The following is a 122779-nucleotide window of genomic DNA, read 5'->3' as shown; positions in this document are numbered from 1 at the left end:
ACTATTATTAATGAGATAATTAACTTCAACACCAATAAACAAATTTTATATTAATACATCCTCTAGCTTTATTATCAAATAATCATATGTCATAATCAAAGCAAGCTACCCAGAGCCTACCAATAAAAGATTGATTGAAGGGTTTTCCAAGTTTGAAAATGTTAGTAGCATTGGCAAATGGTAACTTCCAGGAATCTTCCTGCTACAATCAATCATTTAGTGAAATGCCCAAATGACATAAAGGACCTCGCCAACTGTGATGTCACATCATTTATTTATTTGTAAATGAAAAATAAGGTTCCGATCGGAAGAAATCAGCACCTTATAATGCATGATTACCCGTATGTCAAGTTTGGCGATTATAAGTCATCATCACAATAACTTTGGACTTAATATTTAAGTCTCTGTTTGGGACCAATGTATGGCAGTTGGACAACACATCACTCAATTATAGAGTGTGAAATATTGATATTGTTCTTATTATTTTATGTAATGTATAAACTTTTCCTTTTCCTTTTATTTTTGTTTGTTTATTTATTTTTTATACTTAATAAATATAAATTTATTTTTTTAATATTTAACAAATAGTCACGGCCAGACAATAGTGCTAGAGAATAACAAATAATGACCCACATCCTTTTATCTTACAGAAATAATTTCAAATAATCACGGCTAGACAATATTGCCAGAAAATAACAAACGATGACCCAAATCCTTTTATCTTACAAAAATAATTTCAATTCACAACAACTATGACGTTACATTACCAAATAAACACTAAATAGTTTGATGGTTGTAGTTTATCTTTCATTCAGAGCATGAAGAGTTTGAAATATGATCTCAAAACAAAGAGTACGACATGTCGTGTTCGGTTTACAGAAGAAGTGTACGCCATGTCATCCGAAAACTAAAAGGCACGTATGACAACCAGACGCCGTCATCTCTGATTTGCTTACACTTTAAGGATGAATTCTGGGTTTTGAGTGACAATTAAAAGCTAGAGTGAGAATTAGAGAGAGAGTTATACATTCTTATTTATTCCTAATCACTTGCTATATTGTGTAGGTCTTTTGTGATTCCAATAATAAAAACGCTCAATATTTTTTTTTATAGAGCAATATTTGTTAATGCATAAAGAAAGGCAGAAATATTGTAAATCCATCTCAACTTTTCTGTTTTTGCGGTCGCTGCTAGCGCTAGCTGTTTTCTTATTTAACATTATTCTCTTTTACCATCAGCTCTTAGCATTTTCATTAGATCAAGCGACCATTTTCTTGCTTCAATTTCTGATCTCAAAAGCACTTTGATTCTCTTCAGTTACACTGATTTTCTCCTTGTTTTGTACACATATCATTTCTCTTTCCCATTTAGCCTTGATTTGCTTCTACTTGACTATCAATTGCCCAGTCGTTTGAACCTGTTGTATTTTTATTTCGTTCACTTCAAATAGACCCAAAAAAAAAAGTTAGATAAAAGCCAAAAATCTAATTTGATTTTTAATCTGATTTAGCTAAGATGTCCAATTCAATAGTAAGAGCAATGTTAAGGATCCCAATAATTGAGTCTCAACTTATATAGTAGTCATTTATTAGATGATCAAAATATTAATTTTACTAATTATGAAATTCATTATCTAATAAAAAAATGACAAATAACAATTGGGTCTCAAGTTAGAATTCTACTATCGAAATTCCTAACATTATTCTAATATTGAAAATTCATCAAAATAATATCTATTATCTAAAAAATAAAATAAAAATCTAAAACCATAGATTTACTCTTCAATCTTCGTGATTTGGCTGATTTCTTTTAAAGCTTTGGTTTCTTTATATTTTTATGGGTCATTTTACCGGTACGGGTTTGATTTTCTGACTAAGCTACTGTTTAGTTCTAAGTTTTGGCAATTACCCGGGACTGCTCTGTTTGGTGTGTCATGGACACAATAAGGCTTAGCATTTAAAAATCGGCAGACACGCAACTTCTTGGAATCTTCCGGCAAGTGTTGGATATCGCTGTTCGATAATGATGGCAGCATTTGACTGGTCAAGCTTTAGGTGAAGATATACAGGCCGGCTATTTAGACGGCCGTTTTTGTCTTCATTTTGTAGTCTTTTACTTCGATTATTATTTTCCTTATCTAAAGCATTCCTTATATTAATTCAATCAGTTCTCGAACTAGAAACCTTTTCCTTGTTTCCATCTTCTCACCAGATCCATAACAGTTTTTACTCTTTCTTTCATTTCTCCGCTTCCACAACCGGATAAACTGTCCATCTTCGTTGTTTCCTTTTTTCTTTTTTTCACTCTCTCTGTGTTTCGCTCGTTGTTTATTTTCTTGTCAGAACTTTGAAAAAAAAAAAAAAGGATCCAGGATGGTGGAAAGCATTGTTACTGTTGTTTTAGAATTTTTGAAATGGTTGGCTCCTCCAACAGAACGCCGATTTGGTTATTTGCGTAACTATAAAGCCAACGTTGAGGATCTCAAGGCAGAAATAGACAAGCTCGAGGATGAAAGGAGAAGCATTCAGCACAGGGTTTCTGAGGCTGAAAGAAAAGGGGAAAAGATTGAAGAGAAGGTTGAGAAGTGGCTGGTTCGTGCGAACAACACCATTGAGCAGTCAGCCAAATTCATTGACGATGAGGAGACAACAAATAAACGATGTCTCATGGGCTTGTGTCCTAATTTGAAGACCCGCTATCAGCTTAGCAAGGAAGGAGAAACAAAGGTGAAGGCCATTGTTGAACTCAAAGAAGAAGCTGGGAAATTTGATGATAGAATTTCCTACCGTACCATTCTGGAGGATATATGGCTCAAGTCTCACAAAGGCTACGAGGCCTTCGAATCAAGACTTTCTACTTTGAAGGCCATACAAAATGCATTGATCGATGTTGATGTCAGCATCATTGGGGTCTACGGCATGGGCGGCATTGGAAAGACGACACTGGTGAAGGAGTTTGCAAGGCGAGCCATTGAAGACAAGCTTTACGATATGGTGGCTTTTTCGGAGGTTACCCAAAGTCCAGACATAAAAAAGATCCAAGAGGAAATTGCGGAAACGTTAGGCCTACAGTTGTCCGAGGAAGCTGAGTCTAGAAGAGCTGGTAGACTATATGAAAGATTGAAGAATGAGAAGAAGATCCTTGTGATTCTGGATAACATCTGGATGTCTCTTGATTTGGGGACTATTGGAATTCCTTTTGGAGTTGAGCACAGAGGATGCAAATTATTATTCACAACAAGAGATCTTGATGTGCTGTTAAGGATGGAATCTGAAAAAAACTTCTCGATTGGCATTTTAAATGAACAAGAAGCCTGGAGATTGTTCAAGATAATGGCTGGTGATTATGTTGAAAATCGTGAGCTAAAATCTACAGCAACAAGTGTAGCCAAGGCGTGCGGAGGTTTGCCTATTGCCCTAACCACAGTAGCAAAGGCACTGAGAAAAAAAGAGCTGCCTGTGTGGAAGAATGCGTTGCAAGAACTCCGAACGCCTTCAGAGGCAAGCTTCGACGAAGGAGTACCAGCAGAGGCATACTCAACAATTGAGCTGAGTTACAAGTACTTAAGAGGTGAGCAACTCAAGAAAACTTTTTTACTGTGTAGTCTTATTACGCCAGCACCAATTATGAACTTGTTCAAATATAGCATGGGCTGGGGTGTATTTAAAAGTGTCCACAAGCTAGAAGATGCACATAACAAATTACATGCATGGGTCCATCAACTAAGAGACTCTTGTTTGTTGCTTGAGGATGGTGGCAGTAAATACTTTTCTATGCACGACGTTGTTCGCGATGTTGCCATTTCAATTGCATGTCGTGACAAAATTGGATTTGTGGTGAGAAATGAGGATGATTGGAAATGGCCAAATGCAGATGAATTAAAAAAATATTTTGCAATTTCTTTTAAAGATAGTATTATTAATGACATTCCTGAAGGGTCCGAATCTCTACAACTTGAACTTCTACTCATGTCTCCCAAGAACTCTTTTGCTGTGCCTAATATTCCTGAGAACTTCTTCAAAAGGACGAAAAAGCTTCGGGTTTTGGATTTGACTAGAATGCGGTTATTGTCATTGCCATCTTCAATTGGTCTTCTAGTAAATCTTCAGACACTCTGTCTTAATCAAAGCATTTTGGGAGGCATAGACATAGCCATTATTGGAAAGTTGGAAAATCTAGAAATCCTCAGCTTTTTGGAATCTGATATTGTAGAGTTGCCTAAAGCACTCGGTCAATTGACTAAGCTAAGGCTGTTAGATTTAACAGACTGTTTCCGTCTGAAAGTTATTGCCCCAAATGTCATATCAAGCTTAATCAGATTAGAAGAATTGTATATGGGTAATTGCTCCATTGAATGGGAGGTTGAAAGAGCCAACAGCAAAAGAAGTAATGCTAGCCTTGATGAATTGATGCATTTACCTCGGCTAACCACTCTAGAAATTGATGTTAAAAATGATAGTATTTTACCAGAAGACTTTTTGGCAAGAAAGCTCGAAAGGTTCAAAATATCTATTGGAAATGAGTCATTCACACATCCCATGATTGCTGGACAAAATTGGTTTGAAAGTCGGCTGCACTTTTTGATCGACAGTGATCGCAAGAGTTTAAGAGAATTGAAGCTCAAGCTTGCTTTTACGGACATTTGCTCCATGAAATTGCAGGCCATCAATAACGTTGAATACTTATTGTTGGACAAGCTGCAAGGCATCGAGAACATTCTTTTCAATTTGGACACGGAGGGCTTTTCACAATTGAAGGTTCTCTGGGTTCAAAATAATCCTGACTTCTTTCGCATCGTCGATTCAAGGGAGATAGTCGCTTGTGATGCCTTTCCTCTTTTGGAGTCACTTATCCTTCACAATTTGATCAACATGGAGAGGATATGTATTGATCTGCTCAAAGTAGAGTCTTTCAACGAACTCAAAACCGTAGAAGCATATAATTGTGATAAGTTGAGTAATATCTTTTGGCTCTCTACTTCAAAATGCCTTCCAAGACTTGAGAGAATTGCAGTTATTAATTGCAGCAAGATGAAAGAGATTTTTGCAATTTGGGAAGAAGTTGATAATGCAATTGAGAAGATAGAGTTTGCTCAATTAAGATCTTTGAGTCTGGGGAATCTTCCAGAGGGTACAAGTTTTTGCCGTGAAGTGAAGACTCCTTCAGCATCACCAAACAGACCAGTGTCGCAAGAGGAATCGACGACTATGTATGGCTCCAGCGAAATCACTTTGGATACTTCAACTCTGCTTTTCAACGAGAAGGTGCGTAGGCTAACATTTTATATATATATATATATATATATAACAGACTTTATTCTATCATGCGTTCTGTTTTGATGTCATACGTGGAAAATAATTAAATCATTTAAAGAATTGAAAGAAAATGGAAAAAAGGATAAAAAGAATCTCACGCGCTCACTGATTGAGCTCTTAACAAGTAGTATGAATTAGAATGCATACTCAGCTGTCAGTTGGAAATTGATTCTGACTTGCATTAATTTGTAATCAAAGAAGAAATTTTCAACAAGTGCTTCCCATATGGATATTGGATCTAACGAGAAATTCTTATTTTTTTAGGTTGCGTTGCCTAACTTGGAGGCTTTGGAGATATCTGCAATTAATGTCGACAAGATTTGGCACTACAATCAAATTCCGGCAGCCGTGTTTCCTCGCTTTCAAAATTTAACACGATTGATCGCGTGGCGTTGTTACAAATTAAAATACATATTTTCAGCGTCTATGATCGGAAGCCTTAAGCAGCTCGAACACCTAGAAGTATGCTTATGTGAGAATTTACAGGAGATCATTTCTGAAAACAGAGCAGATCAAGTGATCCCTTATTTTGTCTTTCCACAGCTCACCACTCTGAGACTCGAAGGTCTACCAAAACTTAGATGTTTGTACCCTGGAATGAATACTTTGGAATGGCCCGCGCTAGAAATTCTTTTAGTGCATCGTTGTGACAAATTAAAGATATTCGCTGCAGATTTATCGCAGAATAATGAGAATGATCAACTTGGTATTCCTGCACAACAGCCCCTATTGCCGTTTGTTGTGAAAATTTTAATGTACTCGCAAGCGCACGAATCTAGAGATAGAATAGTGGTAACGAGGTCGATCCCACAGGAATTGTTATAAATTGAAAAGTCTAATTTAAATCTAAAATTAATATTAATTCTAACCTAGTTGAGCAAATTGAGTTTTTAAGAAAATTAAACCAATTAAACTAAAGAAGCAATTAAAATAAAGGAGAATTCAATAAGATAAGAATTACCAAGGTTTCAGAATCCACCACTATTCAATTAGTAATTATCTAATTATTAATTAATCCCCAATTTTAGAGTGACAACTCGAAATCAATCTATGTCATCTCATGAATATAACAATTAAGCCCAAGTAATTAAATCTAATGTAGGTTCTTTTTCTGCTTAATAATATGACATCTAAGAATCTCATGTAAACATATTGAATAACAAAGAGTCAAAGTTTCCTAAGCACTCCATGTAAACAATTTAATGAAAGACATAAAATCAAAGATAATCATGTATAAACTTTATAGATCCAAGCATAGAATTAATCGAATATTAATCCTAACAATCAATAATGCATGACAGAATTGATGAAAAGATTTTATTAACATCCAATTAATCATGTGAAATAAAAACCATAATCATCAAAGAACATATATAGGGAATTAATTAAATAAAAAGATAATTATTTTATTAAATATGGTTTCATCCTTAACCTCAGTGTAAGAAAATTAGCTAGACATACTTGAATTGAGAGCAACAAAAAAAATAAAATCAGCCATGGGAAGCCGAAATATTGCTGCTGCGGATTGCTCTCTTCCAAAGCCGAATTCTCCTCCACTGGCGGCTACTCCTCTCTTCTTACTCTGGCGGCTCCCCTTATTCTCAAGCCAAAGGTTGGCTTTTATATCGTAACACCCTCCAAAATCCTCAAATCAAAAGGATTTAAAACAAGCCAAGCACAACCGACTTTAAGCCCATGCACGTGGAGCCCACTTGGAATTTTCATTCTTTTTGTAATGCCATGCAATTGCTTCTCACGTGCAGGCCACTTTATCTTTAAATTTCTTCTTTGTTTGCACTAGCATGGAGAATTCAATTTATTGGCTTCTTTTTCAGATTGAATTTCATATACATTTGCTTAACTGCTTCTACAAGTTGACTTGATCTTCAATGTTGTTCAGTTGTTATTCTTTATGCACTTTTCATCCATAATCTCCAATTAATTCACTATTCAATAAAACAATTCAACTAATTAAAAATAACAAATAAATATAACTAGTAATTATTTAATTAAGGGTAAAATATGTATGTATTATATGCTCATCACCGTTGGAAAAGGTATGAAGTCATTTTCTAGATTTTTTATCAATAGCTTATTTTTAACTTTGAAAAATATGACAAAGCATCGATAAATTAATACTCAATAAATTAAAAACTTTTATTATACAATAATCTTTGCTAGTCTAGACTAAGGGATCAATGTGGTAGATTAATAATTATATGAACTGTTTTAGGTATAGCATTTATAAAAGAATCCTTAGTCTTTCCAAATAGAAGAACTTACAAAATAAATTAGTAATTTATTATTGTGCAATAAAATAATTTCGAGCCAGTATAAATCAACCTTTTTTCCCTAATTTCTTTTTTACCTCTAAAATTAACATATAAAATAAATTTTATCAATAATTCAATTTTTTTAAAAATATAATATAAAACAAATACTATAAAGTCACTGTGTGTGACCGTAGATCATCAATTGACCTCATTAGTTATTATGATTGATGATGATCAGATCGTACCCAACTTGAAGGAACTATCACTAAGTGGAAAAGATGTGAAGCTGATTTTGCAGGCCGATTTCCCACAACACCTTTTTGGCAGTCTTAAACAACTAGAGATTCTTGGAGATGACTCAGCTTGTTTTCCAATCTGGAACGTACTGGAGAGATTTCACAATCTCGAAATACTCGCACTGGTTTATTTTTCATTCAACGAAGAGGAATTTTCGAAGGAAGGATGCTTAGAGAAACATGTGGGAAAGAATTAAAGCTGTACCGGCACTATCATCTGAAGCAGCCGTGCAAACAAGACTCCAAACTTGGCCCCATTTTTCAGTATCTTGAAATTCTGAAAGTATATTATTGTCAAAGTCTGTTAATTCTATTGCCATCATCATCGGTATCTTTTGGGAACCTAACAAAACTTGTGGCTTTCGGTTGCAAGAAATTGATACACTTAGTAACATCCTCCACAGCAAAAACTCTAGTGCGACTCGTAGCAATAGAAATATATGGATGCAGAGCAATGACAGAGGTGGTAATAAATGACAAAGATGGAGTTGAAAAAGAAGAGATTGTTTTCCGCAAATTGAAGAGGCTGGAACTGTTTGATTTAGATAGCCTCACAAGTTTTTGCTCTGCCAATTACACCTTCAAATTCCCATCTTTACAAGATTTGTATGTGATTGGTTGTCCCAAGATGAAGATTTTTACTGCAGGAGAATCAATCACGCCTCCAAGAGTAAATGTCTGGTATGGAGAGACAGAGGATCGATTGCTTTGGACCAATAATGATCTAAACACAACCATACAACAATTACATGCTGAAAAGGTACGGATATACATAGTACTCTCTATCTCCCATGGAAACATTTTACAAAATTTGTTTTTTTAATAAAATATAGATAAGATATTTGTTATAAAGTAAAAGTTTAAATTGATGAATAAGAATTTTATTTTCAGCTGTTGGCGGTGCCGTCGATATTCTCTACCCAGTACTAATTTCATAGGCTTCTTATGACTTGGAAGTTGTGAATTTTTAGAAGAAAGCCTCAGCTGGTAATTAATTTTTATTTCATTTATGTGATCTCATGGCTTGTTTCGCAATTTCATCTGAATTATTTAGAATGGGTCAATCGGCTTTACTGTTAAATTTGGAATGCAATTTTAATGATTCGTTCAGACTGTTAAACCAAATGCAATTTTCTAAAATTTTATAATTCCTTGCATACTTTGTATGATAAAATTTCATTAAAAGCCTTCATATTTTATAATTCCTTGAAAACATCATTGCTGTTCTGTTATTTTAGTTTGTTCATTTGGTTTGGTTTGTTTCACGCCTATCTTTGTTTGGAAACTTTTTTTTTTTTTTTTTTGATGATCTTTCCAAATGCTCTTCCCTATGAACACATAATTAAGAACAGCTGAAAATCATTCATCAGATAAAAATTAAAAATAAACAAAATCTAATCAGAGCATTATGCCTAGAACAAATCCTTAGACCATCAAAGCAAAACTCTTCGCTATGAAAAACTATATTGTGGAAATATTGTTTGAAAACGTTGGATACCAAGAAAGGGACTAATTTGGTCTAGTTTTATGAGAAGTATAGAAGAACGTTGTTTTCTCAGTTTTTCCTGTTAGAACTCTTTACTCTGTGATTGTAGAATGTCTGGATACTGATGAAGATTCAGGTAACTCTTCTCCTGTGCGTCATTTGAAATAAGTTTTTTTTTTTTTTGGTAATATCTCCTACTGGGTTATAGTTCATACAAAGAGAAATTCTTAAATCAAGCCGGATACTGGTAGAAACAAGTGGGGAAGTAGGCACTGATAAAATGGTTAATCCTGTCCAGACTTAATCATTGAAGCAACTCCAAACTGGACTCCATTGTAAATATCTTGACATTCTAAGACTATTTTACAAGCATTTAAGTCTATTCCCATGATCATCTATATCTTTTGGGAATCTAACAGAACTGTTGGTTTTCTATTGCAAGGAATTGTAACATCCGTCCACTACAGCAGAAAGTCTAGTGCGACTCGTATCAATGAAGGTAGCTGGATGCAGGGCAATGACAGAGGTGGTAATAGGTGACGGAGAAGAAGATGGAGCACCAAATTTAAATTCAAAACAAGTGATTGTTTTCAGCAAATTGAAGACATCGAGTCTGTGTGATTTAGATAGTCTCCCAAGTTTCTGCTCTGCCAATTACGCTTTCAGATAAAGATTCTTGAAATTGTCCTATTTATAGCTGACATTTCCACAAGAGTTAGAGAAATATAAAAAATTCATTAATCGTTAGTTTTTAATTTCATTATTCAATGAAAAGTCCTGTCAAAATAAATTGCAAATCTCAATGTGCAAGTACCTAAATTTACTAAATTTACTTTAAATTAATGAATGAAATAATTTATTTTCTGCTGTTGGAGGAGTCGTCATCTCTCTCGACATAGTGTACGATATGTTTTGATCCCATAGGCTTTTTAATATATTACCTTGTGTTGTTTGATCTCCAGGTTTATTTTATCGTTTCATCTTATTATTTGCAATGCGTCAGTTGGTTTATTTGTTAATTTTGGAATGAAGTTGATGCAGCTGATGGTTGCATAGGATGAGTAGGATATCACTCCTAGATCATAACTTGAGCGGGTATCTATTCGGCAAGAAATTCTGTTTATTTCATAGTTATTTTACAAAGTTTAAGATATTTTCTTATTATTTTCAATATTTTTATATTTTTTCTCTAAATATAAGATTTTAAGTATGATTTATTTTATTTTTCTTATTTCAGTTAGGAGAACGTTATTATGTAATAATATTTTAAGTTTGCCTATTTTGATAAATACATAATATTTAGAATTTGTGTAAAAAGAGTCCAATACCCTAATTTTGTTATTCAAACTTCTATTAATAAAATTTCAGACTTTTTAAAAAAAATTCTCTATATTTTCAATCTCAACATCTATGTTTCCCTTTCATCATAAGTTTTAATGTCTGGTTCTGAGCTAGCTTTATGTGCATATTATACATCATTGAAGGTCTTTTGATCTGAGTTATGATAAAAAAATTATGCTCGCTTCTGTCTGGTCGTATGAAAATTGTACAAAATAATAATATTCTTATATAATTTTTATCCTCCATTGTTACAGAATCCCAAGCTTCGAATTTGTAAACTTTGAAAGCATGGCAGAAAACTTAGTACTTAATAAGGCTCTGGAATAAGACTCTTTATGGCTCCAATATTTTACTTAACATGAAAATTTCTTTCTAACTAGCATCATTGCGAAGATAAATTGTGGTAGTTCTGACAAGTACTGCACAATTAATGTTACCAGCAATCAATTGTTGTGAGCACCGACAACCATTTTCATATTTAAGCCTTAAGAACAGTAACTCAAAATATGGCAAGTGGCAACCACATCAAATAATCAAATTGTTGATAGATTTAGAGAGCTTTAATTTGCTTGATATTTATTTGAATATTTCAACAGATGCATCTTTTCTCTACTCACGGGGCACGTTGAGTTAGAAACAGTTTGAATGTCAATATTACTCCAAGTGCCTCAACCAAATTCAGAATGAAAAAAACCATCTGGTTACCTGCACTTTAGTTTAAGCAGCTGATTAAGTTAGTTAGCACCAAGTAATTCACATACTAGTGAGAAATTTCAGTAGTAAATCATCATACCGGGGAGGAAACCAGCATCTTGACGCTTTTGTGACCAAGAAAATCTGCCACAACCCGATTAATCAAGTTGTTACCAAACAAATGATCAATTTAATCATGCCTTAATTTTTTCTTTTTTCTTTTTTGTGCCGGGGGGGGGGGGGAATAAAAATCGTAACTTCATTTACTTTTACAAAATCAATAGGACACTTACAGAGCACCTCCTACAGTCATAGCAAGTCCATTGGCAGCTCCTCTTTGATGCTGTTCCCGTTATTGTGGCATAAACCAACAAATTAAATTTAAACTTTGACACATACAAAATTTGATAAGGCTGAAATCATGGAAATGTACTAAACAAATAAAAGAAAAAAATATTTACCACTGCTCTGTTTTGAAGAAGGAATATTATCAACAAATACCCCAATCAATACCTTTATTGCTCCAAGTAAACCATTCAAAGCCCCAAGGAGAAACCTTGTAGCCATGGCCATCCAGAAATTCACACTAAGCCCAAAGAGAGTGTTAAAAATAACCCTGTGAGCATTTTAAGACAAATAAGAAACCCAGAAATTGCCAAAGTATCATCAATTTCAAGCTTAATCATTTGAAAATAGAGGTCACTAACACTGTGATGCATCCTATTATTATTACAGGCTTTCGACCGCAGCGGTCAGCTCCCATTCCCCACAAAACAGATGTTAAAGCTCTGCCAAGCATGTATGAAGACCCTTCAATTTCATCAAGGTATTAAGAGGTTTGTCAGGATGGCTTCTTGAGGAATTTGAAATGTTACATACATATATGTTAATTATTTGTCAGGATGGCTTCAATTTCATCAAGGTATAAAGGCGCAAGTCTGCAGTGTAAAACCCTTGTACAGTGCCTTTCCAGTGTTGTAAAGCCCTCGGTAGAATGTTTTTACAGAGTTGTAAAGGCGCGAGTCTGCACATTTGTACCAAAAAAGGACTCCATACCATGTGTCATTTATTAAACACAATAAAATTATAAAAATACATAAATTAACTCACCCACGTAACCAGCATAGAATCCAACATCTTCCTCCCTTTTTGCAATGTGAAAATCCCTAATCTGAAAAGAAATCATAACATACTGCTGTGAAAAAGCAATGAATTGTTTGACAGATAAAACTTGTCTTTTCTTATATTTCTAAGAAAATCAGCAAGCATGATAGAAAAATATAAATTTTCTCACTAGTAACTACTCTGCTGAAGGCAACAACAGTCCACTCACCATAAAATAAAGGAAGGGAAAGAGAGATGCGACCGGCAGAACTGAAAAAAAAAAAAAAATCACAAAAGAATTAAGGACAAAACTAGAAGAGCACAATAGGCCAAAATCATTGTAAATGGTTCTCTCAAAAATCATTATATCGAGTTGAAGTTGAAAAATTTACCAGTTGCAAGCACAACAATCCAAATTATAAAAAGCTTGCGAATTGGTAAGCCTCGTTCCGACTCTTTAAGCTTATCAACCTTACATCCTGAGCAGTTCTCATAATATTTCTTCTTCAGCAGCGGCTCTCTCACTTTCCCTTCCGCCATACTTGAAAAATTTTCAGCTCTAGTAATCGTCTTAGTCTATGCAATCCAATTTCAATGCCTAAATATAAGTACTAGAAAATAAGTAACAAAATCAATATGCTTAAGGATATAGTAGAACTAGATAAGTGATCATTTAAAGAATTTTCAATAGAATTGTAAAATCAGTTGATTTTGCAGCTGGGTCTGTCATCACCATGGTAATTAAAATTATTGGATCCCAACCAAATGGTTGTGGCTCAGTTGGCAACGCAGGCTGGGTAAGTGGGAAGAGCTCTCGGGTTCGATCCCCACTAAACACACCATTTGGGAGGGGTAAAGAGCCTTAACTGTGACTACACCCCGAATCCGAATTAGTCGGGGCCCAATGCGGTCACCGGAAATCGGGTGGTTTAAACAAAAAAAAAAAATTATTGGATCCCATGCAAAAAAAAAAAAATTTCATTACATGCCCTCATTGCTGACGTCCAATTAATCATTACTCTTATGAGAATATTTTTGGTGACAAGAACGGCGGCATCCTAGGACGTGACAAAATAGTCACAAAAACCCCTTATTTTAAAAAATGATCATGAAAATTTATCCACGGACACACAAATTCAGGATCTATGTAACTATTTTTAAATACAAAAAGAGGTCTATATATATATTTGAAAATAAGGGATATTCATGATTACCATGTTAAGCCACGAGATGTCGTGCTGTTTTTTTTATTTTTCATTAAATCGTTGTTACACAATTCGACATGTAAAAGTAATTTTTTTTTTTGAGAGATGGTAACAAACATAGTGACAAAACTATCATAGTACCGTCTAATGATGAAACTAATTGTTAATTAATTAATAAAAATACTAAGTGATTGTAGCGGTTCCAGTCACAGTCACAGTCAAATACAATTAGGATAATTTAATTTAAATAATGTGTAATTAAAAAAAAAAAACCCTTTTTCCTTCGCCGCCTCTATAATTTAATTTTGGGTTTGATATCTTTAGTTTTAAGATTTTTGATTATTGGGTTTCTTTTTATCGAATTTTCTTAGTATGAATTTATTTTGTAATAGAATTTTACAATGAAATTTGCTCTTAGGGATTTTGGTATCATTAGTTTAGGGTTTCTTTCTATTGGGTTTTATTTATTTTGGTGGGATTATTGGACTTATTTTGTAATGTACTGATGAATGTGTGTTTGATTTTTTTCTTTCACATTGGAATCATGCTTTGCCTCTGATTTTGTAATTTACTAGGTTATAATCTTGGGTTCGTAATCCGGAAAAAAATTGTTTCCATATAATTTTAAAAATATTATAATTAATTTTTACTTTTTGATTTAAATTTTATTAGTTGTAAGGGTATTTTAGTACTTATATACCCAATTCATTTCAAAATAGGGGTAGTATAGTCTTTTAAATTTATAACAGCCTAAATAGTTAGATTAGTTGATTTTTTAATAGAAATAGGGGGAGGTGCACATGGTCAAAAGATGTGGGTGCGCTGTGTGAAATACTGAACAATTGGGGGCTGATGCTTAATTATCCTTAAATAAATTATTAGTTTAATGGAAGGAACAAAATTCAGGAAAAGAGGAATCAAACTGCAAAAGGAATTAGGATACCTGAAAAGAAAGAATGAAAATAACTTTTTTTTTAAATTATTTATTTGGACATTGTGACAAACAAGTGATGTGCATTGTTAATTCTGATTACCCCAAAATGTCAAGTCTTTAAAAACGACAACATTACATGATTCATGAGAAGCCTATCACTTTGAGATTAATTTAATTTAAAAAAAGTTCCGTTTGCTTAATACTAAAATGTCACACTGATCCATAGTTGAGCCAATTACCTAGTTAAAAGCTACCTCCATATTTTTTTTTTTTTACCCTAATGCATGTCTGATTCTTTTAAAATTTTACGTTATATATATTAAACAAAAATTATAATTTTAATCATTGAAAAATTCATGACAGACATCTTTTGAATAAATTTTTTTTTTTTTGAAAAATACAGAGCTAGAGATAATGCTATAATTGATTGACTAAGAGAGCTACAACTTGATGATAACTTTGTTGCAATGTTGCGTGATCTCAATATACTATTGGCTTATGTGTGAGTAAACGTTGCTGGCTCTTGTTTTACTAATTTGCCTTTGTATTTGACTGGTTCGACAAAGAATCGATTTACCTCATACTCAAATTACAAACATCGAAACCGGATCTGTCATTACGTTAATTGGCCTCCTAAAATAATCAATCACTTTCTCTTTTAGTCTACCATCCACTCTTTCCAGTGGCTTAGTTTCATTCTAATCATCTAAACGGCTCTTTGCTACTGTTTCTTCTATTCGTCATTGTTCTTGTTCTGTTATTATTTAGCTTTGCTCACTCCTCAGTCTCATTTCTTATTCTGTACCCATCAGCTCTTTTAGCTCTTTACGTCGTGATAGAAACCCTTTTCTTGTTTCCTTCATTTCATCTGAAAAACACGAACTGCCTGTCCTATCGCTGTCTCTTTGTTTTTACTTTCCTTTGGCTTTCTTCGCTTCTACGTTTTTGTCAGGATTCGAGATGCTGGAAATCATTGTGACTATCGTCTTGGAACTTGTAAAATGCTTGGCTCCTCCAACTGAACGCCAACTTGTGCATTTGTAAAAGCGGAACTACAATGCCAACTTTGAGAATATCTAGGCGGAAATGGAGAAGTTGAAGGTTGAACGTACGAGCATTCAGCACAGAGTTTCAGAGGCGGAAGAAAAAGGGGAAGAGATTGAAGAGAAGGTTGAAAAGTGGCTGGTTAGTGCGAAGTGCGAACGGCATCATTGACCGGGCAGCCAAATTCATTGAAGATGAGGAGTCAACGAATAAGCGCTGTGTCAAGGGCTTGAGTCCTATTTGGAAGAGTCGCTATCAGCTTAGCAAGAAAGCAGAGACGGAGGTGAAGGCCATTATTGAACTAGGAGAAGAAGTTAGGAAGTTTGATACTGTTTCCCACCGTACCATTCGGGAGGAGATATGGCTTAAGTCTAGCAATGGTTACGAGGCCTTCGAATCAAGACTTTCTACTTTGCAGTCTATAAAAAATGCATTGACGGAGGCGAATGTCAGCATTATTGGGGTGTACGGCATAGGCGGCATTGGAAAGACCACACTGGTGAAGGAGTTTGCTAGGCAAGCCAGGGAAAAGAAGCTGTTTTATCGGGTGGTTTTATCAGAGGTTTCATAAACTCCAGAGACAAAAAAGATTCAAGGGGAAATTGCAGAGAAGTTAGGTCTGGAGTTGTCCGATGAAGCTGAATATAGAAGAGCTAGCAAGCTGTATGACCGATTGAAGAGTGAGAATAAGATTCTTGTGATTCTAGATAATATCTGGAAACATCTTGAATTGGAGACGGTTGGAATTCCTTTTGGAAATAATCATAAAGGATGTAGACTGTTGCTGACAGCACGAGATAATACTGTGCTTTTAGGTATGGGCTCCAAAGATAACTTTTTGATTGGCAATCTAACTGAACAAGAAGCCTGGAGATTGTTTAAGATAATGAATGGTGATGATGTTGAAAATTGTAAGTTCAAGTCTACAGCAATTAATGTAGTTAAGGCATGTGGAGGTTTGCCCATTGCGTTGAGGGATGCCTTGCGAGAGCTCCGAACGCCTTCAATGGTAAACTTCGAAGGTGTGTCTGCAGAGACTTATTCAAGTATTGAGCTGAGTTTCAATTATTTAAAAGGTGAGCAAGTCAAGAAAATTTTTCTGCTTTGTCGTCTAGTAGGTAACAGTGTTTGGTTTTCAGACTTATTTAGATACTCCATGGGTTTGGGCATATTTCAAGGAGTCAACATTCCCTTCATATTTACCAAAGGTAAGTGATAAATCCTACATATCCCGCTCAAGAATGCATATGTTTTTTCAATCTCAAGTACCTAAAGTTTTCTTCTACGTTTATAAAAATTTCAGCACCATCTCCCTATAATTCTCCAAGCTCACGACAAAGCTATATAAGTGATGCGTTATGCCAAAACAACACATGACACCCATTCACCTAGTACGTACCCAGAGAACACGAGGAGAAGCTACCGTAAAAGCCATTTTTACGTGGGAAGAAAACTTCAGCTACTAGCTACCAGAGAGAACTATGCATTCCCAAACTGTCCAAGCCTGGACAATTCAAGAATTATTAATAGACATATGATCCTCACTATCATCCAAAGATGACACTAATACAACATGTGTCTATTAATAATTTCTTAAACAAGTCTAAGCTTTCAATGCACGTATCAAAAGTTTAAAATTGAATCTGAAATTTGAATAACACATAAATATCATAAATCTCTTCAATTTATTCCTGATACAATGTAGCATTATTTCACATATCATTTCTTAAGCAAAACCATAAAAAATACAAACAATAAATACATTTTCCCACTGCGCAATAAGTTTTATGTTTACTGCGCAATAAGTTTTATGTCATTCATGTTGAAATACTTCTGCCTATTCTTTCAACATATAACTAGTACATACACAAAAAAAAAAAAAACCTGGTGGTGAATCTTGCAAAATCTTCCTTTTTTCTTTTTTTTTTCTTTTTCTTCTTTTTTTTTGGGGGGCGGGGGGGGGGGGGTGTTGGGGGAACTATGAATCTTGCAAATCCTCAAGAAGCCATGTTAAGACAAGGCCAGCTTACTATTGGGGTATGAAAGATAAAACCTTTTATTTCCTTTTCAAAATAAAAAGGACATTGACAGTGTTAAAAAAAATCTAGAGGATTTCAGGCCTCCAGATCCTTACAAATCAAGGATATTAAAAAAAATTACTTAGAGGAGAAAGGTTATGCTCATTTGTATCTTGTTAGAAGAAATTGATCCAAAGCCTCAGTTTTAATTTGCTTCATATAGCCAATGACTAGGTGTTTAAAAACCAATGAATATTTTTATAAGAAATCAACAATATTGTTGAAAGAAAAACCAAATAAAAATAATAAAGCCAATGAATAGATCAAGGCTCTTTGTGGTCTAAAACTAATCAAACTAAGTTGTGGGCAAAGGCAAATATGTTTGTTTGGTCAATAATAAGCTCAACAAGTCACTAATAACCACCTAATCACTATTCCTTATGCTATGCAATATAATGGCCTGGGTAATGGCGCCAAGGCAGACAATAAGTAGCTAGCCAGTTATGATAGTTGATTAACTTAACCTACTGGAAATCTGAAGACCAAAACGAAGAAGCTTTGTCTAGAACTAGAATAGGAACATTCGTACCCAAAACTAATATACACAATTAAGAAACTTGATTATATGTATATTTCTGTTGGCCACACTTAAAGAGAATTTCCAAAAGATGCTAAGGTACACCAAATCCCACTATTTCATACTCATAAACACAAAAAACCATGGTAAAAATTAATGACTATATCAAATAAAATCGGTGATAGGACATTGAGATTAGGACAACTTGATTTGTATACCGTAAAATAACTATATCTGCATGGTGAACTATATTTCTGTTAGAAGTCTGAAGTTTTCTATTAAATTTTTTTCTCTGTTGGGTAAACCACTTAACTGAAGTGCTTAAGCCAATTTTGACAATCATAGACATAAAAGTATTAATAGGCTCATTCAAGTGAAATGATCATTATTTCACACATCCTTTAGGTTTTTAAGTCATTTAGAAGTCATTCATGTTAAAAAAAAAATTCATATACTTTCAATATAATTAGAACATACACAATTAATTAATTAAATAAATCTGTTTCAGCTAGTATAGGTACTTAATTAATCAAAGCTAGTAGTTATAGCTAGGACTTGAACGAGGCACCTTTCAAAGTTCAAGAAGAGCATCTGAACATAATGAAAGCACTTTGTAGATATGGTAATGATGCTTTACATCTACATGCTCTTACACAGCATGAACTTTCATTTACTCCAAGCTCTTATTCTACAAGTCAATTCAGTTTGTAGATGCACGCCATTGTAAAAACTTTTGTATTATAATTTCTGAAAATAGAACGTAACATTATTAATATAGAATCAGCAATGTATATAACTTATCAGACAATATAACAAGCACTTGGTGAGCATACAAGATAAACTAAAACAAGTCATCCAAAAAATGAAACTAAAACCCAAGCTCCACTATTCATTGTAGATGCTTTAAACATAAAATTAAAGCTAAATTCAATAGTAATTCAAATGAATCCATTTGAACTTTGTAAATTCCGCAGAACAAAATTAATTTGAGTGAGCAAACTCACCAATGGAACAAGAACACAGGGGCTTCAACTTGTAGGAATAAAAAAATATTGCTGGCGGGACAAAAATTGACAATAATGGCTACAATACGAATTTAAAAAAAATTCAAAATCTATAATTACAAGCTAAGCAAGAGAAGAAACTCATAATCACAAGCTTACCTCAAAAGATGAAGGGAGAATACGATGAAGAAGAAGATGCCCGGTGTTTTACGCCGTTCGCCGGCAACCAGTTAGGTTTACGATGGTGGCTAGTCCAGCGAATAGTTTTCTAACTGGAAATAAATTTAAATTTCTAAAATAGTGCTATGCCGAACGGCTCTTTACCGTCACGTGGTTAGTAACATATGTGACAGCAGTGTGGCCGTCACATAAAGGGTAACAAAAGCAACTCGAGGTTACAAAGTTAGAAGTTAGTGGCATGCGTAATGGCTGCTTTTGCAAATTTGCATTCACATTAGGGGTCACATATACCCTATTTTCTTGTAGTACATGGTAAATTCTATTTCAAAATTGCTAAGTATTTTAGATTTGTATGAATTCATTTTTGTGTGCTCGTTGGATAATAATATATTATTTAATAAATTAAATTTTTGTTGTAATTTTCACAATATTGTATTATAAATATGTCTCGTTGAAAAGTTTTGAAATCGTTTTTATTGATCATAAGGAGAAAGCTACGGTGCAACGGTGATACGGTATCACCGTTGCACCCAGCCGTTGGATCCCACTGGATCTATTCATCCGCGTGGATCCAACGGCTGGATGCAACGGTGATACGGTATCACCGTTGCACCATAGCCGGACCCTGATCATAATTGATATTTCCACAGTTGCAAAAGATACCAGAGAAAATTTGATTATCTTAAGAAATGAGGGAATGAGATCTGAAATCAACCATACCATAAAATCAAATTTTATCATGTCATCCTTCCCGGTTCAAATTTATGGAAACAATAATCAAATGCATCCATGAACTAGTATATTCCGAGATATGTACCATCAAATTTTTGCTATATCATACTTATATATGTATATTGAAATTTTAATAACAACAATTGGGCCAAGCATATGTTGGTACTTGAAGATTTATAAGCTCCATCCTTGAAAAAATAAAGCTTGATTGTTTTCAATCTAATTCTTTTTGTTTTAAGTTCTTAATTAAGCTTTCTTACTTGTTTTCAAGAGCCAGTTTTGTAATGATCCACAAACATGATTTGCATATACAGTATTGCAGTTGGCATTTATGTATCACTTATTAATTAGATTTAAATTTTATAAATTAATTAAGCTGATTAATATTTTATATGTGCACTAAATGATAGATACAACATAAATTGGGACACTATAACTACGTATCCTTACTATGTAATATTTGTTTGTCTCAAACCCAATCATGGCTTGATATTCTGAATACTATTTAGGATAACATTTCAAGCCCCATGAGGGCTCTTTCCGTTTAAAAAAAAAGTATGAAATAGATGTAGATTTTTCTTTAGATATTATTAGTGAAAGTACCTTTGATGGCAATGGTTCAAGATGATTTGAGATTTGACAATTCCGCTCTCATCTTAATTATCAAATGGAATGTAAGTAGAGATAAACTCGTCCTGTTTATATATTTGTGATCAAAATTAGGACCAATATCAAACCGCTCACAATCATGTCCCATCCTAACTATCTTGAATGTCTTGATTGCCTCCCTTAATTATCTTTTTAATTCTCATTAACATATTAGCAAAATTTCCATATATTAAAAAATTAGGGTCCGACTATCTATACTTTAAAAATCATTATGAACACTCAATTATTTATGCACTCAGCAAATAAATTTAAAAAATTAAGTTTTACTTTCTACGCTTTTTTTTAGGAGTACTTTCTACACTTTTTAAAATAACAAAAACATCTTTACATGAACCTAATAAGTTTATTTAAAAAAATTAAATCAACTATTTTTATTTATTCAAAATACTAATAAAAATATTTAGCAAACCGTGAAAGAAATTTTTTAAGAAATTTAACACGATTTTAGTTATTACTTGTTGTTTATTAAAGAATGTGTTCACTATTGTTTTTAATTTTGTTAGTCAAAAAAATAGAAGAAGAAGTTTGGGTTTAAGATACATTTAATTTTTAGTGTAACAGTTGTACTATATAGCTTTATTTACCCAAGCGGGCAATACATTTAATTTTTAGTGTAACAGTTTTATTCATACAACGCTTTTAAAACTAAAAGTACTTTTAAAAATAAATTTTACTAAATATTCAGCTGATTCTCTTGACGATTGATCAATTTCTACAATATAACTAATTGTAATTATTTTAAAAGCTACAGGATTACCAAATTGACCCTAAATCAAACCAATAAAAATGTTTAAAAGTAATAATTATAAACCAAAGTAAACGTACAAAAATTCATGCATAAATTGATAATCAACAAAAACATCCACAAGTTTACCTCCAAGTTTTCTACTCAATTGACATAACCCTTAAATTTCAAAAGGCATAATCAATTTTGTGTCTAATCCTATAAAATTAGAAAATTAAAGAATATTATATACTGATAATTAAATAATATGCACTTAACAATGTTAAAAAAATAATGTTAAATACATTGTCAACTAAAATAATTGGGAGAATTGGAGTTCCAAGATAAATTCTTATCTAGTCCCAAATCAACAATTGGGATTAACAAGCTGCTATTGAAATTAATGTTAACAACTAAAATAGATGCAAAAGGAGAAACAGGCATCATGTGCAGTACCCACTGTGAACTGCTCACAAGTTGTTGGCAGCTGGTCAAAAATTCAATGTTGATTTTGATCCCACTAAATTAAGTCATCAAAAATTGCTGGGAAGGGAGTAATATCTATTTATAACTGGAAATTACTCACTGTACAATGATGATTGGAGCTGCATATATCATTTATTATTAACAACTAACTTATGAAATGCTTTGAATGTATCTCCTAGGTCGTATTATTCACTATACTAGTTAGGAGAAATTGCAATGTTAAATTATTTGATAAATACTTATTATAATTTGAAAATATGTTAATTTTGTCCTCCATTTATGATAAAAAAATTTATAATATATAAAAATCATTCATTCTATAATCTTGAACTTTATTAAAGTTTGAAAAACTATTACTCTATATGATATAATTGTGTAATGTTATTACACTATTATACCATATAAAATATATTTGCTTTCTTAAATTTTAATAAAGTCTAGGTCTTGGACAGAAGCACTTTATATATGTATATATAATGATTCTCTAGTAACAACATTCTCATTTTAACAAAGTAATGATATCACTAACAAACTAAATAACACGTATTTCAATACACCAATAGATAAAAAAAAATACAATTTTTAATGTGTTAAAATATATGTCTTTTGTATATTATTGATATTTTCACTTTAACAAAGTGAGGGTGTCCTCACTACAGAAGTACTTTATAAATATTCTTTGTATTTTTGTGAAAATTATTATTTAAATGTCATATCTTACCAAAGACTATTAGTTTTTATTTTATTACTACGCTATACTTTTCAAGATAGAACACCTTAATACCATGACCTTAATTTTTGAACTCTCTTGTGCAAAGTTGTTGGCTGGTCTATTTAGCTTAGTCTTTCAATTATTTGTCGTTTGAACTCAAATGATCCGAATAAAGCTATGTATCAAATAATTTCCTAGTGAAACTTCGGGAAAAAATAAAAATCCTCTCATACAGTAGCATTATTTTAATTCTCAGCTTGATTATGTTTTGAGTTAACTTATAGATTATTTGAAATGAAAATAATATAATTTATTTTTTCCAACTGAAATTTTTAAATAATTTTATTAGTTTGATGAGTAAGTATACACTTACAAAGTTATGATATAAAATTATATCCCAGAATCCGAATAATATGACACCAATTAACTACTGCTATTTGTTTCTTAGTATTAAAATTTTCATACCATTATTAATGAGATAATTAACTTCAACACCAATAAACAAATTTTATATTAATACATCCTCTAGCTTTATTATCAAATAATCATATGTCATAATCAAACCAAGCTACCAGAGCCTACCACTAAAAGATTGATTGAAGGGTTTTCCAAGTTTGAAAATGTTAGTAGCATTGGCAAATGGCAACTTCCAGGAATCTTCCTGCTGCAATCAATCATTTAGTGAAATGCCCAAATGACACAAAGGACCCTGCCAACCATGAAGTCACATCATTTATTTATTTGTAAATGAAAAATAAGGTTATGATCGGAAGAAATCAGCACCTTATAATGCATGATTACCCCTATGTCAAGTTTGGCAATTATAAGTCATCATCACAATAACTTTGGACTTTAATATTTAAGTCTCTGTTTGGGACCAATGTATGTGTTGTGAATTTGGCTTTGATAAGATTAACCAAATTCTCCCCAAGACACTTAGTTCTGTATCGATGGTTTTAAGAATGATTAACACAGACTATTCAGCAACAAATACACACACGAATCAAAGTTTTAAAGATCACAAACAAGACACCAAGCATAAGTGGTTCAGCACCAAGAAGTGGTGCTTACATCCACTGGAAACAAAGCAACAGTCTTTCACTATTTCGTTCACAAAACAATACAAGAATAGGAATTGATTTACAGAGAACAAGAACTTGTAAACCCCTTTATCTCTCTATCTTCTCTCTACTCTCAGTGTTTCCCAAATCATGTGAAGACGATGACAAAGCCTGCACCTTTTTATCCTCTGCTTCTGGGTTGTTACGCCAACTACCATTCCCGCCAAATCTATCCAAGAAGCTCTGCCTCACATGCCTGTCGCACGCTGATTTAAGTGTGATTAAGAAACGACACTCAGAGACGTCGTTTCTTGATCCAAGCAAGAGTTAGCTTCAACACATGTGCAAACCACGTGTACTACTAAAGATAGAACAGATGACTGAGATTATGTCGGATCTGGCTTCAGGAACTTCTACAAGTGACAAGTCATCCGAGACTGAATCCTCTAAACGACTTGTAGTACTTGAGTTTCGAGTTCATTGTTTATCAGTATGGCAGTTGGACAACACATCACTCAATTATAGAGTGTGAAATATTGATATTGTTCTTATTATTTTATGTAATGTATAAACTTTTCCTTTTATTTTTGTTTGTTTATTTTTTTTATACTTAATAAATATAAATTTATTTTTTAAATATTTAACAAATAGTCACGGCCAGACAATATTGCCAGAGAATAACAAACGATGACCCAAATCCTTTTATCTTACATAAATAATTTCAATTCACAACAACTATGACGTTACATTACTAAATAAACACTAAATATTTTGATGATTGTAGTTTATCTTTCATTCATAGCATGAAGAGTTTGAAATATGATCTCAAAACAAAGAGTACGACATGTCGTGTTCGGTTTACAGAAGAAGTGTACCCCATGTCATCCGAAAACTAAAAGGCACGTATGACAACCAGATGTTGTCATCTCTTATTTGCTTACACTTTAAGGATGAATTCTGGGTTTTGAGTGACAATTAAAAGCTAGAGTGAGAATTAGAGAGAGAGTTATATATTCTTATTTATTCCTAGTCACTTGCTATATTGTGCAGGTCTTTTGTGATTCCAATAATAAAAACGCTCAATATTTTTTTTTATAGAGCAATATTTGTTAAAGCATGAAGAAAGACAGAAATATTGTAAATCCATCTCAACTTTTCTGTTTATTGTGGTCGCTGCTAGAGCTAGCTGTTTTCTTATTTAACATTGTTCTCTTTTGCCATCAACTCTTAGCATTTTCATTCAATCAAGCGACCCTTTTCTTGCTTCAATTTTTTTATCTCAAAAGCACTTTGATTCTCTTCAGTTACACTGATTTTCTCCTTGTTTTGCACAAATATCATTTCTCTTTCCCATTTAGCCTTGATTTGCTTCTACTTGACTATCAATTGCCCAGTCGTTGAACCTGTTGTATTTTTATTTCGTTCACTTCAAATAGACAAAAAAAAAAAAAAAGAGAGATGTTGGATAAAAGCCTAAAATCTAATTTGGTTTTTAATTTGATTTAGCTAAGATGTCCAATTTAATACTAAGAGCAATGTTAAGGATCCCAATAATTGAGTCTCAATTGATATGATAGTCATTTATTAGATGATCGAAATATTAATTTTACTAGTTATAAAATTCATATAAAAAAATGATACATAACAATTGGATCTCAAGTTAGAAATCTACTATTGAAATTCCTAACATTATTCTAATATTAAAAATTCATCAAAATAATATCTATTATCTAAAAAAATAAAATAAAAATCTAAAACCATAGATTTACTCTTCAATCTTCGTGATTTGGCTGATTTCTTTTAAAGCTTTGGTTTCTTTATATTTTTATCGGTCATTTTAACGGTTACTGGCGTTTGATTTTCTGACTAAGCTACTGTTTAGTTCTAAGTTTCGGCAATTACCCGGACTTGCTCTCTTTTGTGTAACATCGACACAATGAGGCTTTGCATCTAAAAGTCGGCAGCCACGCAACTTCTTGGAATCTTCGTGCAAGTGTTGGATATCGACCGTTCGATAATGACGGCAGCATTGGTCTGGAGTGTAATTGACGCAGTGGAATAAGGATTACGTGTCTCAAACTTTAGGTGAAGATATTGTTAGATATTTTATTGATTAAGGATCGCAAATAATGGATATTGGATGAGGATCACATGTTTTATGACAATCGTAATGTTACTAATATAAGTCAAGCAATTATTTTTAAATAATGATATTATAATTAAAAATAAAAATAATATTTATAATACTTAAAGACTAATTCAGATTATTAATTTTTTTATATGACTTAATTATTTGCTGACAAATAATTAAAAGGTCATAGAAAAATATTTTTAGCTCACATTTTTATTCTAATATGACACAACTTGGTACTTTCATTCCTATGCTAAAATATATCTAACTTACTAATAGTCAAGAAATATATCTATTCAACACATATTTGTTAGAAAGATTATCTACTAATTAATCATTGAGACGAGATTACGAATCTCAACATAAATTAGGATAAAAATTAATATATTGAAATTCAGAACTCTTTTTTTTTTTTTTCCTTCTGCAGTTTAAAAAGGAGTCGCCCACGAGTATTGAAATAATTTTATCAGATTGGCTTGAAAGTAGTTTTACGAGCAAGCAGTTTTTCCCTCTTGATCCCCGTATTCGTCAGCTCCTACTCTTTGCCTTCAATTCTCAGTCAAGAAAACCTCTCCTGATTTTCGTCTTTTGATCTCATACACACTTTGCTTCTGTTCATCGTGGTCGCTGCTCGTGCTAGCCGTTTTCTTATTTATCTTTGTTCCCTTTTGCCATCAGCTCTTTGCTTTTTCATTGGATCAAGCAACCCTTTTCTTGGTTCAATTTTCTGATCTCAAAAACACTTTGATTCTCTTCTGTTACACTGATTTTCCCCTTGTTTTGTACAAATATCATTTCTTTTTCCAATTTTGCCTTGTTTTGCTTCTACTTGATTATCAATTGCGCGGTCGTTGACCCTGTTCTATTTCTATTTCCTTCCCCCCCCCCCCCAACGCAAAAAAAAAATGGACATTTTGAAAAGCATTGTAAACTGCTTGTCTCCTCACGCACAACGCGAATTTAGTTATTGGTATAACTCCGCTGCCAACTTTGATAATCTCAAGAAAGAACTCGATGGGCTCAAGGATGAAAGAGAAAGCATTCAGCGCAGAGTTTCTGAGGCTGAAAGAAAAAGTGAAAAGATTGAAGAGAAGGTTGAGAAATGGCTGGTTAATGCGAACAAGAGCATTGAGGAGGCAGCCAAATTCATTCAAGACGAAGAGAAAGCAAATGAACGATGTCTCATGGGGCTGTTTCCTAATTGGATTACTCGCTATCAGCATGGAAAGAAAGCAGAAACAGAGAAGGAGGCCCTTTTTAAACTCCGAGAAGAAGCTGGGAGATTTGATGATAGAATTTCCTACCGTACCATTCCGGAGGAGATTTGGCTCAAGTCTCACAAAGGCTACGAGGCCTTCGAATCAAGACTTTCTACTTTGAAGGCCATACAAAATGCATTGATCGATGTTGATGTCAGCATCATTGGCGTCTACGGCATGGGCGGCATTGGAAAGACGACACTGGTGCGGGAGTTTGCAAGGCGAGCCATTGAAGACAAGCTTTACGATATGGTGGCTTTTTCGGAGGTTACCCAAAGTCCAGACATAAAAAAGATCCAAGAGGAAATTGCGGTAACGTTAGGCGTACAGTTGTCCGAGGAAGCTGAGTCTAGAAGAGCTAGTAGACTATATGAAAGATTGAAGAATGAGAAGAAGATCCTTGTGATTCTGGATAACATCTGGAAACCTCTTGATTTGGGGACTATTGGAGTTCCTTTTGGAATTGAGCACAGAGGATGTAAATTATTATTCACAACAAGAGATCTTGATGTGCTGTTAAGGATGGGATCTGAAAAAAACTTCTCGATTGGCATTTTAAATGAACAAGAAGCCTGGAGTTTGTTCAAGATAATGGCTGGTGATTATGTTGAAAATCGTGAGTTAAAATCTACAGCAACAAGTGTAGCCAAGGCATGCGGAGGTTTGCCTATTGCCCTAACCACAGTAGCAAAGGCACTGAGGAAAAAAGAGCTGCCTGTGTGGAAGAATGCCTTGCAAGAACTCCGAACGCCTTCAGAGGCGAGTTTCGACGAAGGAGTACCAGCAGAGGCATACTCAACAATTGAGCTGAGTTACAAGTACTTAAGAGGTGAGCAACTCAAGAAAACTTTTTTACTGTGTAGTCTTATTACGCCAGCACCAATTATGAACTTGTTCAAATATAGCATGGGCTGGGGTGTATTTAAAAGTGTCCACAAGCTAGAAGATGCACATAACAAATTACATGCATGGGTCCATCAACTAAGAGACTCTTGTTTGTTGCTTGAGGATGGTGGCAGTAAATACTTTTCTATGCACGACGTTGTTCGCGATGTTGCCATTTCAATTGCATGTCGTGACAAAATTGGATTTGTGGTGAGAAATGAGGATGATTGGAAATGGCCAAATGCAGATGAATTAAAAAAATATCTTGCAATTTCTTTAAAAGATAGTATTATTAATGACATTCTTGAAGGGTCCGAATCTCTACAACTTGAACTTCTACTCATGTCTCCCAAGAACTCTTTTGCTGTGCCTGATATTCCTGAGAACTTCTTCAAAAGGACGAAAAAGCTTCGGGTTTTGGATTTGACTAGAATGCGGTTATTGTCATTGCCATCTTCAATTGGTCTTCTAGTAAATCTTCAGACACTCTGTCTTAATCAAAGCATTTTGGGAGGCATAGACATAGCCATTATTGGAAAGTTGGAAAATCTAGAAATCATCAGCTTTTTGGAATCTGATATTGTAGAGTTGCCTAAAGCACTCGGTCAACTGACTAAGCTAAGGTTGTTAGATTTAACAGACTGTTTCCGTCTGAAAGTTATTGCCCCAAATGTCATATCAAGCTTAATCCGATTAGAAGAATTGTATATGGGTAATTGCTCCATTGAATGGGAGGTTGAAAGAGCCAACAGCAAAAGAAGTAATGCTAGCCTTGATGAATTGATGCATTTACCTCGGCTAACCACTCTAGAAATTAATGTTAAAAATGATAGTATTTTACCAGAAGGCTTTTTGGCCAGAAAGCTCGAAAGGTTCCAAATACATATTGGAAATGGGTTATTCACACATCCCATGCTTTTTAGACACAGATGGTTTAAAAGTTGGCAGCACTTTGTGATCGACAGAGATCGCAAGAGTTTAAGAGCATTGAAGCTCAAGCTTGATTTTATGGACATTTGCTCCATCAAATTGCAGGGCATCAATAACGTTGAATGCTTATGGTTGGACAAGCTGCAAGGCATCGAGAATGTTCTTTTCAATTTGGACACGGAGGGCTTTTCACAATTGAAGCTTCTCTGGGTTCAAAATAATCCTGACATCTTTTGTATCGTCGATTCCAGGGAGATGGTCGCTTGTGATGCCTTTCCTCTTTTGGAGTCACTTATCCTTCACAACTTGATCAACATGGAGAGGATATGTATTGATCGGCTCAAAGTAGAGTCTTTCAACAAACTCAAAACCATAGAAGCATATAGTTGTGATAAATTGAGTAATATCTTTTGGCTCTCTACTACAAAATGCCTTCCAAGACTTGAGAGAATTGCAGTTATTAATTGCAGCAAGATGAAAGAGATTTTTGCAATTGGGGAAGAAGTTGATAATGCAATTGAGAAGATAGAGTTTGCTCAATTAAGATATTTGAGTCTGGGGAATCTTCCAGAGGTTACAAATTTCTGCCGTGAAGTAAAGACTCCTTCAGCATCACCAAACAGACCAGCGTCGCAGGAGGAATCGACGACTACGTATAGCTCCAGCGAAATCACTTTGGATACTTCAACTCTGCTTTTCAACGAGAAGGTGCGTAGGCTAACATTTTCTTCATATATAACAGATTTTATTCATATAATTAAGAAAATTGGTCAACTCAAATGGACTTAATCATTTAATTTTTCGTAATTAAATCATTTAAAGAATGGAAAGAAAATGGAAAAAAAAGGATAAAAAGAATCTCACGCGCTCACTAATTGAGCTCTTAACAAGTAGTATGAATTACAATGCATACTCAGCTGTCAGTTGGAAATTGATTCTGACTTGTATTAATTTGTAATCAAAGAAGAAAATTTCAACAAGTGCTTCCCATATGGATATTGGATCTAACGAGAAATTCTTATTTTTTTAGGTTGCGTTGCCTAACTTGGAGGCTTTGGAGATATATGAAATTAATGTCGACAAGATTTGGCACTACAATAATCTTCCGGTCATGTTTCCTCGCTTTCAAAATTTAACACGATTGACTGTGCATCGTTGTCATAAATTAAAATACATATTTTCAGCGTCCATGATCGGAAGCCTTAAGCAGCTCCAACACCTAGATATACGACTCTGTAAGGAATTACAGGAGATCATTTCTGAAAACAGAGCAGATCAAGTGACCCCTCATTTTGTCTTTCCACCGCTCACCACTCTGAGACTCGATGGTCTACCAAAACTTAGATGTTTGTACCCTGGAATGCATACTTCGGAATGGCCCGCGCTAGAAATTCTTTATGTGTATGGTTGTGACAAATTAAAGATATTCGCTGCAGATTTATCGCAGAATAATGAGAATGATCAACTTGGTATTCCTCTACAACTGCCCCCCCTGCCGTTGGAAAAGGTATGAAGCCATTTTCTAGATTTTTTATCAATAGCTTATTTTTAACTTTGAAAAATATGACAAAGTATCGATAAATTAATACTCAATAAATTAAAATTTTTTATTATACAATAATCTTTGTTAGTCTAGACTAAGGGATCAATGTGGTAGATTAATAATTATATGAATTGTTTTAGGTATAGCATTTGTAAAAGAATCCTCAGTCTTTCCATATAGAAGAACTTACAAAATAAATTAGTAATTTATTATTGTGCAATAAAATAATTTTGAGCCTGTATAAATCAACCTTTTTTCCCTAATTTCTTTTTTACCTCTAAAATTAACATATAAAAAATCATTTAATAAATTTTATCAATAATTCAATCTTTTTTTTTTTTTTTTTTTGAGAATGATGAACTTGATACTCCTGCACAACAGGCCCTATTGCCGTTGGAAAATGTATGAAGCCATTTTCTAGATTTCTATCAATAGCTTAGTTTGAACTTTAAAAAATATGACAAAGCATCAATAAATTAATACTCAATAAATTGAAAACTTTTATTATACAATAATCTTTGCTAGTCTAGACTAAGGGATTTATTGATAGATTAATAATTATATGAACTTTTTTAGGTATAGCATTTATAAAAGAATCCTTAGAGCATCACCAAAAGACTCTTTAAATAAGGTTTTATTACTTATTTGAAGAGCCACATCAGCATTTAAAGTTCCAAAAAATACTCCAATTAAGATTCTTCAAATAAGAAATGATCATCTCTCTTCAAATTTGGAGAGTTGCATTCCCCCTCTTCAATTTATATTTTATTACTTTTTGTTGGAGAAAGAGAGAGAGGTGTTTTAATTACTATTGACTTTTTATTTTTAAAAAATAGTTATTTAATTAAAATAATATTAACTCATTTCTATTTGAAGAGTCTTTTGGAGAATAACATATTTTTTCACTTTTCTATTTGCCACATAGGTAAGCAAATAGAAATTTGAAAGAGTAAAATTTATAAAGCCTTTTGGAGATACTTAGGCTTTCCATATATAAGAACTTACAAAATAAATTAGTAATTTATTATTGTGCAATAAAATAATTTCCAGCCAGTATAAATCAAAATTTTTTCCTTAATTTCTTTTTTACCTCTAAAATTAACATATAAAAAATCATTTAATAATTTTTTTCAATAATTCATTTTTTTGTGTAAAATATAATATAAAACAAATACTATAAAGTCACTGCGTGTGATTGGATTACTTAAAATCATTTGAGAAAATCATTTGAGAGAACATCAATTGACCTTAATAATTATTATGATTGATGATGATCAGATCTTACCCAACTTGAAGGACCTAACATTAAATGGAAAAGACGTGAAGATGATTTTGCAGGCCGATTTCCCCCAACACCTTTTTGGCAGTCTTAAACAACTAAATATTGTTGGCGATGACTCAGCTTGTTTTCCAATCTGGAATGTACTTGAGAGATTTCACAGTCTCGAAATACTCATACTGTGTTATTTTTCATTCCACGAAGAGGTATTTTCGATGGAAGGATGCTTAGAGAAACATGTGGGGAAGTTGGCAATGATAAAAGAATTACAGCTGCACCAGCACTATCATCTTGAGCAGCTGTGCAAACAAGACTCCAAACTTGGCCCCATTTTTCAGTATCTTGAAATTCTAAAAGTATATGATTGTCAAAGTCTGTTAATTCTATTGCCATCATCATCGGTATCTTTTCGGAACCTAACGGAAATTGTAGCTTTCGGCTGCAAGGAATTGATACACTTGGTAACATCCTCCACAGCAAAAACTCTAGTGCAACTCGTCACAGTGCGTATGCGTGAATGCAGAGCAATGACAGAGGTGGTAATAAATGACAAAGAAGGAGTTGAAAAAGAAGAGATTGTTTTCCGCAAATTGAAGACGTTGGAACTGCGTGATTTAGATAGCCTCACAAGTTTCTGCTCTGCCAATTACACCTTCAAATTCCCATCTTTGCAAGATTTGTGGGTGATTGGTTGTCCCAAGATGAAGATTTTCACTACAGGAGAATCAATCATGCCTCTAAGAGTAAACGTCTGCTATGGAGAGACAGCGGATCAACGGCGCTGGGCTAATAATGATCTAAACACAACCATACAACAATTACATGCTGAGAAGGTACGTATATACATATTACTCTCTATCTCCCATGATAAATTTTTACAAAATTTGCTTTCTTAAATACAATATAGATAAGATATTTTTTATAAAGTAAAAGTTTAAATTGATGAATAAGAATTTTACTTTCAGCTGTTGGCGGTGTCGTCGTCATACTCTACGCAGTACGACTAATTTCATAGGCTTCTTATGACTTGGAGTTGCGAATTTTTAGAAGAAAGTCTCAACTGGTAATTAATTTTTATTTCATTTATTTAATCCCATGGCTTGTTTCGCAATTTCATCTGAATTATTTAGAATGGATCCCTCGGTTTACTGTTAAATTTGCAATGCAATTTTAATGATCCTTTCAGACTTTTATGGACAGATTTTGCATAATTGAATGTCTTTTTAGTCTAGTTTAATTTGAGTCTTTTTTTTTTTTTGCGAGCTCCCCTCGTCTTCTAAAATTTTGTAACTCCTTGCATACGTTTTTATGATAAAATTTAATTAAAAGCCTTCGTATTTTTTAAATCCTCGAAAACGTGCATACTTTTTCCTTTCTTTCTTTGCCAATTATTTATCGTCATCATTGCTGTTCTTTTATTTTACTTTGTGCTCTGTTTGTTCATTGGGTTTGCTTTTCTTCACACCTATATTTCCTTGGAAAGTTAGAAGGCAAGGAAAGTACTTAGAAAATGTTCTTCCCTATGAACACATAATTAAAGAACAGCTCAATATCATTAATCGGATTTAAAAAATTAAAAAAAAAACGTAATCAGTGCATATTCATAATATTTTCTCTGCTGTTCCTGTTAAAATTTCTCTACTCTATGATTGCAGAATGTTTGGATACTGATGAAGATTTAAGTCACTCGTCCTCTGTGAATAAGGTCGTTTTCCTTTTTTCCTCTATTCAAAGTTTACATTCTGAGGGGTTCCCGTTTCCATCTTCGTGATCTTCTTGTGATTCACTGCATCGTGTCGCTACATCTGTGATAGTGTGAGTTGCAACCTGTTTGTTTCCTTTGTTTGATCATCGCAAGTCCAAAGACATTTCATTCTAGCTAAGCTCTTTGTATGTATTAAAAAAAATTTATTCTCAATATATATGACTCAATGAGAGGTCTTTTATTATATATATGTCATGAATTTCTATTGTATTTTGAGATTTGATGGTGTATTATTGTCTCATTGCAAGGTCTTGTAATCACTCTGATTCTCATTTGAGGAGGTTGGTCTCGTCTATGTGTATGTATTTATATCCACAAGAAATTTGATAAATGGTCTTGTCGTTTTCTCATTAAAACATCTAGAGCTTCATAGGTTGGAGGGCTACCAGGCATCAGGGCTAGATTTTTAAACTCAAAGTTCTTCGTGTCATTTACCCATTTGATTATCAAATAGTCATAAAAGCATATAAATTCAAGTTGGAGTGTATCATTTTTACACAATATACTAAAACTAACACAAGAACTTGGCCGACATTTTCAGTTGAATAACTCAGACCCCCGTACTTCCTCGGGCTGACAGCCCAAACTGAAAATATCTAAAAAAAATAGTTGCAACATTTACCCATTTGATTATGATTCAAAAAAATGCACAAATGGAAAAATTATTGGGATTGTTAAGATAGTTAAAATGGTTAGTTTGTTTCAGTTTGTTAAGCAAGATAGTTAGAGTTACTGACGTGTTAGCTGAGCTGGCATAAGTTAGTTATTTTGTTAGCAGTTTGTTAGCGTACACTGCTCAACTCTCAGGTGCTTCGCTCGAGCATATAGAATCTGAAATGTTCAGGAACCTTGTATAAATACATTTGCAATCAACTAATGAATGGATGATTCATATTTACTTATAAAATCCAGCTCTTACATGATCTCTGTTCTTTCTTTCATTTTCTCTCATTTTCTTACTTACCAAACAGATTAGAAACTTTTACTTGGTATCAGAGCCTGAGCTATCAATTCTCATGGCTTCGTCAAGCTTGAAAGGTTTGGTAGTTGTTCTGTTTTATCTTCAGTTTCATTTGTCAGACATGCATGCAAATGAAATTTTATCAGCAGTCTTGTAATTTTCTATTTTTGTTGTTGTCGTCATTTTTTCACTACTAGTACTGTTTGAAATTCTAGTATTTTAGATGTGAAATTTATTATATTAGATATTCGAGATATCTATGATGCTGAATACAGGGCATGTGTTGTCTAAATTTATTTTATTTTGTTTGCTTCACATCCTATTTTCAAAACCTTTGAAGAATGCTGAGAGAAGGAACAAAGGGCTAAAGAGTCAAATGTAACATTGCTATTAATTTTTGCCCTGCTTGTTCTGTTTACCCATTTATTTCATTTGGTTTGCTCCACGTCTATCTTTCCTAACTTAGGAAGGCAAGGATTTTGAAAGCTTTGCTTGATAAAATTTGAAAGTTCTGAAGAAGATTCAGGTCACTCGTGTGCAGCCTCTGGAATAAGAGCTGTGTTACTGTTTAAAAGTTTTCATGCTCTGGAATAAAATTTGCTTTACTGTGTTACTGGTCAACTTCATTATTCTACTAATGCTTTACTTCATCTTCATTGTATCACTACATTGACAGCGTTGACAGTGTAACTAAAACCCTTGCGTTCACAAGCAATTTTGATCACATTAAACTTTTAAGAAATTATCTTTTATAGCCATCTTCCATATTATTAGGAGGAGTCGTTTTCACTATTTTTAAGAAATTTTGATCACATTATGATGAATCAAATTGAACTCCCAATACGTTAGTTCATAAAAAATGCTTTTCTTCTTCCAAGTAATCTTATCATTTCTTTTATTTTATTCATTCTCCTCTTTTCAAGTCTTCAATCTTATACTCAGTAAGTACATTACTGAACTGCTTTTTCACCTCAGCTCCAGACAACCGAGAAGGTGCTTGTCCCCACTCTCTAGTTTTATCAGATGGCACTATATTTTCGGAACCTATGATTTGTTGGTAAAAATCGACGGTGACCCACGTGACAATTTTCTACTATGTATCAACCAATTAGATCTAGTGTTTTGTTGGCAAACAAGAAATGCTTATTTACCTTTAATACTCCACCCAAACAAGTTGGCATATGCTAGAAAGTCGGAGATAGTCCATAACAATGCTGCGTGTGACTTGAACATTTGATTACGTGATGCATTATGCATCATTCCAACCATACTAGCATCACTACCCGAGTCATGACTAACCTGTTTCTTAGTTAGATTTCAAAGATGAAGATGGCTCACCCTCCAATATCCAGTTCTAATACTTTAACCAATAGCCATTTATAATGATATGGTCTCTTGCTACTTTCCTTATAATGAAATATCGATATTACGACACTTCTAAAGGGCAATAAATTCTTTTATCACCAACAACATTCTCAAATGCAAAATCTATAAATTTTTTGACCCCATCAGTATATGAATTGGATATCTATTTGGCAAACCAACCCAACTCTGGTCCATGACTATCTCCTTTTAATGCACTAGAAAAATTAGTTAAATAAATCACTTTAATTCTTCATTTCTACTACTAAACAAGATATTTTCATGTGTGCGCAGTTTCGCAATATAATAAAAAAATTATTATACAATTTTATGGTTTTATATATATGGAAGCAAGCAAAGCCACAAGAATCAGAGAAAAAGATGTGAAAATTAAAGTATATATACAATAATAATTAATCTAAAAAACAGTTTGCAATACCTTCTGTAAAGAAATATCCTCACCCACTGCTGAGAACTTCACTTGGCTATCAATTACAGATATATAAAGCCTGTTACCTAGAAACAAAAAATTAGGTCAGCCAGATGAAACATATTTATAAACCAACATTGGAGATAGTACTCCATTTATAAACAAAATTACAAGACTCAAAACCAAGTCGACTCAGCAAAATCATAACCGATTACATTCATCCCACTCAGCTCCTCCACTCCCATCAATATATCCAACATTCCCTTCATATTTACAAAAGGTAAGTGGTCCTATATATCCCACTCAAGAATGCATAAGTTTCTTCAATCTTAAGTATCTAAAGTTTTCCTCTACGTTTATAGAAACTTCGGAAGCATCTCCCTATAGTTCTTCAAGTACACGACATAGATAAATGAGTGTTTATGTGTTATGCCAAAACAACACATGACACCCATTTGTCTAGTATGCACCCAGAGAACATGAGGAGCAGCTGCGGAAAAACCCATTTTTACGTGGGAAAAAAATTTCAGGCACTAGCTGCCATAGAAATCTATGCATTACCAAACTGTCCAAGCCTAGATAATTCAAGAATTATTAATAGACATAAGATCCTCACTATCATCCAAAAGATGACACTAATAAAACATGTGTCTATTAATAATTTCTTAAAGGAGTTTAAGCTTTCAATGCATGTATCAAAAGTTTAAAATTGAATCTGAAACTTGAATAACACATAAAAATCATAAATCTCTTCAATTTATTCCTAATAAAATGTAGCATTTTGTCACATTTCATTTCTTAAGCAAAACCATAAAAAATTACAAACAATAAATACATTTTCTAGCACTGATGCACATTATGTTTACTGAGCAATAAGTTTTAAGTCATTCATATTAAAATACTTCTTCCTATTCTATCAACAAATAACTAGGACGTACACACAATTAATAAATTAAATGTAACCTGGTTGTGAATCTTGCAAAGTCTTCCTATTTGGTTTTTTTTTTTTGGTGGTGGTTGGGGGGGGGGGTGGTTATGCTCATTTGTATGTTGTTAACAGAAATTGATCCAAAGCCTCAGTTTTAATTAGCTTCATTATAGCCAATGATTAGGTGTTTAAAAACCAATGAATATTTTTTATAAGAAATCAACAATATTGTTGAAAGAAAAACCAAATAAAAATAATAAAGCAATGCATAGATTAAGGCTCTTTATTATCTAATAACTAATCAAACTAAGTTGTGGGTAAAGGCGAATATGTTTGTTTGGCCAATAATAAACTCAAGGAATCACCAATAATCACCTAGTTACTATTCCTTATGCCATGCAATGTAATGGCGTCGGTAATGGCGACAAGGCAGGCAATAACTAGCTAGCTAGTTATGATAGTTGCTTAACTTAACCTACTGGAAATCTGAAGACCAAAATGAAGAAACTTTGTCTAGAACTAGAATAGGAAAACACTCATACCCAAAACCAATATACATGATTAAGAAACTTGATTATATGTATATTTTTGTTTGCCACACCAAATCCCACTATTTCCATACTCATAAGCACAAAAAACCATCGCAAAAATGAATGACCATATAAAATAAAATAGGTCGTAGGACATTGAGTATAGGACAATATGATTTATGTACCGTAAAATAACTATATCTGCAGTCAACTATATTTCTGTTAGAACTCTAAAGTTTTCCATTAAATTTTTTCCCCTGTTAGGTAAACCACTTAACTGAAACACTTAAGCAAGATTGACAATCATAGACATAAAAGTATTAGGCTCGTTCAAGTGAAATGAGCATTATTTCACATATCCTTTAGGCTTTTAAGTCATTTAGAAGTCATTCATGTTAAACAATTTCTTCATATACTTTCAATATAATTAGTACATACACAATTAATTAATTAAATAAATCTGTTTCAGCTAGCACAGGAACTTAAGCAATCAGAGCTATTAGTTATAGCTAGGACTTGAATGAGGCACCTTTCAAAGTTCAAGAGGAGCATCTGAACAGAATGAAAGCATTTTGTAGAAATGGTAGTGATGCTTTACATCTACATGCTCTTACACAATATGAACTTTCATTTATTCAAGAACATAACACTAATCCAAGCTCTTACTCTACAAGTCAATTCAGTTTGTAGATGCAGGCCATTGTAAAAACTTTTGTGCTATAATTTCCGTAAATGGAACATGAGATTACTAATATAGAATCAGCAATGTTATATAACTTATCAGACAATATAACAAGCACTTGGCGAGCATATAAGATAAACTAAAACAAGTTAATTAGAAAATGAAACTAGAACCCAAGCTCCGCTATTCATTGTAGAAGCTTTAAACATAAAATTAAAGTAAATCTAAATACATGATTGTAAAACATTAGAATGAATGTTGAAATGAAAGCTAAATTCAATAGTAATCCAAATGAATCCATTTGAACTTTGTAAATTCCGCAGAACAAAATTAATTTGAGTGAGCAAAGTCACCAATGGAACAAGAACAGAAGGGCTTCAACTTCTAGGAACAAGAAATATTGCCGGCGGGACAAAAATTGACATTAATGGTTACAATACGAATTAAAGAAATCAAAACCTATAATTACAAGCTAAGAAAGAGAAGAAACTCATAATCACAAGCTTACCTGAAACGATGAGAGAGAGAATAAGATGAAGAAGAAGATCGCTGCCGTTTTACGCCATTCTCCGGCTACCAGTAAGGTTTAGGATGGCCAGGCACGCACGAGAGAGAATTTGGGACTTTGGTTTTCAAAATATTGACTTCAGCAAATAGTTTTCTATTTAGAAACAAATTTATAACTCTACCGTCAAAATAATAGTATGCCAATTGGCTCTCTACCGTGACACCGTCTCGTGGTTAGTAACATAAGTGAGAGCAGTCTAGCCGTCACATAAACAGTCACAAAAGCAACTGGCTGTTACAAAGTTTAGGAATAGCAGATATTCCCGCGGGGACATGACCCTAGAGATTTTCCCAATTCACGAGGGTACATAATTTTTTACTTAATTTTTTTTTTAGAAAAGGAATAGAGATAGTTTTTTTACCCAATTTCTTATTAAGATAAAAGACGGAGATACGGCGGAATTCCTATCCCCTTCTAATTTTTTGATTTAATTTTAATTTTTAAAATTATTTGTAAATAAATAATAAAATATTAAATATTAGTATAAATAAAAAAAATGAAAATAATTATATTATTAAACTTTAGGCCTAATTGACTACATTAATATTTGGATGAGAAAGTTATGCCACAGATGAAAGATTTTAATATTTTGAGTTGGTGTAACATAAATGTCTATAGATATCCTATATTGACACGAATTGCTAGAGATATTTTGGCAATTCTAATTACAAATGTTGCTTCTGAATTAGCTTTTAGCACCAGTGGTAGAGTACCGTAACACGTTTTATTCAAGCACATTGGAGGCTTTAATATGTTGTCAAAGTTGACTACAAGCTTACAACGGTAGTATGAGTTTATTTTACATTGTAATTATATTATATAATTATTAATATTTTCACTTAGAATTTACATTACTTATATTATTTTTATTGTTTTAAATTTCAAATCTGATGCTATCTCTCAATTTGTCACATTCCTCGAGGAAGAACAAGAAAAGTAGGAGACGTAAGAGGTAAATGAAGAAATTGTATGAATCAATGATTTATCAATGAGTAACGTTACAATTTATACAAGTCAGACATACTTGGCTGATAAGCCAAACACTATAAGATAAGTCATATCCTATAAGATAAATACAAGCTAAGCCATAGCCTATATGATAATTACAAGCTAATGGTAAAGATAAGATAAGATTACAAGTTATTGAAACAGAGAGTAGTTATCTATGTACATGTTTGGCGAATATGCCCCCGCAAGATAGGTGTTCCATCTAGAACTCCTAGCTTGGAACGTGCAGCAATATAACGACTGCGAGACAGTGGTTTGGTCAAGGTATCAGCCAACTGATTTTCTGAAGGAATATGAGAAACACAAAGAAGACCTGCTGCAATTTTATCACGAACAAAATAAAAATCAATTTCTATGTGTTTCATCTTTGAGTGATAAATCAGATTTGAACATAAGTATGTCGCTCCAAGATTATCACAATGTAGAACAAGCATAGAAAAGTTTATACCAAGTTCATCCAACAAGTTCCTGATCCAACATATTTCTGAAACAGCAGCAGCTATTGCTCGAAATTTTGCCTCTGTAGATGAGCGAGCAACATAACGTTGCTTTTTGGATGACCATGAAATTGGATTACCTCCAAAATAAATAACATAGGCACTAGTAGAACTGCGATCATCAAGATTTCCTCCCCAATTAGAATCAGAGTAAGCTATCAAGGAATGGGACTGAGATGAGCATAGATGTAAACCATGAAAAATTGTCCCTTTCAAATATCTAAGGATTCGCTTAGCAACTTGCCAATGAATTTGTGAAGGTTGTTGCATGAACTGAGATAATTTGTTGACAACAAAACTAATATCTGGCCGAGTTAACGTTAAATACTGTAAGGCTCCAATAAGTTGACGATATAAAGTGGAATCGGCTGGTGGTGCCCCATCATTTAATTGAAGTGTGACTGAGGAGGAAAGAGGAGCACCAACTGCTTTAGCATCACACACGACCCTAGTCGTGCTGTACAATTGGAAGAAGAAGTGCGCAGATTAGCGCAGATAATAGATGACATGCAAAGACGGAGCAGAGCACCAGGTTGGAGGATAATGCTGGATGGAGAATCCCCGCTCTCGGCAGAAATTATGAGGGTAGTCATTCCGAGGGATTTTCGCCTCCCAGACCTCAAATATTCGGGGCGAACCGATCCGTTGGTGCACATAGAGTGCTTTAACGACATAACTGGGGTGCAAGGATTATCCCAAGCTCAAAGATGCAGGGTGTTCCCACTATCTTTAGAGGGGCGAGCACGCGAGTGGTACCGGAAACTCCCTCGAGGGAGCATCAAATCCTTCGAGCAGATGTGCCAAGAATTTGCAGAGCAGTTTCGTGGGGCAATGGCACCGGAAGATGACATGATGGAGTTGAAGAGCATGAAGCAGGGGGAGGAAAAAACCCTTCGGGAATTCATCAAGAGGTTCCATCGCGCTGTCCTCGATTTGAAAGCCTTCAACCATCCTCAGGCATTAAGGGGATTGAAAGAAGGAGTGAAGATAGGAAGACTGTGGTACAATTTGAGGAGCCCAGCTATTCAGACGTATGCAGCCGCTTACGAGCAGGCTAAGAGGGACATAGAGATTGAGGAGGAAAAGGCAGCATGGATTAAGACAGACTAGCTAGAAGGGTTGAGAAGGAAAGTGAAGAGAGCCTTACCAGGAAATGGGCCAATTAAGAGGAGGGACCACAATGCCTCAGGCAGTGGTACAGGAGGTCGGGTCACCGCTTACTAGCCTCATCAGAGACCACTACAATATCAGCGCAGCAGGGCGCAACCTCCTCGTTAACCAGCCAAGGAGTCTTGGAGAAGGCATGACTCGACATATAGTCATTTTCATCCACACCCCCATGGTGGTAGAGGAAGTAGACCAGAAGCGCTGTTACCTCCTCCAGTTCAGAACAGCACAAACAGGGAAAGGGCAGTGCACATGATCGACCAGAACCAGGACTATGAGCGGTATACTTCCTTGAAGATGCCCCTGGACGAGGTGTACGAGGCCATAAAGGACCGAGGATTACTGTACCTCCCTGCCCCAATAACAAAGCTACCCAGCAGGAGGTATATGGGGTGTTATTGCAAGTTCCATGGCACCCACGGTCATACCACAACTAAATGTAGGGATCTCAAAACTCAGGTTGAAGATTTGGTGAGAAATCGATAGCTAGACGAGTTCATAGATGGGACATTCCTGATGGTGGCCTCGTCATGTGAAGGGGAGCAGAGTAACAGGAACTTGAGCCACGAGCAGCCTATAGTAAGAGTGATTGTTGGGGGCCCAACATTGGCAGGAGATTCCAATAGGTCGAGGAAGAACTACACCAAGTATGCTATGACTAGCAAATAAGTATTCTTCAACACCCCAACAGCCAAGTGAGCAAGAGTCAGGCAAGTTCCAATCATGTGGACAGATGAGGATGAGGAAGGGATTCTATATCCACATGAGGATGCCTTAGTCATTAAAGTCACCGCTGCTAGCAAGAAGTTTGACCGGATTCTGGTAGACACAAGAAGTTCAGTCGACATTTTGTTCAAGTCAACTCTAGAGGAGATGGAAATAGCAGACCTGAGGTTAGAGCATACCAATACCTCCTTGAAGGGATTTGGAGGAGGAAAACTGGTTCCTCTAGGCGTGGTCGAACTGCCCATCACAATTGGCAGCTCTCCGACAAAAAAGACTATGATACTGGATTTTGTGGTGGTCCACGAAGAGGGTCCTTACCAGATGATACTAGGCCATCCCTTTCTGAGGATGAATAAAGCGGTACTTTCCAACCATTATCTAGCTCTCAAGTACCAGGTGAATGGAGTCGTTAGAGTGGTACGAGGAGACCAGAGAATGGCCCGAAGCTGTTACTCCACAACAGTAAGGGAAGCAATGCATATTACATCCCTTAATACATGAGTGAGAGCCAAGAATGGCAGACAGGAGTCTGTAGAGGAGCTGGAGACAGTAAGCTTGGGACAAGATGATCCAGGAAAAACGATCCGAATCGCATCGAGGCTTAAAGAAGAGCAGAAGCGGGAGTTGGTGCAATGCCTACGAGCTCATGCAGATGTGTTTGCTTAGACGCATGAAGACATGTCGGGAATCGACCCTGAGGTCGCATGTCATAGGCTGGCAATAAAGAAAAGTGATCGGGCAGTAAGGCAGAAAATGAGGTGCTTCAATCAGGAGAGGTATGAGGCTATAAATGGCGAGGTGGAGAAGCTCTTGAAGATAGGGTTCATTCGGGAAGTTAACTACCCTGAGTGGATATCGAACGTGGTGTTAGTGAAAAAGGCTAATGGCAAATGGAGAATGTGTGTAGATTTCACGGATCTCAATAAGGCGTACCTGAAAGACAACTTTCCCTTACCCAAGATCGACCAGCTGGTAGACACAATAGCCGGACATGGCCTGCTTAGCTTCATGGACTCATTTTCGGGATACAACCAAATCCCCATGTTCGAGCAGGATGAGGAGAACACGACATTTATTACTAACCAGGGTTTGTTCTATTACAGGATAATGTCGTTCGGTCTTAAAAATATGGGGGCCACGTACTAGAGGTTGGTGAACAAAATCTTTAAGCTGCTGATTGGGAGAACAATGGAGGTGTATGTGGACGACATGATAACCAAATCAAAAATCCCGAAGGAACATGTCGAGCACCTCGAGGAGACATTTGGACTCTTGAGAAAGTATAAGATGAAGCTCAACCCGGAGAAGTGTGCCTTTGGGATCGAGTCAAGAAAATTCCTTGGGTTCATGGTGAGTCATCGGGGGATCGAGGCGAATCCCGAGAAGATCCAGGCAATTGTGCAGATGAGATCTCCTCATAACCTGAAGGAGATACAGAGTCTTACGGGGAGGTTGGTAGCCTTGAGTCGGTTCATATTCAAGGTGACAAATAAGTGCCAAGCATTCTTTCAAGTGATAAGGAGAGGAAAGAAAACAGAGTGGACTCCTGAATGCGAAGACGCGTTCCAGAATCTGAAGCAATATTTGCAACAAACACCGCTGTTGTCCACACCACGGGATGGGGACGTGCTGTTCTTATATATGGCGGTATCAGATCATGCCACGAGTTCTGTTCTAGTGAGAGAGGAAGAAGGGGTTCAATATCCGATATATTACACGAGCAAGGCCCTGCTAAATGCTGAGACCAGATATCCGCCGTTAGAAAAATGGGCACTTGCTCTTGTGGTTACTGCTCAGAAGCTGAGGCCATATTTTCAGGCATTCCCGTCTCGGTAATCACAAACCAATCATTACGGTAGACTCTACACAAGTCAGATGCTTCTGGTCGGCTAGTGAAGTGGGCCATAGAGTTGAGTGAGTTTGACATAAGCTTTAAACCCCGAGCAGCAATAAAGGTACAGGCAATGACCGACTTCGTGGCAGAATTCACAGAGCCCGAAGTAGGTTTCGACCAGCTGGAGGCTGCTAGAGTCGACAACAAAAATTGAGTATGGCAGGTGTCGGTGGATAGATCCTCAGGGGAGCAGGGGTCTGGAGCAGGGATTGTCTTGGAAGGCCCAAAGGGTGAGGAAATCTTATATGCTGTAAAGTTCGAGTTCACATTCGCAAATAACCAGACATAATATAAAGCTTTAATAGCGGGCATGGAATTGGCCAAGGCAGAGAAAGCGGATAGGGTGAAAATTCGAACTGCTTCTTAACTGGTGGCAAATCATGTAAGTGAAAAATTTCATGTAAGTCAGGCAGATGATTGGGAAGTTTGAGGCGGTTGAGGTGATACAAATCCCAAGGGAGGAGAACAGTCGAGCAGATATTCTAGCCAGGATGGCAGCTGTAGCAGATCCAAAAATGCCTAAGTCAATCCCTTTGGAGGTGAAGTCCAGCCCTAGCATCGAGCAGAATTTGGAGGTGATGCGGATAGAACAGAAATGCTCGTGGATGGACCCGATAATCTCGTACATTAGAGACAGGGTATTACTACCAGATAAGCTACGGGCTCAGAAGATCAGAGCCCAGGCCTTTAGGTACACGATGATTGATGGGGTGCTATAGCGGTGGGGATACACTCTACCGTTCCTTCGGTGTTTGGATGAAAACGACACGGATTACGTACTGAGAGAAGTACATGAAGGGGTTTGCGGAAACCATTCGGGCGCGAGATCCCTTACCCACAAGGTTCTAAGGCAGGGATATTTCTGGCCGACGATGCACCAGGATGCGTAGGAGAAAACTAAGAGTTGTGTGAGCTGCCAGAGTTTTGCAAATTTCTCTACCCAACCACTAGAGAAGCGCACTTCTATGGCCTCGCCATGGTCATTTGCTCAATGGGGAATTGATTTGATTGGGCTGTTGCCAAAGGGACGAGGGGCAGCAACACATGCAATAGTAGCGATAGACTACTTCACGAAATGGTTAGAGGTGGAAGCCCTCAACAGGATCACAGAGCAAAAGACGACTGACTTTGTATGGAGAAACATAGTCTGTCGGTACGGGATCCCTTGCACCTTGATAACAGACAATGACAGGCAGTTTGACAACCATAACTTCAGGGATTTCTGCCAAAACCTCGGGATAGAACTGAAGTACTGCTCGCCTGCTCACCCTCAGTCTAATGGGCAAGTAGAAGTAGCCAACAAGATAATAGAGAGGCTCCTGAAAACTAGGCTTGGAGCAAAGAAGGGTACATGGGTTAATGAGCTGTCGGGTGTACTGTGGGCATACAAGACAACCCACAAAATAGAAACCGGCGAAACTCCATTTGCTTTGGCCTTCGGACATGAAGCTGTTGTACCAGTCGAGATAGGAATGACCACACACCGGACCGATCACTTCGATGAGCAGGAAAACAACGACCAGATGTGCTTGAATCTAGACTTGCTGACCGAGAAGAGGGAACAAGCATCGAAGCGATCAACCGTTTACCAGTAAAGAGTTGCTCGATATTACAACCAGAAGGTGTGTATACGACAGTTCAAGGTCGGCGATTGGGTACTGAGAAAAGTAAACTAGAGCACGAAAGACTCGACACAAGGAGTACTTGGACCAAATTGGGAGGGGCCATACAGAGTCAAGTAGATAGTTGGACTCGGAGCCTACAAGCTTGTTCGCGTGGATGGCCATGAGGTGAAACGCCCCTGGAATGCAACGCACCTCAAGAAATATTTCCAGTAAGACCTGATCATGTTTTAAAGTTATTTCTATTTATTCTCGTTGTTATGCATTCTTATGTAAGTTGAATTCAGTAATTAATGAAACGTCGAGCAAATTTCAGTCACTTATAACGGTGTAAAAATTTCTAAGGCATGCAAAGGCTAAGTCTCAAAGCCTGTTTTATGGCGAGACCACAAGCCAAGCGTGCCAGAATCTGCTCGACCAAGCGAAGGCGAGCAGACTCTCAAGCATTACAAAAGTTTCTAAGGCATGCAAAGGCTAAGTCTCAAAGCATGTTTTATGGCGAGACCACAAGTCAAGCGTGCCAGAATCTACTCGACCAAGCGAAGGCGAGCAGACTCTCAATCGTGAGGCAACATAAAGCTGAATTTTTTGGAAACTGCTCGACCACAATGTAAGCGAACAAAATAAAATAAAATAATTTGCCAAGAACTCAAGGCGAAGAAAGCAAATAATAACATTCTTATTAATCTGCCAATTATGAAAAACTGCTAGTCTTAACATACAATGTTCGAAAAGAGCAACTACAACATCCGTTGCTCCAGGAGGGGTACTTGCCTCAGCAACATCAACAGGGACTGCACGAGGAGGATAGGCTCCCTCCTCGGTAGCATTTGGCTCCATCTCTTCGATATCTTCTTTGGCGGCCTCCTCATCCATATATTGAGCAACACCAGCAACAAGCTCGTCCATCTTCATATCAGGATGCTGCTTCCCAAGGACAGCTATGATACAGCAATAAGAATGCCGAAGCCCTTGGTCATATTGGTTGTCAGCTTCCTTCTCTAGGTTCTTGACCTGAACCTGGTGGGAATCCTTCAGAGATTCGAGCTGAGTCTCGTAAATAGCCTTCTGCCTTTGCAGATCCTCCCTGACTTTAGTCAGCTCTTCCTCAAGAGTAATGGCCCTTGCCTGCGCGAGAGATTCTCGCTCTATTAACATCAGATTCTCGAGGTTCAGCTCTTCTGCTTTCTTCTCGGCAACGTCATCTTTGGTCTTGGCCGATTGAATGTCCTCCTTCATTTTTCGGTCATAGCAGTCGACCTTTGCCTTATAGTAAGTGGCCATGCAGTCGAGGTGGAAAGCACTCTACTGAATAGCTCCCACTAGCTCGCCCAAGGTGCTGCCGTCAAAGTCCTCCAAGTCCTTCTTACTCACGAGTCTAGAAAACTCACTGATATAGGGGACCAAATGCTTTGCTCGATTTTCGGGCACGTGAGGTTTCGACCCAGCTGGTGGCGAAGAGGAAGCAGGGTTAGCGGCTGCTCCACTAGTTTCTCCGGCTTTGGTAGGAAGAGGTGGTAGAGTCCTCAAGGGGGGGACCTGCTCCACAATGTTCACCCACTTCGCAGTAGGAGCATCTTTATTCTGGTCCCGCTTAGCAGCATGAGGTCGAGGACATTTCTGATTCAGAGCACCGATTACAGTATCCTTCATCTTATGGTCGGTGGACACCAAATGAGATTCGAACAAGTTATAAGTAGTTAGCAACTCTCAGTTCGAACAGGATTTAGCCAACACAGCCTCGACCCACTTGAGCGGCTCAAGTTTAAACTGGTAGTGCACACCCCAAGAACCTGCAAATCGAACAGGTATTGGGTTAGAGACAAATTAGCAAAGTGAGAACAACTAGGGAGACCAGAAATCTAAAGCAAGCAGGCAACATGGGACCACGAAACGAGATGGGACGCGATAATTCTTCCCGTCAATTTGTGCAACTTGACCCCAGGGACCCCCAGTAAAAAATAATTTTTTATTCCAATTCCCACCAACACCAGTTGGAAGATCAATTATGGGTTTCCTGGACTTGGTACTTGACTGGAAGTAATACCAACTGGCGTCTTTGGGGCTGCTCCTTAGCTGGTATAGATGCTTCACCTCATCAATTGTGGGCTCGCTCTGGCAGCATCTATCCCACAATATGAACAAACCAGAAAGTACCCTCCACCCGTTGAGGTTTAGTTGACCAGGAGCTAAGTTCAACCTACTAAGTATTCGGGCAAAATAGGGTTGTAGGGGGCACCTCATCTCGAGCTTAAAACTATCCTGAAATAGAGTAACGTATCCCCTAGGAGGCCGGCTAGGAGTATCTTTTTTCTTGGGACCCTAAGGGGTATATCAGCAGGAATGTCATACCTAGCCCGGAGGTTATGGAGCTCGTCTACGGTGGTCGTGCATGTGATGAAGTCAATGGCGTAATGCTCCGATAGAGCCTACCTCCTATTTTGCTCCTCCTATCTGGTCGTGATGTTCCTGGTGAGGACATTTCACCATAATCTTCTCCCTGGTCCTCACTTAAGGTGTCTTCTGAACCAGAAGATCCATCATCACCGCTATTGCTGGTTGAGGAGGTTATTTGGGGAGATATCCTCCTAGTACTAGTCCCAACACTAGATCTAATGGGTTCTAAGGGGATCCCATGGTCAAAGGCTGAATCAGCGAGCAGACTAGGCAATAAGTCTAACTCGCCGTCATCAATGTCAATGACCTTCTCTTTGCCTTTTGACATTTCCTAAACTATAACCGGAGCAATATCACCAAACACCACCCAGGCAAAACAGAGAGAAAAGAAATTTCCCACAACTATCCAAGACTGAGGAAATAGAAATAATACCTGAAGTTGTGGCCTAGCCGGATAGAGACAAGGATGGAAGCTTTTACGCCGAGGGAGAGGAGTGACTCAGTCGCCGGAGAGACAAAAATGGAATAAATGACGAGTTTCTCTTTTGGGGGTTTTGGGTTTCCTAATGAGGAACAAACTCTTGGGTTGCCAGCATTTAACGGCATAATTTCCAAGGGTTTCGTAACCATCGGTTTGAAATTCAAATGGAGGGATAGATTACTGCCACATCACCTCGTCCGCAATTAAATACGACACGACTCCTCAAAGCCTCTTCCTATCCTGCGCGAGTCATGACTATTGAATTTCTACTGTCGGTTCACTGCGTTACCCGACACCAGAAACTGGGGGACCGATGTTTGGGGGACATACGCCGACAAGACCAGATATGGTGAGCAGATATCTGACAGCGGGATAGTTCGAGCAGGAACATTCTGCTCGTTCACAAACACACCCTTCACGGGGTCACAGCGGGAGCCGACCTCCTACTAGGAGCATAAGGCCATTCCTGCTAGAGTTTGAGGTGAGGAGACCCGGTCAATGACAATTGGCAAGACGTGCACTCCTGCCCGAAAATCAAGGCATGAAATCCATCTCCATTCAGCCATATTGACGATAATGGGGCATCCATTTCCGAGAGTGGGGGAAGTGATAGACGTGGATTGTGGAAGGCCTAGATTCTGAGGAAGCCTATAAAAAGGTAGCCAACGAAGGTAAAAGGGTTACATTTTTTGACATTGAAAGGGAGATAAAAAGAGCTCTGGATAATTAATACTGAAAACAAGCCATAAGATTAGTGGTTGATTTTCTCAGGAATCCGAAACCTACGTTTCTGACTTGAGCATCGGAAGGTTTACGCCGGAAAAACACCCGGCGTACTCTGACTTGTTTCTGTGTACGCAGGAGTCTGTAAAGAAAAAGTCTTACGAGGAGAGATCCTGGTCGTGGTCGTGTTAGTTGAGGAGAGATCTTGGTCGTAGACGAGCAGAGAACCAAAATCTCGTACCAACAAGTTATTTGAGAGAATATGAATTGACTTAATAAGTTATTACGTGATTGATGATGATCAGAGCTTAACCAACTTAGGAGGAACGGGCATTAAGTGGAAAAGACTCGAGGATGACTTTGTAGAGCGATTTCCCACAACACCTTTTTGGCAGTCTTAAACTACTACAAACAGTGGATGATGACTCAACTTGTTTTCCACTTGATTTACTTGAGAGATTTCATAATCTGGAAACTCTCATACGGCGTCGTTGTTCATGCGAAGAGGTATTTTCGAATGGAGGATGCTTGAAGAAACATGTGAGGAAGTTTACAATGATAAAACATTTAGATCTGCACAAATTTAATCATCTGAAGCAATTGTGGAAACAAGACTCCAAATTGGACTCCTTTGTTCAATGCCTTGAAATTCTAAATGTACATTATTGTCAAAATCTGTTAATTCTATGGCCATCATCATCGGTATCTTTTGGGAACCTAAAAGAACTTCTAGTTCTTCGTTGCAAGGAATTGATGAGCTTAGCAACCTCCTCCACAGCAAAAAGTCTAGAGCGACTGTTGTGTTGTGAAGCAAATCAAGATATTTGGAACGACAAGTTGGACTTGCGTTTTGCAGCTTAAGTAAACTACAATACAACAACTGCTGGTTGCGTTTTGAAGAGCAATTTGTTTTGTCTCTGGAACGACTTAGTTGAGCGTCGTTTTGTGTTTAAGTAAACCACGAGAGAAACACGTGCTCGAAGAAGCTGCTCAAGGTCGTTATGAATCTGTTATAACGCATGCCAATCACGTGAGTTTCTGGGTTGCTTTTGGTTTGTTGAAGAAGCTGTTATAAACAGCTGATTCTGGTGCAACAGGAGGCATGTGCGTGAGAGCTATTGAGTGATTAGAAGATTCGTGAGAAGGTTTCAAGAAATACTCTGTTATGAGCTCTTAAAACTCTCTGTAATCAGCTTCTGAAAATGAGAGCTCTTAAAACTCTCTGTTATGAGCTCTTACATTCCTGTGGATGTAAGCTAGTGAAAGCTAGCTGAACCACGTTAATTCTTTTGTCTTTGCCGCTAATTCTTTAATTCTTTTCGGTTCTTAGTTTCTCTGTGATTTGTTCTGGATTGATTCTTTTTGCATCTTGGTTGTTTGATTTACGATCTTGGCGAGTATTTGGAGTTGATCATTATCGAATCTGTCACTCCAAACTCTACAGCGACTCTTATCAATGTTGGTATATGGATGCAGAGCAATGAGAGAGGTGGTGATAAATGACTTCTACTATGGAGAGAGAGATGATCAACAGCCTTGGGCTAATAATGATCTTAACACAATCATACAGCATTTACATGCTGAGAAGCTACGAATAACTCACTATCTCCAGTGGAAAAATTTTATAAAATTTTCTCTTTTAAATAAAATGTACCAAATAGATCAGATATTTGTTATAAAGTAAGTTTATGATCACGTACTGACAGATGGGATACATATGTGCTTAATTCTTGAAACTGTACCCTATTTAAAACTGATATTTTCACAAGAGTTAGAGAATCTTACTCATTCAATTATCCAAAATCAGAGAATCTTATTCATTCAATTACAAAAATTCGTTAATCATTAGTGTTTGACTTCATTACTGTATGGAAGTCCTGTCAAATTAAATTGCTGCTGTTATATTTATTAAATCTCTTGCTTCCCTGCAAATCTCTGTGTGCTTTACTTTTAATTGAAACTAATGAATGAAAATTTTACTTTCAGCTGTTGGAGGGGTCCTCATCTTATTCAATGATGTATATGTCCTAATGGCATTGGCATTTTACTTTAATTACAAGCGAGTTGTGAATTTGAAAAACAAAGTCCCAGTTAATTCAATTTCATTTCATTTTATTTGATTTCTTGGCTTGTTTTATCGCTTCATCTAAATTGTTTGGAATACACCACTAGTTTATTCTCCTTATTTCAAACTATTAAACAACCAAATGTATCCTAACATATATGTTTAGAATCAATCTACTCATTAAGATATAAGGTAATGGTGTCATCTGTTTGCTATAGTTTGATTACAAGAGAACTTTTCCATTTGTTAGTTGCCATCTTTGTTTATCTGTTAATTCAGTCTTCTTCTGTTTGTCCTGTTTCTCTGTTTATTTCGACCTTTCTTTCAAAACTTAGAAGGTATGGAAAGAGCAAGTACTTAGAAATTGCAAGAATTATATCAAATCATGCATATATATGCCCCTGCCTATGAACTCTTAGGAACAATTGGATATCATTCCTTGAATAGCATAAAACAAAATCTACAGATCATTAAACCATCCAAAGTTAGCTATGAACAACTATATAAAAATCATTTGTTTCTCACATTGTAGAAGTGTTTTGAAAAGATGGTTTATATTGCACCATAAAAATGTGGTCTGATAAACCAACAGGGGAGTAGTTTAATCCAGTTACGTGAAATGCATGCAAAATAATATTTTCTCTATAGTTACTGAAGAGAATTTTGGTCACTCTGGTGTGCATTATCTGGAATAAAGTCGTTTTCCAGTTTCTTCAAAGTTTATGTGCGGAGGACTTCCGGTTTCCATCTTTATGATATTCTTGACATGTACTTCATTCTGTCTCTCAAGTTCAAATGCTAATAAAGATGAGTAAATTCATCATCCGTGTGTCTGCTCTTTCTATGCATTTTGACATTTTTTATTAATGCGTCTCAATGAGATATCTTGATTATATGTAGCGAATTAATATTCTGGCGATTTTTGAGATTTGAAGACGTAATAATTTCTCATTGGAAAGCCTTTAATTATTGATTTTCATCAAAGGGGATTGGTCTTGAATGCAAATGAAATTTGATAAAGGACCTTGACATTTTTTAAAATCATCTAGCCTAGTAGTACTTTATGTGTTGGAAGTGTCCCAGACCGAGAAAGATTTCAACTTGGAGGAATTGACATAAAGCAAAATGGTCTTCATCATCATATGTATGGCAGCAGGGCCAGCTTCATATGTAAACTGTCATTTTCTACGAACCAGCTGTTTTTCAAGTTGGATTGCTTCGGAATACTCACAATCTGGAAAAGCTTGTAACCGTACATAGAAATATTTTCACGTGAGGAGGTTGGGGAACATGCTGAGAGGCTCACACATAAAAACCTTTAAAGCTAAAAATGTTTGGTGTATTAAAAATTCTAAAATATATCAGAAGTTATGTTATAATATGTGTTTATTATATATTATCAAAATATATCAGAGGCTCACACTCGTGTGTATATTTATACGATAACTAAATAATGTTATAATATGTGTTTATTTATTCTGAGAAATCACTAATCTGTAATGTATTTTAAAATTCCTCCTAGTGGATAGTGGAGCAGTTATGAAAAACAGATTCCATTTATTTCTTCAAAATCTTGAAATTATAAAGGTATGAAAATGTCGCCACAATTTGATAAATCTTGTACCATCCTCAGCATCTCTCCGAAATCTAACAGCATTTACGCAGCTGTTCGGGACGAATAAGCTAATTAGTATTTACTAACCCCAAACAGCTGAGAAGGATACTAAAATTTGGACCCTAGCACTTCATTCGGTGTAAATAACTAACTAAAAGTAGATAAATAAATAGCTGAAAATATCACAAACTATTTTAAATAGATTATTAAAGTAATGGAATATATTAAAAAGATATATATATATATATATATATATATATACACGAGCGCGAGCACGTATGTATATATAAAATAAATAATATATAGTTCTTTTTTGGTACAGGCGCGTTCATTTTTTCATGCGAACATGCTTTTATTTCTTCAAAATCTTGAAATTATAAAGGTATAAAAATGTCGCCACAATTTGATAAATCTTGTACCATCCTCAGCATCTCTCCGAAATCTAACAGCATTTACGCGGCTGTTCGGGACGAATAAGCTAATTAGTATTTACTAACCCCAAACAGCTGAGAAGGATACTAAAATTTGGACCCTAGCACTTCATTCGTTGTAAATAACTAACTAAAAGTAGATAAATAAATAGCTGAAAATATCTCAAACTATTTTAAATAGATTATTAAAGTAATGGAATATATTAAAAAGATATATATATATATATATATATATATACACGAGCGCGAGCACGTATGTACATATAAAATAAATAATATATAGTTCTTTTTTGGTACAGGCGCGTTCATTTTTTCATGCGAACATGCTTTTATTTCTTCAAAATCTTGAAATTATAAAGGTATAAAAATGTCGCCACAATTTGATAAATCTTGTACCATCCTCAGCATCTCTCCGAAATCTAACAGCATTTACGCGGCTGTTCGGGACGAATAAGCTAATTAGTATTTACTAACCCCAAACAGCTGAGAAGGATACTAAAATTTGGACCCTAGCACTTCATTCGGTGTAAATAACTAACTAAAAGTAGATAAATAAATAGCTGAAAATATCACAAACTATTTTAAATTGATTATTAAAGTAATGGAATATATTAAAAAGATATATATATATATATATATATACACGAGCGCGAGCACATATGTATATATAAAATAAATAATATATAGTTCTTTTTTGGTACAGGCGCGTTCATTTTTTCATGCGAACATGCTTTTATTTCTTCAAAATCTTGAAATTATAAAGGTGTAAAAATGTCGCCACAATTTGATAAATCTTGTACCATCCTCAGCATCTCTCCGAAATCTAACAGCATTTACGCGGCTGTTCGGGACGAATAAGCTAATTAGTATTTACTAACCCCAAACAGCTGAGAAGGATACTAAAATTTGGACCCTAGCACTTCATTCGGTGTAAATAACTAACTAAAAGTAGATAAATAAATAGCTGAAAATATCACAAACTATTTTAAATAGATTATTAAAGTAATGGAATATATTAAAAAGATATATATATCTATATATATATATATATATATAGATATATATATACACGAGCGCGAGCACGTATGTACATATACAATAAATAATATATAGTTCTTTTTTGGTACAGGCGCGTTCATTTTTTCATGCGAACATGCTTTTATTTCTTCAAAATCTTGAAATTATAAAGGTATAAAAATGTCGCCACAATTTGATAAATCTTGTACCATCCTCAGCATCTCTCCGAAATCTAACAGCATTTACGCGGCTGTTCGGGACGAATAAGCTAATTAGTATTTACTAACCCCAAACAGCTGAGAAGGATACTAAAATTTGGACCCTAGCACTTCATTCGGTGTAAATAACTAACTAAAAGTAGATAAATAAATAGCTGAAACTATCACAAACTATTTTAAATTGATTATTAAAGTAATGGAATATATTAAAAAGATATATATATATATATATATATATATACACGAGCGCGAGCACGTATGTATATATAAAATAAACAATATATAGTTCTTTTTTGGTACAGGCGCGTTCATTTTTTCATGCGAACATGCTTTTATTTATTCAAAATCTTGAAATTATAAAGGTATAAAAATGTCGCCACAATTTGATAAATCTTGTACCATCCTCAGCATCTCTCCGAAATCTAACAGCATTTACGCGGCTGTTCGGGACGAATAAGCTAATTAGTATTTACTAACCCCAAACAGCTGAGAAGGATACTAAAATTTGGACCCTAGCACTTCATTCGGTGTAAATAACTAACTAAAAGTAGATAAATAAATAGCTGAAAATATCACAAACTATTTTAAATAGATTATTAAAGTAATGGAATATATTAAAAAGATATATATATATATATATATACACGAGCGCGAGCACGTATGTATATATAAAATAAATAATATATAGTTCTTTTTTGGTACAGGCGCGTTCATTTTTTCATGTGAACATGCTTTTATTTATTCAAAATCTTGAAATTATAAAGGTATAAAAATGTCGCCACAATTTGATAAATCTTGTACCATCCTCAGCATCTCTCCGAAATCTAACAGCATTTACGCGGCTGTTCGGGACGAATAAGCTAATTAGTATTTACTAACCCCAAACAGCTGAGAAGGATACTAAAATTTGGACCCTAGCACTTCATTCGGTGTAAATAACTAACTAAAAGTAGATAAATAAATAGCTGAAAATATCACAAACTATTTTAAATTGATTATTAAAGTAATGGAATATATTAAAAAGATATATATATATATATATATATATATATATACACGAGCGCGAGCACGTATGTATATATAAAATAAATAATATATAGTTCTTTTTTGGTACAGGCGCGTTCATTTTTTCATGCGAACATGCTTTTAAGCCATACAATTTAAGAGAGCTAGTTGAAAGTTAGTTTTTAATGTTATTAAACTAGTTTTTAATGTTATTAAACTGAACGGCTTTATAGTTCATTCAACAATAATCCTATTAAACCCTACAACTTAAGAGCGTGTTTCCATTAAAAAAAAATAAGGGCACTAGCACCTAATAATGATTATATATATATATATATATCAATTTAAGATTTTAAAGTGTAAGAAAGTCCAAAAAAATTTAAACAGTGGGGTTTTAAAAATTTTACGGACCTATCTTGCACTTTAAGATCCCGGAGGCTCTTGATTAAATCTTCATCATACTTGGAGAAGATTAAATATATATGGAAGGATATTTTCAAGCTTGGTAAGGTCAAATAATTGTGGAGTTAAAAAATTGAATGATGGGCAAGTTCAAACTACAATACAATTTAGAAACTTTTAGCGAAAAATAATAAGAACTTTGGTGCATTAAAAATTACAATACAATCTGGAAAAGCTCGTAGCCGTACATAGAAATATTTTCACGTGAGGAGGTTGGGGAACATGCTGAGAGGCTCACACATAAAAACCTTAAAAGCTAAAAATGAACTTTGGTGCATTAAAAATTCCAAAAATTCTAAAATTTTATAATTCCTTGCATACTTTTTATGATAAAATTTCATTAAAAGCCTTCATATTTTATAATTCCTTGAAAACGTGCATACTTTTTTCCTTTTTTTCTTTGCCAATTATTTATTGTCATCATTGCTGTTCTTTTATTTTAGTTTGTGCTCTGTTTGTTCATTGGGTTTGCTTTTCGGAAAGTTAGAAGGCAAGGAAAGTACTTAGAAAATGTTCTTCCCTATGAACACATAATTAACAGCTGAATATCATTCATTGGATTAAAAAAAAATAAAAAATAAAAAAAAAGTAATCAGCCCATTATTCCTAGAACAAATCCTTAAACCATCAAACGTTAGCTATGAACAAGTATATTGGTCTATAGCATATTCATAATATTTTCTCTGCTGTTCCTGTTAAAATTTCTCTACTCTATGATTGCAGAATGTCTGGATACAGATGAAGATTTAAGTCACTCTTCTTCTGTGAATAAGGTCGTTTTTCTTTTTTCCTCTATTCAAAATTTCCATTCTATGGGGTTTCCATTTCCATTTTCGTGATCTTCTTGTGATAGTGTGAGTTACAACCTGTCTGTTTCCTTTATTTGATCATCGCAAGTTCAAAGACATTTTATTCTAGCTAAGCTTTGTGTATGTATTATAACATTTTTATTCTCAATATATATGACTCAATGAGAGGTCTTTTATTATATATATGTCGTGAATTTCTATTGTATTTTGACATTTGATGGTGTATCATTGTCTCATTGCAAGGTCTTGTAATCACTCTGATTCTCATTTGAGGAGGTTGGTCTCGTCTATGTGTATGTATTTATATCCACAAGAAATTTGATAAATGGTCTTGTCGTTTTCTCATCAAAACATCTGGTGCTTCATATGTTGGAGGGCTAGCGGGCATCAAGGCCAGATTTTTAAACTCAAAGTTCTTCGTGTCATTTTTTAACAATAACAAGGAAAGCCCAAGAGAAAATCTAGAAGTCCTAATAAGGAGCCGCTTCTGCATATATTGTTCATTTTCTTAATTACCTTTATTGTTATTTTCGTTTTCAATCGATCAAACTTCAGTTTCTTAGCATTAATCTAATTATGTACTTCATCTTGAAATCCTTAATTTACTCATCAAAATGTGAACGCTTAGCGTATCATTTTTACACTATAAGAAATAGTCGTATTACCGACCAGACATTTCCACAATATACTATTCAAAATAAGTACTTTTTACAAAGGTATTGTCATTGACGAGCCGTTGGATAAATATGAAAAGTATCATACCTTGGTGATAAAGAAAATTCGTTTGTCGGAAATGGAATGTCGAGCCCAAAATTACTCTAAACTTGGTAAAGTTAGATTTTGGCCCAATTTGTTTGAAAGTTTTATACATAAAGCACTTTTCTTTTTATGTAATTTGTGCAATCTGAAGGGAGAAGAATCAATTGTTGTACTTGAAACTAGATTGCAAAATTTAGAAGTCATGCTTATGAATTTGACTCAACACTTCCTTAGCGGACAAAACAATAATTTCCAACAACAAAGGCGAGTTGAAGTTGGAGTGGAACCAAGACAGCCCAATATTCCTCAAGGAAATTTCAGACTTCACCGGAATCAACTTTTCAACGAAGATTCTAGTGAAGATGATGAAGGACCGGTGCCACCAGAAAATAACCAAGGGCCTCGGCAAATTGACTACCGAATGAAAATTGAAATTCCACAATTTGATGGCCTATTCATGATCTGGGAATTTCTTGATTGGCTAGCTGAAGTTGAAAAATTCTTTGACTATTGGGGGGGCTGAGGAGCACATGAAAGTCAAATTGGTGGTCTATTGACTCAAAAGAGGTGCGCTTGCTTGGTGGGATCAATTACAAACAACACAAATTCGACAAGGAAAGGACAAAGTTCAAACTTGGCAACGCATGAGAAAATTAATGATTGAGCATTTTCTTCCTCCAGATTATGAGCATACACTTTTCAGCCGGTATCAACATTATTGGCAAGCCAACCAAACAGTACATGTGCATGTTACAGAATTTCACAAACTTGCTGCACGTGTGGATGTTTGTGAGACTAAAAATCAAAAGATTTCGAGGTTCATTGATGGACTTCGCACCAATATTCAAGATGAAGTATTCAAGCAGTCACATCACACTCTGTCTAGTGCAATACAACTGGCTTTGAAGATTGAAGCACAACTTAACAAAAGAGGCACTCGTATTCAAGTTTCTTCACAATCTTCTGTACTACCACAAAAGCCTGACTGGAATAAAGGAAAGATAATATAGCCAGACCATGTGAAGAAGTACCTAGGCCAAATTTCTCCCAGAACCAACCGGCGAGACAATTACAAAATGAACTAGTGAACAAATCCAAATCCAATAATCCCTATACAGTCCCAAGAGGAAACAAATGTTATCGTTGCGGTCAGACGGGTCATTACTCTAATCAGTCTCGACAAAGTAAACTGGTCAACTTGGCCACACATGATGATGACATTGAAGAAGAGGAGTATCCAGAGGATGATGAGTATGAAAAAGAAGACGAATCAAAGGAGTTCACCTATGAAGCTGAAGGAGTATCATTAGTAATAAGATGACTAATGTACACCCCGAAGAAGGATGAAAGCATTCAACGACATAACATCTTCAAAACACGATCCATGGTCAACCAATGGGTATGTGATCTTATCATTGATTGCGGAAGCAGCGAGAACATAATATCCAAGACCATGTAGATAAATTGCAATTACCAACTCAGCCACACCCAACTCCATACCACAATGGGTGGATTAAAGATGTCGGTGAGACAAAGGTGACCGAACAGTGTCGTGTTCTTTTCTCCATTGGTAAGTATAAAGACGAGGTAATGTGTGATGTTGTTGATATGGATGCTTGTCATATGTTATTTGGTCGTCCTTGGTAATTTGATTTAAATACAATGCAAAATGGCAAAAATAACACTTATACATTTTATAAAGACAACATGAAGTTTATTCTTGCCCCAATGAAGCAGTCTAACACTCCAATACGCTCAAAGACCGGGAATAACCTTCTTTTGGTGCCTAAAGATGTTCTTATCTCACAAAGTGTACCGGACTCAATCCAACATTTATTGCAGAATTCACTGATGTTATTCCTGATGAATTACCAATCGAATTACCTCCACTTAGAGATATCCAGCACCACATTGATCTTATTCCTAGAGCAAGCTTACCAAACTTACCACACTATTGCATGAGCCCTAAAGAATATGAGATTCTGCATGAACAAGTTGAAGATCTTCTCAAGAAAGGCCTGGCTCGAGAAAGTATGAGCCATGTAGCTGTACCCACACTCCTAACTCCAAAAAACAAAAAATGGAAGCTAGAGGATGTGCATAGATAGTCGATCCATTAACAAGATTACGGTACAATATCATTTTCCTATTCCTCGATTAGATGATATGCTTGACAGATTAGGAGGGTGAAAATTATTTTCTAAGATTGATCTGCGGAGTGGGTACCATCAAATTCGGATTCGCCTTGGTGATGAGTGGAAAATAGTGTTTAAAACTCATGAGGGTCTGTACGAGTGGCTAGTTATGCCCTTTGGTCTATTGAATGCTTCAAGCACTTTCATGAGGTTAATAAATCAGGTATTTCAAACTTTCATTGGAAAATTTATTGTTGTTTATTTTGATGACATCTTAATTTATAGCCATAGCGAGGAAGATCATATTCAACATTTGAAGGAAGTATTTGAGGTGTTATGAAAGAACAAGTTGTATGCCAATCTTAAAATATGTAGCTTTATGAAAGACAACTTAATTTTTTTGGGCTTTGTTGGAGTTCAAACGGAATCAAAGTCGATTAAGAAAATGTAAAAGCTATTTGAGAATGGCCGACACGAAAGACAATTTCAGATGTTCGAAGTTTTCATGGCCTCGCAACCTTTTACAGACAATTTGTGAAGACTTTAGCACTATAGCTGCACCGCTTACAGACTGTTTGAAGCAAAAACAATTTGTTTGGACAAAAACAGTATAACAAAGCTTTACGGTCTTGAAGGAGAAGCTAACAAATGCACTTATGCTTACACTTCCTGACTTTAACAAGATTTTTGAAGTCGATTATGATGCTTTTGGAGTGGGAACTGGAGCTGTTCTATCTCAAGAAATGAAGCCAATCGCCTTTTTCAGTGAGAAGCTCAGCGAAGCCAGAAAGAAATTGTCAACATATGAGCAAGAATTATATGCAAATTTTCACACTTTGCAACAATGAGAGCCATACCTAATTAAAAAAGAATTCATCATAAACACGGATCATCAAGCTCTCAAGTATCTCAACAGTTCCTCTAAATCCAATCGAATGCATGCGAGATGGATTGCCTCCATTCAGAAGTTCACTTTCTCTCTCAAATACAAGTCAGGCCAATTGAACAAAGTCATTGATGCACTAAGTCGTCGAGTTATGTTATTGACTAGTGTTCATTAGAGCTGGCAAAACGGGACATCGGGTCGTGTTCGTATCGTGTCAGTTTCGTGTCGTGTCAAATTTAAGTCGACCCAAACCCGACCCATTTAATAAGCGTGTCAAAATATTGATACCCAAACCCGACATGGAAAAATAATCGGGTTACCCAATAACCCGTTTAATATCTATATATTGAACAAAAGTTACATCAAATATTTACACACTATCATACATATGTATGTACATACATACTTACATAATTTATCAATATTATAAAATATACATATCTACCAATATATTACACATTTACACTATTGAGGTTTTAATTATATACATATATATATATAATATTATATGTCAATATTATAAAATATACATGTCTATCAATTTTTACAGATTTACACTATTGAACCTCTAAATGTATTTAAAATTTTATAAATAAAACATTGTGTTTATATTCACCCTTTTCAAGAATTAAAAAAAAATCATCTCTAATATTTGAGTTTTAATGATAAGAATATGTAAATTATTTTAAAATAGAAAATATAATCGGGTCATTGATCGGGTAAATGGGTCAAGAATTTTAACCCTAACCTGACACGAAAAAAAATCGTGTTGACCCGGACCCGACTCATTTAATAATCGTGTTAAATTTGACGACCCATACCCATTTATTTATGTCGTGTTCGTGTCGGGTAATCGGGTCGTGTCAAATTTTGCCAGCTCTAGTGTTCATAATGAAATAATTGGTTTTGATTATTTGAAAATTTTGTATGCAGATGACGAGGATTTTCATGAAGAATGACAAAAGTGCACTAGCGGAGTTGCAAGTAAAAACCAATTACATAATGGAATTTTATTCTTTGAAGATCATCTATGCACTACTAGAAAAATGATCTTTACTGACTTTAGAATAGTGTCAGAAATTACTTTTACTGACACTTGTTAATTGTGTCAGTAATCTGAGAGTCAGAAAAATAGTGACACTTGTAAGTGGTGTCAGTGATTACTATTACTATAGTATCACTAAAATAATAACACCATGATATCAAAAATATTACAATAATATATTAGTATTTGTGATTACTGTTACTCTAGTATCACTACTTTATTTATTATTTAAAAAAATAATTATATAAAATGACATGTTGCCCATTGATTTGTTGATAGAATTAAAAGGCTGTGAGAAATAAGAACAAAAATCAATTTATATATCAAAACCTTTCATAACATTTAAATATTATCAATATATATTACACAATCCAAATACTTCAATACACAAAGACGCCTTATTACAAGACATCTTATTCTTATAATTGAATAATCTTAACTGCTATTATCCAATCAAATTCCTTCTACTCATAGCTGAATTTAAGGGCTAAATTTACCAAATCTAAAAGCTAAATTTAGAAGGATTATTTTTTTTCACTCCATGAACATAAGTACTGCGATCATGCATTATCACGGATAGCTTCTTCATTCATGGACAGCTTCTTCATTCGATAAATTTGATGGGTTAGGGATATAAGTTGAAGAAGAAACACTTTAAACATATTAATCATATCTGCAAACAAATAAAAGAAAAAGGAAAAGAAATTGGTTGCCAAATTCCAACAGTTGCAAAATAAATTAACAAGCAATACAGAGACAAAATTTAATAGAAATAAACATATTTTGCTCGTAAACAAAAAAATTCATAAGTTATGAACAGATCAACTCAATTATCTTAAAGGAAAATTAGAGAATAAGAATGTTGTAACTCATTTGATTAGAAATAAGGTAGAATATATTTAACTATAGATATAAATTAAAAAAAAAAGGTGATGATGAATTAATTCTCTTATATATATATGAATAAGAGAGAGTGCGATAGCAAATTATAGCATTCAAGTTTTCAGTACATCTAGTTTCAAGAAAGTGTGTTTATTTCTCATTATATAAAAAACAATGATTTTCCAGCTAAAAAAAATTCATAATAAAATTTAATATCTAATACAACATAATGCAATTAGTGTCAACTCATTCCAAATTACTCTACTAGAATAATAAAACATTTCAGCCATTGTATTGATGGAGCTACTAATCCAGAATATTCACAACAAATATAGAGTTCAAGGCAATTAAGAGATGTACCTCTTAAAGCTATGCATATTCTCTATCTTTCTAAGGCAATCTTTAATTCATATAGTTCTACCCCCTTTGAATTCACAAACCAAGACTTTACAAACAAAAGTAGAGGGCGCAATAATTTTTTTTTCCTTCTTTTTAAGTATTGATGTTGATAAATGGCTGGTTGAATTTGATCAAACGAGCAAGTACTGATCTTTGAAAAAAAAAAAAAAAGCTTTTGATTATTCCAGCAAACACCATAGTCCATAATCACCCAAAAAAAAAAAATTTGCTTTTGCCATTTCCTTGCACTCTGCAGCATCTTAAAATATCTTGTATTCATTTTAAGTACTTAAAATGGTGTACTAATGTTTGAAGGATAGAAAGAAAGCATACACCGGGCTATCAGCTTGCATGGAATTGGCCAAATATGGCATCTGAACTTCACCGTTTCCTGAAAATTTAAAAAGAAAAAAAAATTTAAATATCATCACAACACACAATGTGTCTATCCATTAAATTAAAAACCCAGTAAAAAATTAACTCCAAGCAAAAATAAATATTTTGTATTAGGCTCTACTCAAGCTTCATAGAAAACTAATGGAACGTACCATTGCCAAAGTAGTAAAGCTGGGAAGGCATTGAAGAAAGAAGGGAATTTCTCATTTTTAATTTATTAGACCAGCAGCCTGCAATGACATAATGTAAAGAAAATAAATAACTGAAATGAAATAATGTCATAATGAAACTTGGAGCCATTGAAGCATCATCTGCAAAGTTTCTCACCTCTGATGAGAGCAAATGAAAAATTATGTTATTATAAAACAAAAAGTTGATCTTCTGCACTATTTTAAAAGTTTTTAAGCTGTGTCAAGTGGCTTCTATACCCTTGTGTAAGCCTCAATGGTACAATAGCAAATGGAAAGAGTTTGTAAAGATGAGATTGCATGATCATAGTTCCTACACGATCATAGTTGCTTAATTAGTTCACTTCAAATTAAAAGTGTCCATTCGTGTCAATAAGTCACATAGGAATTAGCTACGCTAGGGTATGTTAATCCAATTAGAACGAAATTATCTAAACATGAAAAACCTTTACCCATTGTTAGTGCCTTCAGGAAACTTAAGAATTGGGATTGTAATTGTAAATGAGGTTGTCAAGTACTTTTCGAGCAGGTGGCCTGTTTGATGACTTCCTAGCCTCGCTGCAGCAAAGATGTAGAGTTTGATATTATTAGCCTCAGTCTCATTAATTATTTTACTGTTTGAGTACATTCAAAAGTAGAGGCCTAATTTGAATTTCTTTTACTGAACAGATAACCCCATAATTAACCACATGGTGTTCCTAATTAGTTTTGGTCATCAAAGTGATATGAACACAACTATTAATGTAATTTACTATAAATTCGTTTGCATATTCAATTGTCCATATATGGAAGTATGTTAATGATATTTGTTAACAAGACAAGATTATTAAATAACCAAAGCGAATGACAATATATTATTATTTATTTCTATTTTTCCTTCATATATATTAATAAAATATGTCATTAAGAAAAGAAAATAAACTATCAATGAAATTCCAGCACTTGCTTAACAATGAAATTCGTAACATAAACAATCATGCAGGTAATAAGAACTGACCTTATAAAAAAGTTTGCAGCTTGTTGAGTCACCCGAATGGCGTCCTCTGTGTGTGGAATTGTTTTTGGCCCCCATTCAAAAGCATTTTTCTGCAACATATTTGGTCAGTCTTTTCCTCTAAACAGAATCAGTGGCATTACTAAGAAATTTGTTTAGGAAATACCTGACTTGGAGAAACAAGATGAATATAAAAAAATATTTTCTCATAAACCACACAGAAATAGAGCTTGACCAGAAAGATGGAACACATGACATGAATACCACAAGAAAATTGTAGCTTGGCCTGAAATCAAATCATCTTTAGAGAAATAAATAGTGTTGCCAGACAGCTTGTCCACAACATCACACACATCTAGAGTTTAGCATACAAATGTCACTCAAAAGGTTTGATTAACCAGATCAGTCTGCCATATTAAGCTTATCAATTTTGTAAATGGGGTGCAGCTAAAATCACTGTTAAGAGCATTGAAGTTAATACCTCTGGATGCCATTGGAAGGCGGTCACAGGATAGTTATAAGCTTGCACTGTCGAGACATAGACCTGATAATGATTAATAACAGAAGTTAGAATTGATAGCACTGGATAAATTGCCATTAAAATATCGATTAATAACAGAAGTTAGAATTGATAACACAGAAGTTAGAATTTATAGGAAAAAGGAAAGGAAAGAGGGCTAATAATGGGACTGGAACTTGAAACTGAAGGGGTTTCTTGCAGCAAAGGCATTTTAACATCTATAGAAACTGTGGCTATTTATTGCATGAATATGAAACGTCCAGGTGACTCATCAAAAGATAGAAACCCAATTGCTTTATATAATTACTATCCATGAATATGAAATGTCCAGGTTTCTTATCACCGGTGCCTAAACTCCGTACACAACACACACGTTGGCACTCAGAACACAAATAATTTAACATAAACCACAAAATGAATAAAAAGGAAAAATACTCATAACAAGAATCGTGACTTAAACTTGATATTATCATTGTCTTTGTACTCCATCATCATTACATAAACTATTGAGAAACCCTTCAAATAATTTAAGGTTGTCCACAGGGCATACTCATGCATTCAAAGAATACGAATAATTTCGACAAGTATAGAACAAACCCATCTATAGAATCAATAGTTCAAGCTCAAAATTGACATCAATTTCAATTTCACCAAATCAAACCTCATTCAAGTTCGCAAACCCTAGAACACCCAAATCCAAACACACCCACAAAACTTCCTGATTACAAAATCACTGAATTCTCTAACAAAATAAAATCTCTAAGATAACCAACAAAACTCAAACAAGCTCAATTCATAACCAAATTACAAAATGAAGAATGAACCAAACAATAACAAACATATCACAAGAAGTGATCTTAGTTTCAAAATCACTCATAATTTTTTTTAAAAAATTCTTGCCTGATTAATTCGACCGAGAACCTCTTCTTTCTTCGCTGCTTCTTCTTTGCTTTCATAAAGCCCAGCTTCAACCAAAAACATCAACCCCAAAGGAAATCAAAATCAGGGTTTCAGATATATATATATATATATATATATATATATATATAAAGTAATTATAGATAAAGATGAAACAAAACCTTTTCTAAGTCACAGGTTCTTTGTATATCAACCTTTGTGGATTCTATAACTGATATTGGTTTCGTCGACGACGACAAATTCATTCTCTCTGATCTACACATTAAAAACAATAAAATACCCTGAACAAAAAAAGCCCTAATTTTTTGAATCTGACTTTCAAACCCTAACTTTGGCTAAGCTCTTCACAACACTTTCTAGGTGTCTTTCTAGGGGTATTTTAGCTCAAGGATGGCGGCTTTGAAGATTTACAGCAGCGGCTTGTGAGGTAGATCGTTATTAGAGAGAGAGGTAGAGAGAGAGAGGCGGGAAGAGAGAGAGAAGAGAGCTTTGGTTCAAAGAAGAAAATGGCGGTGGGGATAGATTTTTTGCTCGTCAAAATTTTTAGACTTTCGGTTTCCATGTACACCTCATTAAGACAGTTTCTAGATAATTTAATTTAATTTTAAAAAATTGCATACAACTTGTGGTCTAGTGGTTTAACGTTTAAAATTAAAAAGCTAAAGTTCAGAAGTCTGAGGTTCGACTCCCAGTGGAGACAAAATTAAAATTTTATTTTTTTAATTACTGATACCTTAATGTCATATATCTCTGATACTTAATTTACAGACGCTATAGTATTAGAAATTTGTGATACTTATCTGTTAAACACAGAAAATACCCCAATCACATGTAATTACTGATACTTGTTAATAAAGTGTCACAAGACAAGTGTCAGTAAAGACCATTTTTATAGTAGTGATGTATTCCACGAGGATCACTAAGAGAACACATCATTCAAGAGCTACACGTTGGAGGTTTAGGAGGTCACATGGGAAATGACAAAACCATTTCATTAGTAGAAGCTCGATATTTCTGGCCTCATCTCAAATGTGATATTGAGAAATTTGTCAAACGTTGTTATACATGCCAGGCTGCAAAAGGACAAGCTAAGAATACTAGGTTATACATGCCACTTCCTATTCCAAATGCATCTTGGGAAGACTTGTCCATGGATTTCATTTTAGGATTACCACAAACACAGAAAGGTTCAAATTCTATCTTTGTTGTGGTAGATCATTTTTCTAAAATGGTTCATTTTATTCCATGCAAGAAATCTTTGGATTCCACCTACATTGCCCAACTATTCTTTCGAGAAATTGTTCGTCTATATGGATTGCCAAAGACAATAGTTTCTGAGCAAGATAGCAAATTTCTTAGTCATTTTTGGCTTATTTTGTGGAAAAGACTTGATACAACTTTACAATTTAGTAGCACTTTTCATCCACAAACAGATGGGCAGATTGAAGTCACCAATTGCACACTGGGTAATATCTTGTGATGCTTAGTTAAAGAAAACCCAAGACAATGGGAGAATGTTTTACCACAAGCTGAATTTGCTTAAACCAATGTGCCTAATCGTTCTAGTGGGAAATCTCCATTTGAAGTTGTTTATATTTGTCCTCCATTGCACACTTTAGACTTGGTTCCTTTACCAAAGCTTCCTGTAATGAGCGTCGTTGCTGATCATCTAATCGATAAAGTGATCGACGTACATGGAGAGGTATAAAAGAAGTTGGAAGAATCTACCGCAAAATACAAAGCTATTGCTGACAAGCACAGAAGATTCAAGTCATATAAAGTGGGTGATTATTTCATGGTATATCTGCACAAAGAATGAGTTCCCACAGGAGAATACAGTAAGCTCAAGTAGAAGAAAATTGGTCCTTTTCGCATCCTTTAAAAGATTAATGATAATGTCTATATCATCGATCTTCCCGAACACTGCCATTTCTAACACTTTCAATGTTCAAGATTTGTACGAGTATCATGGTCCAAAACAAATTACTTGACTAACTCGAGGATGAGTTGTCTTTAAAAGGGGGAGAAACTGATGCAACATAAAACATGAGGGCCCAAATAGTGGATTACAGTTAGTGTGTTGAGTGTTATTAGTCGATTACAGTTGGTGTGTTTTATTGAGTGGAATGAGGGCCCAAATAGTGGATTACAGTTGGTGTGTTGAGTGTTATTAGTGGATTAGAGTTGATGTGTTTTATTGAGTGGAATGTAGTAGGTGGAGCTGAGTATGAGTACTATAAATATGTGCTAAATCCATTGTAAATGGCATCCAATCTTCAATAAAAAATTTGAGTTTTCTCGTTTCAAATTCTATTTCAGAATTTGTTATACCTTTTTTCTCTTCGTGAGTACGCAAGTTAGAGCGACATCTAGCAAACCGCTGCGTCACTTCAATTTCATCATGGTATTAAGAGGTTTGTTAGGATAACTTCTTGAGGAATTTGAAGTGTTATATTGGTCATACATACATACATACATACACACATACATACATATATACATCCGTACATGTAGATATGTAAATCGTTTCAGGTGCGAACATATGTACTTTTTAAAGCATAGACTTGGCCCTTTACAGTTGTAAAGACATTGTGAAGCGTTTGTACAGTGCGTTTACAGTGTTGTAAATTCTCGGTAGAATGTCTTTGTAGAGTTGTAAAAGCTTGAGTCTGCACTTTATAAGGTGTCGACATTCGTACCAAAGACGGACTCCATACTGTGTGTCATTTATTAAATACAATAAAAAAACATAGAATAACTCACCCACGTAACCAGCATAGAATACAATACCTGCCTCCTTTTTTGCAATGTGAAAATCCCTAATCTGAAAAGAAATCATAAATGACTGCTGTGAAAAAGCAATGAATCATTAGACATATAAAACTTGTCTTTTCTTATATTTATCAGAAAACCACCAAGCATGATAGGAAAATATAAATTTTCTCACTAATAACTACTACGCTGAAGGCAATAATAATCCACTCACCATAAATTTTCTTATATTTATCAGAGAGATGCGACCGGCAGAACTGAAAAAAAAAATCACAAAAGAATTGAAAATCATTGTAAATGGTTCTCTCCAAAATCATTATATCGAGTTGAAGTTGAAAATTTTAGCAGTTGCAAGCACAACAATCCAAATAATTAAAAGCTTACGAATTGGTAAGCCTCGTTCCGACTCTTTAAGCTTATCCACCTTACAGCCTGAGCAGTTCTCATAATATTTCTTCTTCAATAGCGGCTCCCTCACTTTCCCCTCCGCCATACTTGAAAAATTTTCAGCTCAAGTAATAGTCTTTGTCTATTCAATCCTATTTCAATGCTTAAATATAAGTACTTAGAAAAGAAGTAACAAAATCAATACAAAATAATCAATAAGCTTAAGGATATAGTCGAACTAGAGATATAGTGATCATTTAAAGAATTTTCAACAAAATTCTAAAATCAGTTGATTTTCCAGCTGGGTCTGTCACCACCATGGTAATTAAAATTATTGAATCCCATGCAAAACAAAAAACTTTCATTACATGCCCTCATTGCTGACATCCAATTAATCATGACTCTTAATGAGAATAATTTTTGGTGACAAGAACAGCGGCATCCTTGGACGTGGCAAAATAATCACAAAAATCCCTTATTTTAAAAAATGATCATGAAAATTTATTGAGGGACACACAAATTCAGGATCTGTGTAACTATTTTTAAATACAAAAAAGCTCTACATGTATTAAAAAAGAGTTTGTATCATGTCGTGCTGTTTTCTAATTTTTCATGAAATCTTTGTTACACGATTTAAGAGATGGTACCAAACATAGTGACAAAACTATCATAGTACCGTCTAATGATGAAACTAATTGTTAATTAATTAATAAAATACTAAGTGATTGTAACGGTTCTGGTCACAGTCACACTCAAATACAATTAGGATAATTTAATTTAAATAATGTGTAATTTAGCGTTAGCCCCAATTGTTTCGACATTTTGCATTGTGCCTCCAATCTTCTGACCTTGTCCACCACCCCCATTTCTTTCAAATCTAACGTTAACGGAAAGAAGGGTAGAATGGTAATTAACACAAGATTAAAATAATATATATAATTAAAAGAAACCCTTTTTCCTTCACCGCCTCTATAATTTAATTTAGGTTTTGATATCTTTAGTTTTAGGATTTTTTATTATTGGGTTTCTTTTTATTGAATTTTCTTAGTATGAATTTATTTTGTAATAAAATTTTACAATGAAATTTGCTGTCAGGGATTTTGGTATCATTAGTTTCGGGTTTCTCTCTTATTGGGTTTTATTTGTTTTGGTGGGATTATTGGACTTATTTTGTAACATATTGATGAATGTGTGTTTGATTTTCTTCTTTCACATTGGAATCATGTTTTGCCTCTGATTTTGTAATTTACTAGGTTTATAATCTTGGGTTCATAATCTGGAAAAAAAATCGTTTCGATATAATTTTAAAAATATTATAATAAATTTTTCTCTTTTTGATATAAATTTTACAATTTGTAAGGATATTTTAGTACTTATATACCCAATTCATTCAAAAAAAGGGTAGTATAGTCTTTTAAATTTATAACAGCCTAAATAGTTAGAATTAGTTGATAGTTGATTTTTTAACGAAAATGGGGCGAGGTGCACATGGTCGAAAGATGTGGGTGTGCTGTGTGAAATACTGAACAATTGTGGGTTGATGCTTAATTACCCTTAAATAAATTATTAGTTTAATGGAAGGAACAAAATCCAGGAAAAGAGGAATCAAACTGCAAAAGGAATTAGGATACCTGAAAAGAAAGAATGAAAATAACTTTTTTTAAAAAATTATTTATTTGGACATTGTGACAAACAAGTGATGTGCATTGTTAATTCAGATTACCCCAAAATGTCAAGTCTTGAAAAACGACAACATTACACCCAAATTGCTTAATACTAAAATGTCATGCGCAAGTTGTTCTGGACTAGAGAGTCATTCATCCGTACTTACAGCCACAAGTCACGACAATCAAAACCAGATCTGTCACTGCATTTGCTTGAAAAATGATTTTACTAACAATAGGATCTCGTGTTTCGATAGCTTTCTAAGTGGTTTATTTACAGGTATTCAAAATATAAATTATTTTTATGATTTTAGAAAATATTGTCTTTTTTTTGTAATTTATATTAAAATTTTGCGACAATTGTTTGGCTGGAATTTTTTTTTATAAGAAAAATAATGATCCCACACTGATCCATAGTTGAGCCAATTACCTAGTTAAAAGCTACCTCCATATTTTTTATTTTTACCCTAATGCATGTCTGATTCTTTTTAAATTTTACGTTATATATATTAAACAAAATTATAATTTTAATCATTGAAAAATTAATGACAGACATCTTTTGAATAATTTTTTTTTTGAAAAATACAGAGCTAGATAATGCTATAATTCATTGAATAAGAAGGCTAAAACTTGATGATAACTTTATTGAAATGTTGCGTGATCTCAATATATTATTGGCTTATGTGTGAGTAAAAGTTGCTGGCTCGTGTTTTACTAATTTGCCTTTGTATTTGACTGGCTCGACAAAGAATCGATTTACCTCATACTCAAATTACAAACATCGAAACCGGATCTGTCATTACGTTAATTGGCCTCCTAAAATAATCAATCACTTTCTCTTTAGTCTACCATCCACTCTTTCCAGTCGCTTAGTTTCATTCTAATCATCTAAACGGCTCTTTGCTACTGTTTCTTCTATTCGTCATTGTTCTTGTTCTGTTATTATTTAGCTTTGCTCACCCCTCAGTCTCACTTCTTATTCTGTACCCATCAGCTCTTTTAGCTCTTTACGTCGTGATAGAAACCCTTTTCTTGTTTCCTTCATTTCATCTGAAAAACACGAACTGCCTGTCCTATCGGTGTCTCTTTGTTTTTACTTTCCTTTGGCTTTCTTCGCTTCTACGTTTTTGTCAGGATTCGAGATGCTGGAAATCATTGTGACTATCGTCTTGGAACTTGTAAAATGCTTGGCTCCTCCAACTGAACGCCAACTTGTGCATTTGCGAAAGCGGAACTACAATGCTAACTTTGAGAATATCAAGGCGGAAATGGAGAAGTTGAAGGTTGAACGTACGAGCATTCAGCACAGAGTTTCAGAGGCGGAAGAAAAAGGGGAAGAGATTGAAGAGAAGGTTGAAAAGTGGCAGGTTAGTGCGAACGGCATCATTGACCGGCAGCCAAATTCATTGAAGATGAGGAGTCAACAAATAAGCGCTGTCTCAAGGGCTTGTGTCCTAATTTGAAGACCCGCTATCAGCTTAACAATAAAGCAGAGACGGAGGTGAAGGCCATTATTGAGCTTGGAGAAGAAGTTAAGAAGTTTGATACTGTTTCCCACCGTACCATTCGGGAGCAGATATGGCTTAAGTCTAGCAATGGTTACGAGGCCTTCGAATCAAGACTTTCTACTTTGCAGTCTATAAAAAATGCATTGACGGAGGCGAATGTCAGCATTATTGGGGTGTACGGCATAGGCGGCATTGGAAAGACCACACTGGTGAAGGAGTTTGCTAGGCAAGCCAGGGAAAAGAAGCTGTTTTATCGGGTGGTTTTATCAGAGGTTTCATAAACTCCAGAGATAAAAAAGATTCAAGGGGAAATTGCAGAGAAGTTAGGTCTGGAGTTGTCCGATGAAGCTGAATATAGAAGAGCTAGCAAGCTGTATGAACGATTGAAGAGTGAGAATAAGATTCTTGTGATTCTAGATAATATCTGGAAACATCTTGAATTGGAGACGGTTGGAATTCCTTTTGGCAATAATCATAAAGTATGTAGACTGTTGCTGACAGCAAGAGATAATAATGTGCTTTTTAAGTATGGGCTCCAAAGATAACTTTTTGATTGGCAATCTAACTGAACAAGAAGCCTGGAGATTGTTTAAGATAATGAATGGTGATGATGTTGAAAATTGTAAGTTCAAGTCTACAGCAATTAATGTAGCTAAGGCATGTGGAGGTTTGCCAATTGCGTTGACTACTGTAGCGAGGGCACTGAGAAACAAGTCTCCGTGAATGGAAGAATGCCTTGCGAGAGCTCCGAACGCCTTCAATGGTAAACTTCGAAGGTGTGCCCGCAGAGACTTATTCAAGTATTGAGCTGAGTTTCAATTATTTAAAAGGTGAGCAAGTCAAGAAATTTTTTCTGCTTTGTAGTCTAGTAGGTAACAGTGTTTGGTTTTCAGACTTATTTAGATACTCCATGGGTTTGGGCATATTTCAAGGAGTCAACATTCCCTTCATATTTACCAAAGGTAAGTGATAAATCCTACATATCCCACTCAAGAATGCATAAGTTTCTTCAATTTCAAGTACCTAAAGTTTTCTTCTACGTTTATAAAAATTTCAGCACCATCTCCCTATAATTCTCCAAGCTCACGAGATAGCCATTTAAGTGTTTATGCGTTATGCCAAAACAACACATGACACCCATTCACCTAGTACGTACCCAGAGAACACGAGGAACAGCTACCGAAAAACCCATTTTTACGTGGGAAAAAAACGTCAGCTACTAGCTACCAGAGAGAACCATGCATTCCCAAACTGTCCAAGACTGGACAATTCAAGAATTATTAATAGACATATGATCCTCACTATCATCCAAAGATGACACTAATAAAACATGTGTCTATTAAAAATTTCTTAAACAAGTCTAAGCTTTCAATGCACGTATGAAAAGTTTAAAATTGAATCTGAAATTGGAATAACACATAAATATCATAAATCTCTTCAATTTATTCCTGATACAATGTAGCATCATTTCACATATCATTTCTTAAGCAAAACCATAAAAAGTACAAACGATAAATACATTTTCGCACTGATGCAGATTATGTTTACGGAGCAATAAGTTTTAAGTCATTCATGTTGAAATACTTCTGCCTATTCTTTCAACATATAACTAGTACGTACACAATTAATAAATTAAAAAAAAAAACCTGGTGGTGAATCTTGCAAAATCTTCCTTTTTTCTTTTTTCTTTTTTTCTTTTTTTTGGGGGGGGGGGGGGGTTGGGGGAGCTATGAATCTTGCAAATCCTCAAGAAGCTATGTTAAGACAAGGCCAGCTTACTATTAGGGTATGAAAGATAAAACCTTTTATTTCCTTTTCAGAATAAAAAGAACATTGACAGTGTTAAAAAAAATCTAGAGGATTTCAGGCCTCCAGATCCTTACAAATCAAGGATATTAAAAAAATTTACTTAGAGGAGAAAGGTTATGCTCATTTGTATCTTGTTAGAAGAAATTGATCCAAAGCCTCAGTTTTAATTTGCTTCATATAGCCAATGATTAGGTGTTTAAAAACCAATGATATTTTTATAAGAAATCAACAATATTGTTGAAAGAAAAATCAAATAAAAATAATATAGCCAATGAATAGATCAAGGCTCTTTGTGGTCTAAAACTAATCAAACTAAGTTGTGGGCAAAGGCGAATATGTTTGTTTGGTCAATAATAAGCTCAAGAAATCACTAATAATCACCTAATCACTATTCCTTATGCTATGCAATATAATGGCCTGGGTAATGGGGCCAAGGCAGACAATAACTAGTTAAGCCAGTTATGATAGTTGATTAACTTAACCTACTGGAAATCTGAAGACCAAAACAAAGAAGCTTTGCCTAGAACTAGAATAGGAACATTCATACCCAAAACTAATATACACGATTAAGAAACTTGATTATATGTATATTTCTGTTGGCCACACTGAAAGAGAATTTTCAAAAGATGCTAAGGTACACCAAATCCCACTATTTCATACCCATAAACACAAAAAACCAAGGCAAAAATTAATGACTATACAAAATAAAATCGGTCATAGGACATTGAGATTAGGACAACTTGATTTGTATACCGTAAAATAACTATATCTGCATAGTGAACTATATTTCTGTTAGAACTCTGAAGTTTTCTATTAAATTTTTTTCTCTGTTAGGTAAACCACTTAACTGAAATGCTTAAGCCAATATTGAAAATCATAGACATAAAAGTATTAATAGGCTCATTCAAGTGAAATGAGCATTATTTCACACATCCTTTAGGTTTTTAAGTCATTTAGAAGTCATTCATGTTAAAAAAAATTTCATATACTTTCAATATAATTAGTACATACATAATTAATTAATTAAATAAATCTGTTTCAGCTAGTATAGGAACTTAATTAATCAAAGCTAGTAGTTATAGCTAGGACTTGAACGAGGCACCTTTCAAAGTTCAAGAAGAGAATCTGAACAGAATGAAAGCACTTTGTAGAAATGGTCACGATGCTTTACATCTACATGCTCTTACACAATATGAACTTTCATTTACTCCAAGCTCTTATTCTACAAGTCAATTCAGTTTGTAGATGCACGCCATTGTAAAAACTTTTGTATTATAATTTCTGAAAATAGAACGTAACATTATTAATATAGAATCAGCAATGTATATAACTTATCAGACAATATAACAAGCACTTGGTGAGCATACAAGATAAACTAAAACAAGTTATCCAGAAAATGAAACTAAAACCCAAGCTCCGCTATTCATTGTAGAAGCTTTAAACATAAAATTAAACTAAATCTAATAGCAAAACATTAGAATGGATATTGAAATTAAAGCTAAATTCAATAGTAATTCAAATGAATCCATTTGAACTTTGTAAATTCCGCAGAACAAAATTAATTTGAGTGAGCAAACTCACCAATGGAACAAGAACACAGGGGCTTCAACTTGTAGGAATAAAAAAATATTGCTGGCGGGACAAAAATATTGAACAAGATGCCCGGTGTTTTACGCCGTTCGCCGGCAACCAGTTAGGTTTACGATGGTGGCTAGTCCAGCGAATAGTTTTCTAACTGGAAATAAATTTAAATTTCTAAAATAGTACTACACCGAACGGCTCTTTACCGTCACGTGGTTAGCAACATATGTGACAGCAGCGTGGCCGTCACATAAAGGGTAACAAAAGCAACTCAGGGTTACAAAGTTAGAAGTCAGTGGCATGCGTAATGGCTGCTTTTGCATTCATATTAGGTGATGTGTCAATATGTCTCATATTATCCATGAATTTTCATCAGCTAATGTCGAACTTAATTTGTTGGTCATTTTCTTGAGAACGAGCTTTCAATGTAGCAAATTACTGTAAATTCCATGTAAATTAATGAAACTCACGGGTTGAAAGGAGTCATTTTAAAAAAATTTATATATAATAAGGTAATAGACATAATAGATTTTAGGGAGGGCCCCAACTGTGGGAGATACTTTTAAGCCCGCACCACAACTCATACTAGAAGTCCCTACTCGAACCGAGAGGCACAGATTCTCCCAATAAAGGCGACTTTTCTGCGACTCGAACTGAAAAACAAACTCAGTTAAGCCACTTAAGGGGACTCCATTATCAACGGAGCCAACACTTTGTTGGTACTTTTAATATTATATATTATCTTATATTTTTACAATCGTTTATCATTTATTGATATATGTTATCTTATTTAAGATAACAAAATCTAAATATATAAATATATATGTGACCCGTTTAAACAAATTATAAGAATGACGATGTCCTTACTCTATTATTATTATTTTAATTGGATGAGTGTGGTACGATTGTCTCACTTTATACTCAATTAAAGTACTTATGTAGCTCAAGGTGAGTGGCAAATTATTAATGTAGGTCATAATGGCAACAAACAGTAATGAAAATGGGAAAGGAAATTGGACCAAGGAAAATGTCAGTGGCAAGTAGCAACCTTGATGTAAATTGTCAACAAAAGCCAGCTCCATTGCCGCAACAAATATCTGTACCTTCGAGAAAATTCCAAGGAGGATGAAATGAAATGACCTTGCTAGCCACTGCAGTGCATGCATCTTGGTTTATTGTACACGACATTAATTCTTTATATATTTTGTGACATCCAATAGTAACTCTTTGCTCTTGTGGGGTTAATTTTACATTATCTTCTCAAGAAATAATAATCTTTAAAATTCTCCTAAATTATTATAAATTTTAGTTTATCTCTATTTTTGTTAAAAAGACCAAAAAAAAAAAATCATCAATTCACTCCCATCAATGTGGGTAATTGAGGTTTACAAAAATTTAGGGATATTTTGAATATTCTTATTTCATGAGAAATAATTGCAAATTTTTCATTTTTTTTTAATATCAAACTATTTATATGTTAGGTTGAGACGTTGTATTGTTTTAAAAACATAAATAAATAAAACTAAACGTACAAATTCTATGTATAAACACTACTTTTATCCTATATATAAATGAAAGAATATTGTTTGGGATCCAACATTTGGGTCTTAACTTAATCATTTATAATATTGTCAAACAATATATTGATAAAACATCATAATATTATCACATTATCTATTCCAAATGTCCATCAATCCAAGTGACATTTTTCCGCTTTCATCAATAAATTCACTCTTATCATTAAGATTAACTAAAGAGAAAAATAAATTTCAATCAAGTTAAGATACTTTACTCTTTTACTTTTATATCACATTAATTTGGACGAAAGAATAAGAAAATATTGTATTATTATTGCACAAGAGAAATGCTAAAGTTATTGCCTATCGTAGATACAGTCAATTATTGGTTACCTAATTAGAGTTGATGGCTGAATCATCAAGAGTAGGATTATTGGCATCCTCCAAATACCTCTTAAAACCCTTATAATTATTTTACAATTTTAACATTTATTAAAAATACATAATAGGATAGTTTATAATTAAACCCCCACCTCAACAGTCAATAATTTTTTTTGCCTTAAAAATTATTATTAAGACATATTTTTCATTTAAAAGGGAAGCAAGACAAGTTTGGAAGAGCTCGAGAAAATGAAGGTTGGAAGAGAAATGTGGAAGTTGATTTTAGTAGAAAAATGAAAAACAAATATTCTAAGTCGGGAAACATGTTTAGTGATCTTGAAAATGCAATGAGGAAATCTAAATCCAAGGAAGAATATGATCCAAGAGCATCAAGGGTAGAGGCAAATTATTAGTACATGAGCAGCAGTGATGACGAGGATGAATTTTATGCCACAGGGGAGAATAAGAAGAATGAGATGAATGAATTTGAGGGTGAAGCTGATGATTCTAAAGCTCACAATGGAGTGAATAATAGATTGAACAAGACATAGAACGAGGCAGATGAGGTTGGGACAGTGATTTAAAGCAACCTTTCGTGAAGGTGGTATCTAAGATTAAATGAAACGACCCGCCCCGCACTCCCCAGGACGAGTCTATCTAAACTCGTAAAATTAAATCAATCTGCTTAAGAATTCTATAAAAATTTCGGCAACATCTCCCTTATAAATAAAACATATCCAACCCTGCAAATGACAAAATAATACTCCCGAAATAATTTAATAACCAAACATCTTCCATAACCAACTTCTTAAATCAACTCATCAAATATCACCAAAATCATCCGTATATTAAAATACAACGATTATCCTCAATAACATAAAATAATAACACAAATCCCAAATATAATAATAAAAATCCACGACTTCTAGCATCATCACGTGACCACAATATCAAACTAACGTTCGCTACTAGGTTGACTGATGTACCTGTAAATCTCCTGAGGGGGGGGGGGAAAATATAATAAAAACAGGATGAGTATAAAACTCAGTGAGCTCAGTGAGTGGATATTAGTTTTTGACAAATAAATAAATCTATTTAAAATGATTCAATCTTTCTCAAATCAATTTCATCAAAATATCATAAGAACTTACATAAACTTATTTAATTTATTTAATTCAAATGAATCACTGAAATACTATATTACATAAATCTGCATAAAATCGATGGAAACATAATACTTATCATATCAAATACTGACTACCAAAACTATCATAAAACAAGTACCCAGGGAAATAATCTCGTCATATCCGGACCTCAACGGACGGGCAATGACGTACTATCTGGGTAACGTCACGCCCCGGAGCTACACAGATAGACAGGGAAATACTATCTCATATCTCATCATATCTATGCATGCATAATCTAGTCCCCAAAGGACAAAAGCGCCCAAGCACACGGCCCAAAGCCTCTGTGTGTACTCAGACGGGCCCCAAAGGCCTGTATCTCATCTGTATCTTAACTGGCTGTACCTCATATCTGTATCACTGTATCTCTGTATCTCAATAACTGATCTGTATCCCATATCTGTATCATTGTATCTCAATAACTGATTTGTATCACTGTATCTCAATAACTGTCTGTAGCCCATATCTGTATCACTGTATCTCAATAACTGTATGTAGCCCATATCTGTATCACTGTATCTCAATATCTGTATCACTGTAATAATCATACCGCATGCATATGCCCCCAAAAGGCAAAAGCGCCCAAACACACGGCCCAAAGCCTCTATGTGTGTTCAGACGGGCCCCAAAGGCCTCTCATCTCATGTCATTTGTATCACTGTATCTGGAGGGGAAGGGTACTATCTAATGATTTCAAAAACAACATTTATACACATGTACATAAACATATAATCACATCTGAAATCTCATTTTCTTTCTATTCAACATATCTCAAATCTGCTCAATTCTAATATCATGCCTTTACAAAAAAAACGATAGTAAAATCATTAATCAAACTCATTCTCAATAACAATAAATATCAACACATAAATAAAAATCAATTTTCAAAAAAATCATTAAATCGAAGCATCAAATACTTATTTATCAAAACATATTGCACTGTATCATAAAATCATCATGTACTTTAAAAATAGGTTTTGTATATTCCACTCACAGTGACAATGTCCAAGCTCGGTGTCGACAATGTCCGCGGGTTAATTCTCGTTCGCGAATCCTCCTAATCAAGAAAACGACATAATCATTCTCCATAAATTGAAATACATCCAATTAATATCATAAATCTCGAAACAAATATCTATTAACGATAAACTATTCCGGCATGAGTAAAATTACCAAAATGCCCCTACATGCCAAAATTACCAAAATACCCCCCAACATCAATATTTTACCAACTTATCCTCAAACATCATTATTGTACCAAATTATCCTCATAATCGTCAATTACCAAATTGTCCTCAATTCAGGTTACATAAATAACCAAAATGTCAAAAATTACGAAATTACCATCCGCACGTAAAATTACCAAAATGTCCTTATCGACTTAAATTACCGAATTACTATCGTAATCTCAAATTACCTCACTGCCCTAATTTAAAATTACCAATTTGTCCAATGATTCCATAAATTACAAATTCACCCTCAAGTTTTATGAATTACCGAATTGCCCTTGAATTCAATATTACCAAAATACCCTCATATCAAAATTATCAAATTAACCTCAAAACCATAAATTACCAACTTATCCTCAATTACAGAAATTACCAAAATATCCACAACATCTGAAATTACAAAATTGTCCTTAGACTGTGAAATTACCGAAATGCCCTTGCCGGTCAACGGTCACCGAAATTCATCCGACGGCGACGGGAAGCTCAGAACTGAAAGTTCAAGCCACGCTGAGTCCAATGGTGGCGGTGGTGACCTCCCACGCGCGGCGAGGACGGCGGATCGAAGCTCCAAAAATCCGAAACTTTCCGGTGGTCGTTCGGCGATAATCCGGCCGTTTCAGGTGACGAGGTTGGTCGGAAAATGATGCTGGTGACGTGAGGAGTAGAACCCAGCTAGAAGTGAGCCCAAACTCCGGCGAAATCGACGGCGGCGAAAAAGGGTTTGGCCGCGAGTTTTCGAGCTCAAATCGCCGGCGTTCTGGTCGGTTTCCGGCAACGAGGATGGCATGGATACGTTACTCGTCTCTCAACCTTCGAATCGGTACCAAGCACGGCCGGTAAGGTGGCCGGAAACGGGAGAACTCGTCGGGTCAAAGTTGCGGGTTCCGGGTCGGATCCGGCTCGAACTCGGGTCAACTCTATCTCTCTCTCTCTCTCCCGCGTGCTCCTCTCTCTCATTCCTTCTCTCTCTCCCATTTTGAAAACCAGCTTCCTCCTTTTATATGGAACCCGAATTCTTTTTCTTTCTCTTTTATTTTTCCCACTTAAGCTTGATACAAATTAAACTTATACCGGTCCCGTGACGTAAATAAAATTTGACTACTCGAGCTTATAATCGCGCTCAATTTATATAAGTGGTGAATCAAAAATAATCGGGTGCGGGCTATTACATTAAAATCCAACATTTTAGAAATTAAAAGATTGCTTTTTCCTCTTATTCTCTAGTAAAAAACTTATTATTGGCGGTTACGATGGAGAGAAGAAACTACGTTGTTGAAATGAGGTTTAATAATAAAGATAAAAAAATAATTAAAGAATGATGTTTATACTAATAAGTTTTAATTAAGGGTAATTTTATTATTTAAGAAGTTTTAAAAGAATTTTATAATATTTTTAAATATTTTAACAGGGTTAATAAAGAAGAGGGGTGTTAAGTGGTATTTAGAGGGGTGCCAATAGTCACATTCAATAATCAAATATCTCCAAATATATCACTGTATTCCACTAATTGATCCCCTAATTACTGGCAATTTACAGTTCTTTCCTCAATTTTCCTCAAAGAAGGCCTCACTTTCTTTGATTTGTTGATTGCTACGTAATTAAAATGCATTTGATAATTACAAAGTTAGAAGTCAAGAGCCAGTTTTGTAATGATCCACAAACATGATTTGCATATACAGTATTGCACTTGGCATTTATGTATCACTTATTAATTAGATTTAAATTTTAGAAATTAATTAAGCCGATTAATATTTTATATGTGCACTAAATGATAGATACTACATAAATTGGGACACTATAACTACGTATCCCAACTATGTAATATTTGTTTGTCACAAACCCAATCATGACCTGATATTCTGAATATTATTTAGGATACCATTTCAAGCCTCATGAGGGCTCTTTCCATTAAAAAAAAATATGAAATAGATGTAGATTTTTCTTTAGATATTATTAGTGAGAGTGCCCTTGGTGGCAGTGGTCCGGGATGATTTGGGATTTGGCAATTCCACTCTCATCTTAATTATCAAATGGAAATGTAAGTAGAGATAAACTCGTCCGTTTATATATTTGTGATCAAAATTAGGACCAATATCTAACCGCTCACAATCATGTCCCATCCTAACTATCCTGAATGTCTCGATTGCCTCCCTTAATTATCTTTTTAATTCTCATTAACATATTATCATGTCCCATCCTAACTATCCTAATATTAAAAATATTAGGGTCTGACTATCTATACTTTAAAAATCATTATGAACACTCAATTATTTATGCACTCAGCTAATAAATTTAAAAAATTAAGTTTTACTTTCTACACTTTTTTTAGGAGTACTTTCTACACTTTTTAAAATAACAAAAACATCTTTACATGAACCTAATAAGTTTATTTAAAAAAAATTAAATCCACTATTTTTATTTATTCAAAATACTAATAAAAATATTTAGCAAACTGTGAAAGAAAGTTTTTAAGAAATTTAACACGATTTTAGTTATTACTTATTGTTTATTAAAGAATGTGTTCACTATTGTTTTTAATTTTGTTAGTAAAAAAAAGAAGAAGAAGAAGTTTGGGTTTAAGATACATTTAATTTTTAGTGTAACAGTTGTAATATATAGCTTTATTTACCCAAGTGGGCAATTCATTTAATTTTTAGTGTAACAGTTTTATTCATACAACGCTTTTAAAACTAAAAGTACTTTTAAAAATAAATTTTACTAAATGTTCAGCTGATTCCCTTGACGATTGATCAATTTCTACAACATAGCTAATTGTAATTATTTTAAAAGCTACAGGATTGCCAAATTGACCCTAAATCAAACCAATAAAAATGTTTAAAAGTAATAATTATAAACCAAAGTAAACGTACAAAAATTCATGCATAAATTGATAATCAACAAAAACATCCACAAGTTTACCTCCAAGTTTTCTATTCAATTGACATAACCCTTAAATTTCAAAAGGCATAATCAATTTTGTGTCTAATCCTATAAAATTAGAAAATTAAAGAATATTATATACTGATAATTAAATAATATGCAATTAATAATGTTAAATATATTGTCAACTAAAATAATTGAGAGAATTGGAGTTCCAAGATAAATTCTTATCTAGTCCCAAATCAACAATTGGGATTAACGAGCTGCTATTGAAATTAATGTTAACAACAAAAATAGATGCAAAAGGAGAAACAGGCATCATGTGCAGTACCCACTGTGAACTGCTCACAAGTTGTTGGCAGCTGGTCAAAAATTCAATGTTGATTTTGATCCCACTAAATTAAGTCATCAAAAATTGCTGGGAAGGGAGTAATATCTATTTATAACTGGAAATTACTCACCGTACAATGATGATTGGAGCTGCATATATCATTTATTATTAACAACTAACTTATGAAATGCTTTGAATGTATCTCCTAGGTCGTATTATTTACTATACTAGTTAGGAGAAATTGCAATGTTAAATTATTTGATAAATACTTATTATAATTTGAAAATATGTTAATTTTGTCCTCCATTTATGATAAAAAAATTTATAATATATAAAAATCATTCATTCTATAATCTTGAACTTTATTAAAGTTCAAAAAACTATTACTCTAAATGATATATTTGTGTGATGTTATTACACTATTATACCATATAAAATATATTTGCGTTCTTAAATTTTAATAAAGTCTAGGTCTTGGACAGAAGCACTTTATATATGTATATATAATGATTCTCTAGTAACGACATTTTCATTTTAACAAAGTAATGATATCACTAACAAACTAAATAACACATATTTCAATACACCAATAGATAAAAAAAATACAATTTTTAATGAGTTAAAATATATGTCTTTTGTATATTATTGATATTTTCACTTTAACAAAGTGATGGTGTCCTCCCTATAGAAGTACTTTATAAATATTCTTTGTATTTTTGTGAAAATTATTATTTAAATGTCATATCTTACCAAAGACTATTAGTTTTTATTTTATTACTACGCTATACTTTTCAAGATAGAACACCTTAATACCATGACCTTAATTTTTGAACTCTCTTGTGCAAAGTTGTTGGCTGGTCTATTTAGCTTAGTCTTTCAATTATTTGTTGTTTGAGCTGAGATGATCCGAATAAAGCTGTGTATCAATAATTTCCTAGTGAAACTTCGGGAAAAAATAAAAATCCTCTCATACAGTAGCATTATTTTAATTCTCAGCTTGATTATGTTTTGAGTTAACTTATAGATTATTTGAAATGAAAATAATATAATTTATTTTTTCCAACTGAAATTTTTAAATAATTTTATTAGTTTGATGAGTAAGTATACACTTACGAAGTTATGATATAAAATTATATCCCAGAATCCCAATAATACGACACCTATTAACTACTGCTATGTGTTTCTTAGTAATTAACTTTTTATACTATTATTAATGAGATAATTAACTTCAACACCAATAAACAAATTTTATATTAATACATCCTCTAGCTTTATTATCAAATAATCATATGTCATAATCAAACCAAGCTACCAGAGCCTACCACTAAAAGATTGATTGAAGGGTTTTCCAAGTTTGAAAATGTTAGTAGAATTGGCAAATGGCAACTTCCAGGAATCTTCCTGCTACAATCAATTATTTAGTGAAATGCCCAAATAACACCAAGGACCCCGCCAACCGTGAAGTCACATCATTTATTTATTTGTAAATGAAAAATAAGGTTCGGATCTGAAGAAATCAGCACCTTATAATGCATGATTACCCGTATGTCAAGTTTGACAATTATAAGTCATCATCACAATAACTTTGGACTTTAATATTTAAGTCTCCGTTTGGGACCAATGTATGGCAGTTGGATAACACATCACTAAATTATAGAGTGTGAAATATTGATATTGTTCTTATTATTTTATGTAATGTATAAACTTTTCCTTTTATTTTTGTTTGTTTATTTTTTTATACTTAATAAATATAAATTTATTTTTTTAATATTTAACAAATAGTCACGACCAGACAATATTGCCAGAAAATAACGAACGATGACCCAAATCCTTTTATTTTACATAAATAATTTCAATTCACAACAACTATGACGTTACATTACCAAATAAACACTAAATATTTTGATGATTGTAGTTTATCTTTCATTCATAGCATGAAGAGTTTGAAATATGATCTCAAAACAAAGAGTACGACATGTCATGTTCGGTTTACAGAAGAAGTGTACGCCATGTCATCCGAAAATTAAAAGGCACGTATGACAACCAGACGCTGTCATCTCTTATTTGCTTACACTTTAAGGATGAATTCTGGGTTTTGAGTGACAATTAAAAGCTAGAGTGAGAATGAGAGAGAGAGAGTTACATATTCTTATTTATTCCTAGTCACTTGCTATATTGTGTAGGTCTTTTGTGATTCCAATAATAAAAACGCTCAATATTTTTTTTTATAGAGCAATATTTGTTCAAGCATGAAGAAAGACAGAAATATTGTAAATCCATCTCAACTTTTCTGTTTATTGTGGTCGCTGCTAGCGCTAGCTGTTTTCTTATTTAACTTTGTTCTCTTTTGCCATCAACTCTTAGCATTTTTATTCGATCAAGCAACCCTTTTCTTGCTTCAATTTTTGATCTCAAAAGCACTTTGATTCTCTTCAGTTACACTGATTTTCTCCTTGTTTTGCACAAATATCATTTCTCTTTCCCATTTAGCCTTGATTTGCTTCTACTTGACTATCAATTGCCCAGTCGTTGAACTTGTTGTATTTTTATTTCGTTCACTTCAAATAGACCCAAAAAAAAAAAAAAAAAAAAGAGATGTTGGATAAAAGCCTAAAATCTAATTTGTTTTAGCTAAGATGTCCAATTTAATACTAAGAGCAATGTTAAGGATCCCAATAATTGAGTCTCAACTGATATGATAGTCATTTATTAGATGATCGAAATATTAATTTTACTAGTTATGAAATTCATTATCCAATAAAAAAATGATACATAACAATTGGATCTCAAGTTAGAATTCTACTATCGAAATTCCTAACATTATTCTAATATTAAAAATTCATCAAAATAATATCTATTATCTAAAAAAATAAAATTAAAATCTAAAACCATAGATTTACTCTTCAATCTTCGTGATTTGGCTGATTTCTTTTAAAGCTTTGGTTTCTTTATATTTTTATCGGTCATTTTAACGGTTACTGGCGTTTGATTTTCTGATTAAGCTACTGTTTAGTTCTAAGTTTCGGCAATTACCCGGACTGCTCTCTTTTGGGTAACATCGACACAATGAGGCTTTGCATCTAAAAGTCGGCAGCCACGCAACTTCTTGGAATCTTCGTGCAAGTGTTGGATATCGACCGTTCGATAATGACGGCAGCATTGGTCTGGAGTGTAATTGACGCAGTGGAATAAGGATCACGTGTCTCAAACTTTAGGTGAAGATATTGTTAGATATTTTATTGATCAAGGATCGCAAATAATGGATATTTGATGAGGATCACATGTTTTACGACAATCGTAATGTTACTAATATAAGTCAAGCAATTATTTTTAAATAATGATATTTTAATTAAAAATAAAAATAATATTTACAATTCTTAAAGACTAATTCAGATTATTAATTTTTTTATATGACTTAATTATTTGCTGACAAATAATTAAAAGGTCATAGAAAAATATTTTTAGCTCAAATTTTTATTCTAATATGACACAACTTGGTACTTTCATTCCTATGCTAATATATATCTAACTTACTAATAGTCAAGAAATATATCTATTCAACACATATTTGTTAGAAAGATTATCTACTAATTAATCATTGAGACGAGATTACGAATCTCAACATAAATTAGGATAAAAATTAATAAATTGAAATTCAGAACTCTTTTTTTTTTCCTTCTGCAGTTTAAAAAGGAGTCGCCCACGAGTATTGAAATAATTTTATCAGATTCGCTTGAAAGTGGTTTTACGAGCAAGCAGTTTTTCCCTCTTGATCCCCGTATTCGTCAGCTCCTACTCTTTGCCTTCAATTCTCAGTCAAGAAAACCTCTCCTGATTTTCGTCTTTTGATCTCATACACACTTTGCTTCTGTTTATCGTGGTCACTGCTCGTGCTAGCCGTTTTCTTATTTATCTTTGTCCCCTTTTTCCATCAGCTCTTTGCATTTTCATTGGATCAAGCAACCCTTTTCTTGATTCAATTTTCTGATCTCAAAAACACTTTGATTCTCTTCTGTTACACTGATTTTCCCCTTGTTTTGTACAAATATCATTTCTTTTTCCAATTTTGCCTTGTTTTGCTTCTACTTGATTATCAATTGCGCGGTCGTTGACCCTGTTCTATTTTCCCCCCCAACCCAACCCAAAAAAAAATGGACATTTTGAAAAGCATTGTAAACTGCTTGTCTCCTCACGCACAACGCGAATTTAGTTATTGGTATAACTCCGTTTCTGAGGCTGAAAGAAAAAGTGAGAAGATTGAAGAGAAGGTTGAGAAATGGCTGGTTAATGCGAACAAGAGCATTGAGGAGGCAGCCAAATTCATTCAAGACGAAGAGAAAGCAAATGAACGATGTCTCACGGGGCTGTTTCCTAATTGGATTACTCGCTATCAGCATGGAAAGAAAGCAGAAACAGAGAAGGAGGCCCTTTTTAAACTCCGAGAAGAAGCTGGGAGATTTGATGATAGAATTTCCCACCGTACCATTCCGGAGGAGATTTGGCTCAAGTCTCACAAAGGCTACGAGGCCTTCGAATCAAGACGTTCTACTTTTGAGGCTATAAAAAACGCATTGATCGATGTTGATGTCAGCATCATTGGGGTGTACGGCATGGGCGGCATTGGAATGACGACACTGGTGAAGAAGGTCGCCAGGCAAGCTACGGAAGACAAGCACTGTGATATGGTGGTCTTTTCAGAGGTTTCGCAAACTCCAGACATAAAAAAGATTCAACAGGAAATTGCCGAGAAGTTGAGCCTGGAGTTGCACGAGGAAGTTGAATCTAGAAGAGCAAGTAGGCTATGTGAGCGATTGAGAAATGAGAAGAAGATCCTTGTGATTCTGGATAACATCTGGAAACACCTTGATTTGGAGACCGTTGGAATTCCTTTTGGGGAAGATCATAAAGGATGCAAACTACTGCTGACGGCAAGAGATCGTGGTGTCCTCTTGAAAATGGGATCTAAAGACAACTTCTTGATTAACAATTTAAATAAAGAAGAAGCTTGGAGATTGTTTAAGATGATGGCCGGTGATGATGTTGAAAATCGTGAGTTGAAATCTACAGCAATAGACGTCGCCAGGGCATGTAGAGGTTTGCCCATTGCCTTGAGTATGGTAGCAAAGGCACTGAGAAGCAAGAGTCTGCATGAATGGAAGAATTCCTTGCGAGAACTCCGAACGCCTTCAATGGTGAACTTCGAAGGAGTATCTGCAGAGACTTATTCAAGTATTGAGCTGAGTTTCAACCATTTAAAAGGTAAGCAACTCAAGAAAATTTTTCTCCTCGGTAGTCTAATGGGTAACGGTATTCATACTTTGGACCTGTTTAAGTACTCCATGGGTTTGGGTATATTTAAAGGAGTCAATAAGATGGAAGATGCACGAGACAAATTATATGCATTGGTCCATGAACTTAGAGACTCTTGTTTGTTCCTTGAGGGTGATAGCAATGAAGAATTTTCAATGCATGATGTTGTTCGCGATGTCGCAATATCAATTGCATGCCGCCACCAGCATGTGTTTTCGGTGAGAAATGAGGATGTGTGGGACTGGCCAGATGAGGATGCACTTCGAAAATGCAATGCTGTCTCTTTAAGAAATAATAGTAATCGTGAATTTCCTGAAGGATTAGAATGCCCAAACCTTGAATTTTTATATCTCTCTCTCAAAGATTCTTCTCTTGAAATCAATATTCCTGAGAACTTTTTTGTAGGGATGAAAAAGCTTAGAGTTCTAGATTTTACTCGAATGCAGTTTTCTTCATTTCCATCTTCAATTGATCTTCTAGTAAATCTTCACACACTATGTCTGGATCAAAGTGCGTTGGGCGACATAGCAATCATTGGGAAGTTGAAGAATCTAGAAGTCCTTAGCTTTTTGAAGTCTGATATTAAGAAGTTGCCCGAAGAACTAGGTCAACTGTCTAAGCTAAGGCTGTTAGATTTAACAGACTGTTTCCTTCTGAAAGTTATTGCCGCAAATGTCATATCAAGCTTAATCCGATTAGAAGAATTGTATATGGGTAATTGCTTCATTGAATGGGAGGTTGAAAGAGCCAACAGCAAAAGAAGTAATGCTAGCCTTGACGAATTGATGCATTTACCTCAGCTAACCACTCTAGAAATTGACGTTAAAAATGACAGTATTTTACCAGAAGGTTTTTTGGCCAGAAAGCTCGAAAGGTTCAAAATATCTATTGGAAATGAGTCATTCAGGCATCCCGTGTTTTTTGGACAATATTGGTTTGAAAGTCGGCCGCACTTTTTGATCGACAGTAATCGCAAGATTTCAAGAGCATTGAAGCTCAAGCTTGATTTTATGGACATTTGCTCCATCAAATTGCAGGGCATCAATAACGTTGAATACTTATTGTTGGACAAGCTGCGAGGTATCAAGAACGTTCTTTTCAATTTGGACACGGAGGGCTTTTCACAATTGAAGCTTCTCGGGGTTCAAAATAATCCTGACTTCTTTTGCATCGTCGATTCAAGGGAGATGGTCGCTTCTGATGCCTTTCCTCTTTTGGAGTCACTTGGCCTTCACAATTTGATCAACATGGAGAGGATATGTATTGATCGGCTCAAAGTAGAGTCCTTCAACGAACTCAAAATCATACAAGCATATAATTGTGATAAATTGAGTAATATCTTTTGGCTCTCTACAACAAAATGCCTTCCAAGACTTGAGAGAATTGCAGTTATTAATTGCAGCAAGATGAAAGAGATTTTTGCAATTGGGGAAGAAGTTGATAATGCAATTGAGAAGATAGAGTTTGCTCAATTAAGATCTTTGAGTCTGGGGAATCTTCCAGAGGTTACAAGTTTTTGCCGTGAAGTAAAGACTCCTTCAGCATCACCGAACAGACGAGCGTCGCAAGAGGAATCGACGACTACGTATAGCTCCAGCGAAATCACTTTGGATACTTCAACTCTGCTTTTCAACGAGAAGGTGCGTAGGCTAACATTTTCTTTATATATATATATAACAGATTTTATTCTATCATGCGTTCTCTTTTGACGTCATACGTGGAAAATAATTAAATCATTTAAAGAATTGCAAGAAAATGGAAAAAAGGATAAAAAGAATCTCACACGCTCACTAATTGAGCTCTTAACAAGTAGTATGAATTAGAATGCATCAAACTCAGCTGTCAGTTGGAAATTGATTCTGACTTGCATTAATTTGTAATCAAAGAAGAAAATTTCAACAAGTGCTTCCCATATGGATATTGGATCTAACGAGAAATTCTTATTTTTTTAGGTTGCGTTGCCTAACTTGGAGGCTTTGGAGATATCTCAAATTGATGTCGACAAGATTTGGCATTGCAATCAAATTCCGGCGGCCGTGTTTCCTCACTTTCAGAGTTTAACACGATTGATCGCGTGGCGTTGTCACAAATTAAAATACATATTTTCAGCGTCTATGATCGGAAGCCTTAAGCAGCTCCAACACCTAGATATACGTTTCTGTGAGGATTTACAGGAGATCATTTCTGAAAACAGAGCAGATCAAGTGATCCCTTATTTTGTCTTTCCACAGCTCACCACTCTGAAACTCCAAGATCTACCAAAACTTAGATGTTTGTACCCTGGAATGCATACTTCGGAATGGCCCGCACTGGAAATTCTTGTAGTGTATCGTTGTGACAAATTAAAGATATTCGCTGCAGATTTATCGCAGAATAATGAGAATGATCAACTTGGTATTCCTGCACAACAGCCCCTATTGCCGTTGGAAAAGGTATGAAACCATTTTCTAGATTTTTTTTCAATAGCTTATTTTTAACTTTGAAACATATGCAAAGTATCGATAAATTAATACTTAATAAATTGAAAACTTTTGTTATACAATAATCTTTGCTAGTCTAGACTAAGGGACCACAGACTAAGGGATCAATGCGGTAAATTAATAATTATATGAACATTTTTAGGTATAACATTTATAAAAGAATCCTTAGTCTTTCCATATAGAAAAACTTACAAAATAAATTAGTAATTTACTATCGTGCAATAAAATAATTTCGTTTTTTTCCCTAATCTCTTTATTACCTCTAAAACTAACATATAAAAAAATCATATAATGAATTTTATCACTAATTCATTTTTTTTAGGGGTAAAATTAATATAAAATAAATACTATAAAGTCACTGCTTGTGATTGGATTACTCAAAATCATTTGAAAGAACATCAATTGACCTCATTAGTTCTTATGATTGATGATGATCAGATCGTACCCAACTTGAAGGAACTATCACTAAGTGGAAAAGATGTGAAGATGATTTTGCAGGCCGATTTCCGACAACACCTTTTTGGCAATCTTAGACAACTAGACATTACTGCAGATGACTCAGCTTGTTTTCCAATCTGGAACGTACTGGAGAGATTTCACAATCTCGAAATACTCGTACTGTCTTTTTTGGCATTCAACGAAGAGGTATTTTCGGAGGAAGGAAGCTTAGAGAAACATGTGGGGAAGTTGGCAATGATAAAAACATTAGAGCTGCACCGGCACTATCATCTGAAGCAGCTGTGCAAACAAGACTCCAAACTTGGCCCCATTTTTCAGTATCTTGAAATTCTAAGAGTATATCATTGTCAAAGTCTGTTAATTCTATTGCCATCATCATCGGTATCTTTTCGGAACCTAACAGAACTTGTAGCTTTCGGTTGCAAGAAATTGTTACACATGGTAACATTCTCCACAGAAAAAACTCTGGTGCGACTCGTCACAGTGAGTATACATGGATGCAGAGCAATGACAGAGGTGGTAATAAATGACAAAGAAGGAGTTGAAAAAGAAGAGATTGTTTTCAGCAAATTGAAGGCGTTGATTCTGTGTGATTTAGAAAGTCTCACAAGTTTCTGCTCTGCCAATTACACCTTCAGATTCCCATCTTTGGAATATCTGGAAGTGATTGGTTGTCCCAAGATGAAGATTTTCACTACAGGAGAATCAATCACGCCTCCGAGAGTAAACGTCCAGTATGGAGAGACAGCGGATCAACGGCGCTGGGCTAATAATGATCTGAACACAACCATACAACAATTACATGCTGAGAAGGTACGTATATACATATTACTCTCTATCTCCCATGGAAAAATTTTACAAAATTTGCTTTTTTTAAATAAAATATAGATAAGATGTTTGTTATAAAGTAAAAGTTTAAATTGATGAATAAGAATCTTATTTTCAGCTGTTGACGGTGCCGTCGTCGTTGTCTATTACGACTAATTTCATAGGCTTCTTATGACTTGGGAGTTGTGAATTTTTAGAAGAAAGCCTCAGCTGGTAATTAATTTTTATTTCATTTATTTGATCTCATGGCTTGTTTCGCAATTTCATTTGAATTATTTAGAATGGGTCAATCGGCTTACTGTTAAATTTGGAATGCAATTTTAATGATTCGTTCAGACTTTTGTGGACAGATTTTGCATCATTGAATGTCTTCTAGTCTAGTTTAATTTGAGTATTTTTTTTCTTTTTTTGAGAGTTCCCCTTGTTTTCTAAAATTTTATAATTCCTTGCATACTTTGTATGATAAAATTTCATTAAAAGCCTTCATATTTTATAATTCCTTGAAAACATCATTGCTGTTCTGTTATTTTAGTTTGTTCATTTGGTTTGGTTTGCTTCACACCTATCTTTCTTTGGAAACTTTTTTTTTATTTTTTTGATGATCTTTCCAAATGCTCTTCCCTATGAACACATAATTAAGACTAGCTGAAAATCATTCATCGGATAAAAAATTAAAAATAAACAAAATCTAATCAGAGCATTATGCCTAGAACAAATCCTTAGACCATCAAAGCAAAACTCTTCGCTATGAAAAACTATATTGTGGAAATATTGTTTGAAAACGTTGGATACCAAGAAAGGGACTAATTTGGTCTAGTTTTATGAGAAGTATAGAAGAACGTTGTTTTCTCAGTTTTTCCTGTTAGAACTCTTTACTCTGTGATTGTAGAATGTCTGGATACTGATGAAGATTCAGGTAACTCTTCTCCTGTGCGTCATTTGAAATAAGTTTTTTTTTTTTTGGTAATATCTCCTGCTGGGTTATAGTTCATACAAAGAGAAATTCTTAAATCAAGCACTGGTAGAAACCAGTGGGGAAGTAGGAACTGATAAAATGGTTAATCCTGTCCAGACTTAATCATTGAAGCAACTCCAAACTGGACTCCATTTTAAATATTTTGACATTCTAAGACTATTTTACAAGCTATGGATCAGTGTGACATTTTAAGTATGATTTATTTTATTTTTCTTATTTCAGTTAGGGGAACGTTATTATGTAATAATATTTCAAGTTTGCCTATTTTGATAAATACATAATATTTAGAATTTGTGTAAAAAGGGTCCAATACCCTAATTTTGTTATTCAAACTTCTATTAATAAAATTTCAGACTTTTTAAAAAATTTTCTCTATGTTTTCAATCTCAACATCTATGTTTCCCTTTCATCATAAGTTCTAATGTCTGGTTCTGAGCTAGCTTTATGTGCATATTATACATCATTGAAGGTCTTTTGATCTGAGTTATGATAAAAAAATTATGCTCGCTTCTGTCTGGTTGTATGAAAATTGTACAAAATAATATTCTTATATAATTTTTATCCTCCATTGTTACAGAATCCCCAAGCTTCGAATTTGTAAACTTTGAAAGCATGGCAGAAAACTTAGTACTTAATAAGGCTCTGGAATAAGACTCTTTATGGCTTCAATATTTTACTTAACATGAAATTTTCTTTCTAGCTAGCATCATTGTGAAGATAAATTGTGGTAGTTCTGACAAGTACTGCACAATTAATGTTACCAGCAATCAATTGGCGTGAGCACCAACAACCATTTTCATATTTAAGCCTTTAGAAAAGTAACACAAAATATGGCAAGTGGCAACCACATCAAACAATCAAATTGTTGAAAGATTTTGAAAGCTTTAATTTGCTTGATATATATTTGAATATTTCAACAGATGCATCTTTTCTCCACTCACGGGGCACGTTGAGTTAGAAACGGTTTGAATGTCAATATTACTCCAAGTGCCTCCACCGAATTCAGAATGAAAAAAATAACTTTAGTTTAAGCAGCTAACTAAGCTAATTAGCACCAAGTAATTCACAAACTAGTGAGAAATTTCATTAGTAAATTATCATACCTCTTATTATACCATAAACCAATCAATTAATTTAAACTTTGGCACATACAAAATTTGAAAAAGCTGAAAGCATGGAAATGTACTAAACAAACAAAAGAAAATATATTTACCACTGCTCTGTTTTGCAGAAGGAACAATCCAGTTATTATAGACACCTGATGTTACAATTCAGGAAAAGTAAAAATGAATTACAGCAATTCTAATAAAAAAGACAAAATAATTTTACACATACTTGCTGATGGATAATATAACCTTAGTATATGGATCAATGATTAGGATATCCACTTACAGATAAAACATTCTTCATCACAGAAGCACAATTTATCAAAAAGGCAAGGCTGAACCCAGATAGCATTGCTATGTAAGTGTAACTTGTCAAAAGCGGTATCGATAAAACCTGTACATACATAGAAAGTTATGGGACCAAAACCATGAAGAAAAGTATTTTATAAACAGATATGTTTGAAACAAACTATCAAGGTAAATGATGCAGTAAAAATTTCTCAAGAACTTTGCAATCATACACGAACTGAGAAGCTCACCGTTGACATTCCTAAAGTTTGGTGTTGATCGCGCAATATTTCACATGCATATGCCTGGTGGTGTAAGAGAAGTTTGAGCACAAATATTTACAGGAATTAAATTGGAATTATCAACAAATACCCCCAATCAATACCTTAATTGGTCCAAGTAAACCATTCAAAGCCCCAAGGAGAAGCCTTGTAGTTATGGCCATCCAGAAATTCACAGTAAGCCCAAACAGAGTGTTAAGAATAACCCTGTGAGCATTTTAAGACAAATAAGAAACCCAGAAATTGCTAAAGCATCATCAATTTCAAGCTTGATCATTTGAAAATACAGGTCACTAACACTGTGATGCTTCCTATTATTATTACAGGCTTTCGACCACAGCGGTCAGCCACCAATCCCCACAAAACAGATGTTAGAGCTCTGCCAAGCATGTATGAAGACCCTTCAATTTCATCATGGTATTAAGAGGTTTGTCAGGATGGCTTCTTGAGGAATTTGAAATGTTACATACATATATGTTAATTATTTCGAGGTGCGAACATCTGTACTTTTTAAAGCATACACTTGGCCCTTTACAGTATAAAGGCGCAAGTCTGCAGTGTAAAACCCTTGTACAGTGCCTTTACAGTGTTGTAAAGCCCTCAATAGAATGTTTTTACAGAGTTGTACCAAAAAAGGACTCCATACCATGTGTCATTTATTAAACACAATAAAAATAAATAAAATAACTCACCCACGTAACCAGCATAGAATCCAATATCTTACTCCCTTTTTGCAATGTGAAAATCCCTAATCTGAAAAGAAATCATAACATACTGCTGTGAAAAAGCAATGAATTGTTTGACAGATAAAACTTGTCTTTTCTTATATTTCTAAGAAAATCAGCAAGCATGATAGAAAAATATAAATTTTCTCACTAGTAACTACTCTGCTGAAGGCAACAACAGTCCACTCACCATAAAATAAAGGAAGGGAAAGAGAGATGCGACCGGCAGAACTGAATAAAAAAAAAAATCACCAAAGAATTAAGGACAAAACTAGAAGAGCACAATAGGCCAAAATCATTGTAAATGGTTCTCTCAAAAATCATTATATCGAGTTGAAGTTGAAAAATTTACCAGTTGCAAGCACAACAATCCAAATAATAAAAAGCTTGCGAATTGGTAAGCCTCATTCCGACTCTTTAAGCTTATCAACCTTACAGCTTGAGCAGTTCTCATAATATTTCTTCTTCAATAGCGGCTCTCTCACTTTCCCCTCCGCCATACTTGAAAAATTTTCAGCTCAAGTAATCGTCTTAGTCTATGCAATCCAATTTCAATGCCTAAATATAAGTACTAGAAAATAAGTAACAAAATCAATATGCTTAAGGATATAGTAGAACTAGATAAGTGATCATTTAAAGAATTTTCAATAGAATTGTAAAATCAGTTGATTTTGCAGCTGGGTCTGTCACCACCATGGTAATTAAAATTATTGGATCCCATGCAAAACAAAAATTTTTCATGCCCTCATTGCTGACGTCCAATTAATCATTACTCTTATGAGAATAATTTTTGGTGACAAGAACGGCGGCATCCTAGGACGTGACAAAATAGTCACAAAAATCCCTTATTTTAAAAAATGATCATGAAAATTTATCCACGGACACACAAATTAAGGATCTATGTAACTATTTTTAAATACAAAAAGAGGTCTATATATATATTTGAAAATAAGGGATATTCATGATTACCTTGTTAAGCCACGAGATGTCGTGTTGTTTTCTAATTTTTCATTAAATCGTGGTTGCACGATTTGACATGTAGAAGTAATGTTTTTTTTTTTTTAAAGAAATGGTAACAAACATAGTGACAAAACTATCATAGTACCGTCTAATGATAAACTAATTGTTAATTCATTAATAAAAATACTAAGTGATTGTCACGGTTCCGGTCACAATCACAGACAAATACAATTAGGATAATTTAATTTAAATAAAGTGTAATTCAGCGTTAGCCCTCGACATTTTACGTTGTGCCCCCAATCTTTCGACCATGTACACCACCCCCATTTCTTTCAAATCTACTTCTACCGTTAACTTAACGGAAAGAAGGGTAGAATGTCGAATGATAATTTTCTCTCTTTTTTTTTCTTCCTTCTTTTTCTTCGCGTATTTTTTTCCTTCAGTCTTCTTTCTTCTCCTTCTTCTTCTTCTCCTTCTTTGTGTCCTTCATTCTTTTTTCTTCTTCTTCTTATTCTTCTTCTTCTTCTTTTTCTAGCCTTTCATTGTTGCTGCCTGCTGGCATGATGTGTCACCGTCTTGAATGGACAACAACAAAACAATGCACCCGCTGTGATCGGACGCTTTAGTTGCCTCCACTCGAAATCGTCGCCTCTGATGCTATACGAAAAGCCAATGTTGTCATCTTCTTCGCCGCCTCTATAATTTAATTTAGGGTTTGATATCTTTAGTTTTAGGGTTTTTGATTATTGGGTTTCTTTTTATTGAATTTTCTTAGTATGAATTTATTTTGTAATAGAATTTTACAATGAAATTTGCTCTCAGGGATTTTGGTATCATTAGTTTAGGGTTTCTTTCTTATTGGGTTTTATTTGTTTTGGTGGGATTATTGGACTTATTTTGCAATGTACTGATGAATGTGTGTTTGATTTTCTTCTTTCACATTGGAATCATGTTTTGCCTCTGATTTTGTAATTTACTAGGTTTATAATCTTGGGTTCGTAATTCGGAAAAAAAATTGTTTCCATATAATTTTAAAAATATTATAATAAATTTTTACTTTTTGATTTAAATTTTATAAGTTGTAAGGGTATTTTAGTACTTATATACCCAATTCATTTCAAAATAGGGGTAGTATAGTCTTTTAAATTTATAACAGCCTAAACAGTTAGAATTAATTGATTTTTTAACGGAAATAGGGGCGAAGTGCACATGGTCGAAAGTTGTGGGTGTGCTGTGTGAAATAATGAACAATTGGGGGCTAACGCTTAATTACCCTTAAATAAATTATTAGTTTAATGGAAGGAACAAAATTAAGGAAAAGAGGAATCAAACTGCAAAAGGAATTAGGATACCTGAAAAGAAAGAATGAAAATAACTTTTTTTTTAAAATTATTTATTTGGACATTGTGACAAACAAGTGATGTGCATTGTTAATTCTGATTACCCCAAAATGTCAAGTCTTTAAAAACGACAACATTACATGATTCATGAGAAGCCTATCACTTTGAGATTAATTTAATTAAAAAAAAGTTCTGTTTGCTTAATACTAAAATGTCACGCGCAAGTTGTTCTGGACTAGAGAGTCGTTCACCCGTACTTACACTGTCACTGCATTTGCTTGAAAAATGATTTTACTAGCAATAGGTTCTCGTGTTTCGATAGCTTTCTAAGAGCATCTCCAAAAGACTCTTCAAATAAGATTCTACTTCTTATTTGAAGAGTCATATCAATATTAAACACTTCAAAAAACACGTTAATTTGGATTCTTCAAATAAGATTTGTTTCTCACTCTTCAATATTGCCGAGTAAGTTTCTCTCTCTTCTATTCATATTTTATTATTATTTATTGAAAAGATAAGACTGCAATAATTATTATTTATGTTTCTTTTAAAAAATATAATAACAATACAATTTGATAGTGGGAAAGATTTGATTAAAATAATATTAATTTATTCTTATTTGGTGAGTCTTTTGGAGGGGATTATATTTTTCTATACACTTATTTGCCACATCAGTAAGCAAATTGAAATTTGAAGAGTAAAATTTAAAGATCATTTTGGAGATGCTCTAAGTGGTTTATTTACAGGTATTCAAAATATAAATTATTGCTATGATTTTAGAAATATTGTCTTTTTTTTGTAATTTATATTAAAATTTTGCGACAATTGTTTGGCTGGAATTTTTTTTAACAAGAAAAATAGTGATCTCACACTGATCCATAGTTGAGCCAATTACCTAGTTAAAAGCTACCTCCATATTTTTTATTTTTTACCCTAATGCATGTCTGATTCTTTTAAAATTTTACGTTATATATATTAAACAAAAATTATAATTTTAATCATTGAAAAATTCATGACAGACATCTTTTGAATAATTTTTTTTTTTTGAAAAATACAGAGCTAGAAAAATGCTATAATTGATTGAATAAGAAGGCTACAACTTGATGATAACTTTATTGCAATGTTGCGTGATCTCAATATATTATTGGCTTATGTGTGAGTAAAAGTTGCTGGCTCTTGTTTTACTAATTTGCCTTTGTATTTGACTGGCTCGACAAAGAATCGATTTACCTCATACTCAAATTACAAACATCGAAACCGGATCTGTCATTACGTTAATTGGCCTCCTAAAATAATCAATCACTTTCTCTTTTAGTCTACCATCCACTCTTTCCAGTGGCTTAGTTTCATTCTAATCATCTAAACGGCTCTTTGCTACTGTTTCTTCTATTCGTCATTGTTCTTGTTCTGTTATTATTTAGCTTTGCTCACTCCTCAGTCTCATTTCTTATTCTGTACCCATCAGCTCTTTTAGCTCTTTACGTCGTGATAGAAACCCTTTTCTTGTTTCCTTCATTTCATCTGAAAAACACGAACTGCCTGTCCTATCGCTGTCTCTTTGTTTTTACTTTCCTTTGGCTTTCTTAGCTTCTACGTTTTTGTCAGGATTCGAGATGCTGGAAATCATTGTGACTATCGTCTTGGAACTTGTAAAATGCTTGGCTCCTCCAACTGCACGCCAACTTGTGCATTTGCGAAAGCGGAACTACAATGCCAACTTTGAGAATATCAAGGCGGAAATGGAGAAGTTGAAGTTTGAACGTACAGCATTCAGCACAGAGTTTACGAGGCGGAAGAAAAAGGGGAAGTGATTGAAGAGAAAGGTTGAAAAGTGGCAGGTTAGTGCGAACGGCATCATTGACCGGGCAGCCAAATTCATTGAAGATGAGGAGTCAACGAATAAGCGCTGTGTCAAGGGCTTGAGTCCTAATTGGAAGACCCGCTATCAGCTTAGCAAGAAAGTAGAGACGGAGGTGAAGGCCATTATTGAACTTGGAGAAGAAGTTAAGAAGTTTGATACTGTTTCCCACCGTACCATTCCGGAGGAGATATGGCTTAAGTCTAGCAGTGGTTACGAGGCCTTCGAATCAAGACTTTCTACTTTGCAGTCTATAAAAAATGCATTGACGGAGGCGAATGTCAGCATTATTGGGGTGTACGGCATAGGCGGCATTGGAAAGACCACACTGGTGAAGGAGTTTGCTAGGCAAGCCAGGGAAAAGAAGCTGTTTTAGCGGGTGGTTTTATCAGAGGTTTCATAAACTCCAGAGGTAAAAAAGATTCAAGGGGAAATTGCAGAGAAGTTAGGTCTGGGGTTGTCCGATGAAGCTGAATATAGAAGAGCTAGCAAGCTGTATGAACGATTGAAGAGTGAGAATAAGATTCTTGTGATTCTAGATAATATCTGGAAACATCTTGAATTGGAGACGGTTGGAATTCCTTTTTGAAATAATCATAAAGGATGCAGACTGTTGCTGACAGCAAGAGATTGGCAATCTAACTGAACAAGAAGCCTGGAGATTGTTTAAGATAATGAATGGTGATGATGTTGAAAATTGTAAGTTCAAGTCTACAGCAATTAATGTAGCTAAGGCATGTGGAGGTTTGCCAATTGCGTTGACTACTGTAGCGAGGGCACTGAGAAACAAGTCTCCATGAATGGAAGAATGCCTTGCGAGAGCTCCGAACGCCTTCAATGGTAAACTTCAAAGGTGTGCCTGCAGAGACTTATTCAAGTATTGAGCTGAGTTTCAATTATTTAAAAGGTGAGCAAGTCAAGAAAATTTATCTGCTTTGTAGTCTAGTAGGTAACAGTGTTTGGTTTTCAGACTTATTTAGATACTCCATGGGTTTAGGCATATTTCAAGGAGTCAACATTCCCTTCATATTTACCAAAGGTAAGTGATAAATCCTACATATCCCACTCAAGAATACCTAAGTCATTCTATGTTTACTGAGCAATAAGTTTTAAGTCATTCATATTGAAATACTTCTGCCTATTCTTTCAACATATAACTAGTACGTACACACAATTAATAAATTAAAAAAAAAAACCCGGTGGTGAATCTTGCAAAATCTTCCTTTTTTTCTTTTTTTTTTCTTTTTCTTCTTTTTTTTGAGGGGGGGGGGGGGGGTAGGGGGAACTATGAATCTTGCAAATCCTCAAGAAGCCATGTTAAGACAAGGCCAGCCTACTATTAGGGTATCAAAGATAAAACCTTTTATTTCCTTTTCAGAATAAAAAGAACATTGACAGTGTTAAAAAAAATCTAGAGGATTTCAGGCCTCCAGATCCTTACAATCAAGGATATTAAAAAAATTTACTTGAGGAGAAAGGTTATGCTCATTTGTATCTTGTTAGAAGAAATTGATCCAAAGCCTCAGTTTTAATTTGCTTCATATAGCCAATGATTAGGTGTTTAAAAACCAATGAATATTTTTATAAGAAATCGACAATATTGTTGAAAGAAAAACCAAATAAAAATAATAAAGCCAATTAATAGATCAAGGCTCTTTGTGGTCTAAAACTAATCAAACTAAGTTGTGGGCAAAGGCGAATATGTTTGTTTGGTCAATAATAAGCTCAACAAATCACTAATAATCACCTAATCACTATTCCTTATGCTATGCAATATAATGGCCTGGCTAAAACCCAATATAATTAGAAGTTATCTAGAAAATGAAACTAAAACCCAAGCTCCGCTATTCATTGTAGAAGCTTTAAACATAAAATTAAAGTAAATCGAATTGCAAAACATTAGAATGGATGTTGGAATTAAAGCTAAAGTCAATAGTAATTCAAATGAATCCATTTGAACTTTGTAAATTCCGCAGAACAAAATTAATTTGAGTGAGCAAACACACCAATGGAACAAGAACACAGGGGCTTCAACTTGTAGGAATAAAAAAAATTGCTGGCGGGACAAAAATTGACAATAACGGCTACAATACGAATTAAAAAGAATCAAAATCTATAATTACAAGCTAAGTAAGAGAAGAAACTCATAATCACAAGCTTAACTCGAAAGATGAAGGGCGAATACGATGAAGAAAAAGATGGCCGGTGTTTTACGCCGTTCGCCGGCAACCAGTTAGGTTTACGATGGTGACAGCATTTAAACTCATAATCCAGCGAATAGTTTTCTAACTGGAAATAAATTTAAAATTCTAAAATAGTAGTATACCGAACGGCTCTTTACCGTCACGTGGTAAGTAACATATGTGACAGTAGTGTGGCCGTCACATAAAGGTAACAAAAGCAACTAGGGGTTACAAAATTAGAAGTTAGTGATATACGTAATGGCTGCTTTTGCATTCACATTAGGGGTCGCATATACCCTATTTTGTTGTAGTACACGGTAAATTCTATTTGAAAATTGCTAAGTATTTTAGATTTGTACGAATTCTTTTTTATGTGCTCTTTGGATAATAATATATTATTTAATAAATTAAATTTTTGGTGTAATTTTCACAATATTGTATTATAAATATGTCTCGTTGAAAGGTTTTGAAATCGTTTTGATTGATCATAATTGATATTTCCACAGTTGCAAAAGATGCCAGAAAAAATTTGATTATCTTAAGAAATGAGGGCATGAGATTTGAAATCAACCATACCATAAAATCAAATTTTATCATGTCATCCTTCCCGGTTCAAATTTATGGAAACAATAATCAAATGCATCCATGAACTAGTATATTCCGAGATATGTACCATCAAATTTTTGCTATGTCATACTTATATATATTGAAATTTTATTAACAATTGGGCCAAGCATATATTGGCACTTGAAGATTTATAAGCTCCATCCTTGAAAAAATAAGGCTTCACTGTTCTCAATCCAATTCTATTTGTTTTAAGTTCTTACTTAAGCTTTCTTGCTTGTTTTCAACAGCCAGTTTTGCAATGGTCCACAAACATGATTTGCATATATTGCACTTGGCATTTATGTGTCACTTATTAATTAGATTTAAATTTTATAAATTAATTAAGCTGATTAATACTTTATATGTGCACTAAATGATAGATATTACATAAATTGGGATACTAGTAACTACGTATCCCAACTATATAATATTTGTTTGTCACAAACCCAATCATGTATCCCAACTATGTAATATTTGTTTGTCACAAACCCAATCATGGCCTGATATTCTAAATATTATTTAGGATACCATTTCAAGCCCCATGAGGGCTCTTCCGTTTGAAAAAAAAAAAAAAAGGTATGAAACAGATGTAGATTTTTCTTTAGATATTATTAGTGAGAGTACCTTTGGTGGCAATGGTCCGGGATGATTTGGGATTTGAAAATTCCACTCTCATCTTAATTATCAAATGGAATGTAAGTATGGATAAACTCCTCCTGTTTATATATTTGTGATCAAAATTAGGACCAATCTCAAACCCCTCACAATCATGTCCCATCCTAACTATCTTGAATGTCTCAAATGCCTCTCTTAATTATCATTTTAATTCTCATTAACATATTAGCAAAATTCCCGTATATGAAAAATATTAGGGTCTGACTATCTATACTTTAAAAATTACTATGAACACTTAATTATTTTATGCACACATCTAATACATTTAAAAAGTAAGTTTTACTTCGTACACTTTTTAAAATAACAAAAAAAATCTTTACATGAACCTAATAAGTTTCTTTAAAAAAATTAAATCAATTATTTTTATTTATTCAAAATACTAATAAAAGTATTTAGCGAAAGAAAATTTTTAAGAAATTTAGCATATACAACTTTGAAATCAATTTATGTTTCAACTAAATTCTTTAACACAATTTTAGTTATTACCTATGGTTTATTAAAGAATGTGTTCAGTATTGTTTTTAATTTTGTGCAATCAAATAAGAAGAAGAAGTTTGGGGTTTAAGATACATTTAATTTTTAGTGTAACAGTTGCATCAAACCAATAAAAACTAAAAGATCCAAAAGTTACAAGTTCCAACGCCACCCAGATAAAGGCCCGTTAGGATTGTTTTTGGGAAATTCAAAAGTGATTTTAAAAACTAAAAGCTAATTTTTAGTGTTTTATAATTTTTTTTAGTAATTACTTTTGGAAAAATCATCTCATCATACAATAGATTTTGAAAAGTAGGGAAGGAATAATTTTTCAAAATATGATTTTGAGAATTACTTTTATACTTAATCCAATTCTATATATATATCCCCATTATATAATAAAAATCCAAAATTATCTTTATTAATTAAGAAATAAAATCATTAACTTTAAAGATATTATTATTATTAAGAATTATATTGAGATAAAAAAATAGAGAATAAAATTTAATAATATAAAATATTTATTTTAGTTACCAATTATATAAAAATATTTTATATACATGTTTGTAAATTTGTAAATAAAATTTATTTAGCATTATGTCCAATTCAGTCATTTACATTCTTACACCAATTTAACAATAAGATTTACGAAACACATACGACTGCTTTTAAAACTAAAAGTACTTTTAAAAATAAATTTTACTAAATGTTCAACTAATTCTCTTCATGATTGATCAATTTCTATAGAATAGCTAATTGCAATTATTTTAAAAGTTACAGGATTACCAAACTGGCCCTAAGTCAAATCAATAATGGTGCGTTTACTTCATGGAAATGAGAATGGGGTGGAATGGGAATGGGTTAGGAATGGGAATGGGCTGGAATGAGAATGAGATTTCAATGTTTACTTGGCAAAAATAAATGAGAATGGGAATGTGAATGTGCTGGAATGTTATTAATGTGTTTACTTGGCAAAATAAATGGGAATGATGAATGGGAATGAGAATCAATTTACCAAAATACTCATAGTATTAATAATTAATAAAAATAATTAATTTATCATTATTGTTTTTGTTGTTGTTGTTATTATTATTATTATTAATAAAAATAATATTAACAATAATTAATAATAACTAAAATAATAAAGTTAATAAAATTTAATAATAATAATAATATTATTATTATTTATTATTAAATTTTATTAACGTTATTATTTTAGTTATTATTAATTATTGTTATTATTATTTTTAGGAATATTATCATTATTAACATTTATTATTATTATTATTAAATTTTATTAAATTTATTGTTTTAGTTATTATTAATTACTGTTAATATTATTTTTATTAAATTTTTTTAAAGTAATTGATAATCAACAAAAACATCCAAAAGTTTAATTCCAAGTTTTCTATTCAATTGACATAACCCTTAAATTTCAAAAGGCATAATCAATTTTGTGTGTAATCCTATAAAATTAGAAAATTAAAGAATATTATATACTGATAATTAAATAATATGAAATTAATAATGTTAAACATATTGTCAACTAAAATAATTGGGAGAATTGGAGTTCCAAGATAAATTCTTATCTAGTCCCAAATCAACAATTGGGATTAATTTCAATCTTAGTTAGACTCCGAAACTTGGACTGCTTTTAAAAGTGGTCCTAATAATATGGACAAATTCCATTCTGATCAGTATGGAATCCCAATCCTATACCTTTGGATTTCGATGGTGTTTAGATGGAGGGAGCAGAGAGGAAGGAAATGAATTCAAATTCCTTTCGCTTTTTTGTTGTTTGGTTTTCACTAATATATGGGAATTCAATTTCTATTGAAATTTAATTTTCATCAAATTGTGCATTTTGGATTCCTCATCGAAGGTTGTAAAATTCAAATTCCCCTCCTATTAGAAATCCGATCTTCCAAAATTGCTCCTCTCAAATATTTATCAATTATTTTAATTCTTATCAAATAATTCTCATTTATGATTTTATTTTTTCAATTTAAATTGTCACTAAGGAGTCTGACTTACTACCACAGAAAAGCGAAAATAAAATTTATAGATTATGATAATTCTATGTATTGTATGAGAATTGCAATCCAAAAATTTTCCCTACAAAACGAATTTTAATCGATAGCAAATCCATGCTTTCAAATTTAGTCAGCTGAACTAATTTGAAATGTTGTTGTTATTATTATGATTAATTTTGGATTAATTTTGAAATGTTGCATACATAATAACGAGCTGCTATTGAAATTAATGTTAACAACAAAAATAGATGCAAAAGGAGAAACAAGCATCATGTGCAGTACCCACTGTGATCTACTCACATTGGAATAAGCATCATGGCCATTAATATTTTGACATTCAATGTTGATTTTGATCCCACTAAATTAAGCCATCAAAAATTGCTGGGAACGGAGTAATATCTATTTATAACTGGAAATTACTCGTCGTACAATGATGATTAGAGCTGCATGTATCATTTATTATTAACAATTAACTTATGAAATGCTTTGAATGTACCTCCTAGGTCGTATTTACTACACTAGTTAGGAGAAAATACGATGTTAAATTATTTGATAAATACTTATTATAATTTAAAAAATATGTTACTTTTGTCCGCCACTTTATGATAGAAAATTTAAAATATATATAAATCATTCATTCTATAATCTTGAACTTTATTAAAGTTCCAAAAACTATTACTCTATATGATATACTTGGGTGATGTTATTACACTATTATACCGTACAAAATATATTTGCTTTCTTAAATTTTAATAAAGTCTAGATTTTGGCGAGAAGCGCTTTATATATATGTATATATAATGGTTCTCTAGTGACGACATCTTTATTTTAACAAAGTGATGATATCACTAACAAACTAAATAACACATATTTCAATACACCAATAGATTAAAAAGATACAGTTCTTAATGTGTTAAAATATATGTTTCCAGTATATTATTGATATTTCACTTTAACAAAGGGAGGGTGATGGTTGTCGAAGCCAGCAAAAATAAATACATACTCTAAATAAATTGTGTATAGTGATTGAGTAAGGTCGTGGCCACAGAGATCGGTAATTATTTAAATCCTTTTAAAATGTAAAATGCAAAATGAGGGGTTTGTGGACAATAATAAAAAATCAAATTAAAATAACAAGAATACAAATTAAAATTGTAATTCAAATTGGGAAAAACTCTGGTTGAAGGAATTAACTCAGCGTGATTCGACTACTGATCATTGATTCAAATATAAATTATTACTACTTATGAATAGACCGGTTATAGCTATTGAGACCCTCTAATAGCCAATCTCTCCTTAACTAGTCGATAACCAAGGTACGACCGTTGGTTATTTCCCTAATCAATAGACAACCCTAGCTACAATCATAAGATTTAATCAATTGACAGCCTGAAAAACCAGAGAGACCCAAATCATAATCAACAAACGCATACGATGGTTCATTTAAATTAGATTGTTTATTCTCATAACACAACACATTATTATGCTATTTGTCACAAACATTAAAATCCTCATACGATGAATTTTTTAATTGACAATAGATTAAGTTGATAATTAAATAGTGACCAATTATCTAATTAACAAATATAATCATGACAATAATTTAGAGAATAAACAAATACCCAAAAAGCAATAAAACAATTAAAGAATTAGAAAGATCTCACAGTAATGATGAATTAAAACTTTATTAACCTTGAACCAAAATGATATATTTAGTTCTTCATAGAGAGAAGAGGAAAATTTAGATCTAGGGTTTCTTTTTCTCCCTCCTTTTTTGACAATCGATTCCTCTCCTCAATTCCGTCCTCTCTCTTCTCCTCTAGAGTTCTTTTTAAAATAAAATACTAATATCTAAAATTTTATCTAAATATTAAATTCGTAATTACCAAAAATAACCAAAAAGACAAAACACGTTAAAATAAAAACTGTAGGTCCTTAGTTGACAGCACGCTCCCACGCCCACGCCTTATCAACAAAGTTCTTCTGAAGCTCATAATTTCTCCAGGAAAAACAATCATCCTCAAACATCATTTTGTAGCTCAATTTTAGCACCAATCAATAGAATTGCACCTACAAAAATAAAACACAAGTAAATCACTATTATTAAGTGCAAAACATCGATATTAAAGGAAGTAAACAATGCAAAACTAGTGCATAAATTGCACTCTAACAAATTCCCCCACACCAAGATAATGTTTGTCCTCAAGCATATAACTCTAGACTAATCCCAAATCTCCACTCAATTCTCATCTCAACTCATCCAAAAACAATCTTAAGCAAGCATACCTCAAGAATTTAAGTCAATCAACATTCGAGAGACAATGATTTTAAAGCATAGAATCTCATAAGCTAGAATAAAAACATTCAACCACCAAGAAGATCCATTCAAAATTCAAGTGCAACAAGATTTAATAGCCCTCTCATTGACTTCACTCTATGCACTCAAAGTGTTTACGGTATCATTTATGCACTCAAATCAAATCAAAGAATGCTATTACCATAAGCTTGCTCATATATCACATCTCAATCCACAAAACATGAATTAAATGCAAAAATCTAAGGGTCTTATAAAGGTTGTAACGGGGTTAAATGGGTTAAATGAAAAAGAAAGGTCTATGAAAGAAAAAGAGATCAAAATGAGAAGAATGAACTCATTGAATGGACCTTATGATATCAAAACGCTTATTTATACTCAAGTCGCCAAGAATGTAAACACTTTTTTTTATATTTTTTTCTTTTTTTCTTTCATTTTTTTTTGTTTTTGTTTTGTTTTTTTGTTTTTAATGATGAATCAAACAAAAGAAATGAACATTGCACAATTTAATTCAAGCATAATGCTTGTTGATCTAATTGAGAAACTTTAATTTAAGGTAGCAAGAGCAACAAAATATATACAAAATATATCCAAACAATGAGTCCAAAAATTTCCTTAAATTGAGGCTCAAAAAGAAGGAAAATGGGTTAGTAGATGGAGAGAATTAGATGGGTAATGGTTAAGGCTCAAACAAAGATAACAAATAAAGGTCTTCGGGTGGAGAAAAAGAAGAAAAATGCGAAAATATAAAAATGGAAAGTGGTTTGTCCTTATCATTTTAATGCATAAAATCCCGTAATGCGGCTTCAACATGCATAACAAAGCAAGTTATTAAGATTGATATTCACATAACAAAAATAATTAGAGCAAAGTGGTTGCTCATAGGCTCAAATCCTCACAAAGTTGATAAATTTTCCATCAAATCATATACACTCTTCAAATGAATCAACCATCAATAGTGGTGTAGAATGAGAAGAAGGTATGAGTGATATATAAAAGGAAAGGTAAAAAGGATAAGAAGTGAGAAAGATGTATGTTGTAATATAAAAAGTGAAAGATAAAATGTGAGTGTGGAAAAAAAAATTAAAGAGTATGATAAAATAAAAATAGATATAAATAATTTGAGATATATGGGAAAAGAGTAGTGAAAAAGAAAAGAAAAGAAGAAAAAAATTAAAAATAATATATGAAGCATACTAACTCCAAAATCATTTAAGGATGAGCAGAGTGAAAATAATACTTCCAGACATCAATATTGCAAAAATCCCTCCCTCACACCAAGAACTTACATTGTCCCCAATGTATGATAATCAAAGCTCACATAAAGAAAATAAAGCGTAAGGATAAAAGATTAAAGGCAAAACTTCCCTAAATTGTGAGTTTTGATCCACATAACGTCTATGAGCTTGGCGGAAATGGTGGGATAAATCCCACACTCTCGAAGTATGCGGCCAAATTTTGCTCCATCTTGTTCAGCTTGTGCTCCATTTTCTCTAACTAAATGCTCAAAGGTGGTGCAGATGTAGAAGGAATAGTTGGTGGGGCAGCAGTTTCGTCGTCAAACTCGTCATCAGAGGTAGCACCACTCCTAGCATAAAGCTTCTTTGGAAGTTGAGTGGGTCCTGGTTCAGTAAACTGAAATCTCTCCTCCTTGAATTCGACCACAGCTGTTCTTTCAAACACAGACATATCCAAAAATTCCTTTTTGCAAGCAGGATGCAAATCATTATTGTCAGGATCAAGCACACATAAGTTTATAGATAACAGAGTAATGTATGGACCAAGAAATAAAGTCCTATACCGTTTAAGCACACTCTGAAATTGATATACTAACCAAAAACCTAAATTAAGCCTCACATCATTTAACATGGACCATATAAAATAAAACTCAGTTTTAGAGAAAACTCCCGAGTGATCTTTCTTTCCTAAAAAATTATATGCTAAGAACCGATGCACACATTTCAAAACAGGATCACGTAAGAAAGAGTTCTTTGATTTACTCGGGTTATAGGTGTTGTGCAAATTTTATTGAACTTGCAAGTGCACGAATCTATTCAACATGCACCATGGGCTAAATATTCCTTATTAATATCAATTAAATCATGAGGGGGGAATCCACACCTCATGAACCATACTCTAATCAATATGGTGCTAAGGGCTTATCGTGCCAAATAATAATAACCTTGTACTAGGGAGCCGGTGAAACCAGAGCGGTATCTAGACAAGAATATTATTATTTGTCGACGAGAAGTAAAACATCCACAAAAACTAGAGGGGAAGAAAAAATAAATTTACCAAATAAAGCCCATGACACATGTTGAGACTTCACCTTCAACCCAAGCTTGAAAGAAAATTAGCCACTCGTAATTGAACTAGGGGAAAAATGAAAATTTATTAAAATACCTAGAAAATACAAGATGGAGAAGGAATTACAGAAAATAGAGTCCAAAAATGGATTCAGAGATTTCAAATTAGGAGGGCGAGGCCCCTTTTTTATAGATACATTGAGTAAATCATGGCCATCGGATTAAAAGCAGTTTGGACGCTCAGGATTGCGCCACGTCATCAGTCAACAGTACGCGGTTTGACCACGCGGTTTGAACAATAACAGGGTTTGACCCGATTTGAACAGTGACGCGGTTTGGTTGAAAATAATCCTGTGTGATGCATGTACCTTATGCGAGATTTTTGGTCCACTGATATGCTGCCACGTCACCAATCAACAGTGCATAAGAATTTTAGTCCAACAGGATCGTGACACCTCATCAGTCAATGCCACATCATCAGTCAATGCCACGTCATCGATCCGTCTATGTGAACAGTAACGTAGACAGTACCGTACATGTGAACAGTACCATTTTTCCTTTTTATACTCCTCCTAAGGTTTTTGACCGTCCTGAGTTCAAAAGTGATGTCCGTTTTGCCGTCTGATCTCTCGTTCATTGTGAAATGACTATAATGCCCCTAAAATACATAAAATACTTAATTAAAATAAAACACACGTAATTAAATCACAAGAAGGTTAAATACATAAAAGTAAGGGTGTTAGTAAAACTTGAAGTGTAAAATGACGATTTTCTCCTGTATAAATATACTTTTTCTAACACTCAACAATAGGCATTGTGATCAAAAGATTAATTACGCCAAAGACCATAAGGCTCAAAAGTTTCGCTAAATATACATCACTAGAAGAATAATCATCATCAATGAATCCTCAAGCTAGGTTAAATTCTGTGATAGATTGTGAAAAATTCCGTCCCATTAACCTAAACTTTATAACATCCAGAATATGGAAAGTAAAATCATTCAGTATATTAAATTGAAAAGGAGCATAGAACTCCCTAATCAACTCAACGTAACCCAAACAATCAACATCAACAAACTTACGCAAACCAATCTTATCTATCAAAGAATTAAAATTATCCTTAACATTCAATTTTTCAAGAGTCGGGTAATGAATATACTTAGCTGGAAGTATTTTTGCTTGGAAATATCTTTGTACCTTTCTTTCTCTTGTTGAGTCGTGAATGTGTATGTTTGAGAAAAATGCAGAGAATATTTTTTTGAAGTTGCAAGGTGGATTTCACCTATTATTATTTTTTTCTTTTTTTTCTTTTTTAAACAACAATATTTATTATTATTTTTTTGTTTGACACAACGTCACTGAACAAAATAATTATTTACATTTTTCTCAAACATAAATAGGTGATGAAACTTATAAGACATCGGGTAATACTCCAAATCGGAGTGGGTAAAGATGATAAGTTGACAAAGAAAATGTTTTTTTTTTAATTTATAAAGGCTTAAAATGGTTAACTATGGATATTTCACAAAAAGGATGGCTAGAAAGACTCAAATGAATCAAAAATGACCTTTCCATAATTGTTTAGGGATCTAAATAATCTTCCATATCTACTAGTTAGATGGGCCTCCAAATGTAGCAACACACATTTTTTCTTTTCTTTTTTTTATTTTACAATTTTTTTTAAGGGTTAACTCAAAAGAAATCTAGAGATCGTGTATAAAATAATAAACTGCTAAGCTGTATAAAGAATGGGCAAAATGGTTACTCTCCAAGAAAAATGATAGGCTCAAAAACTCACTTGATACTTATTATGACATGTTCATTCCTTCAAGCAACTCATATTTGTCTCCGACATCAACATGTAGAGTAGCAAACATAGTGTAACATCACTTAAGACCAAAGATAATACAAATGCTAAAATTTGAAATTAATCATGTCATCCAATGTTAAAACAAATCATACAATTTTTTTTTTTAAACAACATTCTACCCCCAACCTATTCTAAACATGAAAGGAAAATATGCACGCAGAAATGTGAAAATGATGCAAAAAAACTAATTAGAAAAGTTACACTTACAATGATAGAAAAAGAAAATGGTTTTTTTTTTAACATAGAAGATGCGTTTCTAGAGGCACTACACTCCATATTCAGCCATCTTCGACTCAAAAATTTGAAAATGTATATTTATAAAGGAGAAATTAAAAAGAAGAAGAAAAATGAACATCAAAACTTAATAAAGAAAAAGAAAATGTCTGAATTTTTTTTGTTTTTATTTTTTATTTTTTTTGTGTTTTTTTTAAACGATGAAGATGCGTTTCTAGATTCACTACACTCCGTATTCAACCATCTTCAACACAAAAGGTTAGCAACAGTTAGTTTCTACAACAAAAAAATCAGTAAAAACTTAACCAAGATTCCACAATTATCGACTATTCCCTCGCCCCAACCAGAACGAAACATTGTCCTCAATGTTTTAAAGGAAAGAAGTAGAGTTTAGAAGACATCACCTTGGTGGTGCAACACAGAAAAAATATTTACAAGCAGAGAATTAAATCTAATTTGTACTTCTTACTGTGGCTACTGGTACCATCATTATTTAGACGCTCCAATACAAAGGTTCAGGGGTCTGGCTCCGGTCTATAAGCTTGTAACAGATCAAGTAGCTCATTAGCAGTGTGAGCACAAATAAAAAGCTTTTTCGTATTGGAAGGAATGAAATAATTTTTTATTGCATGGTTAAGAAATGCGATGAAGCCATCATAAAAGTTATTGACATTTAACAAACCGATGGGTTTCTGGTGAATGTGCAGATAGGCCCAAGATGCTAATGTGATAAATGCCTCTAGTGTTGCAAGATCTCCTGGAAGGAAAATAAAAGCATCAGCATGATTAAGCATTTCAGTTATTCTTTCTTGCATACCTGAGACGACAAACTCTTCTCCAGTTGATGAGTCAAACAAACTGCCCAAAGGTTTTAGGGCTCTTGGGATGATGCCTAACACTTGACTTCCTCTGACAAAAGCAGCTTCTGAGACCAATTTTGATAACCCTCGGTTACCTCCTCCATACACCAAGTGTAATTTTCTCTCTGCTATGCTTCGACCAAGATCTATGGCTGCCTCAACGAACTCTTTATGTTTGCCATAGTTAAATCCAGAAAGCACACAAATGTTCTTGAATTGTCTATTGGGAGTAGCTGCCATTGAGATACTTCTCAAAAACAATTTGTGAGTACTTAACAAAAAGTTATATTTAAGAATCTTGGTGACAGTGGGTTACAGCTGTGTATGAGGTAGCATGTCAGTGTCAAATAACGCGTAAAGCACATGGCTCGCAAGTAAAAAAGGAAATAGTAAAAAGAAAAAGAAATAATGATAAAATAAAATTATTAAAGACAATAATGCAAATGATAAAACAACAGTGAGATAAAATAACAGTGAAGTAAAAGGATATTTACAGGTAGTTGTGACTGTGGCTCACATCTTCCTCTGGTTTTACGTCCAGAAACGGCTTGAACGCCCTCTATGGGTCGAGGATAGGCTTCCCATCCAATTTTCTGATAAACTGGCAAACATGGTCGTTTATAGTCAGATTCCCGAGACTATATCGTGCATGCTCTTTCTGGAATAATGGCCATAACTGGAGAATCGCTCCTTGCACATATCCACTGGGATACATTTCAAGCGACAAAAGGATATCATCCAATGACTCCTTATTCAAGCCATCTCTAATGAATTGAATCTTATTGTTAGAGTGCAATTTATGCACTAGTTTTGCATTATTTACTTCCCTTAATATCAATGTTTTGCACTTAATAATAGTGATTTACTTGTGTTTTACTTTTGTAGGTGCAATTCTATTGATTGATGATAAAATTGAGCTATAAGATGATGTTTAAGGATGATTGTTCTCTTGGAGAAATTATGAGCGTCAGAAGAACTTTGTTGATAAGGCGTGGGCGCGTGCTGTCAACTGCGGACCTGCAGTTTTTAGTTTAACGTGTTTTGTATTTTTGGTTATTTTTGTAATTACGAATTTAATATTTCAGATATTAGTATTTTATTTTAAATAGAATTCTAAAAGAGAAGAGAGAGAGAGTATTTAAGGGAGGAATCTATTGTGAAAAAGGGGGAGGGATTTTTGGATTGGAGAAACCCTAGATCTTAATTTTTCTCTTCTCTCTATGAAGAACTAAACCTATTTTTCTGGTTGAAGGATAACGAAGCTTTGATTCATCACTACTGTGAGATCTTTCTTGTGCTTTAATTATTTTATTGCTTTTTGGGTATTTGTTTATTCTCTGAATTAGTTTCATGATTATGTTTGTTAATTAGGTAATTGGCCACTATTTAATTATCAACTTAATCTATTGTCAATTAAAGGATTCATCGTATGAAGAATTTAATGTTTGTGACAAATAACATAACAGAGAGTTGTGTTGTGAGAATAAACAATCTAATTTAAATGAATCATCATATGTGTTGATTAGGATTTGGGTCTCTCTGGTTTTTCAGGCTGTCAATTGATTAAATTCTATGATCGTATCTAGGGTTGTCTATTGATTAGGGAAATAACCAACGGTCGTACCTTGGTTATCGACTAGTTAAGGAGAGATTGGCTATTAGAGGGTCTCAGTAGCTATAACCGGTCTATTCATGAGTAATAATAATCTATATTTGAATCAATGATCAGTAGTCGAATCAAGCTGAGTTAATTCCTTCAACCAGAGCTTTCTCCAATTTGAATTACAACTTTAATTTGCATTCTTGTTATTTAATTTGATTTTTATTATTGTCTACAATTCCCCTATTTTACGTTTTACGTTTCAAAAGGATTTAAATAATTACCGATCTCTGTGGACACGACCCTGCTCAATCACTATACACAATTTATTTAGAGTAGGAATTTATTTTTGTTGGCTTCGACACCCATCAAATTTTGGCGCCGTTGCCGGGGATTGGTGTCATTTATTTAATCCTTTTTACGTTTTACTTGGTGTATGGTTCGTTCTTCTCGTACAGGTACACTTTCGTTTGATCCTGAAATTGAGAAGACAGCTCGCCAGCTGAGACAGCAGACTAAGCGAGCTAAGCAACGATCCTCGTCGCCTTTGCTTTTTGAAACAGATACGGTGCCTAATTTAGTTGAATCATCTAGCAATTCGGAAGAACAAGTGATGGATAGACCTGCACCTATAGAAAGAACTCTTAGAGAGTTAGCTGAACCAGACTTGAATCAGCAACCACTCTGCATTCAATATGTAGATTTGGAGGTAAATTTTGAATTAAAGTCAGGTCTTATTCATTTATTACCCAAGTTTCATGGTTTTGCAGGTGAAGATCCTCATAAACATCTCAAGGAGTTTCATGTTGTGTGTTCAAGTATGAGACCACAAGGCGTGACTGAAGAGCAGATTAAGCTGCGTGCTTTTCCGTTCTCTGTAGATGGGCTAGCTAAAGATTGGTTGTACTACTTGCCTCCTGGATCAATTACAACGTGGAATGGTTTGAAGAAGCAATTCCTTGAGAAGTACTTTCCTGCTTCAAGAGCTGCCAACATTAGAAAAGATATTTGTGGGATCAGACAACTTCCTGGGGAGACTTTGTATGAGTATTGGGAGCGATTCAAACAATTGTGTGCCAGCTGTCCTCAGCATCAGATTTCTGATCAACTTCTTATTCAATATTTTTACGAAGGATTATCATTGATGGATAGGAGTATGATAGATGCTGCTAGTGGAGGCGTGTTGGTGAACAAGACCCCTACTCAAGCAAGGGAGTTGATCTCAAATATGGCTGCCAATGCACAACAATTTGGCAGCAGGCAAGATCTTACTTCAAGGAAGGTGAATGAGGTAAATATTTCTTCTGTTGAACAACGTTTAGATAAACTTACTTCTCTTGTGGAAAAGTTTGTTGTAGGTAACGTGCAACAGGTGAAGACTTGTGGCATTTGTTACAATATGGGTCATTCAACTGATATGTGTCCTACACTTCAAGAAGAACCCGTTGAACAAGCCAATGCAGTTGGAGGATTTCCAGGCATGCCTCAGAGGAGGTATGATCCTTATGCACAAACATACAATCCGGGATGGAAGGATCATCCCAACTTCAGCTATGGAGTTAGGCCGTCAGGATTCCCACAACAGTATCCACCAAGACAACCAGCACCTCCACAGTCAACCTCCAAGTCAGGTATATCTCTTGAAGAAATTGTTAAATCGCTTGCGACTAACACTCAACAATTTCAGCAGGCAACTACAGCAAGCATTCAGAACTTGGAGAACCAAATGAGTCAATTGGCGACTACAGTGAGCCGTCTGGAGTCTCAAGTATTAGGGAGATTGCCTTCACAATCTGAGGTGAATCCAAAGCAAAACGTTAGTGCTGTCATCCTTAGAAGTGGGACGGAGTTGCAAGAGCCTAGTAAGAAAGTGACAAAGCATGTAGAAGATGAGCTTGAGAAGAATGAATTGATGCCTCAATCTCATGATGCGGAACCCACCAGAGCTAAACCCCTACCTATTGTGATACCTCCTCCTTTTCCAAGTCGGTTTGCAAAATCAAAGAAGGAGGAACAAGAGAAAGACATCCTTGAGACATTTCGCAAGGTTGAGGTAAATATTCCTTTATTAGATGCTATAAAACAAATACCTCGATATGCTAAAGTCCTTAAGGAACTGTGCACCTCTAAGAGAAAATTAAGAGGAGATGAAAAAGTTCACATGGGGGAGAATGTTTCAGCAGTTCTTCAAAAGAAACTACCTCCTAAGTGCAAGGATCCAGGTATGTTTACTATCCCTTGTAAAATTGGTAGTGTTAAAATTGAAAAGGCTTTGTTAGATCTAGGAGCTTCTATTAATGTCATGCCTCGTTCCATTTATTCATCTTTGAATGTTGGTCCATTAAAAGAAACTGGCGTGATAATTCAACTAGCTGATAGGTCTAATGCATATCCTGATGGGGTATTAGAAGATGTCCTAGTACAAGTTAATGAGTTGATTTTTCCTGCTGATTTTTATGTACTTGATATGGAAGAGGATAACTTCTCTAATTCTGTCCCAATTTTGCTAGGAAGACCTTTTCTTAAGACTGCTAGGACTAAAATGGATGTACATAAAGGGACTCTCACTATGGAGTTTGATGGAGAGGTTATAGAATTCAATATGAATGATACCATGAAGTATCCTAGTGAGGAACATTCGGTATTTTCTGTGGATGTTATTAACCCTATAGCGCAGGAAATTTTTTACAAGGAAAAGACAAAGACATTTCATGATAGAATGATTTTGAGAAAGGAGTTCTCTGTTGGTAAAAAAATTCTTCTTTTTCATTCTAAGCTTAAACTTTTTTCGGGTAAATTACGTTCTTGCTGGGTTGGACCTTTTATTGTTACTAATGTTTTTCCTCATGGTGCAGTTGAGATTCGGAGTCCGACCTCTGACAAAATTTTTAAGGTTAATGGTCATCGCTTAAAACCTTTTTATGAAGGTTTTTCGGTGAATATTGTGGAGGATGTGGCTCTCGAGAGTCCCAATTATGGAGATTGATGCATAAATGTGTCTAGCCAAAGACATAAAACAAAGGCGCTTTTTGGGAGGCAACCCAAATGATTTGTTTATTTTGGTTTTTGTTTTATCTTCTTTTAGTTTTAATTCAGATTTAAAAAAAAATTTTGTGTTTGCTTATTTTGGTCAGAAGAAAAATTTTGATAAGGCGTGCCCACGTACTTATTAGAAAAGTACTTCTGAAATTTTTAGTGTCTCAAAGTGATTCATCACTAAAAAAAAAAAAAAAAAAAAAAAAACCAAAAATCGAAAATCACTGTTCACAAATCCCTAATTCAAAAATTACTGTTGATTATCGTTTTACAGCAGCATCAGCCCCAGCCGCAACCAGCAGCATTAGCTCCAGCCTTCACCGCGCAACCAGCAGCAGCAGACGAGTACGCCCAGAACCAGCAGCAAGCTCCAGCATCCCCAGCCCGCGCGCGCAACGCGAATCAGCCCCAGCCGCCGCGCACAGCAACGCGCACCGCAACCAGCAGCGGCGCGAATCAGCCTCAGCGCAGCACATCAGTCCCCCGCGCGCAGCGCAACAGATCCGCAACGCAGACCCGCAACGCGAACTGGCTCTCGCGCGCAACAGCCCCGCAGCGCAACGAACCAGCACCCGCAAAGCAAGCCTCAGCAGCGCGCACAACCAGCCCCAACTCGCGCAACAAGCTCCAGCCGAGCAGCAAGCGTAACACAACCAGCCTACGCCCTGTATTCCAGCCGGGTAAATCGAAATCCGTGAGTGCAATTATTGTAACAATGCCGAAGAGGAAAGCATCTACTTCCAAGTCATCGAAAAAGACACCCGTCGCAAAGAAATCTAAGATTGCCGCTCCCACTACGGTTCCATGGAACATAATTTCAGATTCACGCCAAGCCGTGAGACAAAGATCGAAGCATGGAAAAGGCATGAGTGTTTTGCCACTTGCGGAATCCAATCTCGGAGGGTGCCTCGCATTCGCGACTCAACAAGAGAAAGAGAGGTACAAAGATATTTCCACGCGCAAAATACTTCCAGCTAAGTATATTCATTACCCGACTCTTGAAAAATTAAATGTTAAAGATAATTTTGATTCTTTGATAGATAAGATTGGGTTGCGTAAGTTTATTGATGTTGATTGCTTGGGTTATGTTGAGTTGATTAGGGAGTTTTATGCTACTTTTCAATTCACTATGCCGAATGATTTTACTTTGCATACCCCGGATGTCATTAAGTTTAGGTTAATGGGACGAAATTTTTCACACTCTATCACGGATTTTAACCTAGCTTTAGGATTCATTGATGATGATTATTCTACTAGTGATGAATATTTAGGAACAACTTGTGACTTTAGCGAAAATTTTGAGCCTTATGGTCTTTGGCGTAATTTATCTGTTGATCACAATGCCTATGACCCGAGTAAATCAAAGAGTTCTTTCTTACGTGATCCTGTTTTGAAATGTGTGCATCGATTCTTAGCATATAATTTTTTAGGCAAGAAAGATCACTCAGGAATTTTCTCTAAAACTGAATTTTATTTTATCTGGTGCATGTTAAATGATGTGAGGCCTAATTTAGGTTTTTGGTTAGCGGATCAATTTCAAAGTGTGCTTAAACGGTATAGGACTTTATTTCTTGGTCCATACATTACTCTGTTAGCTATAAACCTATGTGTGCTTGATCCTGACAATAATGATTTGCATCCTGCTTGCAAAAAGGAATTTTTGGATATGTCTGTGTTTGAAAGAACAGGTGTGGTCGAATTCAAGGAGGGGAGATTTCAGTTTACTGAACCAGGACCCACTCAACTGCCGAAGAAGCTTTATGCTAGGAGTGGTGCTACCTCTGATGACGAGTTTGACGACGACACTGTTGCCCCGCCAACTATTCCTTCTACATCCGCACCACCTTTGAGCATTCAGTTAGAGAAAATGGAGCACAAGTTGAACAAAATGGAGCAGAATTTGGCCGCATACTTCGAGAGTGTGGGATTTACCCCACCATTTCCGCCAAGCCCATAGACGTTATGTGAATCAAAGCTCACAATTCAGGGAAGTTTCTTTTTGCCCTTAAACTTTTATCCTTACGCTTTAATTTTTATGTGAGCTTTGATTATCTTACATTGGGGACAATGTAAGTTCTTGGTGTGGGGGAGGGATTTTTTCATTATTGATGTCTGGAAGTAGTATTTTCACTCTACTCATTTATTTTCACTCTACTCATCCTTAAATGATTTTGGAGTTAGTATGCTTTATATATTATTATTTTATCTTTTCTTTTCTTTCTCACTACTTTTTCCCCATCTATCTCAAATTATTTACATCTATTTTTTTTTCCTATCATACTCTTTCATCACTCACATTTTATCTTTCATTTTTTTTTACTACATACATCTTTCTCGCTTATTATCATTTTTACCTTTCCTTTTATATCTCATTCATACCTTCATCTCATTCTACACCACTATTGATGATTGATTCATTTGAAGAGTGTACATGATTTGATGGCAAATTTACCAACTTTGTGAGGATTTGAGCCTATGAGCAACCACTTTGCTCTAATTATTTTTGTTATGTGAATATCAATCCTAGTTTGTTTATTCTAGAACTTGCTTTATTATGCATGTTGAAGCCACATTACGGGATTTTATGCATTAAAATGATAAGGGCAAACCATTTACCATTTTTCTATTCTCGCATTTTCCTTTTTCTTTACCCGAAGACCTTTATTTGCTACCTTTGTTTGAGCCTTAACCATTACCCATCTAATTCTCTCCGTCTACTTAACCATTTTTCTTCTTTTTGAGCCTCAATTTAAGGAGATTTTTGGACTCATTGTGTGGATATATTTTGTTGCTTTTTCTACCTTGTAATAAAGTTTCTCAATTAGATCAACAAGCATTATGCTTGAATTAAATTGTGCAAGGTTCGTTTCTTTTGTTTGATTCATCACCAAAAACAAAAAAAAAACAAAAAAAAAAAGAGAAAAAAAAAACGAAAAAAAAAAAAAAAAAAAAAAAAAAGAGAAAAAGAAGAAAAAAAAATGTTTACATTCGTGGTGACTTGAGTAGAAATAAGCATTTTGATATCATAAGTTCATTCAATGAGTTCATTCTTCTCATTTTGATCTCTTTTTCTTTCATAGACCTTTCTTTTTCATTTAACCTATTTAACCCCATTACAACCCTTTTAAGACCCTTAGATTTTTGCATTTTATTCATGTTTTGTGGATTGAGATGTGATATATGAGCAAGCTTATGGTAATAGCATTCTTTGATTTGATTTGAGTGCATAAATGATACCCTAAACACTTTGAGTGCATGGAGTGAAGTCATTGAGAGGGTTATTAAATCTTGTTGCACTTGAATTTTGAATGGATCTTCTGGTGGTTGAATGTTCTTATTCTATCTTATGAGATTCTATGCTTTAAAAATCCTTGTCTCTCGAATGTTGATCGACTTAATTTCTTGAGGTATGCTTGCTTAAAATTGTTTTTGGATGAGTTGAGATGAGAATTTAGTGGAGATTTGAGATTAGTCTTGAGTTATATGCTTGAGGACAAGCATCATCTTGGTGTGGGGGAATTTGTTAGAGTGCAATTTATGCACTAGTTTTGCATTATTTACTTCCCTTAATATCAATGTTTTGCACTTAATAATAGTGATTTACTTGTGTTTTACTTTTGTAGGTGCAATTCTATTGATTGATGATAAAATTGAGCTATAAGATGATGTTTAAGGATGATTGTTCTCTTGGAGAAATTATGAGCGTCAGAAGAACTTTGTTGATAAGGCGTGGGCGCGTGCTGTCAACTGCGGACCTGCAGTTTTTAGTTTAACGTGTTTTGTATTTTTGGTTATTTTTGTAATTACGAATTTAATATTTCAGATATTAGTATTTTATTTTAAATAGAATTCTAAAAGAGAAGAGAGAGAGAGTATTTAAGGGAGGAATCTATTGTGAAAAAGGGGGAGGGATTTTTGGATTGGAGAAACCCTAGATCTTAATTTTTCTCTTCTCTCTATGAAGAACTAAACCTATTTTTCTGGTTGAAGGATAACGAAGCTTTGATTCATCACTACTGTGAGATCTTTCTTGTGCTTTAATTATTTTATTGCTTTTTGGGTATTTGTTTATTCTCTGAATTAGTTTCATGATTATGTTTGTTAATTAGGTAATTGGCCACTATTTAATTATCAACTTAATCTATTGTCAATTAAAGGATTCATCGTATGAAGAATTTAATGTTTGTGACAAATAACATAACAGAGAGTTGTGTTGTGAGAATAAACAATCTAATTTAAATGAATCATCATATGTGTTGATTAGGATTTGGGTCTCTCTGGTTTTTCAGGCTGTCAATTGATTAAATTCTATGATCGTATCTAGGGTTGTCTATTGATTAGGGAAATAACCAACGGTCGTACCTTGGTT

General features: G+C 34.2%; 1 protein-coding gene, 7 long non-coding RNA genes and 1 other non-coding gene across 13 annotated transcripts; 1 reads left to right on the top strand and 8 right to left on the bottom strand.

Annotated features, from left to right (window-relative positions):
- Nucleotides 1-2134: 2134 nt before the first annotated feature.
- LOC102623904 (probable disease resistance protein At4g27220) lies at nucleotides 2135-93092 on the top strand. Of its 4 annotated transcripts, none has more exons than XM_052442709.1 (5): nucleotides 2135-4361; nucleotides 89657-90559; nucleotides 90872-91351; nucleotides 91838-92671; nucleotides 92805-93092. In XM_052442709.1, the coding sequence occupies exons 1-5, from the start codon at nucleotides 2373-2375 to the stop codon at nucleotides 92859-92861; spliced, it is 4263 nt and encodes a 1420-aa protein (XP_052298669.1). In that variant the 5' UTR covers nucleotides 2135-2372; the 3' UTR covers nucleotides 92862-93092. The 4 variants fall into 4 exon arrangements, with proteins under 4 accessions (XP_052298669.1, XP_052298670.1, XP_052298671.1 ...); XM_052442710.1 differs by lacking the exon at nucleotides 89657-90559 and adding an exon at nucleotides 5580-5880 and having other exon boundaries at nucleotides 2135-5264; nucleotides 91173-91351; XM_052442711.1 differs by lacking the exon at nucleotides 2135-4361 and adding an exon at nucleotides 26395-28864.
- Nucleotides 17650-19698, bottom strand: LOC102625699 (uncharacterized). Its single transcript, XR_008055324.1, has 3 exons — nucleotides 19450-19698; nucleotides 19291-19369; nucleotides 17650-19033 (listed from the first exon to the last, which is right to left on the bottom strand). It is a non-coding gene; the product is annotated as an uncharacterized LOC102625699 (long non-coding RNA).
- LOC112497495 (uncharacterized) lies at nucleotides 36285-39229 on the bottom strand. The gene is made up of 2 exons (XR_008055332.1): nucleotides 39048-39229; nucleotides 36285-36485 (listed from the first exon to the last, which is right to left on the bottom strand). It is a non-coding gene; the product is annotated as an uncharacterized LOC112497495 (long non-coding RNA).
- LOC127902769 (uncharacterized) lies at nucleotides 40231-40783 on the bottom strand. Its single transcript, XR_008055345.1, has 2 exons — nucleotides 40564-40783; nucleotides 40231-40431 (listed from the first exon to the last, which is right to left on the bottom strand). It is a non-coding gene; the product is annotated as an uncharacterized LOC127902769 (long non-coding RNA).
- On the bottom strand, nucleotides 62446-65535 carry LOC127902760 (uncharacterized). 2 transcript variants are annotated; one of them, XR_008055334.1, is made up of 3 exons: nucleotides 65410-65535; nucleotides 64932-65020; nucleotides 62446-62742 (listed from the first exon to the last, which is right to left on the bottom strand). It is a non-coding gene; the product is annotated as an uncharacterized LOC127902760 (long non-coding RNA). The 2 variants fall into 2 exon arrangements; XR_008055333.1 differs by lacking the exon at nucleotides 62446-62742 and having other exon boundaries at nucleotides 64467-65020.
- LOC127902766 (uncharacterized) lies at nucleotides 63683-64255 on the bottom strand. The gene is made up of 3 exons (XR_008055340.1): nucleotides 64074-64255; nucleotides 63899-63976; nucleotides 63683-63741 (listed from the first exon to the last, which is right to left on the bottom strand). It is a non-coding gene; the product is annotated as an uncharacterized LOC127902766 (long non-coding RNA).
- On the bottom strand, nucleotides 74123-76525 carry LOC127902763 (uncharacterized). The gene is made up of 2 exons (XR_008055337.1): nucleotides 76088-76525; nucleotides 74123-75787 (listed from the first exon to the last, which is right to left on the bottom strand). It is a non-coding gene; the product is annotated as an uncharacterized LOC127902763 (long non-coding RNA).
- Nucleotides 78758-81461, bottom strand: LOC112498266 (uncharacterized). The gene is made up of 3 exons (XR_008055316.1): nucleotides 80826-81461; nucleotides 80164-80226; nucleotides 78758-78982 (listed from the first exon to the last, which is right to left on the bottom strand). It is a non-coding gene; the product is annotated as an uncharacterized LOC112498266 (long non-coding RNA).
- A 23273-nt stretch (nucleotides 93093-116365) lies between the features above and the next one.
- LOC127902845 (small nucleolar RNA R71) lies at nucleotides 116366-116472 on the bottom strand. Its single transcript, XR_008055482.1, has one exon. It is a non-coding gene; the product is annotated as a small nucleolar RNA R71 (small nucleolar RNA).
- Nucleotides 116473-122779: the final 6307 nt, after the last annotated feature.

This window comes from Citrus sinensis, chromosome 5, assembly GCF_022201045.2.
Source record: "Citrus sinensis cultivar Valencia sweet orange chromosome 5, DVS_A1.0, whole genome shotgun sequence".
NCBI lineage: Eukaryota > Viridiplantae > Streptophyta > Magnoliopsida > Sapindales > Rutaceae > Citrus > Citrus sinensis.
This window is presented reverse-complemented; position numbering and strand designations above follow the sequence as displayed.

Excerpts from the sequence above, each read along its gene's own strand:
- LOC102623904 (XM_052442709.1), top strand. The coding sequence starts at position 2,373 with ATGGTGGAAAGCATTGTTACTGTTGTTTTAGAATTTTTGAAATGGTTG. Across the intron at positions 4,362-89,656 it reads ATTGCTCCATTGAATGGGAG|GTTGAAAGAGCCAACAGCAA; the intron begins GTTGAAAGAGCC and ends ATTGAATGGGAG. Across the intron at positions 91,352-91,837 it reads CCCTATTGCCGTTGGAAAAG|ATCGTACCCAACTTGAAGGA; the intron begins GTATGAAACCAT and ends GATGATGATCAG.